General features: G+C 37.9%; 2 protein-coding genes, 1 non-coding gene and 1 pseudogene across 10 annotated transcripts in view; all 4 read left to right on the top strand.

Moving 5' to 3' along the window:
- The first annotated feature begins 21,924 nt into the window (after nucleotides 1-21,924).
- LOC125937093 (ATP synthase F(0) complex subunit C3, mitochondrial-like) lies at nucleotides 21,925-25,131 on the top strand (annotated as a pseudogene).
- A 22,717-nt stretch (nucleotides 25,132-47,848) lies between these two features.
- Nucleotides 47,849-118,589, top strand: ZNF638 (zinc finger protein 638). Of its 5 annotated transcripts, none has more exons than XM_049651670.1 (27): nucleotides 47,849-49,361; nucleotides 54,455-54,516; nucleotides 59,718-59,756; nucleotides 60,742-61,034; nucleotides 62,080-62,357; nucleotides 64,193-64,339; nucleotides 65,447-65,569; nucleotides 70,909-70,967; nucleotides 71,331-71,383; nucleotides 82,492-82,542; nucleotides 85,494-85,565; nucleotides 86,771-86,857; nucleotides 87,115-87,183; nucleotides 87,809-87,849; nucleotides 90,448-90,579; nucleotides 93,089-93,217; nucleotides 95,394-95,435; nucleotides 95,898-96,032; nucleotides 98,395-98,520; nucleotides 103,314-103,351; nucleotides 108,022-109,246; nucleotides 109,855-109,920; nucleotides 111,533-112,490; nucleotides 112,997-113,116; nucleotides 115,779-115,877; nucleotides 116,577-116,695; nucleotides 118,269-118,589. In XM_049651670.1, the coding sequence occupies exons 1-27, from the start codon at nucleotides 48,051-48,053 to the stop codon at nucleotides 118,332-118,334; spliced, it is 5,940 nt and encodes a 1,979-aa protein (XP_049507627.1). In that variant the 5' UTR covers nucleotides 47,849-48,050; the 3' UTR covers nucleotides 118,335-118,589. The 5 variants fall into 5 exon arrangements, with proteins under 5 accessions (XP_049507627.1, XP_049507622.1, XP_049507624.1 ...); XM_049651665.1 differs by having other exon boundaries at nucleotides 47,953-49,361; nucleotides 113,012-113,116; XM_049651667.1 differs by lacking the exon at nucleotides 112,997-113,116 and having other exon boundaries at nucleotides 47,953-49,361.
- LOC125937228 (U6 spliceosomal RNA) lies at nucleotides 51,538-51,641 on the top strand. Its single transcript, XR_007462312.1, has one exon. It is a non-coding gene; the product is annotated as a U6 spliceosomal RNA (small nuclear RNA).
- Nucleotides 118,590-140,288: 21,699 nt separating the features above from the next.
- DYSF (dysferlin) overlaps nucleotides 140,289-144,179 on the top strand; it is a 224,604-nt gene continuing 220,713 nt past the window's right edge. For 2 of the 4 annotated variants that reach the window (XM_049651675.1, XM_049651676.1), the window contains exon 1: nucleotides 140,289-141,048. In XM_049651675.1, coding sequence (XP_049507632.1) covers nucleotides 140,961-141,048 — 88 coding nt within the window. In that variant the 5' untranslated portion in view covers nucleotides 140,289-140,960. The remainder of the gene's footprint in view (nucleotides 141,049-144,179) is intronic. The other 2 variants (XM_049651678.1, XM_049651679.1) reach the window with 1 other exon arrangement.

Raw genomic sequence — 144,179 nt, forward strand, 5'->3', positions numbered from 1 at the left:
ACCATTTAAAGCTGCTCCAAAAATATCGAACCTTAGGTGTAATTATAACCAAAAAAAAGTATAGGACTTGTATGCTAAAAACTATACAACACTGATGAAAAAAATCAAGGATGATCTAAATACTTCCTTGTAGAGGGGTGGCTGGGTGGCTCAATTGGTTGAGCCAACTACTTCAGCTTGGGTCATGATCTCACAGCTCATGAGTTGGAGTTGGAGCCCTGCATTGGCTCTTTGCTGTCAGTGCAGAGCCCGCTCCCGATCCGCTGTCCCCATCTCTCTCTGCCCCTCCCCCGCTTGCGCTCTCTGTCTCAAAAATAAACAAAACATTAAATAAATAAATAAATAAATAAATACTTCTTTGTAGAGAGATAGTGTGGATTAGAAGACTCTACATAGTGAACATATGGATTCCCCCCCAATTGAGATATAGTTTTAACGCAATTCCTACCAAAATCTTACTAATTTTTTGTAGATATAGACAACATTACTCTAAAGTTTATATGAAAAAACAAAGTAACTAGAAGAACCTCAACAATTTTGACGAAGAATAAAATGGGAGAAGTCCGGCTATCTAATTTTAAGACTTATTATATATGGCTATAGTAATCCAGACTGTTGGTGTTAGTAGAAGGATAGAGACATAGATTTTTTTTTTTAATTTTAGTGTTTATTTATTTTTGAGAGAGGGGAGGAGCAGAGGGAAAGGGAGACACAGAATCTGAAACAGGCTCCAGGCTCTGAGCTGTCAGCACAGAGCCCGACGTGGGGCTGGAACCCACCAACCGTGAGATCAGTGACCGAGCCCAAGTCGGACGCTCAACCGACTGAGCCACCCAAGCACCCCTAGACACATAGATTAATAGCACAGAATAGACAACCCAGATAGAGACCTACACAAATATGCCCAACTGTTGTTTTTACAAAGATGCAAAAGCAATTCAATGGAGAAAAGATGCCTGTTTCAACAAATGGTGCTAGAGCAATTGTATACCCACTGGCAAAAGTATGAGTTTAAACAACAGTTAACAAATAGTTGATAGTTGAATAAAAACCAATCAAATTAGGAAATGGGCAAAGAGGCATTTCAACAAAGAGGATAGTACAGATGGCAAGTAAGTACCTGAAAAAAATGTTCAACATCATTAGCCATTGAGGAAGTGCAAATTAAAACCACAGTGAGTTATCAATATATAATTATTAGAATGGCTAAAATTCTTTTTTTTTAATTTTTTTAACATTTATTTATTTTTGAGACAGAGAGACAGAGCATGAACGGGGGAGGGTCAGAGAGAGGGAGACACAGAATCTGAAACAGGCTCCAGGCTCTGAGGCTATCAGCACAGAGCCCGACCGGGGTTCGAACTCACGGACCGTGAAATCACGACCTGAGCCGAAGTCAGCCGCTTAACCAACTGAGCCATCCAGGTGCCCCATAAAATGGCTAAAATAGTGAAAACCCCACATACTGACAAGGATGCTGAGTCACTCATACTTTGCTGGTCACTCATACTTTGCTGGTAGGAATGTAAAATGGCATAGTCATTCTGGAAAACAATTTGGCAGTTCCTTATAAAATTAACCATGCAATTACCATACAATCCAACAGCACTCGGGCATTTATTTATCCTAGAGAATTGAAAGCTTTTGTTCACACAAAAACCTGTACACCAATGTTCCAAAAAGCTGTATTTGTAATAACCAAAGACTGGAATTGGCCTACATGTCCTTCAGAGGGTGAACGTTTAAAGTATAGTATGTAATACTACAGGGGTGCCTGACTGGCTCAGTTGGTAGAGCATGTGACTCTTGATCTCAGGGTTGTGAGTTCAAGCCCCATGTTGGATGTAGAGATTACTTTTTAAAAATGTTAAACTGTGAACACTATTTAGCAATAAAAAGGACTGGATTATTGGTACATGTAACAATCTAGGTGGATCTCCAGACATTTATGCTAAATGAAAAAAGCCAATCCCAAAAGGTAACATACCATATGATTCCATTTATATAACATTCTTGAACTGACAACATATAGAAATGTTGAACAAATTAGTGATTGTCCCAGGTTACGGAAGGAGGTGAGTGCAAGACAGAAATGGATGTGGGTATAAAAGTATAATAAGAGGGATCCTTGTTGTGGTGAAAATGATCTGTATCTATATTATATCAATGTCAATATCCTGGTTGGGTTATTGTACTATAGTTTCTGTAAGATGTTACCATTAGGAAAAACTAAGGGACACAGAGGACCTCTTGGTACCATTTCTTACAACTACATATGAATCTACAATTATGAAAAGTCAAATTTGAAATTTTTCTGTACAAAAATACACAGAGTCAACACACAAAAATCAACCACATTTCTATATATAAACAACAAATGATCTGAAAAGGAAATTATAAAAACAATTCTATCTACAATAGCATCAAAAACAATAAAATACTTAGGAATTAACTTAACCAAGGAAATGAAAGACTTGTATAATGAAAACTACAAAATAGTACTGAAAGAAATTAAAGAAGACACAAATAAATAAATACATTTTTCATGTTCATGGATTGGAAGACTTACTATTTAAAAAATGTCATATTATCCAAAATAATCTATACATTAATGTGATCCCTATCAAAATGTCAATTATGTTTTTTGCAGAAATAGAAAAACCCATCCTAAAATTTATACGAAATCTCAAGGGACCCCAGAGAGCCAAAATCATCCTTGAAAAGAATAAGAAGCTGGAGGCTTCACACTTCCTGATTTCAAAATTTACTGCAAAGCTACAGTAATCAAAATGGTGCGAAATTGGCATAAACAAACATGCAGACCAATGGAATATAATAGAGGGCCCAGAAATAAACGCTCACATATGTGGTCAAATGATATTTGACAAGTTTGCCAAGATCATTCAATGGGGCAAGGACAGACAATCTCTTCCACAAATGGTTCTGGGAAAACTGGGTACCCACAATGAATGAAGTTCATTCAACAACCCAAGAATGAAGTTGGGCCCTTACTTAACACCATATACAAATTAACTCAAAATGGATCAAGGACCTAAATGTAAGACCTAGAGCAATAAAACTTTTAGAAGAAAACAGATGGCAAAGCTTCAAGACATTGGATTTAGCAATGATTTCCTGGATATGACACCAAAAGCACAGGTAACAAGAGGAAAATAGACAAATTGGATTTCATAAAAATTAAAAACTTTTGTGCATCCAACGACACTATCAACAGAGTAAAAAGGCAACCTACAGAATGGGAGAAAATATATGCAAATCTTATGTCTGATAAGGAATTAATATCCAGCATATATACAAACTAAAACTCAATACTGAAAATCAAACAACCCAATTCAAAAATGGGCAAAGGACTTAGATATTTCTTCAAAGAATATATATGAGCTACCAATAAGCACATGAAAAGATGCTCAGTGTCACTAATCAATAGGGACATATAAGTCAAAACTGCATGGAGATTCTACTTCACGCCCATTAGGATGCGTATGATAAAACAACAACAACAACAACAACAACAGATAACAACAAATAGTGATGAGAATATGGAGAAATTGGAACCCTTGTGCACAGTTGGTAGGAATGTAAAATGGTATGACTGCTGTGGAAAACAATATGAGAGTTAAAAAAAATTTTTTAATGTTTATGTTTGAGAGAGAGCAAGTGGGAGAGGGGTGGAGAGAAAGGGACAGAGGATTCGAAGTGGGCTCTGAGATGACAGCAGTGAGCTTGATATGGGGCTCGAAGTCACAAATCCTGAGATCATGACCTGAGCCGAAGTCAGACGCTTAATTGACTGAGCCACCCAGGTGCCCCACAAAGAAATATCTTTAATTACCATATGACTGAGCAATTCTACTTCTGGGTATATACCTAAATGAATTGAGAGCAAGATCTTGAAGAAATATTTGTAAACCCATGTTCATAGCAGCATTATTCATAGTAGCTAAAGCGTGGAAACAACCCAAGTGTCCATTGACAGATAAAGGGATAAGCAAAATGTGATATATACATACAATGGAATATAACTCAGCCTTAAAAAGGAAAGAAATTCTGCATATGCAGGAACATGGATAAACCTTGAGGATTTTATACTGAGTGAAATAGGCCAATTACAAAGTGGCAAATACTGTTTGATTCCACTTCTATGAGGTACTTAGAGTAGTCAGAATCACAAAAACAAAGTATAATGGGTGGTTGCCAAAGGCTAGGGGGAGGGGAGGAGGGGAATTATTGTTTAATAGGTAGAGTTTCAGTTCTACAAGATAAAAAGTTACAGAGATGAATGGTGGTGATGGTTGCACACAATGTGAATGCATTGAGTACCACTGAACTGTACTCTTAAAAATGGTTACTATGGTAAAGTTTATGTTATGTGTATTTTACCACAATGAAAAAAAATTTTAAAAATTCTGTAAAGGGGCTTTATGCCCAGATGGCTTCACTAAGGTATTCTTCCAAGCATTTAAGGAAAGAATAATACCAGTATTTTACAAACCTTCCCCCCAAATAGAAAAAAACAGGAATATATTCCAACTAATATTATGAGGCCAGCATGACCTTGATACCAAAACTTGTCAAAATATTCTGAGAAGGGAAAATTACATACATGCAAAACATAGGAACAAGATGGAAACATTGGACTATGGCTGTATAATACCAAATAAAATATTAGCAAACCAGATCTGGGAATATGTAAAATATGTAAAACAAATCACAAATTGGCATTCCAGTTAACATCAAGGGACATTAAGTTGATTTAACATTCATAAATCAATTAATGATTTATTACATGAGCAAAGTAAATGAGAAAAATCATCTGACCATGTTGATAGAAAGTGTATTTGATGACACTGAAAATTTGCTGATGCAAAAATTCTTAGTTACCAAGAAATAGTACTTTTTTGATCCAGTAAAAGAAATATACAAAAACAAACAAACCCCTGCAACAAACATTGTACTTAACATTGAAAGATGAAAGATTTCCTTTTGAGATTGGGAATAAAACAATAGTGTCCACTATCACCCATGTGTTCAGCATTGTACTTGTGATCCCAGCTTGTACAGTAAATAAGAAAAAAAAAACAAACAAAAAAAAAAACAGTGAACTATACAAAGGATTGGGAAGGAAGAAATAAGACTATCATCAATCAAATGATTGTGTATGTAGAAAATACGAAAGCATCTAGGGAATTACTAAAGTTTAGCAAGGCCAGTATACAAAAATCAATTGCTTTTATATATTGCAGCAACAAACAAATTTTGAAAAAATATAGTATTTTTAAAAGCATCAGGAATAGTAAATGCATCTAACATAGTGTATATATACTATAGGAATGCAAAAAGCCCTAAAATATTATTGTGAGGAAATAAAGAACTACTTTAAAAAATTTTTTTAAGTAAGCTCCACATCCAATGCAGCGCATGAACTCACAACCCTGAGATTAAGAGTTGCATCCACTACCTACTGAGCCATCCAGGTACCCTAAAATTAAAGAACTTCTGAGTAAATTGAGGGATATACCATGTTTATAAGTTGGAAGTCTCAATATTGTAAAGATTTCATTTTCTTATCAAACTGATTTATTGAGGCAATGCAATCCCAACCCCCCCCAATTTTTTTTTTTTTTTTTTGAGAACTTGACAAACTGATTCCAAGCTGGGTGGTTCAGTTGGTTGAGTATCAGGCTCTTGATTTCATCTCATGAAATGATCTTGAGGTTATGAGGTTATGAGGTTATGAGATCGAGCCCCCAGTCAGGCTCCACACCAGGTGTGGAGCCTGCTTAAGATTCTCTCTCCCTCTCTGTCTCTCTCTGCCCCTCCCCACCTGTGAGCACATGCTGTCTCTCAAAAATTAAAAAAAAAAATTTAAGTAATTAATTAATTTAAAAATAAAATGTGCATGGAAATGCAAAGGGCCAAAAGTAACCCAAACAATCTTCAACAGAGGGAGGACTAGCCGTGTTGGCTGTCAAGACTTATATAAAACTGCATGTTATTATGAAAGTGTAATATTAATGGAAAGATAGAAAAATTAATCAATAGAATTGAATAGAGAGCCCAGAAACAGATTCCCATAAATCTGGACACTTGATACACGAGAAAGTTGACTCTAAAGAAAAGGGAAAAAGGACTAATTTTTTCAGCAAATGGTGCTGAAACAATCAGATATTATTTTTTTTAAAGAAAGAAATAAAGATGCAAATTAAAAACCAAACCAAAACTTGACCCAAGCTCACACTATTAAAAAAAAAAAATGTTCCAGGTGGGTTGTAGTTTTAAATGTCAACAACAAAACAATAAAGTTCCTGGATGATAATATAGGGATATCTTCATAACCTTTGTACAGTAAAAGACTTTTTTTTAATAGGATGCAAATAACACTAATTGTAAAGAGAAAGATAAATTGGACTATGTTAAAGTCAAAGTATTCTATTGGTCAAAAGGCACCATTAAAGACAGTATAAAAAGACAAGCTGCAGTGAGAAAGATATTAATATTTAGAAAAATCTAATGAATAATACTAAACAATTAACATACAAAATAGAGAAAGAATGCTTACAAGTCAATAAAAAAGGTAAACAACCCAAAAGAAAAATGGATAAGAGGCACCTAGGTCTCTCAGTCCTGTTAAGCGTTTGACTTGGGCTCATGTCATGATCTCAGGATTTAGTTCAAGCCCCGCGTTGGGCTCTCTGCCGTCAGCAAAGAGCCTGCTTAGGATCCTCTGTCTCCCTCTCTCTGCTCCTCCCCCGCTCACACTTTCTCTCTCCCTCTCCCTCTCAAAAATAAATAAACATTAAAAAAAAGAAAGAAAGAAAGAAAGAAAGAACAGTGGACAAGAGACAAATAGAACTTCATAAAAGCAGCTACCCAGATAGACAGTAAACATACAAAAAGGTGCTTAACCTGTTTAGTGAGTAGGGAAATGCAAAGTAAACCTATCTTCCTTATTTCCTTTCTTCCTTCTTTCCCTCCCTCCTTCCTTCCTTTTTGCTTCCTTCCTCCCTCTCTCCCTCCATTCTTCCTTTCCTCCTTCCTTCCTTCCTTCCTTCCTCCCTCCCTCCCTTCCTTCCTTCCTTCCTTCCTTCCTTCCTTCCTTCCTTCCTTCTTCATTTTTTCCTTCCTTCCTCCCCAGATTTAGCTCTGCTGAGGAATTATTAGAGAGCAAGAATAACAAGAAATTACTCCTCACTAGAAATACTGTGGTAGTATCCTCTCGCTGGTATCCTCACATAAACTATTGCAGACCTTCAAGCCCTTCTCCACTGTGAATACCTGGCAATTATCAGCCAGAATGACCTTTCCAAAAACATACATTTCATTATGATATTCTTTGGCTTAAGTCTTTCCACAAAGACTGGTTAAGTAAATTCTAGGATATCTCCATGAAATGAAGTATTGTGCAGTCATTAAAAAGAATGAGGTAGAGCTCTTTGTACTAATATAAAATAGTCTCAAAGAATTATTATTAAGTCAAAAACAAGGTACAGAACAGCATGTTTAAAAATGGGTAGAGGAATACATACAGTGGAATTTCATCATATACTCACTTAAGTGACTCAAAATCAACTAATTCATACAGGTAAAAAACAGAAAAATATACATTATTGAACAGGGGCAGGGGACTGCCATTGCCACTTTTCCCACTTTGTGAGTATGCATTCCATCCTGTAACAGTCTATGGAAATAGTGTCCAAATAATTGTAAGGGTTGTATTGACCATTTATAAAGAATTGTGCATAATGCAGGAGGCCAGACAAGTGAACAGTAGTGGTTTTCTTTATTGTTGTGCAGGACTATTTGTTTTAAGAGAATGTCACACACATTGCAGGATTTTTAATATATCTGGTCCTCAACCATGAAATGTCAGTAGTTCCTGAGTTGTTGAGTCAAGCAAAGAACCACCCCTATAGACTTTCAGACAGAAGTGGGTGGGGCAGGGGTTGGGGCAACGTAAGAAAGAAAAAAGAAGAAATGATATAAGGTCCTAACAAAGCTGAAGTGAAGAATTAGAGGGCTTTAGGATTGGTTACACAGAAGTGTGTATACTGTATTTGCTTAAAGACTTTAAGGACTTTTCAAAGATTAGTTTGATCATAAGTAAGGCCGGAAAGCAGGTAAGATCGGGGCACTCAAGTTTTCTGGCGTTTAAGTTGGGCTCTCAGTTGCCAATACCAGGGAGCTGCCAGGAAATGGTCATGTGCCTACAGGGCTCCTCAGTCTTCCTCTGTGAGCCTCACCCAGAAGCATTCCCCTGGCACCTGTCCTTGCCTTATTTCCCCAGGGCCAGCCTGTCCCTCCTCCCTCCCAGGAAAGGGAAAGAAGAAGTATTTTTGAGGGGGGAGACCAGCCCTGAGGTGAAGAAATAGGATAGTGACTAATTTAAGAATTCTGATTTGATGCAATGTGTTACTTGATTCGACTAAGGAAAACCAGAATGAATTCAGCATGAAGAACTGTCTTGAGACTTTACAACTGTGAAAAATCACACAGACTTCCCCCCAGCAGGGGCTCAGTAAGACAGCTTTCCTTAGAAAGGTTTGAAGCACAGCCAGTCTTGGTCTAATACTTCATAAATAGACTGGATTGTGTCCAATTTTGGTTGCCACACTTTTTAAAAGATGTAGATGGGGTGCCTGGCTGGCTCAGTTGAAGAGCATGTGACTCAATCTGTGGATTGTGAGTTCGAGCCCCATTTGGATACAAATAAAATATTTTTTGCTTACAAATAAAATATTTTTAAAAATGTAGATAAATTTAGGAGCCCATAGAAGGTGGTCAAAATGATCCAAAGCAGGCAGAATATCAGCCCTAAGATTGGCTTTTTTTTTTTTTTTTTTTTTTTTTTTTTTTTTTTGGAGCCCAGCCTAGAGAAGTTTGAAGTTTTCAATAGCAATACTGCAAAAGACCACAAGATGGCAAAAGAGCTCTAAAATGTTGCCACTACCACCCCTCTCCACCCCTTTTTAAAGGTAGATTTGGAAGAGGCAATTTCAGATCAGATGTTCCTTGATAAAAACAAGGGAAAAAAAGTTTTAAGAATGTCTATATTTCAAAGCTAATAGAATGAACAAAATACTTGTTTTGGCAAGTTTTTGCAACACTTGCTTATAAGATGAGTAAGGTCTGAGGATCTAATGTAAAACATGGTGACTATAGTTGATGACACTGTATTGTATAATTGAAATTTGCTAAGAGAGTAGAACCTAAATGCTTTCATCAAAAAATGTATGTATATGTGTGTATCCAGTGTGTGTGTTTGTGTCCATGCATCACACGTATATATAAAGCCACATGTTGAGATGTCAGTATTATAAGAATATGGACTCTCAGCCAGGGATACTGTGTAACTATTTGGGACAGAACCCCTTTAGTAAGCTGCACTGAACATGCAGCACAAGCCAAAAATAAACCTTTGTTGTGTTAGTCTAAAAAAAAAACACATGCAGGGACCCCAGGGTGGCTCAGTCAGTTAAACTTCCCACTCTTGATTTTGGCTCAGGTCATGATCTCATGATTTGTGAGATCAAGCTCCGCATAGAGCTAGCTATGTGATAATAGTACAGAGTCTGCTTGGGATTCATTCTCTCTCTCCCTCTGTCTCTGCCCCTCCCCCACTTATGAGTGCAAACGCTTTCTCTTTCAAAATAAACATTTAAAAATAAATGCATAAAAATAAAAAATAAAAATACACACACACACACACACACACACACAGTGACAGATAACCAGATGGAAGAAATCCTTTCACAATTTATATGCATATCACATCATCACTATGTATACTTTAAATATCTTACAATTTTATTCATAATAGAAAAAAAGCTAAAAAAGAAGAAAAAGCAATATTGGTAAATGAGTTAGATATTTCTCAGACAGATAGGTCAGATATTTAACAAACATCAATATTTCTTTCTTAGCTTTCTGCCTTCTTTTTTTTTTTCTTTTTTCTGACCTCTGTCCTTCTGTCTCCTTCCACCAATGCATGGTATAATAAGAAAAGCAATATAATGTAGTGATTAAGGGAATAGGTTATGGAGCCCTACTGCTTGAGTTCACATAGAAGCCACTAGTTATTAACTATGGGACATTCAGCAAATTATTTAACTCTGGGCCTTTGTTCCTTTTTCTGTGAAATGGAGACAATAACATTGTCCACTTTGTTGAATTATTCTCAGGACTAAATGAATTGATATGTATAAAAGCTCTTAGAACCATGTTTGGCATATAAAAATGTTAAGTTTTGGGGCGCCTGGGTGGCTCAGTTGGTTGAACGTCTGACATCGGCTCAGGTCTTGATCTCGCAGTCTGTGAGTTTGAGCCCCGTGTCAGGCTCTGTGCTGACAGCTCAGATCCTGGAGCCTGCTTCGGATTCTGTTTCTCCTCTCTCTACCCCTCTCCCGCTCATGCTCTGTCTCTCTCTGTCAAAAATAAATAAACATGAAAAAATTTTTAAAAAAACGTTAAATTTTTATGGAATTCAAGTTTCAGGTTTTTTTTCTATTAATTTATAGAACTACCTTGTTTTAATTTGTTAAGCAGTTGAGTGAACTGTTTGAGGATTTTTCTTGTTAAACTCCCAAATCAAATTTAGTTGCTTTTGGTGGAGATGATATTTGATAAACTTTTATTTTTCTATCAATCATGTTTTCCTATTTCCCACCCTTAGATTAGTCACTGAGGAGAAGATGACAGGGATTTTGTTTATTTATATATTGGATTTTTATTAAAGGATATAGTGTTGTTATATTCCCAGAAAGCAAAACAAGAAAAAGGACAGATTCAGGCAGGATAGATTTTTATGTTTTAATTAAAAAATATATTTTTTAAGTTTATTTATTTTGAGTGAGAGAGAGTGTGAACAGAGGAGGGGCAGAGAGAGAGAGAGAGAGAGAGAGAAAGAGAAAGAGAGAGAATCCCAAGCAGGCTCCATGCTGTCCTCACAGAGCCCGATGCAGGGCTCTAACCCTACAAACCTTGAGATCATGACCTGAGCCAAAACCAAGAGTCGGACACTTAACCGACTGAGCCACCCGGGTACCCCCTAGATTCTTATGTTTTAGATATTTGCTATCTGAATAGAAAAAAGACCTTTTCAATAATCCAGAAGCTTTTTTTTTTTTTTAAAGGATACTGTGCTTTACTTATTTAACCATTTCAGGATCATATTAAACCTATCTGCCAAGGAAATTGACACGTGTACATTCACTCTTTAGAAAACAAAACTTGTTAAATAAAATACTTCAAGCATCCAAAAGGTATTGTATGTATTCGTATGATAAATACATATTCGTATATTTATATGATAAAATCATAAATATAAAATTAATGCCGTGTACTTACAACCCAGTCTAAGAAATAGAAATTAGAGACACCTGGGTGGCTCAGTCGGTTAAGCGTATGACTTCAGCTCAGGTCATGACCTTACATTTGTGAGTTTGAGCCCCGCGTTGGGCTCTGTGCTGACAGGTCAGAGCCTGGAGACTGCTTCGGATTCTGTGGCTTCCTCTCTCTCTGCTCCTCTCCCACTCATGCTCTGTCTCTCAAAAAAAAAAAATGTTAGAAATAGAAATTAATAATACTTTTGAAGCCCCACATACCCTTAGTGATCCCATGCCATTCCCTGAACTTCCCCCTTTATGACTTTTTGATTTCTTAATCTCTTACATTAAAAAATATTTTCCCATTTGTAGATGTATTCATAAACAATGCATTGCCTAGATTTGCATGTTTGAAAACTTTACAGGAACAGAGTCATATTATGGGTGTTCTGCACCTTGCTTGTTTTAGTCAACATTATATTCCTGACATTCATCTGTGTAGATATGTTTAGCTGGAGTTCACTCATTTTAACTGCCATATGTTATATGTGACATATTATGTGAATATACCATTTATTTTGCTTTTCTTCTGTCGATGAAAAATGGTATTAAAATCAAGAAGATGTTTGATTTTGCTTTTAAAAAATCAGTGCTTCTATGAACATTTTGTGCTTATTTCCTGGTACACATGTTCCAGAGCTTTTCTAGGCTGCATACTTGGGAGGAGGGTAGTGCTGGAAAGCTATATACAGTTTTCCAAGATGATTATTATCCATGTGCCTTCCCATTAGAGGTATCCAAGAGTTAATGTTATTCCATATTCCCACCAACATTTGGCTCTTGAGGTTTTGCCTGGTGTGTACAAACTGGTCTCTGCTCCAGTCACTCTGGCCTCCTTAGGGTTTTTCAGGACCCTGCATTAACTTGTTAGTCTGCTGGGAACGTTCTTCTTCCTGACACCTGCATGGTGGTGCTTTCACCTCCTTCAGGCCTTTACTGAATTGTAAGGGTTTCCTCGTATATCCCTTTTCCTTATTTATATTTATTTATTTTTATTTCATTTTTAAGTAATCTCTACATCCATCGTGGGGCTTGAACTTGCAACCCTGAGATCAAGAGTCACCTGCTCTACTAACTGAACCAGCCAGACGCCCCAGTCCAGCTGTTATAAAATATGACATGCCTCTCTCCCACTCCCTACCCTACTTCACTGCTTCGTTTTTCTCCAGAGCACTTATTACCACTGCCTTTCCCCACCGGAAAGGATACGGACTTCGTATATCTTGTTCATGGTTGCATCCCTAGTCCTTAGAGTGGTAACTTGTGCACACTAGACTTTAATATGTATTTGTTGACTGAAAGGAATGAATCTCCTTGAGGTTTCATTATTATTTCCTTGATTATTATTGAAATTGAGCAGATTTCTATTGGCTATTTGTACTTCTCCATCTGTGAATATCTTTTGCTCATTTTTCTATTGTGTTGCTTAACACTTCGTTATAAACACTTCATTCTTTGCTAATTTCTTGCATGATATTCTTCTACTTTGTGACTTAATTTATAACTTTAAAAAAAATATTGAAATCTTGGGGCGCCTAGGTGGCTCAGTCGGTTAAGCGTCCAACTTTGGCTCAGGTCATAATCTCATGGTCCGTGAGTTTGAGCCCCGCGTCGGGCTCTGTGCTGACAGCTCAGAGTCTGGAGCCTGCTTTGGATTCTGTCACCCTTTCTCTCTGACCCTCCCCCATTCATGCTCTGTCTCTCTCTGTCTAAAAAATAAATAAGCATTAAAAAAATTTAAAAAAATATTGATACCTTTTGGTAAACAGTTTTAATTCTAAATAGTGGAGTTCATTAATATTTCCTTGTATGGTTTGTGTTTGACTGTTGTGTAAGGAATTCTTTTCTAGCCTGAGGGCATACAAGTATTTACCTATGTTTTTTGTAAAAGTTTAAAAACTTTGCTTTTCATTTTCAAGTTTCTTTTTTTTTTTAATTTTTTTTTTTAACGTTTATTTATTTTTGAGACAGAGAGAGACAGAGCATGAACGGGGGAGGGTCAGAGAGAGAGGGAGACACAGAATCTGAAACAGGCTCCAGGCTCTGAGCTGTCAGCACAGAGCCTGACGCGGGGCTCAAACTCACGGACTGCGAGATCATGACCCGAGCCGAAGTCGGCGGCTTAACCAACTGAGCCACCCAGGCACCCCTCACTTTCAAGTTTCTAATGTACCTGGAATGGATTTGGAAGTATGTTGAGAAGTTGGAATCTACTTTTTTTTCCATGTGGAAAGACATCCTTTTCCGTGCTGATCTCATGCCACTTCTGTTTTATATAAATATATATACATGCATATATATAATTTCTATCTCTATATTTCTATGTTTTCTATAAGTGCTTTGGTCTTTCTTTTTTGAGCTCTTTTTTTTTTTTGTTCTTTTAGTTTTTTGTTTATTCTGCATAATGCCACACTTCTTTTTACATATTACAACTTTTAATGCTTCCTGATCTTGGTGGGGCAAGTCTCCCCTTCTTATTCTTCTTCCATAGGAGAGTCTTAACTATTCTCAGCTCCTCATTCTTCCATATAGACTTCAGAGTTGGCTTACTAGATTGCAAAAAAATGTGCAGTTCAGGTTTTGACTGAAATTCCCTTGACTTTATGCATGTCTTTAGGGGAGAATTGCTATACATATGGTATTGAATGTAACTATCTATAAACATATATAGCTCATGTTTATTTGGATGTTCTTTTTTTTTTATTTGGATGTTCTTTAATATCTCTCCATAATGTTTTATAATTTTCTCCACATGGAATCTTGCATAGCATTTTAATTTTTTTTTTTAACATTTATTCATTTTTGAGACAGAGAGAGACAGAGCATGAACGGGGGAAGGTCAGAGAGAGAGGGAGACACAGAATCCAAAACAGGCTCTAGGCTCTGAGCTGTCAGCACAGAGCCCGACGCGGGGCTCGAACTCACAGACCACGAGATCATGACCTGAGCCGAAGTCGGACGTCCAACCGACTGAGCCACCCAGGCGCCCCCTTGCATAGCATTTTAAAGTTTTACTTAGTACCTTAATTTTTAGCACTACTATGGTTATTATTTATATATTTATTTATTTAAAAATTTTATAAGGTGCTTATTTATTTTAAGAGAGAGAGAGAGAGAGGCAGAGAGAGAGAGAGAGAGAGAGAGAGAGAGAGAATCCCAAGCAGGTTCCATGCTTAGCTTAGAGCCTGATGTGGGACTCAATCTCATGACTGTGAGATCATGACCTGAGCTGATGTCAACAGTCAGACGCTTAACTGACTGAGCCATTCAGGTGCCCCAATAGTTATTTTTTAAATTACATTTTTTGACTTTTTTGTTGATGTATAGACACGCATTTGATTTTGTAATTTGATATTATACTGTTACTCTGTTAAATCATCCTATTAATTCTAGTTATTTATCTGCAGGTTCCTTGGAGTTTTCTGTGTACATAGTCATATCATCTTCAAAGAGTGATAATTCTATTTCTTTTTAATCTTTATGCCATTTTTTGGGTCTTAACTCATTAGGTAGGACCTCCAATGTAATGCCAAGAAAAAGTTTGGAGCCTGAGCTTGCTCAGATTCTGTGTCTCCCTCTATCTCTCTGTTCCTCCCCCACTTGTGTTCTTTTTCTCTCTCTCAAAAAAAGTAAATAAATAAACATTACAAAAAAAGAAAGTATTTTAAAATTCCTTAATAATGTTTTTGACACTTTCTGATTTTGTGATTTTTTTTTTTTTTTTGTAAATTGTTTCATTTCTTGGTGCTAGTATATAGTTGTGATAAGTGCCGGGTTGGGGGGGGGGGTGCCAGCCCAGAAAAAAATACAAATTCAGTATACCCAAGGATTGTATTTTCAGAGAATCCTTATATGACTTTGGCAATCTTTAGTGAAAACTTGAGGGGTCTTGATATAATCTTTGTGTAGCCCTGACTTAATAAGAAACATTTTTTTACCTTTTTTCCCCTAAGAGATGTCAATATCTTTTTTTGTAAGTGTGTGTGTGTGTGTGTGTGTGTGTGTGTGTGTGTGTTTGTGCGGGGGGGGGGGGATAACCACTTTGCAGAATGATCTGTGGCTTTACAAAATAAAGGTATTTCTAAGCAAAAGAAAAAAAATCAATATACATTCTATGTTTCAGTCAAAGTTTTAAACCTGAAAACTGTACCCTCATGTGCACATAAATTATTAAAAATTTGCTTTGGCACAAGGAAAAAACTGTGGTCATTATAAAAAAAAAGTAGAAATGAAAATGAGCAGGAAAAAAACTCTCAATATATCCCACTATTAACACGAGGCTTTTAATGACATCTACTTTTGGATATATGATTGCATATATTTATATTTTTCTTTTTAAAAATGGGAACATACGATAGATACTTTAAACTTTTTTAGTTAATACTACAATCTAAAAAATTAAATTGTTGAGCAATATTCCATTATGTAGATATAAAGCAATTGTGTGGTTTGTCCTCAGTTATTTCTTTTTTTTTATAATTTTTTTTAAACGTTTATTTATTATTGAGAGGCAAAGAGACACAGAGTGTGAGCAGGAGAGGGCGCAGAGAGAAGGGGAGACACAGAATCCGAAGCAGGCTCCAGGCTCTGAGCTGTCAGCACAGAGCCCGACATGGGGCTTGAACCCACAAACTACGAGATCATGACCTGAGCTGGTTGATCGCCTAACCAACCGAGCCACCCAGGTACCCCAAAGTCCTCAGTTATTTCTGCAAGCTCATCCTTTTCTTCAGAGTCATTAAATATTGCCTGTTCTCAACACTTGGCCTAGACCATCTTCTCAGTATTATCTCCCCAGGTAATCTCATCAATGGCTCACAGCTTCAATTATTAGAAACATGCCAGTGACTTCTAAATTTATATCTCATAAGCCTCTTTTGAGACCTAGCCTAGGTATATCTCATTGCCTATTTAGCATTTCTGGTTTGTCAAAGACACCCCAAACTCTACAAATCCAAGCTATGCAGAACTAATGAATCCCCCGTCCCCCAAACCTGGCAGTCTTCCAGTGAAAGGCAAGATTATCTGTCCCACTGAATAAGCCATCAACTTAGGAATCACTGTTGACACATCCTTCACTTCTTCCTCATATCTACATATTACCAAATTGTACCAATTTTGCCTCCTAAATATGTTAAGTTTTTTCCATTTCTTACTGTCTTCATTGCAGCACCTTAGTCTGTGCTGTAATTTTTGGCCAAATGAACTGGTTTCCTATACCCAATTAGGCCTCCATCTTATAAATTCTCTATATCAAGGCTTCTCAAAGTATCTGTGGTGAAGGACCAATTTTTTAAATTTCCAATCTGGGGGCACTTTGGTGGATTAGTTGGTTGAGCATCCAACTCTTGATTTTGGCTCAGGTCATGATCTCACAGAGCCCACTTAAGATTCTCTTTCTCTCTTTGCCCCTCCCCTGTTTATGCTCTCTTTCTCAAAAATTAGTTAATTAAATAATTAACTAATGCCCAATCTGTCACAGAACAATATTTTTGTTAAATACAATAAAAATAAGTTACTGGAAAAAATAAAATAAAAACGCAAAGAGATACAAAATATAAGCCATGCATTTTTATTAGCTTTAAGACCTAAAAGTGCTGTGTTAAGTTAATATAAAAGTTTCTGAACACTCACTTTTGGCCCTTAACTTGACATGTACTGTTTTATCTCCATTGTGTAGCAAAATGGCTGGAGTATAGAAGACACTTAAATGAAAGACATAACTTTGGCAATTGGACGTTCAAATTGTTTTCAGTGGTGGCCATTTGAATCTATCTGTAGTTAAGTCTTCATTTCTTTAGAATCGATTCCTAGATATAGAATTGTTAGATCCAGAGTATACACTTTTTTTTTTTTTAAGCTAGGCTTATTGCTTAGCGCAGAGCCCAATGTAGGGCTTGAACTCAAGACCAGAGGTGAGATCAAAGGTCGCACACTTAACTGACTGAGCCAGCCAGACACCCCCAGAGTAGAAACATTTTTTAAAAGGTTTCTGTTAAGTTAAATTGCCTTCCAGAAAGACTGTGTTCACATCAATATTGAATGTACATGCTCATTTCTGTTCCTTTGGAATAGGTCTCTCTTTTTTTTTAAGTTTATTTATTTATTTTGAGAGAGAGAAAGAGCGCGCGTGCGTGCGTGTGTGTGTGTGTGTGCATGTGCATGCAAGGGAAGGACAGAGAGAGAGGGAGAGAGAGAATCCCAAGCAGGCTCCACACTCAGTGCAGAGCCTGATGCCGGGCTTGATCTTAGGACCTCAAGATCATGACCTGAGCTGATATCAAGAGTCTAACACTTAACAGACTGAGCCCCCAGGTGCCCCAGGAATAGGTCTCTTTGTCTGTTAAGCTCCTTCACTCAAATTTAACTGCTTCAATCATGGCCTCTGTCTTGGGGCATTTTCAAGGTGGGGAGGCACAACTTTTCTTCCCCTTGTCCCCAGTGTGCATTTCAGACTGGCTCATTATTATATAGTATTCACCTTTGTCCCACCTAGAGTGGGTTGCTGTGAGGCAAAAGGAAGCAAGAAGACATTGGTCCTTCAGGCTGTCCCAATTCTTTGGATCTTCCAGGACCCTGATGAGCTCTCCCATTGTGACTCCTTTACATTAGCTTGAGGCAGAACTTTTGGTTTTTGTAACCTAGTAAGATTAGTGATTATCTGACCTACACCCATTTTGGGATTACTGCCTCTGGGCAATACAGATATCTCTTTGCAAGGCTCTAGAGTGTTTCTTATTTGTTTTCAGATGGGTCATTTTGACTGAAGCTTATTCTTTCTTGCAAGAATTCAGTGTCAGAAGTAGCCAATTATATGACTTAGCTTACATGACTGAGGATAGTTTTTGACTTTGATACAAAAACACTGGCTTGGGGGTATCTGGGTGGCTCAGTTGGTTAAGCATCTGATTCTTGGTTTTGGCTGAGGTCATGATTTTGCAGTTCTGGAATTCAAGCCCCGCAATAGGCTCTGCACTGACAGTGTGGAGCCTGCTTGGGATTCTCTTTCTCTCCCTCTGCCTACCCTCCCCCACCCCCCTACTGTCTCTCTCTCTCTCTCTCTCTCTCAAAATAAATAGACTTTTAAAAAAATTAAAAATAAAAAAAACACTAGACCAAGCAAATAAATTTATTGTCTTATACAACCCAAAGTCCAGTGATAGGTGGTAACTGATAAATGTCAGCAGTGGCTCACTTATGTCAGTATAGACCCAGGTTTATTCTTCTCTTCATCCTGCCATTCTCAACAGAGGCTCTATCCTAAGACTGGCTTCCTGTGGTGGCAAGGGAGCTGCCAGTAACTACAGAGGATAGAGACTTTCTTGGTGATGTCTTGGAATGGAGGCAAGGAGAGGCTGTCCACTAAAATGAAATGTCTTTTCCCTTTAGTCTGATTGGCCCAATTTAGGTTTTGTGTTCATATGTAAGATACTGTATTTCTAAAAGCCTCTCAAACTTTAGGTTTGATAGGCACAGATACAATGTTCCAAGTTATAGTAGTTTAACTGAGCATGGCTGGATATAAGGGTTCAGGTGATGTCATCCACATCTTCCTTCTCTCTTTAACAGCTTTTCTCCATTTGGTAGTCACGAAGGCCACCAGAAACCTGAGACTTACATCTTATCAGGTTAGCAACCTTAGCAGAAAGAGAGCGTCTTCTCTGATAACTGCAGAAAAACCCCAGAGAAGATCCTGCTTGGCCATATTCTCATTCCTGAATCAATTACTGTGACCACAGGAATAGAATACTTTGGTCAGGTCTGGGTCCTGTGTCTAAGGGGGAAGCAAGCACCCCTAAGCTACTTAGAAATAGTTCTCTAGAAAAGGGCTTGGTTACTGAAAAAAGCCAGAACAGGTACTGGGAAGGCAAAAATAATAGCTGTTCACTATAATGGTATTTTAGCAATTCAAAAGAGGCCAATTTGGCAGAGCAGTAGCTCTCAAATTGTGGTCCCCACAATTTCTGACCTATTGAATCAGAAACTGTAGGGGGTGGAGCCAGAAATCTGTGTTTTAAAAACCTACCTACCATGTGATTCTGATGCAGGATGAAGTTTGAGAATCAGTGATAATGAGGTTTCCCTCTGGAGCTATGGAAGTGCAATAGGTCAAGCAATTAATTCTGGGGATAGGGGAGGTTTCTTAGGGGAGGTGGAATCTAATTTGAGCTCCAAAAGATTAGGTGGACCTCACTGTGTGAAAACATTTCCATTTCTTTCTCTCCACCTTCCTACTCTTCTCTTGCATTGAAGCCTGGCTGATGCCAATTTAACATATTCAATCTGCCTCTTGAGTCACTGTGTCTCGGCTTTTCTTTCTCCTAGAATATCCCTCTTTTTTTTTTTTTTTTTTTTTCCTCTTTACTGATTCAAATCCTAGCCATCCTTTAAGGGTCAGCTCAAACCTTCATTTCTTCCAGGAAATCTTTTTTTTTTTCTCCAATTTATTTTTATTGTTTGTTTATTTATTTATTTATTTATTTTGAGATAGAGCGTGAACAGGGGAAGGGCAGAGAAAGAGGGAGAGAGAATCCCAAACGGGGTCTGCACAGTGTACAGAGCCCAACACAGGGTTCGAACTCACAAAGCCATGAAATCATGACCTGAGCCAAAGTCAGACACTTAACCAACTGAGTCTGCCAGGTGCCCCCATTTCTTCCAGGAAATCTTACCTGATAACCTCAATTTTCACATGGTAATTGGTTTTCTATAGACCAGGTACTATGATAAGTACTGGAATTATATAAATATACTATCTGGTTTAAAGGATATATGTATTTTTTTTAAGATGCCATCAGAATGCCCTCTAAAAAAGGCTCTACCAGTTTACATATTCACTAATATATGAGTCTACTAAATTCCCCACATATTCACCCCCACTAGATACTATCAGTCTTTCCTTTTTGCCAATCTGGTAAGTGAACAATATCTTCTTACTGTTTTAATTTGTATTCCTTTGATTACTAATAAATTTGACTATTTGCATTTTCTCTTCTATAACTTGCTTGTTAATACCTGTCTGCTATTTTATGAGAATATCATAGAATGAGTGGCTTATAAACAACAAACACTTATGTTTCATAGTTCTGGAGCCTGGAAGTCCAAGATCAGGGCGCCAGCATGACCAGGTCTGGTGAGAACCCTCTTCCCGAGTTGCAGACACCTGTCTTCTTGTGTCCTCACATGACAGAAAGAGAGCGAGAGAGCTCTCTGGGGTCTCCTTTATAAGAGCACTAAATCCCATTCACAAGGCCTCCATCCTCATGACCTAATCACCCCCAGAGGCCACACCTCCTAATACCACCACATTAGGGGTTAGGGTTTCAACTTATGAATGGGGGTTGAGGCGAGGGACACAAACATTCATTCCGTAAGAATATTCTAAGTTCGTTAGTTTTTATTTTTAAGCTTATCGTACAGAAACTTTAATTTTCTTTCTTTTGGTGTACAGTTCTTTGTATTTTAACTTACGTATAGATGTGTATAACTACCACCATAATCAGAAAAAGAACAGTTTTATCATTCCAAAATGCTCCCTTGTGCTAGCCTTTTATAGTCACACTTCCACTCCAACTGTAACTCCTGGCAACTACTGATCTGCTCTCCATCACTGCTGTCTTATGGTTTTGAGAATGTTATATAAATGGAACCACATAGAAGGTAACTTCTTGAGGCTAGATTCTTTCACCCAGCATGTTTTAAGATTTATCCAAGTTGTTGTATGTATCAGTAATGTGTTCCTTTTTATTGCTGAGTAGTGTTCATTGTATGGATGTACCAAAATTTGTTTATCCATTTATCCTTTGAAGGACATTTGGTTGTTTCCTGTTTGGGGCTATTATAAATAAACCTGCTATGGACATCTGTGTATAGGTTTTCGTGTTGATATAAGCTTTTATCACTTTAGGGTAGATTCTCAGGAATGGGATTGTAGGGTTATATAGAAAATGCTTGTTTAACTTTATAAGAAAGGGCCAAGCCATTTTCTTTTTTTTTTTTTTAATTTTTTTTTTTTAACGTTTATTTATTTTTGAGACAGAGAGAGACAGAGCATGAACAGGGGAGGAGCAGAGAGAGAGGGAGACACAGAATCTGAAACAGGCTCCAGGCTCTGAGCTGTCAGCACAGAGCCCGACACGGGGCTCGAACTCACGGACCGTGAGATCATGACCTGAGCCGAAGTCAGACGCTTAACCGACCGAGCCACCCAGGCGCCCCTGGCCAAGCCATTTTCTAGAATGGCTGTACCATTTTGGATTCACACTAGCAATGTATCATATTACCTACTGCCTCTTCCAGAGCTAATTAAATTAGGGATAAGTGCCTTAGCCAAAATGTATGTTCTATTAGTCAGACCAGTGACTTATGAATGGACTAGTATGAGAACGCTGCAAAAAGGGGACAAAGGGACCCAAACAAATCTGAATCTGAGATTTACAGAAAGAAGAGAAGCAGAAGCTAAGGTCAGAGGGGAAGCAGAAACCTAGAAATACTGAGTCATCTGTATGGTAGACTTATTTAAGTAGGGAACAACAGTTGCCTGTGTCAGAGAGCATGAGGAGATGACAAAGTCAGCAGAGCTGCTGTTGCCGGGTCATGAATGATGAGAAGTTCATATTCTATTGCTCTTTGAGACCTGGCTTTCCAGTAGCAGAGCTGGAGGCTCTGTCCTTTTGTTTGTTTGTTTGTTTCTGTGCAGCTTTAAAATAAACTCTCATAAGTTATAGAAGGAACCTTTAATGTAAAAGCTTTACTGAGACATGATTCACATATGAATTCAATGGATATCATCCATTGAAAGTGACCATTCGGTGGTTCTTAGTATATTCATAGAGTTCTACACAGCTATCACCACAATCAACATTAGAAAGACTTCCATCACTCTAGAAAGAAACTTCAGGCGCACCTAGGTGGCTCAGTCAGTTAAGCATACGACTCTTGATTTCATCTCAGGTCATGATCTCACAGTTCATGCATTCCAGCCCCATATCAGGCTCTGTGCTGATAGTGTAGAGCCTGCTTGGGATTCTCTCTCTCCCTCTCTCTCTGCTCCTCCCTCACCCACGTTTCTCTCTCTCTCTCTCTCTCTCTCTCTCTCTCTCTCAAAATAAATAAACCAAAAGAAAAAAAAAAACTAAAGGAATTAAAAACAAAACAAAACAAATAAAATAAAAAGAAACTCCATATCCCCAGCCAAACAAACTTTTTTATCATGGGGACCATGTGCAGTTCCTGATTGTTCCTGAGTAACAGGTTTCCATTCCCTGCAAGTCCATGAAAGTCTTCAAATAAGACAATCACAGCTTACTGCAGGAGCCAAGTATCAACCCACTCTATTGAAATGACAAAGCCTACCTACGACATGTGATTGTTCATTCTGTTTCTGAGTATGACTCTCACAGGGCTCTGTGTGATGTGTGATGTCCTCTTCCCCCAGGTGGTAAGTATATGTGACAACAAATTGCTAGCAATCTCATTTTCTCAGTGTTGGGTGTCATGTGTTCAGCCATGTCAATAATCCTAGGTTGGGAATCCCACCCTTGCTAATGGGGTGACTAGGAAGAAAATAAAACAAGGTGTTCAATAACATATTTGAGCAGGCAGAAGAAAGAATCAACACACTTGAAAATATTTAATTGAGATTATCCAGTCAGAGGAGCACAAAGGAAAAAGAATGAAGAAAAATGAACAGAGCCTAAGAGATATGTAGGACACCATCACACATACCAGAGTATGTGTAATAGGAGTCCCAGAGAGAGAGAGAGAGAGAGAGAGAGAGAGAGAGAGGAGAGAGAAAAACAGGGAAGAAAGACTTTCTGAGGAAATAATATACAAAGACTTTCCAAATTTGGTGAAAGATGTGAAACTACACATCCAAAAAGTTCAATGAACTAAAAGTTCAATTTATCCTAGCAGGATAAATTCAAAGAGATCCACATACAGATACAGTATAGTCAACCTGTTGGAAGACAAAGAATCTTGAAAACAAGAGAGAATGGACTTATCTTATACAAGAGAGCCCCAGTAACAATGACAACCAATTTCTCTTTGCAAATCGTGTTGGCCAGAAGGCAATAGAATGACATATTTAAAGTGCTAAAACATGTGGTACCTGGCTGGCTCAGTCAGTAGAGCATGTGATTCTTGATCTTGGGGTTGTGCGTTTGAGCCCCATGTTGGGTATAGAGATTACTTAAAAATAAAAAAAACCTAAAAAGCCTTTTTAAAAAACATTTCTTATTTATTTTTGAAAGAAAGAGAGAGTGAGAGAGCAGGAGAGGGGCAAAGAGGAGAGAGAATCCAGGGCAGGCTCTGCACTGTGAGCATAGAGCTCAACATGGGGCTCAGACTCTTGAACTGTGAGATCATGACCTGAGCCAAAATTCAAGAGTCGGCCACTTAACTGACTGACTCACCCAGGTACCCCTAAAAATAAAAAATAAAAAATAAAAAACCTTTAAAAGAATACAAAGTGCTAAAGGAAAAATGTATCAACCAAGAATTCTGTATCTGGTCAAACTATCCTTCAAAAATGAAAGAGAACCACACTCCTTTTTTTTTTTTTTAATTTTTTTAACGTTTTTATTTATTTTTGAGACAGGGAGAGACAGAGCATGAACAGGAGAGGGTCAGAGAGAGGGAGACACAGAATCTGAAACAGGCTCCAGGCTCTGAGCTGTCAGCACAGAGCCCAACGCGGGGCTTGAACTCACGGACCGAGAGATCATGACCTGAGCCGAAGTCAGCCGCTTAACCGACTGAGCCACCCAGGCGCCTGGAACCACACTCCTTTGACCTCTGAAATAGCCACTGCCACCGCCTTCCAGGAAGAGAAGAAGTGGGAGAGGAACTTAAGTTGCCTGTCACCCAAGTCTTCTAGCTGTGCTGCCTGCAAAGAGTATAGTATGTTCATCTGTGCCAAGCTTGCCTGCACCTCTCCTCTAATCCAAGCTGGATCCAGAATTGCATCCAGACCAATTTCTGCATCAGTGTTATCTTGAGAGAAGAGGGCTCTACAGTATTTAATGGCAGCACAGAATGGTGTTTTAGCTAATCCAGTGGGAGTTTCACGCCAGTGCAATCAGAGAGACATTGATACTATTAGCAAATTTATTGGTACAGGTGGTGCAACAACAGGAGTAGCGGTTTCTGGTGCTGGTGTTGGAATAGTATTTGGCAGCCTTCTCATTGGTTATGCCAGAACCCCTCACTTGATTCAGCAGCTGTTCTCATATGCTCTCCTCGGACTTGCCTTGTCTGAAGCTTTTGTTTGATGGTCCTTTCTTAATTTTATTTTCCATGTATGAGAAATTACTGCTTGAAATGTTGTCCCTCATATTAATTATGGATGTAATTCTGTGTATCTTACAGTGACTCCAAAACCTATAGTGATGGTGCCACGGAAACGTCCATTACATGTTTCCCCACTGTCTGAAAGTAGAGCATTCCTATGAAATATTTCTTAAGCCAAAATGGTATAAAGTGAAGAGTGTCCCCCACTTTCTGAAAATTGTGTTACACTGCTTTTTTTTTTATGAAAGATCTACATTGGTACCTGTTTTAGCTGTTTCTTCTGCCAGTTCAGATCTATTCTTGAACCCTTCTAGTGAACTTGTTATTTTAGTTATTGTACTTTTTACCTCCATAATGTCCATGTGGTTCTTTGAAAAAGTTATTCCTCCATCTTTATTGACATTCTCTATTTGCTGCAACATGTCATACATTTTATTTACTTCTTTTAGCATGGCTCCCTCTAGTTCTTCCAATATATTTCTTTTTTTTTTCAGATTTTATTTTTTATTACTTTTTAAAATGTTGATTTATCTTTGAGAGAGAGAGAGAGAGAGAGAGAGAGAGAGAGAGCAGGGAAGGGGCAGAGAGAGAGGGGGACACAGAATCTGAAGCAGGCTCCAGGCTCTGAGCTGTCAGCAGAGCCCAGCACAGGGCTCGAAACCACAAACCATGAGATCATGACTTGAGCGGAAGTTGGACACTTAACTGAGCCTCCCACGCGCATCTCTACCAATACATTTCTAATAATTATTATTAAGTCTTTGTATGTTAAATCCTATATCTGAACCTCGTCACAGGCAGTTTCTGTTGTCCTATCTTATTGTGTAGGAGTCACACGTTCTTGTTTCTTTGTATGTCTTGTAAATTTTTGTTGTTGAAAACTGGACATTTTAGGTACCATGTAGCAAATCTAGATCCTGATTATCTCTCTCCTGGGACTTATTTTTCTTGTTGTTTGGTTGGTTGTTTGTCTAATAATTTAAACAAACTATTTTAGTGAAGCCTATTGCCCCTTCAATGCGCAACCTCTGTTCTTGCTCCTCAGAGAATACAGCCGTGGATAGGCACAAGTTACTCTGGGATGACAGTGTTTTAGCAGACCTCTCTTTGACAGTCTCTTTTCCTGATCTCTCTGTTAAGCTAAGCTGTCTGCTTCTGTTAGTATTTAAAATCCCTTCCCTTTTGGGCGTCTCAGCAGGCTGTTTGCATGTTCTTATGACATGGAACCTGGCTTTTCCTGCTGTAAGTAATCCAAAAGAGAGAAGGGAAAGTCAGGTGGAAGGTATCCTCTTTATGACCTACCCTTAGAAGTCACATAGCATCCCTTCCACCACATTTTATTTGTTAGAAACAATATGATAAGTCTGACCTGGGCATTCAGTGAGTGCGGAATTGGGCTCTACCTTGTGAAGTGAATCATATCAAAGAACCGGTGGATATATTTAGGAATCACTTTTTTTTTTAAAGTTTATTTATTTTTGAGAGATAGAGAGCAGGGGATGGGCAGAGAGAGGGGGAGACAGAATCTGAAGTGCTGTCAGTGCAGAGCCTAACACGAGGCTCAAACTCACAAACTGCAAGATCATTACCTGAGCCAAAGTTGGACGTTCAACTGACTGAACCACCCAGGAACCCTTAGAAAGCACCTTAATAAGAAGAGGCAAACTGGGACACCTGGGTGGCTTAGTCGGTTGAGTGTCCAAGTTTGGCTCAGGTCATGTGGTTCATGGGTTTGAGCCCCACATGGGGCTGGCTGCTGTCGGTGAAGAGCACGCTTTGGATCCTCTGTCCCTGTCTCTCTGCCCCTCCCCTGCTCATGCTCTCTCTGTCTCTCAAAAGTAAACATTTAAAACACACCTTATAGTCTGACAAAACGAGGCAAAATTCAAATATCAGTAAGGCCCAACTTTTGTTGATGTTTATGTTCTTTAGCAGGGCATGATATGGCTTTGGGGTTTCGCAGACTTTCATCATGGCTCTGTGTCTATCTCAATCATTAGATTTTGATTCTAAAGATATATGGAGCGTAGAGGTGCCCTGGTGGCTCAGTTGGTTGAGTGTCCAACTCTTGATTTTGGCTGAGGTCATGATCCCAGGGTCATCGGATTGAGCCCCATGTTGGGCTCTGTGCTGAGTATGGAGCCTGCTTAAGATTCTCTCTCTCTCTGTCTCTGTCTCTCTCTCCATCTGTACCTCTCCTCAACTCATGTGTTCTCTCTCTCTTTCTAAAATAAATATAAATAAATACATAAATAAAGTAAAGACATATAGAGGGCAATTATTGCCCCCAAATCCCATTTTTTACAACACTTGCACTTGAGATGAGATGGTGATGAGATTCTTTATGTCATTTAGACAAAGTCCCATGCGTGTTAACAAATCACAGGAAAAAGCTTGGGATGACTATTCTTTTTTCTAATCCTTTCAGGCATTGAGCTGTGACTGTGCTGAGCAGGCAGAAGGCGCACAGTGGCTAGAGCTGCTCAGTACTTGTATGGCCAATCAGAAAGCAGTGTGGGTAACAAAAGGGGTGGAGGATTGTGGACAAGAGCGATGGTCAGAAGAGGATGTGGAGTAAAACGACTTTTTTTCTGTCAGGAATGCTGACATTTTTAGATGGGAATGTGAATTTCTGCAAGTGGTCCAAGGTAGCTAAAAGGTATAAAAGCATGGAGTAGTGTGGATATAGTAGATTCTAAAATTTAAAAAAATCTTTTTTTCTCAGGAATGCCAAAAATATTCATGAACATCTTTTAGTTTACAGGAGATTTCCAGATTCACATCTTATGGGCAAGCTAATCTAGTCCCTTCCCTTACCCCTTTTTATGGTAAGGAAACCAAAATCCAGTGAGGTTAGTATCGGAGCAGGGCTAGAAAGGAAACTTTTGTGATTCCTAATCCAATAAGTATTCAGTGTTCTGTATAGCCATAAGTGGCTTATCAAGATTTGCATGATCTTATCCCTTATACTTCTCTATCCTTATCTTGTCCTTCCTCTGTAACATTCCACATCAGCTGTGCTGGCCTTCTAGTTATTCCTCAAACATACCCAATGTGCTCCTGTCACAGGGCCTTTGCACTTGATGTGTCCTGTTGGAAACCTCTTCTTCCAGAGATCTGAATGACTTTCCCTCACTCTTCCCTTATATCTCTGCTGTCACTTTACCAGAGAGGACTTCCCTGGTGACCATATCTAAAGCATTATCCAGCCACTGCTTTATCATTTTTCCCTTACTTGCTTTATTTCCCTTACTTTATGTTATCACATTATATATTCTTTGTTTATTATTTCTTTCCACTAAAACGCTGTGAAAGCAGGTACCTGATTTTTCTTGACTACTGTATCCTCCAGTATTTAGAGTAGTGGCACAGAGTAAGTATTCAATGTAATGAAAGTCAATTTGTCATGCCTTTGTTCGAAAGCTTCCCATCTCTTCACAGTAAAAACCAAAGGCCTTGAGATGGTCTTTGTTATGGACTGAATTGTGTCCTCCCAAATTCATATGTTGAAGTCTTAACCCCAGTATGCCTCAGAGAATATGACAGTAGTTGGAGATAGGACCTTAAAGGGTAATTACAGTTAAGTGAAGTCATGAGAGTGGGCCCTAATCCAATATGACTGGTGTCCTTATAAGAAGAGGTTAGAGACACTAGAGATGTATATGCATAGAAGAAGCCCATGTGAAGACACAGAAAGAAATTGGCCAACTGCAAACCAAGGAAAGAAGCCTAAGGAGAAACCAAACTTGTCTATACCCTGATCTTGGACTTCTAGCCATCAAAAATGTGTGAAAACAAATCTGTTGTTTAAGCCACCCAGCCAGTGATATTTTGGTAATGGCAACCACAGCAGACTAAAATAGCCTGGTTCCCCTCCACCTCATCTCCTGTGTCCCCTCTTACTCATGCTATTGCAACTTCTTTGGCTTTCTTGCAGTTTCTCAAGTATGCCAAGATGGCCTTCACCACAAGAATTTTTGTATTTTATGTTCACCTTTCCTAGGCTGCTCTTCCTCCCAGATTTCTCTAGTGCTTATTTATACACTTCAGTCAGTTTTCTGCTCACATGCTGCCTTCTTAGTCATGCCTTTTTTTTTTAAGTGTATTTATTTATTTTGATAGAGAGGGAGAGAGAGAGAGAGAGAGAGAGAGAGAGCGAGCACTTGTGCACAAGTGGAGGAGGGGCAGAGAGAGAATCCCAAGCAGGCTCCATGCTGACAGCATGGAGCCAACATGGAGCTTGAACTCACAAGCCATGAGATCATGATGACCTGAGCCAAAATCAAGAGTTGGGTGCTTAACTGACTGAGCCACCCAGTGGCCCCATGCTTTTTTTTTTTTTTTTTAAAGAAGTTTGTTTGCTTATTTATTTTAGAAGTAATCTCTATACCTACCCAACATGGGGCTCAAACTCATGAACCTGAGATCAATCTTGGATGTTCTATTGACTGAGCTAGCCAGCCACCCCTGGGTCATGCTTTCTTGACCATCCTATTTAAATCACAGCTTCTGTTACTTCCTTATTCCTCTGTCCTGATCTTCCTTGGTTTTCTCCAAAGCAAGTACCAATCTGACATACCATATATATTCTTGTTTATTGTCTGTCTCCCCCATCTAGGCTGTATATGCCATGAGGGCATGAGTTAGTGTTGCCTTCTGGTTTGTCACTGATTCTTTGGTGCCAGAAGAGTTCCTGGAACAGAGAAGGACCTCAAATAATAACCTCAGTTAATGAATGTGAAAAATGGTCCTGGAACATAGGTAGACAGATAAGTAAGACAGACTAGAAGGTCCATGAATCCATTTTATATATGGGAACTTACTCCTTTGTTGTTTGTTTTTTAAAGGGAAGAGCCATTTCAGTGAAGGGGGAAGAAAGTATCGTTTTTTAAAATATCTGGAAACTTCATGATTTAATATATTTGGAAGAAAATAAAGTTAGATCTTTACTTCATATCAGAAAAAGAATAAATGTTAGATAAAATATATCTAACTGCAAAAAATAAAATTATGAAATTGTAAACAAAAATTTAGCAAGTTTAGGAGAATTTTTGTATAATTCCTGGGTGTGTATGCTTCTGGGGAGTAGAGTGAGGTTTCTTAGACAAAAAGAATACTCAGAAGTCATAAGAGAAAAGATAGATTTGATTACATTTAAAATTTACAATGGCAAAAGATACTCAGAAAGAAAATATATACCTATTTGACAAAGGATTAATGTTCCTTCTATACTAAGAATTACCTCCTAATACAAAAGAGACAATCAGCTCATTAGAAATATAAGCAAAGAATATTAGAAGGATTTTTTTTTAAGTTTATTTATTTTTGAGAGAGAGAGAGAGAGAAACAGAGCATGAACAGGGGAGGGGCAGAGAGAGAAGGAGACACAGAATCTGAAGCAGGCTCCAGGCTCTGAGCCGTCAGCACAGAGCCCAACATGGGGCTCCAGTTCACAGACCACAAGATCATGACCTGAGCTGAAGTAGGACACTTAACTGACTGAGCCACGCAGGCGGCCCCGAAGGATTTTTTTTTTAAGGAGGAAACTCACATGGCCGGTAGATATGAAAGGAGGTCAATAACTTCATACACACATGAACACACACACACATACACACACATTTTTACTCATTCATTTTGTAATAAAAGTATACACTAATTTTTCTACTGTGTGTCAAGTATTATTATAGGCATTGGAGATAAAGTAGTGAAGAAAACAGGGAAAATATCGAACATCATGGAGCTTATGTTCTAGTGGACAGAGATAAGAAGCAATAAGAAATAAATTATATGGTATGTTAGGTGTAAGTGCTGTAGAAATAAGTAAAAAATGTAAGGGGACAACATAAAAGAAAAAGGAATTTACAAGATTATTTTGCCCAATTCTAGGGAAATGAATTTGGAAACCCAGATAAAATGGATGTTTTTCTAGGAGAATTAAATTGCCAAAATGATTGTGGGGGGGAGAAAGACATTATAATCAAATTATATGTCATAAAACATCTAGATATAGATATATATACATCTTTAATGTAGCAGTGTAACTATTGGGATTCTAGCCTATAAAAACAAAAATATCAGTGGGTAAGGCTATGTATATACAGCAATGTTTATAGTATCCAAAAGATTGAAAACAACTTCAGTGTCAACAACACGTTGAATAATTGATAATGGAGCCATACTGTGAATATTATCTATTTAAGAAAGAGGATCTATATTGTTTATTTGGAGAAATGTCAGTAATCAGAAAAGGAAATAGCAGGCTAATGTGTAAGTTTTTGGCAAAAAAGAAAAAGAACATTTCCCGTTACATGCAAATAATATGTTTGTGTATGTTTGTATGAATATACAGAAATGTATGGAAGGAAACACTTCAAGACTCAATATTAGTTATTTGGAGTTGGCGTGTTGGCTTTTTTTTTGTTTGTTTGTTTCCTCTACCAGGATATTTAGTTTGAAATAAAAATGTGGTTAAATATAGTTTGTAAAAAAGACTTTCCTTTCATCTTTTTCTGTGCTTATTTTATTTTTATTTATTAAAAAATTTTTAATGCTTATTTTTGAGAGAGAGAGAGAGAGAGAGAGAGAGAAAGAGAAAACGCGAGCGTGCACGCGCGCGCGCGCGCGCGAGAGAGCATGGTCGCGGAGGGGCAGAGAGTGAGGGAGACCCAGAATCTAAACCCAGTCTCCAAGCTCTGAGCTGTCAGCTCAGAGCCCCACGTGGGGCTGGAACGCAGCAACCACACAAGATTGTGAGCCAAAGTCGGACACTTAACCGAATGAGCCGCTTAGGCCCCTCTCTATGCTTATTTTAATGTTAATAAAAGAAACGCATCTGCTGGCTGCTAGGTAAAACTGACGCATGAGACGTAGGGCAGGTGGTGTGATTTGTGTGGTATCCTAGGTGAGACTTCTGAGTTTTACCAGATTTTGCCCAACCATTGAGCTTTTATGTTGGTGTAGTAGAGTAAGTTAAGTTACTCAAGTTCCCTCAACCCCAAGTTTTTTCATCAGTTAAATGAAGGTTAAAAATATCTAACACACAGGTAGGTTATTTTTATTGTGGAATGACACATGAAAGGATTTTTAGAGCGTTAAGCTTTCAGCTTAATAAGCTTCAAATCAGTTCTAATTTCCTGATATTTTCAGTGGCTGTGATACCCATCACATCATTGCTAGGGATGCAAAAATAGATTTAAGGCAGGAACATAAAGGCAGGAAAATCTTAACCATACAAAGCACTATGATATCCAGTGCGAAATGAATTATTACTGAAGCCAAAAATGGCCAGGGAAGACTTCACGGAGGCGAGACAACACAGATCTTAAAGGTTGCGCAAGATTTGGATGGGACAAGCACAGAGCGGTCAGAGGCAACGATACACTGGGCGCTTGAGAACACGGTGGACTCCTGGAACGCCACACGCGAGAGCGCCCCCTTCCGGAACCAAGCTCCGCTGGCTCCTTTCTTTTGCCTCCCGGCGAGCGCGGTGCCGGCGGTACGCAGGCGCCGGGAGCAGATGAGGGCTCGCAAAGGCTCGATAGACGCGCATGCGTGCAGCTCTCTGGAGGCGGTAGCTTCTTCGGCGTCGAGACTGGAGGCTGAGTGCTAAACTGTGTGGGGCGCAAATGGGATCCGGCTGTTAGTCGGGTAGGCATAGGTAGGACCGCTGCCTTGTGGGGAATAGGGGGCTGGAAGGCGGGAGCCCATAGCGTGGGGGTCCTGAGCCTTTCCTGTGAGATCCGGGCCGACTATTGTATCTGTGTCGCAGCGGCTGCGCACAAAATGGCGGCGGGCCGGCGGCGGGGGCGGGAGGAGGTTGGGGGACCCCCGGGATGAGAAGGAAAGCTTGGCTGCCCCGCTACCGCGTCCGTTCACCTTGCTGCCCCGGAGGGCCGGGTCGGGCACCCGTGCTAGGACATTGCTTCTGGAAGAGCTGCCCGACGCCGTTGCATTGGGCCGAGGAACAAGAACAGCCCTTTGGCAGCGCCGTGGCGGCCCCTTCCCCATCGGCGCAGGGCCTGCCGAGGCCGCGCCGGGCCTGACAGCCAAAGGAAGCGGTGGTGCGGGAGCACCGACGAGGGAGTAACCTTTCCCGTCGGGCCTTGAAGAGAGGCGGTGGAGCTTGAGCTGAGCCCTGTGGCGAGCGACGTTATGCAAGGAGCGTGGAGAGAACATGTTTGTGTTTGGGGCTGGGGAAGGGGGAGTTGGGATGAAGGGAGAATGTTAGATCCAGCGGCTTTTGCTGGTTGCTGTTTCCGCCTTTCGCGGGTATGAAAGCAAAGAAAATGTCACCTCTGTGCGGGATACGGGGAACCATAAATGATTCTGATACTTATTTACAAATTTCTCAAAGGAATCGCGAATACGGGTCTTTAGTTGGTTTACTTGTGTGTGATTCCTAGGCTCAGTCCCCTTCTGTTAAAGGTGGGGGGAGAATGTATACCACACAGTTGGATCCTTGAGGACGTTTTGAACAGATCTTTTGTTGTTTGAGATAATTGGCGAACGAGGGAGACTTTTGTTAGTACAAAATCTTTAATTGAACTAGACAGTGACGGCTGCCTCAAGCTAATTTTTCTTAATCTTAAACATTTACTCTAGGGTGAAGTTGGGGGCGGGGAGGGTAAAACCCTATTTTAATCTGAAGGATTTCTGAAGCAAAACTTGTTACCAGGATCTGGCAACTTAAGTTGATTCAAATTCTTTTTCTAACCGGCTTTAGAATCGTGCGCGAAAAAATTTATTCGTTTTTATCCTTCATCTGTTGTAAAGGGTTGACTTAATATGTCAGGGATATTTGCTGACTCAAATTTGCAGTTAGAATTGAAAAATTGGAAAAATTAATTTATAAAAAAACGGTTAATGAAACTTACACAGAAAAATAAATGCATACTTTACATTATTCCAGCATAGCTTTAATTTTATTAGGCATTCTAGACTTTTTTAATGTTGCATTCTTTTCTTTCAATATGACAACATTTCATATACATTTTATTTTGTATCCCCATACTCTGTAATATGCACTTTTAAGTGATGTGGACTCCAACGTGTTAATACGGTAAAAATATGCTGGGCCGTTCCCTGCGTGGTTATTGGAATCTAGTTCAGAAAAAGGTAAAACATTTGGAAGAAAATCACAAAATCTCATTGGTTCCTATTAACTAGTTTCAGAATGTTTTTATTAGTGTTACATATATGTTACCTTGAATATTGGTTATATTTTAGTCTTGTAATCTCTTTGTGTCTTGGAGAGTGTGTATAGCGGATACTCTTGTTTAAAAAAAAAGCTTATTATAGTCGGTGATCAGTTTGTATTTCAGGGCTGTCCTAAAGATTTTTCTCTTGGGAGCTTTTCAGAGGTGATCTCTGGAAATTTTCTTTTTATGTAGTGAAAGAAAATGAGAGACAGATAATTTAGTGAAAAGAGAATAGGCTTTGGAATCAGATCTGGATTCAAATCCCTGTTTTTTTATTACTGTATGTGTAAGATTTTGGATAAATTATTTTAGTCTTACTTAACTTTTGTTTTCTTATCTGTAAAATGGTGATAATACTACTTCCTGCTTGGGATTGTTGTGAGAATTGAGTGAGATCGTTAGCTGTTACTTTATTACAAGTTTTTCAGTCTTAAGGAAGCATCTTTTGTTTGAAGATTGTTTCCTGGGGATATTCCCTTTTAGTTAAAAAGAGGCTTAAAAGAATTCAGATTAAATTGATAGAATTTTGGAGCTGAAAAATCAGCTAATCTTTGATTAAAATATTTGGTGTATCTATAAATTTTATATATGCCTCTCTTGTAACCACTTATATTGTTGATTGTTTATCTTTGTTATCTGTCCCAGTGACTGGTATGTATTCAGGACTCATGTGTTGAGTGAATGAACTCAGCTGGTACTTGCTAGAGCCTGGGTAAGATCCTGAGCCTTTGGAGTCCAAATTGTGTTCTTTCTAACATGACTTGACTTAATGTGTACCAGTCAAAGTTTGAATAAATCTGTCCAAATTCTTCATAACATGCTTTAGATACTAAGAATTAGTGCTTCCAGTATGAGTACCCAGTGACATAGTTTGGGCTGTTTGGACTGTTTTGCAAGGAAAGAGCAGCTACTGAATGTTGACATGTGGTGGTTTCGACCTCCTGCACGTTGAAAGTAATTGTTTGTGGTCAAAGCCAATAAGCCCCTGTTTGTATTCAACTTTACTTTTTTATTACTTCAACTTTGTTTACTGTAGTCTGAAATTTGTGGCTGAGAATGCAAATGGACAATAGGTATATGAAAGATACGACAGTAATGGAAAGGAAGAAGGTGAGGTGTAGAAATAAAACATAGCTATAATAATGATCAGTGAGGGTCAAGAACAAGAGTTTTGTAATGAGAAAAAAGTTCAGGGAGTACAGGAGAGTTTTAAGGTACACATGTTTTGATATTCATGATTACCTTGGGCACATATATTTTGGGTTATTTTCAACTCTTGAACTCCTTAAATATCAAAATAATTATTGTTCGAGTCTTTTAAGTTTTTACACTTTTTTTCCTACCTGATTTCCACAGTCTTCATTTTATTAAACTTTCAGCTAATATCCTTATTGTCTTGTTGTTGAGTGAATGTTGCCAACTTCATTTTCCTTTGAATTTCTTCCATTTGTTTAGAAAACTTTTTATTGTGGAAAATTTCAAACATGTATAAGAGAGAGTATTATGTAATGATTCACCCGTGTACCCATCTTCAATAATTGCAAGCTAATGCTCAATCATGTCTCTACCTTCCACCCTATTACTGTTTTTTTTTTTAAATTAAAAAAAAATTTAATGTTTATTTTTGAGAGAGAGAGAGAGAGAGACCAACCGAGCATGAGTCAGGGAGGGGCAGAGAGAGAGGGAGACACAGGTTCCAGGCTCCGAGCCACCACCACAGAGCTTGATGTGGGGCTCAAACTCAGGAACCATGAGATCGTGACCTGAGCTGAAATCGGGCACTTAACCTACTGAACCACCCAGGCACCTCTCCACCCTATTATTTTTAAGCAAATTCCATGTCATTCATCAGTTTATAGTTCAAAGTTTTTCTTTAAAATGCTTAGAGAAAAGCATATTTATTGCTCCTAAAGTAACAATTTCTTAATGTCGGATAGTCAGTATTCAGATTTCCCCAATTATTTCATACACCATACTCGTGGTGTATATATACATATACATACACTATATACACAGTGTATAGTTTCTATTTCAACTACTATATTGAAATTTTCATAAGTTACCCACGTCTTAATAAAAGAAACAGGGATTTACCTATTTCTTTTTTTGTTGTTTTAATTTTTTTAATGTTTATTTTTGAAAGAGGGAGAGAGAGCGTGAGTGGGAGAAGGGCAGAGAGAGAGGGAGACATAGAATCTGAAGCAGGCACCTAGGTCTGAGCTGTCAGAGCAGAGCTGGACGTGGGGCTTGAACTCAAAGACCATGAGATCATGACCTGAGCCAAAGTCAGATCCTCAACCGACTGAGCCACCCAGGTGCCCCAAGCGATCTACCGATTTCTTAAGTAAAGCATTTCATTTGCTATCTTAACATTTTTTGAGTACCTACTGTGAGTCAGAAGGTATAATTTCGCCAGGAGGTATAAATTAATTGTCACATCACCATTCTGAAGTGGTATTGTTTTTATTCCTATTTTTCACATGATGAAACTGAGGCTTGAGTTAACCAGCTTGCTGAGGGTCACATTTTTAGCACTCAACAGGACCAGAATTAATACATTGAGTTTAAGTTTTTAAAAAACACTGTTACATTAGTGTTAAATTTTACTTATGGGAGTTAACCAATTTTGTATGAAGTAATTCACTGGAACCCCTCCTAGCAGGGTGGATATCTTCAGATTAGTTGAAATGTCCCCAAAGATGAGATTATTATGAATTGCATAATAGGCTGACTAATAGTCAATAGGGAGTGAGCATGATGCAGAAAAAGAAAAACAAAAATGTGTTTAGGGCTGATGCTCTTTTATCGTGTTACATGTTTTGTTTTCTGCCTGTTGCCTTACTTGCTTATGGTTTTTTTTCTTCTTGGTATATGATTAAGGAGATAGTCCTTAGATAGTCTGGTGTTAGACTTAAAAGGTTGGGTCATTAACTTAATGAATTAAATCTCTGACAGAAATTCCTGTCTCTCCTTACTTCCCTGTCTCTTCTTTCCCTTCTGTCGAAGGCAGCTATGCTCACCATTATACCACCAACGCTCTTTCCCTTCTGTTGTACACATACACACATGGTGATTTTTTTTCCTGAACTGTTTGAGAGTAAGTTGCATATATTGTACTCCTTTACCTTAGTTTATTTCCTAAGAACAGGTTGTTTTCTTTTGCTATTGCTATTTCCTCTACTATTTCTTTTGAATTATTAGTCATAGTAATCAACCTCAATTTAACATTGATAAAATTCTTTAGTCTACCATCTTCTGATTTTGTCAGTTGGCCCAATAGTGTTCTTGATAGCAGTTTTTTTTCCCCCTCTCCAGTACAGGACCGGTCTAGAATCAGATGATTGCATTTAATTGTCATGTCCTTTAGTCTTTTTTACTCTGGAACATTTCCATAGCCTTTCTTTGTATTCTGTGAAGTTGACGTTTCTGAAAAATATAGCTTGCTTGGTTTCTTTTTCTGTTCCTTTTACTTTAAAAAAAAATTTTTTTTTTTTAATGTTTATGACAGAGAGACCGAGCATGAGCGAGGGAGGGGCAGAGAGAGAGGGAGACACAGAATCCAAAGCAGGCTCCAGGCTCTGAGCTGTCAGCACAGAGCCTGACGCTGGGCTTGAACTCACCGTGAGATCATGACCTGAGCTGAAGTTGGACACTCAACCACCTGAGCCACCCAGGCGCCCCTTTTTTTCTTTTTAATAGAACATTTCTCATTTTGGATTTGTCTGATGTTTCCTCTTGATTAGATTGAGATTATGTGTCCCTGGCCAGAAAAATCGCCTAAGTGATGCTGTGTCCCCATGGTATCAAATCTGGAGGTACATGATGTCCATCTGTCTGCCATGGATGATAATATTGTTTGATCATATATTTGGTCAAAATGTTTGACTCCTTCCTGCCTTGAACTAATTAATTTGTGAAGACCCATTTTAAGAATATGTAAATGTCCTACTTAGCAAAATTTCCCTCTGGATTTAACATGCGTAGGTGATTCTTGTCTGAACCAATCTTTACCAATATAGTTATAAAATGAATTTTCAAGTCAGCAGTCCCTCTACATTTGCATTGATTGGTATGGAGTTATGGATTCTTGTTTTTTTCAGTGGTTTATTATTTATTGTACAGTTTTTTTCTTGTTTTTCCTCATTTCATATTTATGTATCTTGTCTTGCACAGTGAAAGCCCTGGTTCTCAGCACTATCAAAACATTTACTTTTTTGTTTCATCCTATGATATATCTAAAGTAATTGAAGAATTACTTCACTGATGTCACTACCAAAGAAAACTCCCAAAACAAACTACTAAAAAGAGTAAGAATTTGTTTGTAGTTCTTCCCTTTCTCTTAGCTACTCTCAAACTGACGATCTATATATTTAATAGTGGGTTAATAAATTACTTGAGTTAATTTTTATTCCACAGTGGCTTACGGTATTCATTTGAAAAATGTATTAGTTCGCTTTCAGTTTTAGATTTTTTCCCTTCTTCCATCCTTGTTTTAATTTTTTTTTTTAATGTTGACTGTTAACATGCTTAGGCATTTGACCAAATAGTTTAGGTATGCTTAATTGAAGATTTTGGAAACCCTGTTAGACAGAGATGTACCCTTTGGCTAGTATACTTCATGAAAACGAACAGCGTAATGGCAGGGAGGGCAGGTTATGCCTCAGAACAATTGCATCTGGGTAGTGAATGTCTTCGATATTGTATTTACCTCTTGGTCCTGCTGGCCTCTGTTATATGGGCTTTATTTTGTTTCAGTGCTTGTGCTTTCTCACTAAGGCAGTAATATATGCATTTGAGTTAAAAAAAAAATGTTTATTCATTTATTTTGAGAGAGGGAGAGAGAAAGAGCACGTGCAGGGGAGGGGAAGAGAGAGGGAGGGAGAGAGAGAAAATCACAGGCAGGCACTGCGCTCAGTCTCATAACTGTGAGATCATGACCTGAGCTGAAATCAAGAGCTGGATGCTTAGCCCAATGAGTCACCCAGGTGCCCGTAGTAGCATTTGTTTTTTGGGTTTTTTTTAAATTTTTTTTTAACATTTATTTATTTTTGAGACAGAGAGAGAGCATGAATGGGGGAGGGTCAGAGAGAGAGGAAGACACAGAATCTGAAACAGGCTCCTGGCTCTGAGCGGTCAGCACAGAGCCCGATGCGGGGCTCGAACTCACAGACCGTGAGGTCATGACCTGAGCCGAAGTCGGACGCTTAACCGACTGAGCCACCCAGGCACCCCCGTAGTAGCATTTGAAATTTATCAACATCCACTACTTTACTCATTTCTAGTTTTGTTTTATTTTATTTATTTATTTATTATTTACTTACTTACTTACTTACTTATTTATTTATTTATTTATTTATTTATGGGGAGAGGGGCAGAGGGAGAGAGAATCTTAAGCAGGCTCCACACTCCGCACAGAGCCTGATGCAGAGTTCCATCCCACCACCCTAGGATCATGATCTGAGCTGAAATCAACAGTCAGACTCTCAATTGACTGAGCCACCCTGGTGCCCCTCATTCTAGTTCTAAAAACAATTCCAGGAAAGATTTCTTGATTCCAGCTTGGATCAGGAGGTTTCTCTTGGGCTAATGAATTACATTTGTTGATGCTAGCTAGCAAGGTAAGCAGGCCCACCAATGCACATGTCAGGGAGGCATCATTTACTGTGAATGCAGTGTTGTCTTCACCCATTTATGTATGCAGTGCTTCAAAAAGTATATCTAATTATATTCATCCTGTTTAGCAAAAAGTCGTTTTCCTGGAAATAGTAACTATTGAATCATTGCTATATGAGGTGATTAATACTTGGTTCTTGTGGTGATCTGTTCCTAGCATTGTATGTTAGCAAGTTGAGCTTCCATTTTTTTTCAAATATGGAATCATGAGGTTTATCACTCCTTTCAAGTGGCAGTGAAGTTTGTGATGCCCTCCATGATACCAAATAATGTTTCTAATTGTCTACTCATTCTATTTCTTTGACAGTTTCCTTGAGGTACCTCATTGTGGCATTTTAATTTCGAGGGGTACTCTCTATTCACACTTGTGGCACCTTTGGAGTTATGACTTGCATATCTTTTGTGAGACAGGAAGGGACAGAAAATGGTAGAAAAGAGGCTGAGTGGATCCGTATGTATGCCAGAAGAGATTAGCTGATTGACATTTAAACTGAGGAAAGCATAGAATGACACGTACTCCCTGTTGTGTTAACTGACCAGTGTAATACCTGTATTCTCAGGTGTGAAAGTGGATTTATATGTTGTGAGACCATCACTCTAACAAAATAATACCAAATGAGGTGTGTGGGTATATATATCTAGAAAAATAATGGTAGTTTATATAACCTTTATGTAAAGATTATAGAATACTAAAACGAACAAAAAGAGATTGTAGAAAACTTTTTTCTGAATGTAATGAAGGTGATTTTTCTTTATTGGGGGGTGATAATGAACACTTACTACTTTTGTATAGTTAGAAAAAGCAAAGCTATAAAATTTACATTTTACATGGAAAGATACTGAGAGGAATTATAGGTTCTAGTTATGATCTTGCAACTTAGTTCTGAGGCTTTACTTAATCTGTAAAAACTGGTATCCCCTTACTCACAGGGTTTTTGTGAGGCTCCAGTGAGATAATGAATATTAAAAGCATTTTGTAAACTGAAGTAGTATAAAGTTCAAGTTTGGGGTTTGATGTGTATTTTTCATTATGAGTCTAGTGTAATCATTATGGTGTGGCTAATTTTTTTTTAAACGTTTATTTATTTTAAGAGGCACAGAGAGAAGGGGAGAGAGAGAATCCCAAGCAGGCTCTGCAGTATCAGCCCAGAGCCAGATGTGGAGCTCAATTTCATGAACCTCGATATCATGACCTGAGCCAAAATCAAAAGTCAGACTCTTAACCAGCCACCCAGGTGCCCCCTGACTAATTTTTGATGATGCTTTTAGATTTCTGGATTTCTGATTTCTTTACCGGTATCCATAAAGAAAATAAAGGATTCCCTTTCTTATGAAAGATTACATTAGAATAATATGTAGTTCTTGATTGTCCTTGGTAATGGACATCTCAGACCTTATGGGATCTAGTGGCAATATCTTTTTAATCCATCAAGCCATTTCTTCATGCCTGCCTCAAGAACTCAGTTCCTATTAAATGTTTCTTTTCTTTTTTTTTTTAATATGAAATTTATTGTCAAATTGGTTTCCATACAACATCCAGTGCTCATCCCAACAGGTGCCCTCCTCAGTGTCCATCACCCACCCTCCCCCCCCACCCCCCCATCAACCCTCAGTTTGTTCTCAGTTTTTAAGGGTGTCTTATGTTTTGGCTCCCTCCCTCTCTAACCTTTTTTTTTTTTCCTTCCCCTCCCTCATGGTCTTCTGTTAAGTTTCTCAGGATCCACATAAGAGTGAAAACATGGTATCTGTGTTTCTCTGTATGACGTATTTCACTTAGCATAACACTCTCCAGTTCCATCCATGTTGCTACAACAGGCCATATTTCATTCTTTCTCATTGCCACGTAGTATTCCATTGTGTATATAAACTACAGTTTCTTTATCCATTCATCAGTTGATGGACATTTAGGCTCAAATGTTTCTAAAAGAATTTTTATGTTTGACATTTAGTTGAATATTTGTTGTGTCAGAGTGGCGGGTTTCAGTTCTTAAAAGGGCATAGAAAAGAGTTACCTGCTACTTGTCACAATAGAATTTTTTTGGGAGTTCAGAATGTTTTGTGACCAATAAATATCCTGGTTTTGAAAAAATATTAAATATAGGAAAATAAAAGTTAATTGAAAATAGTGTAGTTCTAGTTTCATACAGTAAAGTTTGGTGTACTTTCCTCCCCTTCTTATCCATGCTTGTATTTACATACACAAACTTGAAAGAAATTATATCAAAATACGAATTCATTCTACATGACGGTCGTCTTATTGGTAAGGATTTAATTTGCTACTTTTTGTTTTCTATAAAAAGCATGTTACTTATATAATCAGGAATAAAACTTACTTTAAAGAATTTATATTTAATTGCAGTTTTTTCAAAGGAGTGTTAATAATTAAGAACTCAGATCTTTTAAAAAAAATTTTTTTTAATGTTTATTCATTTTTGAGAGAGACAGAGCACAAGGAGGAGAGGGAGACACAGAATCAGAAGCAGGCTCCAGGCTCTGAGCTGTCAGCACAGAGTCCAGAGCGGGGCTTAAACTCACAAATTACAAGATCATGACTTGAGCCAAAGTCACTTAACCACCTGAGCCACCTGGGCACCCCAAGAACTCAGATCTTAACTCAAGTTCTTCTAAGTTAGTTTAATGATTTCATAAATTGACTATCCATAAATTACGGTAGGTGAACAAACCTGTTTATGGCTAGAGTTCAGTTATCCAGAAAATGGCATATTCTCTAATAGTTATGGTTAATAGAGATTATATTTACTATGTCAGGCATTTGTTCTGAGTTTTGGGGTATCACTTGTTACTTTGTATAAATTCTATGGTAGTCCCAAAACTTACAAAGTACTGTCAAATCAGTGAATTCCATTGTTGGTGAAACCACTTGAGTTTCTTTACTTTTAATAGCAGATTTGGAGAACAAGGATTCTCTTACATTTCCTGTTTTTGGGTTACAGACCAGTTTGACTTCAGACAGATGTGATGGTAATACTACATATTTATATATGTAATACTATTATACAAGTATTTTACTTTTAACATTTTATGTTTTGTCCATATACCAATTTAAAAAATGAAAACGGGTGTGTGGGTGGCTCAGTGGGTTAAATGTCAGACTTCAGCTCAGGTCATGATCTCACAGTTTGTGAGTTTGAGCCCCGCAGCTGGGAGTCTGGAACCTACCTCAGATTCTGTCTCCCTCTCTCTGCCTCTCCCCCCACCCCTCTCTCTCTGTCTCTGTCTCTCTCAAAAATATTAAAAAAAAAAAAAAGAAAGAAAACATCTTGAAGGGTTTTGTATATACTAGTTCATATCTGTAGGGTATGCCCTACCAAGGATGTTTAATATCATTCCTTTTTACAGCTGCAAAATATGAATATACTATAGTTTATTCAACCAGTTTCCAGTCTCTGCAAACCCTTTTAACTGCAGAGGTGTGAAAAGGGAAACTTCCAGATTTTTAACTGTATTTTTTAATGTTTTTAAAAAAATTTTTTTAATGTTTATCTTAGAGCACATGGGGGAAGGGCAGAGAGAGAGAGGGAGACACAGAATCCAAAGCAGGCTCCAGGCTCTGAGCTGGTCAGCACAGAGCCTGACGCGGGGCTTAAATCCATGAAATCATGACCTGAGCCACCTAGGCACCCCTAACTATATTTTATCATTTTGGTTTCTCTAATTCTTAGGAAACGTTAACTCCATCTTAAAAACTGAGTGTTAGCTTTATGAAGAAAGGGATCGTTTCTGGCTTAGTAGCCTTGCTACTTCCTTACCTAGACCAGCATTGTCAAGGTATTAGTCAAGTGGATGAGTAACAGTTGGATTTGGAGTTACTCTGATGTATTTATTGCTAAGAAGACAATTTCTCTAAGTTTTTTAGGAGTACCTAGTTTTTTTGTTTTTTTGTTTTTTTGTTTTTTTTTAGATCTCTCAAATGGTCTGATAGTTGATTTTGGAATTTTATCCTCCTGAATCTGTTGAAGATGGTAAATTCCTGTGGTTCATTTTGTTGTTAGCATTTGCCTTAAGTAGTTGTACCTTGAGGCATCATTGGTAGGGCTGAAGTTTAAACAAAATGAAGGGGAGAAAGTTAAGCAGCAAAGAAAAGGATGCTGATTGGTAGAGCTTGCCTGTCCTTAAATTAGAGTTGAAGAAATGAGGCTTGAGAATTCTATAATTGCCAAAAGGAAGTTTATAATACCTTATAAGTAGAAAGCTTAAACTATAAATACAAGAGCCTTTTTGGTCATAACATTTTATTTGCAGTGAATGTGAATGATACTTTTAAGAGAAGATTAAACAATAACTTTCCTAAATGATTAAAAATGCACTTATATTTATAAGAAATTAAGCAAATGAAATACAAATATACTCCTTAAATTTCATTTACAGAGAAAATAAAAGGTTACTTAAAATTTTTTTTAACTATTGAAGAGATGTGGGGCACCTGGGTGGCTCAGTTGGTTAATGGTAGCCTAAGGTGTTTGATGATTTTACATTAGTGGATTACTGTCTGAAAATGTTACTGAATGCAAACTAAGAAGAAAACACACTAGATTTAGACCAGGTCTGAAATTCAGAAGGAGTCTTGGGATAAAAGAAGTATTGGCTTCAAGTTCAGAAGGATTATATTTGTTCTTAGGAAGGAGGTTAGTTGAAGAGACCTATTGAAAGAGTGACATTTGCTTATCATGACGGATTTTCTGGGATATGCATACAGGAGAGAAACTTTCTTAGCTCAAGCCATCAGCAACTCCAGGAATCAGAATGCAAAATAAATAACTATAACTAAACAAGACCCTCATTTGTCTTACTAAGAGAGAAGGGAGAACAGTCTCTTTGGGAGAACCAGGGCTGTTAATTTATTACTATATCTTATATTAGATTTCACATTGGGATTAACTGTGTATAGGAGGTCTGTGTGTGTGTGTGTGTGTGTGTGTGTGTGTGTGTGTGTTAAGGCTCCTAAATAGAAACAAGCCAAACCTCTGCTTACTGAGAATTTAAATTTAAGTTATGAAAAGGCCTTTTTATTTTTATCTTCGTGTATATTGCACATTGTTTTGTGAATATTGAATATTGAATGTTTCCGGACTGATATTCATGACTACTACACTGATGCAGATATGCCAGTTGTTTAAACAAGGAAATAATTCTACCAGTAAGTAGCTGCTATCCCAAGGGTGGACCTCCATTTCCCCCACTCTTTTAGTTCCTCCCTGAGGACTGCCCCCTCTCTCAACCGCCCCCCCCCCGCCCCCGCCCCGCTTTGTGCTACAGCAACTAAAAGCTTAAGGAGGGTGGAGGAAGGGGAGGGGCACAGGAACTTGGCTGCATACTATAAGTCACAATTTACTGTACTTGTTACTCATTGCTTGTTAGCAATTACTAAATATTTCAAATATCACCTCTGGGTATATGCATGAAGAAAACTCAAGTTGAGGAAGCACAAAATGAAAAAAGGTTTTTGATAAACAACAGGGCATCTCAGAGCCTTTTAATTCAATACATAGTAAGCATCATGTCCCTCTAGGAAGAGTAACTAGTGCATGCATTTGCGACTTTCTTGAGCAGGGACTTTGTTTGGAACTTGTTTGCGAAGTCCTACAATCTTACGGGATAGTAAGTTCTGCAGAATACACTTTGTGAAGGTCTGCTGTCTTGCATTCTGTAAATGTATACAGTGCTAGGCACTTAGGAAATAGGTAAGTTTTTTATAGATACCTCTAAATGATAATTATTCACAATTCCATGAGATAATTAGATGACTGATTGAAATGTGTTCCTTTTTGGTTTTCTTATGGGGGAGAAACAATATTTGGGATAATTTGTGTTCCTAAAGTTGTGAGAGGAGTCTTAACCGGTTAATAAGGAAAATGGTGCTGAAAGAGTTTGAGTAACTAGATGACAAACTGCTTACGTAAGAGAACATTGTTCTTGGAAATATTTCTATTTTGTAGAAAGTAGACACAGTTTAATATGATTTGTTTAAAAAGACCTGGAGTTTGTTATAAATGAACATTATTCACAGGGAATTGGGTATCATTGTTTTAGTAAACTTCTGTCTGCTGCTTGTATCTGTTGAATTAGAAGCCTGTGTAATTTTTGTTGTAGTGTTGTGTTTCATCCTAATTTGAAAATTAATAATCTATGTCTGTTAATAATGAGGACTTTGGATGTGGTCATTCAAACAGCTTAACAAATATTTGATGGTATTTTAAGTAGGAGTAGGGTTATATGCTTGGAAAATAAACATGCTTTAAAAAGTTTTTTAATGTTTATTTGAGAGAGAGAGAACGTGCGTGAGCATTTGCAAGGCAGAGGAAGGGCAGAGAGAGGAAGACAGGCTTGAAGCTGGCTCTGCACTGACAGCAGAGTGCCGATGCAGGGCTCCAACTCACAAACTGCGAGATCATGACCTGAGTGAAGTCAGATGCTTAACTGACAGAGCCACTCAGGTGCCTCAATAAATATATACTTTTAATTAATGGTTGATAGTTGAAAAAGACAACACAGACAAACGCAAAAGCATAGTAAAATGGAGGAGTCCCAAATGGTACAAGCAACAAACAAGAGTTTGTTGGAATACTCACTCTGGGCCTTGGTGATCAAGAAAGGTTTAATGGAGGCTGACCTTGAAGGATGAGTAAAATCAAGTAAGTCAGGTCTCAGGCAGAGTTGTTTTGTTTGTTTTGATTGGAAGAGATGGTTGGAAGAGAGTGTGTTAACCGGATAAAGCCCATTTCTTAGCTTAATTAACATTTCACTAACATTATGTATAAATAAAAGGGTATAGTGGAATTATCGATGAAGTTGTAGCTTGAGCCAGAAAGTGATGATCTTCATAACATCTTTTATTTTATTAATTTTAAAAGGTTTTTTAAATTTATTTTTGAGAGAGAGAGGGATACACAGAATCCAAAGCAGGCTCCAGGCTCTGAGCTGTTAGCACAGAGCCCAACGCAGGACTCGAACTCACATACTGCAAGATCATGACCTGAGCTGTCAGAGGCTTAATAAGCAAGTGAGCCACCCATGTGTCCCTAGAAAGTGGTGATCTTCAAATAGGATCTATAGTGTGGATTTTCATTGTAGGTGTAGATGCCTGGAGACCTCATGTTTCCCACCTTGCATTTCTATCAGGTATAAAAGTAGGGACCTAATGGAAAACAGACAATCTGTTTTGTTTTTTTTTTTAAACTGGCAGAGGAAAGACAAGCTCGGTGGCTGCTGACCTTGGTCCTGAATGATAGCTAAAGTCTTTCTGTGAGAATCAGCTTGGAATGAGTTGTGCTGTGCTCTGATGGCTGGACAGCAACCAGTTTAATAGAGTGCCTGGGAACTGCAAGATATTCTTGCTCACATCTCTTAGTGGTTAGGAGCATGCATTATAGGGCACCTTGAGTGCAAATCTGAGGCTGGTTGCTTATTACCTGTGCAAGTTATTTAACTTCTCTGTGCTTTAGTATCATTGTCTGTGAAACTACATATTTCAAGGGGCTGTTGTGAGAATTAAATGAATCAATCCATGTGAAGCACTTCGAACAGTTACTGGCACACGAACAGTATAAAGTTAGCCATTGCTATTATCTGTATATATTTGCCTATATGCCTCACGTTGTGGAGGGAATCTGAGAGAAATATAACGTGGTTGTGCTACCTGTTATGTTGTATGTTATAATCAATGCCACGCTACTGCACTCTTGTCAGACTCTAGTTGAGTTATTGGTGACAAGTTTTCATCTTAAAAGAAACACCTATTTAACGACAGAACTTAAGCATAGTCTAATTGCTATACGAAATTTGTAAGATGTTATTCCAGGGAAGACTGTGTCTTAGAGAAGTGGGTCTTGTAAAATTTTAGGCTTACAGTTTCTGTTTTCCTGGTTTGTACATAACATACATATTAAGTGTATGTGTATTTCCAGTGTTTTAATGCCTTTATCTTTTTTTTCCAGTAACAAAGTGTGAAATAAATCCCCAATATTTTTCAAGATTATTTAAAAGGAGTTGTTAATTACTGCTCAGCACCTAGGACAGCACCCAGTGCAACACTTTGTACGTGAACTCTGGCTTGAGTTTTGGGGTTTGTGTTCTGGATTCGGGAAAGAAAAGAAGAGAACCTTTTTGGGAAAGTTAACAATTCTCATAAACACTCTAAAAGTATATGAAATGGAGAATGGTTTCATGGCTTTGTTTCAAAATGTTTTACACTGGCTGTAGAACCCACTTCATGAAGTAGTTTGAGTTAAAATGATCTAATATTTGTGTTTTAACTTTCAGCTTTGTGTTATTCTTGGAAAATTTCGCACCACTTGTGAATTCCTTGAACCTGGGCATTGCAAACCCACTTCTGTTGGGCCCATCTCCTTTGCACTTTGCTCAGATTAAGACTCAATTGGCGCTTCAGCAGCTGAATGCCGTTGCCTCACATAGTTCAACACCACCTTATACTTTATTAAATCAGGCTTTCTTGAAAATAGCCATGTCGAGACCCAGGTTTAATCCTCGAGGAAACTTTCCACTTCAGAGGCCACGAGCACCTAACCCTTCTGGGATGAGGCCTCCAGGACCATTTATGAGGCCTGGATCCATGGGTCTTCCAAGATTTTACCCAGCAGGGAGAGCTCGTGGAATTCCACACAGATTTGCTGGCCATGAATCTTATCAGAACATGGGACCACAGAGAATGAATGTTCAGGTAACTCAGCATCGAACTGATCCAAGATTGACCAAAGAAAAATTGGATTTTCACGAAGCACAACAAAAGAAGGGGAAGCCTCATGGTAGCCGGTGGGATGATGAGCCTCATATATCTGCATCAGTGGGAGTGAAACAGAGTTCTATAACACAGGTTACAGAACAGAGTCCTCAAGTACAGAGCCGCTATACAAAAGAGAGTGCCTCAAGTATCTTAGCAAGTTTTGGATTATCTAATGAAGACTTAGAAGAACTCAGTCGCTATCCTGATGAACAGCTAACTCCTGAAAATATGCCATTAATCTTGAGGGATATAAGGATGCGTAAAATGGGGCGCCGATTACCTAATTTACCTTCTCAGAGCAGAAGTAAAGAAACGCTTGGTAATGAGGCAGTTTCGAGTAATGTGATTGATTATGGGCATGCAAGCAAATATGGCTACACAGAAGATCCACTTGAAGTACGTATTTATGATCCTGAAATTCCAACAGATGAGGTCAAGAATGAATTTCGGTCACAGCAGAGCATTTCTGCATCTGTTCCCACTCCAAATGTGATATGTAATTCTATGTTTCCTGTTGAAGATGTGTTTCGACAGATGGACTTCCCCAGTGAGTCCTCTAATAATCAGTCCTTTTTCCCAGTTGAGAGTGGAACTAAGATGTCAGGCTTACACATTTCAGGACAGTCAGTCCTTGAACCTGTCAAATCCGTCAGTCAATCCATTAGCCAAACAGTTAACCAGACAATGAATCAGTCTCTTATTCCTCCATCAATGAGCCAGCAACCTTTTTCATCAGAATTAATTTCAGCTGTAAGCCAACAAGAGCGGATCCCACGTGAACCTGTGATTAATTCATCTAACGTACATGGATCAGGAGGAAGTAAAAAGAATTACCAGTCAGAGGCTGACATTCCCATTCAGTCTCCCTTTGGGATTGTGAAAGCATCATGGTTACCAAAGTTTTCACATGCTGATGCCCAGAAGATGAAGAGACTTCCAACTCCCTCTATGATGAATGATTATTATGCAGCGTCTCCAAGAATATTTCCACATTTGTGTTCTCTGTGTAACGTAGAATGTAGTCATTTGAAGGTGAGTGTTTTTAAAGATCACTGTATAATGATACTCAGCGCCCAAATTTCCTCTGAATTTTCATATTTATGCTGGTGTTAACTAGGCATTGAGGAAATGGCAGAAATAATTGATTGCAACATCACCGTTTAGTTGTAATCTAAATAGCCCTGGCCTAAGTACTGAATTGAGTGTTAGACCTTCTGTATTCCTGTGTCTGGGCATACCACATAGTTTGTCATTTACTTTGAACTTTTGATTAGTTCTCCTAGAAAATCCATTCAACATAAAATTTATATAACATAAGTTGTGTACTTATAAAACAATTCCACATGAGTGAACTTTGTCTAAATAGAATCTGTTACTATAAAAATATTTTAAAAATGGAATAAAAAACTTGTACTGCATACTTTTAAGAGATAGTATATTGTAGCCTTGCATGTGTCTACCTGTCTTGGGCTAAAAGACAGTTAATGCTGATTTAAATATTTTCTGACTCTAGTTAGACAAGGATTTCTAATGTTTCATGAGGAGATTTCTAAAATGACTTAATCCATAGCAAAATTGAGTCAAGAGGAATTGTTTGGGGAAAAAAAGAGTATTTATTTGGGGACCAGCTGTGGGCTAGAGAATAGTGTAAAATGGTAGACATTTAGAGAGAAAAAAAATCTTTAAAAAGGCCTTAGGTACCTTCATGGGAAGTATAGTTAGAAGGAAGTATTTTATAGAGGTGCTGAAGAGTAATGTAGAATGTACTGTTTGATAGTACAGTTGACTCTTGAACAACTTGGGGTTTGGAGATGCCAACTCCTGTGCAGTTGAAAGTCCAGTTATAACTTTTGACTCCCTAAACTACAGCCTACTGTTGACTAGAAGCCTTACTGACAAACAAATAGTTGGTTAATACGTTTTGTGTGTTAAATGTATTATATACTGTATTCTTACAATAATAAGTAATACTGCTAGAGAATAAATGGTATTAAGAAAACCATAAGAGAAAATATATCTGTACTGTAAAAATCCATGTGGACCTGTGCACTTTAAACCTGTGTCTGTTCAAGGGTCAACTGTAATTGTTGGATTTGTATAGGAATTTCCCAGTATGTTTTATTTACTGATACATGTTTGGAAATCAGTGTTTCTTCTGTTTACTAATGTGATTTATAGATTTATATTACAAATGGTCAGGAAGGAATTGTACTTCCCACAGGAATAAAGTTTGATTCAAGGGCATATAATTGGTAGTATACTATGAATAGGCTTAAAAACCTATAGGTGTTAATTGTCTTGTTTTTTTCTCCTTCCAGTGCTGCCCTTTTACTGTCTTTGTAATACCCATTTACCAGATTTCAGCTGATGATTTTGTTAACTCCAGCAAAGGAAAGCAGCATTTTCCCGCATTTTAGTCACATTTGCTGAGTTCTAAATAAATAATAGTTGCCTTCCTTATCAAGGGAGATAGCCAAGTCTTAAAAAATTTCAGAATAATTCATCGTTCTTATAGTTTTTAAGCAGTCCTAAGCCCTGAATTGAATAATAAATAGGCTTTCTGTATTCCATTTGAACTTTTAATTAGTCATGATGAATCCAAGAAAGGTATCTTTAAAATAAAGAACTTAAGGTTTTAATTTTTTTTAATGTTTATTTTTGAGGGAGTGTGAGCAGGGGAGGGGCAGAGAAAGAGGGAGACACAGAATCCAAAGTAGGCTTCAGGCTCTGAGCTGTCAGCACAGAGCCTGACATGGGGCTCGAACTCATGAGCCATAAGGCCATGACTTGAGCCAAAGTCAGACACTCAACCGACTGAGCCACCCAGGTGCCCCTTAAAGTTTTAATATTTATTTTGTAGAATGGAAAAGGTGTATGTTTATTCAGTAGGTGTTTACTGATTATCAGTTTTGTACATGACTATATTAGATGCTGGGCAGAAATGAGAACCATATAAAATGAAGATGTTGGTCTTAAGCAGTTTAAACAGTCTCATTGAAGAGAAAAATAACATATCTAAGGAATTTAAAAAATTAGAGGTCAACAAATGGTTTGGTGATTGTATTTGACTTGTTTGGGTATGCTGTAGGGGTGAGAGATTTAATATTTCTGTATGGAATTTAGGCTTATATCCATTCAGGCCAGTGTTAAAAATTTATCAATACCTTTTGTGTATTTAACAGCATATAATTAAAAAGAAGTATAAATAGTGCTCACTTGGGCAACACATATACTAAAATTGGAATGATACAGAGATTAGCATTGCCCCTGTGCAAGGATGACATGCAAATTCATGATATGTTCCATATTTCTTATAGTAAGTTTAGTTACCATCTCTTATATAGATAAAGAGAAAACAAAAGAAAAAAAGTATAAATGTACTTTCTGACATCAAAAGACTTCTGTAGTCTAGTTGGAGGAGATTGAGTGACAGTGACTAACTGCATTGAGTCTGTCTGGACTAGAAGTATTGGGGAGGGAAGACTTCATGGAGTAGATTAAATATGGGTCTTGAATGATGAGTAGGCTTCAAATATACCTAGGGGAAGATGGATGACATTTCAGACATCAGCAACAATAGTAAGTACCAAGAGCCTTCAAAAACTTAGCTTAAGGTGTTTAGACTTGAGGTGAGAGGCACTAAGAAGCTATTTAAGGTTCTTGATATGAAAAGTGACATGTTCAAAGTGTATTTTAGAGAGATAAATCTGGCAGATGTATGTAGGGTATACAGGAATGAGAAGACATAAGATAGGGCACTGAATATGAGGCTTCCCTAGTTCCTCAAGTGTAAGATGGTGAAAGTCTGGGTGAATATGATAAAAGTAAAACTTAGGAAAAGAAATCATTTAGTGATGCTTTAGAGTTCACAGAGATCATCATTTAAAACAAAACAAAAAACACATACATTTTTAACAGAACAGCATAATGGATCTAACTAATGAATTCTTCACTACTGGATGATCAAATGATAGGGATTTGTGAACATGGACTTAGATGGTATAAACTACCTCTCGTTTCTGTGTGATATATCTTCCTGCCTTGTAAATGACCTTGTAAATAATGTAGCCAATAAATGTAAATTACCAATTGCAATTTTTTTCTTGCAAAGTAACGTTTGACAAATATGTTCCCCATGCTGAATCTTTAAAACTATAGCCTGAAAAAGGCAACAGCGGAATGTGAAATGTATTTTTCTAAATTGGTTTTCAGATGTTAGAGGAGGAGCTGTCCTTGGTTTAGAAGTTTTTTGGGCTATCCTTGGTTTAGAAGCTGTCTTTCAGACTGAAATAATTCAGTTTGAGAAAATACTAATTGACATAAAAGATTTTTGAGGTAGTTGGAGGATAGAGTGAGCTCTTACATGGGTAGGTATTTTCACAGTTTGATTCTGGACCCACTCAAGTCTACAGTGCTTACGATATTTCCTGCTTAGTAGGTGATACCACTTTTTCTCTGGAGAGGTAGTACTGCTTTGGACCCTTAATCTAATCTGGATACCCTTACTAGAGAGTCTAGAAATTTGGGTGGCATAGGTATATTTACTGAGCTTAAAGCAAGTAATGTCAGTGAGTGAAGTGAGCCTGTTAAACAGAAGAGAGAGTGTATATACATATACGTATATATGTGTGTATATATACACACACACACATATATACGTATATGTATATGCATATGTATATGTATCGATACACATATATATGAACGTATATGTGAAACTGGAGAGTGTGCCTTAAATAGGGCAGCCATCAGCATTAGCTGATAGTTGCTGTACAGAATACATATTTAGTATTTTTTCAAGAAAAGCTGTAAGTCTGGATTTGGGGATAAAATCTCTGGATTGTTAAATGATGGCAACTTATTCAAACAAAACACTTTGTCGCTGAATAAATCATGCCCAACCCACTACTTGCCAGTGTGTCTGTTTGATGTAAACAATGTCCAGTTAACGTCAAAGACATGGGTTTAGGAGTACTAGAGACTCTTGTGGTTTCTGTTTTGTAGCGTTGAGCAGGATATGCAGACATTTCTTCTTTGCAATTCACAATGAGTTCCATGGCTTAATGAAATAGTTTAGGGTTTTTCATAATCTGTTGCTATGTATTGCAGATAGCATGCACTTGTGTTCATACAGTTTTTGACAAGGCAGATTCCAAAATTAGCGTCAACTGTGGTTTTAACTGTGGAAACGTCTAGTTTGTAGCAATGACATACTAAAATGTTTTTGAAATGGATATGAATAACATTTTCCTCAAGGAACATTTTAAAATATAAAACTGTTTAGTAAGTTTTTTGCTTGTCCAAATGCTAGACAAACAATAAATCATTCGGTAATAATGTTGCTTTTAACTTTCACTTGGGGGACTGTGTCTTTGAAAAGTGTATTGTCTTTTGTTTTTTTTTTTAATCGGCTGTATCTTCCAGGAACTATTTATGGGTATAGAATGTAATTTTAGGGCAGATTTGTAAATTAAGTAATGTATTAAGAGAGAATTTTGTTCATTGTAAAGCTCTATATGTAAGGGATATTGTGTCTTTGAAATAGTGTTATTTTCCCGTAAGTCCTGAAAATAAATTAGATTTAATCAGCAGTTTTTCATATTTTTACTAATCTTATCCTTTGTCAATATAGTGGGTACCTTGTTTGGAATGGTACTGGCCTAAGAGGTAGGAGTTTTTGTTGTTGATGTTGTTAGCTTGAATTTAGAGATACAAGTTGTGTACACTATGTTTTGAAGATGCCATTTCAGATACTGTTTTATTATAGAGTTTTTGGTGTTCTCTGGAGTATTTTTATATTTGAGATGAATTATTTCTGACCAACGCTTTTTTTTCCCCAAGTTTAAGTATATATTTGATTTCAAAATGAGTGTCCATGGGTATGATTTTTTAAATGTGTTCTATACTAAAATGTTTCAAAATGGCATCAATGAGGTCTGGTATTGAGTGCCTTTATTTAGAGGCCTTTTATTTTTGTGAAATACTAATGAGTAGTCAAATGTTATTTATAATTAGATTTGTTAATTTTTGAAAAAACAAGTATCCTGTGTCATTTTTAAAAGCCTAATTTCATTAGTCAGTGTGAGGAATATTCTAATTTCAGCACTTTTCTCCTTTTACAATAGGATTGGATTCAGCATCAAAATACATCTACTCATATTGAGAGCTGCCGCCAGCTACGTCAACAGTAAGAACAAGTTTTTCTTTTTTATAGGTAGCAAATTTACAAAATAGTTCATGTTCAAGTGTGACTTGAACCATTTGATACCATTTGTGTGGTACTTTAGAGAAAAATATTTTGAGAAAATTATTGCCTGTTTGAAATACTTTATAAAGTATATTTAATCTTTTCCCAAAAGGAGAGAATTAAATACGATCTTTTCTTCTGAATCCCTCCTAATGTAATCCCAGTAGGTAGACTTTAAGAGGAACCTCTTGTAACCCTGGCGTAACAAAATTAAATTGTATTCCTCCTGCCGTCATTAAACGTGCTAATATAGTTGTGTGTCAAGTTACTGGTCACTAAAACTGACATACTAAACATGAGAGTAACATTTTGGGTGAAATGATTTTTGTGCAGCTGGTTTGGGATTTGGTTTTGTTCTTTATGAAAACATCACCAAAATTTTTTGAGATTATTCAGGACTCTTCTGGTCATAAACGATAAACAACTCAAAGTAGTTTTTTTTTCTTAAGTTTATTTATTTTGAGAGAGAGCACATGCGCGTTGGGGAGGGGCAGAGAAGGGGGGGAAAGAGAATCCCAAGTAGGCTCTGCCCTGTTAGGGCAGAGCCTGACAACGTGGGGCTCAATCTCACGAACCTCACAAACCATGAGATCATGACCTGAGCCAAAATCAAGAGTTGGACACTTAACCGACTGAGCTCCCGAGGTGCCCCTCAAAGTAGTTTCTAAAGTAAGGAAATGTATTAGCGTATACAACTGGGAAATTTAAGAAGTGGTTCTAGTTTCAGGAACAGCTGAATTTGGAGACTGAAACAAAAATCAAAGCAGTCAAATGTTTTTGTTCTTTGGCTGTTCTCTTCTGCTTTGGCCTTGTGAGATCCCAGGTACACTTCCTATACAAAGCAAAATGACCCCCATAGTTTCAGACTTAAGGGAACTGTATAGTTAATAATTCCAGGAGTTAAAACCAAAATAGAAACACACAATAACCCTCAAAAAAACATCTTTCCTCATAAGTCCTTGGTTTGACTCTTTTGGTCTACTTTGAATTAGTTGTCCATCTTGAAATCAGGTATAATGGTTGTAAGAATTGGGTACTCTACCTGTGTTGGTGTCATGTCCTTGCTCCTGCTGTTGAGTGTGATAATAAGCCCTACCTGAATCATATAGACTGTATATGAGTAGAGATAGGAGTTGCTGCCCTATATAGATGCTGTGCAAGCATAAGTTAACTTATGGAGATAATTTGTCATCTGAATTAGATGGGCTTAGCTAGCACTGTAAATGGAAGATCTCTCTTAAACCATAAATTTTCTCAGATACCCAGTAGGATGTCTAATTCTTATGAAGGTGAGGGATTTAAGTGGGAGTGAGTTATTTGTTATAGGTAGGCATTAATGCTAATAAGGGGATTCTAGCTACGTATACTGCCATCAGTTTACTAGAGGAAATGACATGTATGCCTATTAAAGCCTTCTGGTTTTTTGTTGTTGTTGTTGTTGTTGTTGTTTCTTGTACTTAGGACCTGATTTTAAAGTGCTTTCTGTGCCTGCCACTTAATTACTCCAGCCTACATTTTTACCTTTTTCAGGTTATGTGCTCTTGAATAATACCTTCTTGACTTTTTCTACACTGCAAAAAAATAATGACCAAAAAAATGGATTTGATTAGGTGCTTGGGATCATTCCATGGGAAAATATATGCTACTATATTCTTTGTTTTTTTAAGTTACATTCTGTTCCTTTTGTTTCTGTACCTTAATCTATATAGACATTCCTCTGCTGATGTATATTTAGGTTCTTAGTTCTTAAGGTTTATTACCTCTTTCCTCTCTTTGTCTTTGTTGGATCTTCCTGGAATATACCACAAGAGTAGTTGGTTAACCTGAGAAAAGATACATTACATCAGAATTTTAGTATTAATAATGAAGAATAATAGCTATATTCTTATTATTGTATGCTGGGCCTAATTCTAAGTCCTTTACACAATTTAATCTTCACAGTAACCTTTTGAAATGTATATATAATGATTATTTGTGATTTTACCATGAAGGAAACTAAGGCACAGAGAGTCGTTTTCCTTGCTATCTCACAGCAAATCATCGGCACAACTAGTCTGTCTAGCCATGGATCTTTCCTCCTTCCCCCCCCCTTTTACACTCAACATATTATTCTGAAAAGTTTCTAAGCTGCAAAAGTTGAAAGGATAGTAAACATTCATGTATTCATCTTTATTCACCAATTATTATCATTTGCCACATTTATTTTATTTTTATACAAACTTTTTTGAACTATTTGAAAATAAATTACAAACGTTATGGTAACATCACTCCTCAATTCAACATCTGTCTCCTCTAAGAGTAAGGAAATTTTTCTACAATGGTTATCTGTTATAACCACAATGAATCCCTGCCTATCCCCCAACCACACTCCCAATCTGAGATTCAGTCAAGATTCATGCATTACAGTCTCTTAAGCTAGAACAGCCTACTCTGCCTGTTTTGTTTCATTTCATTTCATTTCGTTTCATTTCATTTCATTCATTTATTTTTTTGAGAGGAATGCTTTCACAGCGTTGACTTCTTTTGAAACATCCAGGAAAGTTGTCTTGTAGAATGTTCCAAAAGTACATTTTGTATTTTCTGTTTGTTTCCTTATAATTAAATTGAGATTGAACTTTTTGTCACAAAAACTATTGGTGATGTGTACACTGATCACATTGGGACATAGGTAATGTCTCTTAGGTTCTTGTTCTTAGGCATTATGCTGTACTGCCTTTGCGAGGAGTACCATGCTTCTGAAACACATTTTAAACTAGTTAGACAATATATAGATAGTCCAAACTCTACTTGAAGAATAGTATATATGTTTTATCTTCCTGCCCTGGCAGCAGAGACAAGAACATGTATTTTAGCAGTCAGCCTAATGAGGATCCAAAACATTACTACTAACTCTTGAACAGTGGCCCTCAAGATCTTGTGAATCCATAAACTGGAGAGCTCAAGGAACTTAATAACCTCTGTGTTGACAAGCAGCTATATTTCTAGCATTGTGCATGTGAGAAAGCTAAAGCTTACTCACATTAAGTAACTGGGTTTCAGATGCATGGTCATTAAATGTCAGCATGTATACTTAGACCTAGCATTGTTTGATTCCAGAGGGCTTGCCTTTTTTTTTTTTAAGATTTTATTTTTAAGTAATCTCCACACCCAACATGGGGCTCGAACTCACAGCCCTGAGATCAAGAGTCACATGTTCTACTGACTGAGCTAGCTAAGCGCTTCCAGAGGTCTTGCTTTTATTGATTGATTTGTTTATTTTTAAAGTTTATTTATTTATTTTGAGAGATTGAGTGAAAGAGCGCGTGTGCAGGCAGGGGAGGGACAGAGAGAGGATCCCAAGCAGCTCTGTGCTATTGGCACAGAGCCGGATGTGGGCCTCGAACCTGTGAACTGTGAGATCATGACCCGAGCCGAAACTGAATCAGATGCTTAACCAACTGAGCCACTCAGGTGCCCTAGAGGTCTTATTGTTAAATGTTATATCATAGACCAGAAATTTATCTTCTTAGATGGTAATAAAGTAAAGGGTAAGTGTAAATGAAACAGTTATTCATGTTTTGACAATTGTTGATGCTGGGTGATGGATATGCTGGATTAAAGTTAACTTTTTTTTTGTCTTCATAGTTTGTCACCTTATAGTTACAAGATGCTTTAGGCATCATGTTTCTCAAAGCAGGAAGAAGGGGGCAAGAAGCAGGAAGAATTTTGCCAGTGGTTTTGCACCTATGTCTCATTCGTTTGAACCTATCACTGGCTATGTTCTAAGGAGGCTAGGAAAGCAAATATTTAGCTTTTTTTAGCCTTTGTAGTAGAGGCAGGCAAGTGAGAAGGAAGTTGAGAATTGCTGTTGAGTTAACCTGCTAACATTGTCTGAGACAAATAGTAACAAATAAAAGCCATTTTACCTTACTGTGGTTTTGACCTGACTTTATTTTCCTGCCAGGTGACTTGCTGTAAGAGTCGGCTGCTTCCATTTCCTTACCTGGCGCTCCTCTTGGTTATTGAAATTGTGTTTTTGAATATTAATTGGCTTAATGATTTAATTTCCAATTTAAAATTTTTTCCAAAATTTCCAATTAACCTTCCAAGTTCAGATTCTCTAGAAAAGTTGCGGATGAAGATGTCTTTTTCTTAGACTTCTATGATGTTACTGTTCCTTCTACTTTTTTTTCCTGTGGTTTCTTAATCTCTTTTATTGGTTTGTCTTTGCGTTACTCTTGAGTGTTGGTGTCCTCAGCCCCTTTTTTCCTATAAACTGTATTCTCTGTTAGTCTCACACAGTCTTTGTGCTATATGTGACTTCTGCATGCCTGATTTTTCAGTATCTTAGTCCTCATCTTTCCCCATAATTCCAGATATTTATTTCTAGTCGTTGTGAAAAATTCTTGTGTTCTCTTTCATTTCAGAAATGTTTATTGGTCCCCTATTGCCTTTTACTTAATGTGCACCCTCCTTACCTTTAGGACCTTCACCGTTTGTAATTCTGAGCCACCGTTGCAGGTTTTTCCCCTCATAATTGCTTTTCATCATTTCCATGCTGCAGCCAGACCAGTTCCTGGAATAGAATACTTATTTTGCCTCTAAATTCTTTTATGTATCGCCACTTAATGAAACCTACCTTGATCCATGCCTATTGGTAGACCTTAAAGGGCTACCTGGAAAACAGCCTTTTCTGCAAATTCTCCCGATTCTTCCCACCAGATGTGTCTTTTCGAGAACCACTAGGTACAGTGTAAAGGGCTCCATACATGTTGTATTCTATAGAATTGTGTCCCCTGGAGTTCTGCAAAGTGCATGAACTGTCTTTGTCTTTTAACCTCCACCTAAACTTGTGTCATGTACCAATTCTGTACCTCTACACACTTTTATGTGTATTCCCTATTTTACTTAAGTAAACTTTGAAGTCTTCAAAATTGAGAATGTGTTTCTTTTCCTTGAAATGCCTACTAGAGTAATGCTTTGATTATTTCTTGAATTAGACACTCAAATACTTTACTTCCAAGAAAATTTTCATATATTAATCTACTAATAAATTATGTAAACTTAGGTTTTGAATAGTCCTGATACATTGCAGGGAAAGATTAATTGAAACTTATAGTCTCATTTCAACTGTTCATTAATACTGTTTATTCTCAAAATAGGTATCCTGATTGGAATCCTGAGATCCTCCCATCAAGAAGGTAATTCTTTTTTGAATAGTGGTGTTGTTGAGACTTAATTTTTCTCTTAAAAGTAAACAGGTATTTTTTTTTTAAAGGTATTCTTTTTGAGTTCCTGTTTTGATTGTTTTCACTTTGAAACATCAGACAAATGCAGCAATCTCTATGAATCTTTAATTACCCAGCTTAAGTATGATAGCTCACCTCTGTGAACTTCTGGTTTTTATTTTTTTTAGTCTTTCCTGAAGATACTTTATGCGTTTGTTATTATTTTATGTTTCGGGGATCTTATGTTATAAATGCCTTGAAGGCTAGGAATGGTTTCATTATAAGCTTTATATTCCCTAGGAGGTACCTATTTAATGTATGTATATACAAGTACAGCAGTCAAAGACTTTAATATTTGTAGCTGGTATAATCTCTCAGGAAAAATTGTTGAAAAGCATTTGTTTATGTAAGTCGTTTCTTAAATTCTTTATATAACTTAATACTTTCAATACATAATTGTCTATATTGTGATATAGGAAAAGCTCAGGAAATTGATGAAGGGTATTGTCTGTATATTAGCAAAACTGGGATCCAAGCAATTAGAGGGATAAACATTTGTTTGTTTCTTATTTATCTACAAGGCTGAATTGCACCATAACATAGGTTTTTTGTTTTAAATAAATATATGGTATCAGAGTTTGGTATTGTTAATAATCTGTTGTTAAGAAGGGACTTCGGGGGATGCCTGGATGGCTCAGTTGGTTAAGCATCCGACTCTTGGTTTTGGCTCAGGTCATGATCTCACTGTGGGTTTGAGCCCTGCACTGGGCTCTGCGCTGACAGCACGGAGCCTCCTTGGAATTCTCTCTCTCCCTCTCTCACTGCCCTCTCCCCACTGGCGCTTTCTCTCTCTAAATAAAAATAAACATTAAAAAAAAGTGACTTTTGTTATTTAATATAACCTAAATTTACATTAAATTGCTGAATCTTTTGATCCCCCCTCACCCATTCTTTGTAGAAATGAAGGCAATAGAAAAGAAAATGAAACTCCAAGAAGACGTTCTCATTCCCCCAGTCCTAGACATTCTAGGAGATCAAGCTCAAGTCACAGATTCCGTCGATCTCGAAGCCCAATACGCTATATATACAGACCAAGAAGTCGAAGTCCAAGAATTTGCCATCGTTTCATTTCTAGATACAGATCCAGATCCCGTTCACCATATCGAATGAGAAATCCATTTAGAGGTAGTCCAAAATGCTATCGATCAGTTAGCCCTGAAAGGACATCACGGAGATCAGTGAAATCATCAGGTACACTTATGGATGTGAATAATAGATCTACTTATTTTGACTGAATTTGTCAGTTGGTTTTTTTTTTTGAAATTTTTATTTCTATATTTTTAATAAGTTTGAAATGGTGACGTGTATGCTACTGTCAAGATTTAACCAAAGTTGACATTTTGCGCAATTTGCCTTAGCCCTTCTAATAAAATGGAATATTTCATTTCTGTGTTTAGAATTTCTATGTGAAATTGACCCACATCCCAACCTAGTCTGATCTTCTTTTATTAAGTATCAGAAGAAATGTGGGAGAGTTTATCTGTCTACCCAGAATCAAATTTAAAAACCATGGCTAGGCAAACATCTTAGTTTGGCCGTGAGTTAATTTAAAATTTTTTTGGTATTTTTCATATTTTCAATCTGTGTCTTAATATTGGTTTAGTGACCTTTCTAGAAATATCTCATATATGTTTCCTCTGAGATCTTTTTAGAGGTCTCCAGCGTCTTCCCTTTTCCAACTACATGTCTGTGAAGCTGGATTTTCTTTATACATTTCAACCAAAATAATGTATCTATCAGACTGGATGCAGAAGCAGATATGATAATTCAGGTTTTAAGTGCAACATGAATATCTTTGGGAAAATACACAGTGGTGCTACTCCTCCACCTAATTTTTTGTTTGAGAATTAAGGTTGTTTTTCATAAAAATGTTATTTATGCTAACACAGGAGATTATTATTGTTAAATGAATTAGTAAATATTTTAAAATTCCGATTTCAATTTCTTATATGGTAAATACTGATAAATTTAACACAGAAACTCTTTGGAGTCCTCAGTTTTTAAGAGTGAAGGGGGATTCTGAAATCGGAAGTTTGAGGGCCACTCAAGCTCATGAGTGAAGAATTGAAAACTCAGAATTTTTTTGTGTGTATTTGCTTCCTGTTTGGTCTGACAGTAGCTCTATGTGATAAGTATTTGGGCATTTGAGTTCTTCCTTTTTCTTTACTAATGTGATGAGATAGTTTCCACCTTAAGTTCTCTTCAGTTGAAGTTTCATTTATGTCCTTTTTACTAGATAGAAAAAAAGCATTAGAAGATATAGTACAACGATCCGGGCATGGGTCAGAATTCAGTAAACAGAAGCATCTTGAAGCAGTTGATAAAGGACACTCACCAGCACAAAAGCCTAAAACTGGCAGTGGATCAAAGCCATCAGTAAAATCTACAAACTCTACAAAGAGTGATTCAAATTTAGGGGGACATTCTACTCGTTACAAAGTCAAGAATATTGAAGATGACACATTACCAGAATGTAAACAAGTGTCTGATAAAGCTGTTTCTCTCCAGCGTAAGGTCAGTAGTTCTTGAATTGTTAGTGCAATTGTGTATATACATGTCTTATTATGACAGAAAAAGTTGCTTGGATTTTTTATTTTCATATTTTAAAAGTTTGAAATTGTGACTTGTTGAAGTATGTTGATATGGAATATTTCATTGGTTGGTTTTATGAATTTAGTAAAAGCCCAATAATTCAAAATCTCATAGCTTACAAATAAATCCTGGAGGTTTGGCATTTGATGTAACAGAAGTGAGAACATTTCGGTGGTTTGGTGGTTTTGGCTAGCCACACAAACAGGTTGTTGTGATGAGTTTTGCTCTTTGGTGGGTAAGGTGAATGTAATCACCAGCAATATAAATGAGTTTTTGTAAGCTGTACAAGTCTCTACTGAGAATTGATCATTTTTTTTGAAGTATAGTTCAGAAGTCAAATACTCTTGTCCAGTGTAGAACAGCTTATTTTCTGGTACTGATTTATTGGTGTATTTCGACTGTATTTTGACTGTTAGTTATAATCCTGAGGTATTATTTTATTACATACGTTAATTATTATAGTAAATAGTATATGAATCATCTGGAAAACATTAGGGTAATTGCTAATTTTAGGCCAAATTATCAGACGTTTAGTGTGTTGTAGTATTAACAAATCTTCAGGTATTTAGGTGCCTATTACTCTTGTCTAAATATTTTCAACAGTTCTAATTCCTTGCCTTCAAAGAGCTTATATTTAGAAGGATACACTTAAAATGATCTACCTGTAATTACACAATTTTGAAGAGTGTTGGGAAGAAATTTTTAATATGGGGAATAGGCTAAATTAATGTTTAATGTTCTTTTCATTTTTTCCCAAGACTTGTAGATGGTGACAGTGGAACTTTTTCAGTGTTTATTTTTGAGAGAGGGAGAGAGAGAGGGAGACAGTTTTTGACATAGATGATAAATTTCATATTGCAGGGTATTCAGATTTTATACATATTTTATATGAATCTTTTTAAATGTTATACTTACCTAGGTATCATTTCTTTAACGTTTTAAAATTTATTTTTGAGAGACAGAGACAGAGACAGAGCATGAGCTGGGGAGGGGCAGAGAGAGAGGGAGACACAGAATCCAAAGCAGGCTCCAGGCTCTGACCTGTCATATAGCCCAACACAGGGCTTGAACCCACAAACTGTGAGATCATAACCGGAGCTGAAGTCGGATACTTAACTGACTGAGCCACCCAGGTGCCCCTACATATCATTTCAATTATTATTATTATTTTTTAGAAATCTTAGTTTTTTTTGTTTATTTTTTAAGAGATAGAGTGCGAGGTGGGGGGCAGGGGGGGGACGACAGAGGATCCAAAGTGGGCTCTGTGCTAACAGCAGACAGCTCCACGTGGGGCTTGAACTCATGAACTACGAGATCATGGTGTGAGCCGAAGTTGAATGCTTAACTGACTGAGCTACCCAGGCGCCCCGATATCATTTCAATTATTAAAACACAGAGTGAACAAAGCTGTAATTTCAGCTTCATTAGTGATAGGCCTTGTAGATTCATATAGAAAACTATTCTTCAGTAGTTTTAGATTATTCCATAGGTCTTGCTTATTATAAAATGCTTCTAAACAGAAAAGAGCATTTGTGATTGTGTATGTATAAACTCTGACCACTGTTAGGGTTGAGTGGTAAAATATAAAACAGTTTTTACTACTTCAGCATTTAAAATTTTTTTTAATTGTGCTAAAATATTTAGAAAAGTCTGCTTAAAGGACTAAGGTTAATGGTAGCAGAAATTATATTGGGAATTATTATTGTACTTCACAGCTTAATTCAGTTTTTTAAAAATTTTCTTTCATTCAAATATAGCTTCGGAAAGACCAGTCTTCGCATTATGGTTCAGTTCTTCTTATATCTGAATTACCAGAGGATGGCTGTACTGAAGAAGAGATTAGGAAAATATTTCAACCATTTGGAAAAGTTAATGATGTCCTCGTTGTTCCTTATAGAAAAGAAGTGAGTCTCTGTTCTCAAAATGCATATAAAGTTATTACTTGATAAAGACTGATGTTGGATCTTTTAGTAGCTTTTACTACATATATAATTAATAATTGAGAGTTAATGTAAATGATTAGATTGCAGTGAACAAGGTCCCAGCATACTGTTTTATATCCTTTAGAACAAGGATTGGTTAACTTTTTCTGTAAAGGGCCTGATAGTAAATATTTTAGGCTTTGCTGTAAGATTGAAGATACTCAACACTGCCATTGTAATACAAAAGTAGCCATAAATAATATACAAATGAATGGGCATGGGTTTGTTCAGAAAAACTACTTGTGAAAACAGGTGACGGGTTATAGTTCGCTTTCCATTGCTTTACACACTGGTAAGATTATAGCAAAAAATGACTTTGGTGTACCATACTTGTGTATTCCTATGCCTCACACAGTAAAGTTCATTAAAATTATGAACAACCCCAGACTAAGTAGAGCATAAAATCGTGAGAAAAGGGGCGCCTGGGTGGCTCAGTTGCATAGGCGTCCGACTTCGGCTCAGGTTATGATCTCACGGTTTGTGGGTTTGTGGGTTTATGGGTTTGAGCCCCGCATCGGGCTCTTTGTTGACAGCTCAGAGCCTGGAGCCTGCTTCAGATTCTGTGTCTCCCTCTCTCTCTGCCCCTCTCCTGCTTGCACTTTATCTCTCTTTCTCAAAAATAAATAAACACTACAAAAAAAATTAAAAAAAATTGTGAGACAAAACAGGAGAACATAGTTGGTAGTGTTCATTGTTGCAAGAAACTTAAAAATGTCAGACTTAAAGCCGCTAGACCAGATCTTGCCTTCTCTGGTTACTCAGCCATGCCTCCTATGTCTCATGGTTCCACAAGCCTGCCACGGACCCCTGTTTTCCCCGTCCTTTCTTGGTAATAGTGTAGAAATTCTATAAGGTTAAATGTCCCATTTCATGTGCGAAAACACCATAGAGATCAAATGACACTTGAGCAAAACAAAAAGAGGTAAAAGGAACCAGGGGTTGAGGTAATTTCATAGTTTTATGTTCCACAAAAAGTACCAAGTCATACAAGTTAGATTTTTGACTAACAGTATAATACATTTTATTTAGGCTTACTTGGAAATGGAATTTAAAGAGGCAGTTACAGCAGTCATGAAGTATATTGAAACAACACCTCTTCTGATAAAAGGGAAAAATGTGAAAATATGTGTTCCAGGAAAGAAAAAATCACAGGTAAACTGGATTTAGATCACACATGTTTCATTGTTGTTGATTAATTTGATGATACAAACAGGGGCACCTGGGTGGCTCAGTTGGTTAAGCATGGCTCAGGTCATAACCCCCGGATTGTGGGATCAAGCCCTGCATCGGGCTATGCACTGAGCCTAGACCCTGCTTGGGATTTTCTGTCTCTGTCTCTCTCTGCCTCTTCCTCCCCTGCTTGTACGTGGAGTGTCTCTCCCTCTCTCTCTCTCTCTCTCTCTCAGTAAAAATAAAATAAAGTATGATACATAAAATGCATAAAACATAAATGTTCACTCAGCAGATTGTATGTGTATAGATTCAAATATATTGAAATTAACAACTTTATATAAATAGCACTATAAACAGTATTAAATGGCAAGCAGTAGAGCAGGAGAAAATACTTAACAAAGTTAGCAAACATCTGTGAAACCTCTACCTAGGTCACAAACTAACATTGACTACATCCTGGAAGCCCCTTGCATACATCTTCTGAATTCTTACACCGTCCTTTCTGCCTAAAAGTAATCCTTAACTTGATTTCTAATACTATAGTTGAGTTTTGCCTGTTTTGAACTTTAAATAAACAGAATTATAGAGTATATATAGTCTTTTGGGACTTGTGTTTCCTTAGAAGTATTAATATTTATGAGTTTAGTCTTTTTGGACATTTTTTATGCTTTAGTTTAACCATTGGTAATGTCTGTGAAAGTACTTAGAAATATTCAGTAAGCTTTGCTTTGTTCACAAGTATTCTTTTCATGTAATTATTATATTTGCTGAAGAATGCCTACTTTATAGGGGCCTTGTAGCACTTTTCAATCAGTGATTTGGAGCTCTAACCATGTTAGTATATGTAGATTAATTATAGCTATTATAATTACTAGCTATTAATTACTATTTTAATGAGCTATGAATATCTGTTCCCATCCGTCTTTTAGGTTGTATTTTTTAAAAGACTTTTTAAAAAACTATTAAAAAGTTTTGTTTGGGGGCACCTTGGTGGCTCAGTTGGTTAAGTATCTGCCTTGATTTCGGCTCAGTTTATGATCTCATAGTTTTGTGAGTTCGAGCCCTGTGTTGGGCTCTGCACTGACAGCGAGGAACCTTCTTAGGTTCCTTTCTCTCTCCCTCTCTCTCTGCCCCTCCCTCTTGCACGCCATCTTTTTCTCTGCTCTTAAAATAAATAAACTTTAAAAATTTCATTTGGGGGTGTTAATGATTTTAGATACTAATTTTGTACTATGTATTTTCTTCCTCTCTGTTGTTTATATGTATATCCATATATGAAGTTTTTAGTTTCAGTGTACTCAACGTTGATTTTTTTTTCTCTCTTAATGGCTTTTGCTTTTTTGCTTTCCTCTTGTTTTAGAAGACCTTCTCTATACCAATGCCAAGAAGATATGCTTCCATTATTATTTTAATGTATAAATTGTGGTATAATGTGTTATTGGGATCAACATTATTTCCAAAATGGAGAGCCAATTAGCCGAACACCATTTGTACCTAATTGGTTCTTCATTGATTTCAAAAGCTATCTTTATGTGTGTAAATTGCCCTGCATATATAGATCTGTTTCAGACTATTGTTAGCTCAGTCTGTTTATTTCTGTTCCAATAATACATGATTTCAGGTATTATTACAGTTATTATAATTTTATATAATTGCCTGTCTTTCTGATAGAATCCTTTTTCTTTGTTCCTTATTTAAATTTAGTTAATCTTGAACATTTACTCCTGCGTATTGGTTTTAGAATCAGTTTAAGTTCTCTGAAAACTCTTTTTGGGAGTTTAACTGATATTGTATTGTGAATTGAAATTTTTATAATACTAACTCTTTCTGTTTAGAAAGATGGCTTGTCTCTGTTATTTAGACCTCATTTAGTTTCTTTTCCTAATGTTCTTTTGTAAAGTTTCCATAATGTACATTTTGGAGGGGGTGTTAAGTTTATTTCTTACATTTATTTGTATATATCATAAATATTACTTAAATTGCTTTTTGATAAAGCATCTATATTTTTTAATTTTATGTTTTCTGATTACTTACTAAGTAACCCATGATCCTGGTTTACATCTGTGACATGCCATCTCTTTATTTCCATTGTCCTATCTTGAATAATGAATTTTATGATAACCTTAATTATTACCAATTTTATTAGAATTTCTTATATTTTCTGCTAACAGAAAATCTCACCAGTAGTTTATGAAATAAATGAGAGGTTTATTTATCTCATAACAGAAAGTCTGAAGGTAGGTGGTACACAGTTGGTACAGGAGCTCCGTGTCATCAGGAACCCAGCTTTTTTGTTTTTCTGATCCACCACCTTTAGCATGTACTTTTCATCCTCCGTTGATGAAGATAGTTGCCATACCTTCTGGCACCATTTTTATCTTCCAAGCAGAAAGAGAGGGATAAAAATCCAAAGCAATATGGGTTTTGATTTTTTTTTTTTGAAAGAGTAAGTTCCTGAGCAACTTTTATCTACAATTGATTTACCAGAACAGTGACATATAACTTCCTCTAGTTGCAGAGGTGGAATGAGAAGCAAGAATTGCATGCATAATTTAAGAACATAAACTTTATCCTGAAGACAGTTAAATGTTATTCCAGGTTTTGAACAGGGCTGTGACACAAAATGGATTAGATTCATTTGGGAGTGATCTGCAGAATGAACTAAGCAAATGACTGAAGAAGGGAAAGAAAGAAAGGTTAGCAGATTGATTAAAGGGAAGAAGAGAAAAAAATCACTGAGGTCCACTTAAAATACTTATTTAGTCAATCAGGCTACTGTAATAATAGTAATGGTTTTGGGTACTTATGCAAACTTGAGAATAGGAAGGAGAAATGGCTCTTACTCTCAAGCGAGACCTGACTGATCATTCAATTGTGAAAACTGGGGAGATCAGTCTTATTTAATACTGAAAAATTTAATCTGGGGAAATGGGCGAATAAGGATACATCTAGGTTATTAGAATATTTCAGTAAGATTAAAATAATTCTCTTGGATAGCTTTTTGATAAGTTTGGTAAGGTAACAACAGAGGTCCAAGAAAAGCCCAACCATATTTACCATTCTGATTTTCATAGTAATTACTGAATAGGGGAAACTATCAGCACTAGAAACTAGAAAATATGCACTATACATGTCAAAAATACTGTTTTTCTTCAACTAAATATAGTTTGGGTGGTGCTGAATTGAAGGAGCCTTACAAAGCTAACTCATGACTCTTCTGTCCTAATCTAGCATCATTCCTAGGGATTGACTGGAGGAAAATCCCATGCAGGATTCCAGCTATGGCTTTTTCAGATTGGAAGTGTATAGATAACCTTCTTGGCCTTTTACCACAGGGGGAGAATCAAACTTTCTTGCCAGAGCAAGCCAAAAACAGGCTGGGAGCCCAAACTAGGAAAAAGAAGGGCAGTGCTATTGCTTTCTTGGTCCAGATCTTACTTTTGGCGTGAATAGTCAAACCAAAACAAGTTTTCTGTCCACATTTGACGTTTCAGGTTAAGACTGCCTTTGATTCTGGGCCGCCTGGGTGGCTCAGTTGGTTGAGTGACCGACTTCGGCTCAGGTCATGATCTCACGGTTTGTGAGTTCGAGCCCCTCGTTGGGCTCTGTGCTGACAGCTTGGAGCCTGGAGCCTGCTTCCGATTCTGGGTCTCCCTCTCTCTCTGCCCCTCCCCCTCTCATGCTCTGTCTCTCTCTGTCTCAGAAATAAATAAACATGAAAAAAAAAATTTAAAGACTGCCTTTGATTCTGTCTGTGATTCAAAGAATATTCTCTCCATTTTGCTACTTTGAATCAATAAATGATACAGGAAAGGTGAAAATTTCCCACATCCCTATATTTAAACCTGAAGGATTAAAATGAGTCTGCACAACTCTAACAAACTTAATTACCTTTAGTTATAAGTCAGTGTAATCTTTAATACCGATTCTTAAAACATTTTTGAGCTACTTTCCCCACCGCCACTACCAAGAATCTGATGAAAGCAAGCATTGTTTTTTTCCCCCAGAGAAATGGACCATTGTGGTCCATACTCCTAGAATTTTCTTTAAAGAAGCAGGAGCACTTGATCTAGAAAAAAGTATCAGATTTTCCATTGCAACTACGAAATAGTGCTGCAGCTCAACTCTGCAAAAACAAAACAAAAACAACAAGACTTAAAAATTTTTAATTTAGTATGTTTTGGCAAAATTCATGGAGACGTGACTTCTAAAACCTAGAGCAAGCAGTCAGCTAAGATCCAAGAAGATTGCACGGAAATGAAAAGCAATGCTGGAAAACAGTGATCAGTCGTTTGAGCATTATAGAAAATTCTAATGAGTAACAAGGAGACAAAACCAAAGATACAATCAGAATTCAGATGAGAATTTGATTTCATTTTAATTGAAAAACTATAGGCATTGTGGTATCTGCAGAAGATATAGTGGTGACAAGACAGAGGTGCTTTCTTTTTTAAAAAAAAAAATGTTTAAGAGAGAGCATGAGCAGGGAAGGGAAAGAGAGAGAGGGAGAGACAGAATCCAAGCAGCCTTCATGTTGTTAGCATGGAGCCCCATGCAGGGTTCAAACTCAGGAACTGTGAGATCATTGCCTAAGCCGAAATCAAGAGTCAGGCGCTTAGCCGACTGAGCCACCCAGGCGCCCCAAGACAGATGTGCTTTCACCCTTCTTGGAACTTAAAGTCTATTCGTGAATATTAAAGAGTTTAAAATGGTGAAGACAAAAGACATGGTGGATACATTCAGGAAACCCAACCTGCATATAACTAAAATTATCCTCTACTTCCAACCCCAAGCATCCTTTATATTCCTTAAGCTAATAGGCATGGATCTCAAAAGTCTTTTACAGTTGCTGTTCCTTCTGTCTGGAATGCTTTCAATACAAGGATTCGCTTGCTCTCTTATCTCCTTTAGGTGTTTGCTCATATATCACCTTTTCAGTGCGACTTGGATAACTTATTGAAAGTTGCACAGCTTTTCATTCCTCAACAAGAGCTTCTGTTTCCCTCTTCTGTTATTTTTCTCCATAGCACTTGTTGCTAACAGATATATACATATTTTTAATTTCCTTATGGTCTTTCTTTCCTTACCCTTTGAAGTTAAACTCGTTTGAGAGCAGGGTCTTTGTTTTATTCACTACTCTCCAGTGCCTAAAATTGTGCTTGGCAATTAGTGAGAATTCAATAAATATATGTTAAATTGATCTGAATTTCATAATAATGTTTTTTGTTAAATTTCTTGTACTCTTGTGTACTTTCTAAATTGCCTTTTGTATTTGGGGGAAAAAACTAATTTTTTCTTTTTCAAAATCTTTTTCATAGAACAAAGAGGTGAAGAAAAAAGCATCAGATTCAAAGAAAACAGCTGCATCTACTTTAAAGTAAGTAATTCCATGACTTTATAATGCTAGAATGAATGGGCATATGAATTAAAATTTTTAAATTTTTATACAACTGCATTTTTAATATATTTTATTACCCTGACTCCAGTTTAAATGGGACATTGTTCAAAATGAATACATTAAACTTTAAATTTTAAAATATTTATGTATATAGGTATGTAAGTAAATAAGTTCTGTGACCAGTGTGGGGCTTGAACTCACATCCCTGAGATTAGGAGTCTCGTGCTCTACCTACTGAGCCATCCAGGCATCCCTAAACTTTTTTAGATCTAAGTTTTGCATCTTTAAAAGTTTTAGAACTTAAAATTTCAATCTTTGCCTAATTTTTTTTCTTTTCAATAGAAAAGATCTAGATGCTTCCAAAGCTGTTGATACTGTGACTTCAGGTGCTGCTGGTAAGTTACTTTTAATACTCCTCCAAATGAGTATATTTTGTCAGTTTACTAAAAACTTCTTGCAAGATGATAGTAGAAAAACATTGTTTATTGTGCTTTAGTGAAAGGGATCCATATTGGTCCCTGTATTAAGCTAGTGGTTAATATTTAGTACATAAAGATTCAGTGAGGTAGTGTATGTAAAATACCTACCATAGTACCTCCTTCCATCTCCTACCAATAAGACAAAACATAAAAATACGTTAAGATTGCTTGATTGGTCTCCTTTGATTTTGAAAGTTTGCTGAGAGTGCAAAAGTAAACAAAACAGACCAAACAAATTGATGTCACTACACTTCTGTGTTGAAGTTGTTTCTTTGTACTCAGGAAAACATTGCAGATATTTATTATGTATCTAGCTAAGTGAATTTTGCATACAGTTTCAATAAACTGCGTATTCTCAGTCTGTTTAGGTTTGGAAAGAAGTTATTGCCGAAACAAACACTCTTGACTTTAGTAAGAATAGATAGCTTGATAGTGAAGGATGAGACAGAAAAACTAAAATAAAGAGACATAAAATATATTTAGAAAGTTAAATTCTTTTGTGTGTTATCTTTTAGAAAAGCCAGTGTACAGGGTATTCTGGATTTCTATTCAGAAATTCATATGTAATATGTATGGGGAAGGAGGGATAGAGAGGTGCAGAAGATTCCTTCATTTAGGGAGATGATAAAACAAAAGTAACAATTGGGGAATCACTTTGTTATAGAAAGCCTTGAAAAGTCATATTGGGAAGTTTTTAAGTTTGACCCTTGTTAATAGCATTTCTCAGAATATGGTGTGTTAGAGACTAATTCCTGGAAGATACTTTGGATCAAGTTTGTATTATAGCTTCTTCTTTTTTTTTCCCCCTTTAAAAAAATTTCATAGACTATGTTCCCATTATTAAATCCTGCAGGGCAGGAAAGAAACCTGTTTAGCTTTGTTTAACCCACTGTTGATGAAGCTTGGCTAAGGTACTCCCCGTTTTTTCTGTGTAAGACCTAGTAATAATTAGTATAGACTCTGGGAAATTGCCATAGAGAATAAACCACTAGATTGTTACATAGATTGGATAAGTGGAAAGATTGAAAAATCCTGTTGAGAAAACACAGTTGGGATTCCCTTTAAGGTAATAGGGACTGGATGTAATAATGTTAATTAAAATGGTGTGGGGTGGTAAAATCTGAATTTTTATTATATAGAATTTTTTAGTGGATAAAATTTAAAATTAAAATAATTTAAAATATTCAAGGTTTTAGGCTAGGTGGTTTTTACTAGAAGAATGTGGCAATATTGATTATAATAGGAAAATTTAGATGCAGTGGTCTCTTTGAATTTGAGGAAAACCATGAACTCATATTTCAACATTGATAAATTTCATCTGTCAAAGACTAGGTCAGCCAGTCACATGGTGTTAAAAGTGGGATACCTGAGAAATCATTTGTCAAGATTGAGGTCTAAATTTTAGGAGTGGTCCTAACACATAAAAGCAATGAGTAGAGGGAGAAGTGCTTCAAACCAAGTATTTCCTCCCTTCTAATATAACTATAGAAAGACAGGATCCTGTAAATAGGACTGAGAAAATGTCAGGTGAGAAAGGTGAGGGTGTATGGTACCTTTTTTGAGATCAGCAATGTCAGATTGGACAGTGACAAGTTAATGGGAGTTTTAAAGAGAACTTTGATTACAAGCACAAATCAGGATGAAGAGAAGTCAGGAAGCAAAAGTGTAATTTGATCAGAATGATAAACTTCAGAACTGTTACCCATCACTAATTAAAAAGAAGAATACCCAGCACCTGCTATATGCTTATAATAGGAGGCACTTTTTAAAGTGTTAGGATATGTCAGTGAACCAAATAGGCGAGATCTCTATTTCCAAGTAGCTTACATATTAGTTGAAGTGACAGATAATAAATACTAAATAACGTGCTTTATAAAGTGAGAAGAGCTGTGATAGGTGATCCAGGGTTAGTTTGATTTGGAGTTAGAATTTACTGTTTAGAATTAGGTAATTATTTGTTAATTAGAAGAATCTTCCAAGGGGCATAGAAGACAGAAAACAGAAAAGGCCAGAAGACAGAAAACAAGAAAAAGAAATTTACCATTGGTTATGATAATTAATACCAGGCAATTTATGTTATCTCACTTAATCTTTCAAATCACCCTTCTCATTTTATACATGAGAAAACAGATTAAGAGGGTAAATAGTTTAAGTTTAAATGACTTATTCAGGGTTACATGGAAGAGTTAGGATTCAGATCTAAAACTGTATGATTTCAAAGTTTCTCACCTATATTAAACTGCCTTTCTGAGAATAAAAACTTGTTTTTCATTTCCTTTGATTGCTCTTTTATCGTCCCTTAATTGTTTCCCTAAATGTCTGTTCCTCTTATGTCATACTTGTCTTCCTGGTTTTTTTCTTCTCATGTAGGTTTAAGGACCAGTGACATTTTGCATATGTACAGAAACCTCTCTATCCCCTTAAGTTTACTCCTCTCATTTTCTTGTGTCATCTAACAGTCACCACTAATCCTCCAGTGTGGAAACTGTTAGTAATCCTATCCCTGTCTTGTCTTCTACCCAACCCTGTTCAAACTTAAATACCATTCTTCCTCTTTTCATCCAATCCGTGGCTGATTCAAACTAGTTCTCTCGCAAATCTACCTCAAACTATGCCTTTCACTTTTGCTGCATCACACCTGTAACTGTTTTAATTGCTTCACATTTGAATTTTGAAGGTAGCCTCCTGACTGGTATTTATATTCCACTCTCTACTTCATTATTCACACTGATGCCCAGAGGTCTCTTGAAGGCAGATCTGATCATTCCACTTCTAGTGACCCACGGGGGAAAGCCCAAGTTCTTCAGCGTTGAATAAATGACCCTTTACGCTTGTCCCAGATTACTTTTTCAGTGTCTTGTCACCTGTATGCTGTCCATTTGTTTGGAATTGTCTGAATTCCACTTTACTTACTAAGCACTTGTTATATACCTGCTTAAGTAGGTGCCAGGCCTTGTGCAAGGTACTAAAGATAGAAAGTTAATTACGACTCCTTTTTTAGGGTGGAGGTGGGGGAAATTCTAATTTATTTTTTAAGGCCCATCTCAGATATAACTTCTTTGTGATACCTTCTCTGACTCACCTAGGCAGTTAGAAGCTCCCAATTCCCTTCTAGTAATCCTGGATACATTGAGTGACATGGTATTAGTAGTTTGTTAAGTCTATCTCTTTTACTTGGCTGAGTAAGGGACTATTTGTAGGAGGAAGAATACAGTGACACTGAAATTGAGTTTATATTGTTGCGGCTGAACCCATGGGAAAACGTAGCCATAATTTTCTAGTTTGTCATCCTTGATTTAATGATGTTTTTTGTGTAAGATTTTATTGGTTTAGTTGTTTGTTTTTAGTAAATGTATCTTATTCTTTATGCTTTTCAATTCCTAGATGAAAATGACTTTTCTTTTAGGAAATAAAACAGATGCACAAATGAAAAAAAGAGGCAAACCAAAAAACAAACTCTTAACTATAGAGAATAAGCAGATGGTTACCAGAGGAGAGGTGTATGGGGGGAGGGGTGAAATAGGTGAAAAGGATTAAGAGTATACTTATCTTGGTGAACAGTGAATAATATATGGAACTCCTTTTTTTTCCTAAGCCTGTTTTCTTCTTTTTTAATGTTTATTTTTGAGAGAGAGAGAGACAGACAGAGCACAAGTGGGGAGGGGCAGAGAGAGAGGGTCACAGAATCCGAAGCAGGCTCCAGGCCCTGAGCTGTGAATACAGCCCTACACGGGGCTTGAACCCACGAATCATGAGATCATGATCTGAGCTGAAGTCAGATGCCTAACCAACTGAGCCACCCAGGTGTGAATATTATATGGAACTTCTATATTGTATTCCTGAAACTAATACAACACTTGATGTTAACTACACTGGAATTAAAATTAAAAAAAAAAAAAAGTGACTTTCAATCCTTTATTTCCCCAATAAAAGCACTCGATTCAAATAGTTCCCACATCGGAGTTCCATCAAACCTTTAAGGAAGTAGTAAATCTAGTTTGATTTCAGCTATCCTGTGGCATTCAGAGGAAAGGAAAACTATCTTTAAAACTGGAGATGGAGAGAAGGGAAACAAGAAAAAGCAGGCTAATATGGACATCAGTGCTGACAGAGACACTATATGCCTATCAGAAGGGTTAGACAAAATCGTAACACCAAATGCTATTAAGGATGTAGAGAAACTTGTAAGTTGCTATTGGGAATTTAAAATGGTACAGAAAAGAGTATTGCAGTTTTTTTTAAGTTAATGAATTTAAGTAATCTCTGTACTCAACATGGGGATTGTACTCATGACCCCAAGATCAAGAGCCGCACTCCCTGCTGACTGAACCAGTTAGGTGCCCAAGTATTGCAGGTTCTTAACAAAACTAAGCATATGCTTACGATAGCACCCAGCGGTTATGCTCTTTGGGCATTTATACCACATGGATGAATTACATTTACAAAAGACCTCTTCACACAAAACCCTGTGCGTGAATATTTTTAGCATCTTTTAAAAAAAATTTTTTTTAATGTTTATTTTTGAGAGAGAGTGAGAGAGCGTGAGCAGGGGAGGGGCAACAAGAGAGGGAGACAGAATCCGAAGTAGGCTCCAGGCTCCAAGCTGTCAGCACAGAGCCATATGTGGGGCTGAAACTCATAAACTGCGTTCAATTAACATACAGTGCAATATTGGTTTTAGGAGTAGAATTCAGTGATTTATCACTTACCATACAACACCCAGTACTTCTCACAACAGGTGCCCTCCTTAGTATCCATCACCCTTCTAGCCCATCTACCCACCATGCTCCATCACCCCTTAATTTGCTCTCTAGCATTTAGAGTCTCTTGTGTCTTGTTTCCCTCTCTTCTCTTTTTGACCCCCTTCCCATATGTTCATCTGTTTTGTTTCTTAAATTCCACATATGAATGAAATTATATGTTATTTGTCTTTCTCTGATTCTAGCTCCATCCATGTCATTGCAAATGGCAAGATTTCATTCTTTTTGATGGCTGAGTATTATTCCAGTGTGTGTCTACATACGTGTACACACACACGCCACATCTTTATCTTTTCATCAGTGGATGGACATTTGTGCTCGCTTCATAGTTTGGGTATTGTTGATAATGCTGCTATAAATGTTGGGGTGCATGTGCTCCTTTGTTTGAATCTGTATTTTTGTATCCTTTGGGTAAATACCTAATAGTAAAATTGCTGGGTCATAGGGTAGTTCTATTTTTAGTTTCTTGAGGAACCTCCATACTGTTCTCCAGAGTGGCTGCACCAGTTTGCATTCCCACCAACTGTGTAAAAGGGTTCCCCTTTCTCCACATCTTTACCAACATTTGTTTCTTGTGTTGTTACTTTTAGCCATTCTGACAGGTGTGAGGTGGTATCTCACTGTTAGGTTTTGATTTGTGTTTTCCCTGGTGATGAGTGATGTTGAGCATCTTTTCATGTGTCTATTAGCCATCTGGATGTCTTCTCTGGGAAAGTGTTTATTCTAATGTCTTCTGCCCATTTCTTAACTGTGTATTGCTTTTTGAGTGTTGAGGTTATAAGTTCCTTATAGATTTTGGATACTAACCCTTTATCAGATAGGTCATTTGTAAATATCTTCTCCCATTCCGTAGGCTGCCTTTTAGTTTTGATTGTTTCCTTCCCTGTGCAGAAGCCTTTTATCTTGATGAAGTCCCAGTAGTTCATGTTTGCTTTTGTTTCCCTTGCCTTCGGCAATATGACACGTAAGAATTTGCTCTGGCCAAGTTCAAAGAGGTTGCTACCTGTTTTCTCCTCTAGGATTTTGATGGTTCTGTGTCTCACAGGTCTTTCATCCATTTTGAATTTATTTTTGTGTATGGTATAAGAAAGTGGTCCAGTTTCATTCCTCTGCATGTTGCTGTCCGTTTTTTCCAACACCATTTGTTGAAGAGACTGGATTTTGTTTTGTTTTGTTTTTAATTGTTTAATGTTTATTTTTTTGAGAGAGATGAAAGAGAGACAGACTGTGAGCAGGGGAGGGGCAGAGAGAGAGGGAGACACAGAATCTGAAGCAGGCTCCAGGCTCTGAGCTGTCAGTACAGAACCTGATGTGGGGCTTGAACTCAAGAACCGTGAGATCAAGAGCTGAGCCTAAGTCAGACGTTTAACCGACTGAGCCACCCAGGTGCCCCTGAGACTTTTTTTTCCCACTGGATATTCTTCCCGGCTTTGTCAAAAATGAGTTGACCATATAGTTGTGGGTCCATTTCTGGGTTTTCTATTCTGTTACATTGATCTGTGTTTGTTTTTGTGCAAGTACGATACTGTCTTGATGATTACAGCTTTATAATATAGCTTGAAATCTGGAATCGTGATGCTTCCAGTTTTGTTTTTCTTTCGCAGAATTGCTTTGGCTATTTGGGGTCTTTTGTGGTTCCATACAAATTTTAGGATTGTTTGTTCTAGCTCTGCAAAAAATACTGGTGGTATTATATAGGGATTGCAATAAATGTGTAGATTGCTTTGGGTAGTATAGACATTTTAACAATGTTTGTTCTTCCAGTCCATGAGCATGCATGGAATGCTTTTCCATTTCTTTGTGTCCCCTTCAGTTTCTCTCATAAGTATTCTTTAGTTTTCAAAGTATAGATCTTTTACCTCTTTAGTTAGGTTTATTACTAAGTATCTTGCTATTTTTGGTACAGTTGCAAATGGGGTCGATTCCTTGATTTCCTTTCCTGTTGCTTCGTTATTGGTGTATAGAAACACAACAGATTTCTGCACATTGATTTTGTATCTTGCAACTTTGCTGAGTTCATGTATTATTTCTAGCAATTTTTGGTGGAGTCTTTCAGGTTTTCTAGAGTATCACGTCAGCTGCAAATAGTGAAAGTTTGACTTCTTCCTTGTGGGTTTGGATGCCTTTTATTTCTTTTGGTTGTCTTGATTGCTGAGGCTAAAACTTCCAGTACTATGTTAAATAGCAGTGGTGAGCATGGACATCCTTGTCTTGTTCCTGACTGTAGGGGAAAGTTTCTCAGTTTTTCCCCATTGAGGATGACATTACTTGTGGATCTTTGTATATGGCCTTTATGATGTTGAGGTATGTTTCATCTATCCCTACTTTGTTGAGGGTTTTAGTCAAGAATGGAGGCTGAATTTTGTCAGAAGCATCTTTATTTGTAATAGCCAAAAACTGGAAATAAGTCAAAAGTCCTTCAGTGGGTGAATGGTTAAATTGTGAGGTATCTGTAGCATGGAATACTACTCAGCAATAAAAAGGAACAAACTATTGATACATGCAGCACTCGGATGGATTGCAGGGGAATTACACTGAATGATGAAAAAAATGGGTCTCATAGAGAATAGATTTGTGGTTGTCAGATTGAGGAGTGAGGCAGGTGGCTATTTCTATAAGTGGGTGGTAAGAAAGATCCTTGTGATGGAGCTTTCTGTATCTTAACTCATGGTCACAGTAATCTACATGTATATGACAGAATTTCATAGCACTAAATACACATTAATGAATGTGTAGAACTGGGAAAATGTTGGTAATTGTATTAATGTCAGTTTACTGTTTGTGATATAGCATGTAGTTATGCCAGATATTACCATCAGGGGAAACTGGGTGAAGGGTGTATGGGATCTTTCTGTATTATTTCTTACAACTGCTTGTGAATTTACAGTTGTCTTCAAATAAAAAGTTGTGTTTTTTTAATTTCTTTTTTTAATGTTTTATTTATTTTTGAGAGAGAGAGAGAGAGAGTTCAAGCAGGGGAGGGGCAGAGAAAGGGAGACACAGAATTTGAAGCAGGCTCCAGGCCCCAAGCTGTCAGCACAGAGCCCAACGTGGGGCTCGAACCCACAAACCATGAAATCATGGCCTGAGCCGAAGTCAGATGCTTAACTGACTGAGCCACCCAGGCGCCCCTCAAAATTAAATGTTTTTAAACGCTGTGATAAAGCTATCATAATAAATTAAAACTACAGAACAATTTCATTTAAGAGTATTGATGTAAAATTTTAAATAAAATTTTAGCATATAGAGGCTGTGAGCACATTAAGTGAATAATATGCTATGCCCAAGAAGGTACCGCATCAGAAATTTAAAAGTGTTTCAAAATTAAGAGATCTGTTAAAATTGCTCACCAGATTAAATAGAGAAAGATAAATGCTGAGATTGATATTGGTAGAATTCAACATCCACTCCTAAGCATCAAAAAACAAAAAAATTTTGGGGCACCTGGGTGGCTCAGTCGGTTAAGCATCCGACTTGGGCTCAGGTCACGATCTCACTGTCCGTGAGTTTGAGCCCTGCATCGGGCTCTGTGCTGACTGCTCAGAACCTGGAGCCTGTTTCAGATTCTGTGTCTCCCTCTCTCTCTGACCCTCCCCCGTTCATGCTCTGTCTCTCCCTGTCTCAAAAATAAATAAAACGTTTTAAAAAAAAAAAAAAAAAGAAAAACAAAAAACAAAAAAAACAACAAAAACAAAAAAATTCTTAAAGTAGGCAACTGCTTTCTTAATATGATAGTGTTTTGTGTGTATATACTTTTGCTCATATTCATATGAACATACACATACATCAAGTCAAAAGGCAGCATATGTTTAATAGTGAGGCTAGTAGAAATGTCTCCATTAAGGGAACAAAGGAAGGGATACTCATCATCAGTTCTATCGATTAACATAAATATTGTTTTAACCCTAATAGTCACTAGCCAGTGCAAAGTCAAGAGGCGTAAAAATTTGAGTATGTTACAACATTATTATTTGCAAATATGCATGTATTACGGAAAACCTAAGAGAGTCTACTGAAATGCTGTTAAATCTAAAAAGCAAAAAATAAAAAGGGGGCATCTGGGTGGCTCAGTTGGTGAAGCGTCCAACTCTTGATTTTGGCTCTAGTCATGATCTCCTGGTTCTCAAGATCGAGCCTGATGTCGGGCTGCGAGCTGAGCATGGAGTTGGCTTGGGATTCTCTCCCTCTCTTTCTGCCTCTCCTCTGCTCATACTCTGTCTCTCACTAATTAGCCACCTTATTAATATAAGGTTTCAATTGTTTTATTATGTAGAAAGAATAACCACTTACATGTAATCTAATAAAACGTTCCATTTACAATAATAAAAAGTACAAAAGATATGAAAGGAAAATTTTAAAATACTACTGAATGGCATAAAATAATGATTAAGTGAGAAAACCGTTTATTCTTTGATAGAAAGCCTTTCAGCATTATAATGTGCCTGTTTTCTTATATTAGAACATAAATGTTATGGGGCGCCTGGATGGCTCAGTCTGTTGAGTGTCCTACTTTTGATTTCTGCTCAGGTCATGATCCCATGATTCGTGGGTTTGAGCCCTACATTGGACTCTACGCTGACAGTGTGGCGCCTGCTTGAGATTCTCTGTCTCCCTGGCCCTGCCCCACTTGTGCTCTCTCCCCCTCTCAAAACAAATAAACCTAAAAGAAAATAAATGTTACGAACCCAGTAAAAACGCCAGTAAGATCTTTTTAAATTCAAGTATAGGTGTCACACAACCATTAAGATTTTTATTTTCTTTTAAAGTTTACTATGTTGTTGGGGGGGCGAGGGGAGGGGAGAGAGAATACCAAGCAGGCTCTGTGCTCTCAGTGCTCCCAGCCTGATGCTGGTCTTGATCTCACAAACTGTGAGATCATGACCTGAGCCGAAATTGAGTTGGATGCTTAACTGAGTGATCCAGGTGCGCCCAGCCATTAAGATTTTTAAGCCTGATGAGCTAATTGTTTATATATAAATAATACAGAGTGGACGAGAAAATTCTGCAAAGGAAGAGTGATTAGGACAGACTAGCACTAATGTATTAATACATATTACAAAGGAAAGAAAAACTGAAAAGAAAATCATTGTTAAAAGTTACAGATAAAATGCCTTACAAAGGTAAAGTTTCAAAATAGTTTCATGTAGTTGCACAAATAGACAAAAGGTCAGTAGTACAGAAAGAATCTAGAAATAGTCCCCAGATCAGATGGAGCATCAGTAAATCATTATGATAATATTTTTAATTAGCAAGGAATTATTCCTTAGTTATTCATTAAGTTAACTAGCCACTTTGTAAAAGTAAAGTACTTTAATGGAAAATGTAGATGGATCAAAGATTTAGTGTGATACATAAGGTGGTAATTAAAGTATTGAAAGAAAATGTGGAGGTTTTTTTTTTTTTTTTTTTTTTTTTTTAATTTCAGAGGGAAGACTTCCTTCCCTATCAGGAAAACATTTGATTACATAAAAAGTATTTTTACCTAAGTATTTTGCATAACTTTTAAAAAATTGTTACCTGTATGATACAGATGAATTTTCTTCTTCTTTTTTTTAATGTTTATTTATTCATTTTTGAGAGAGAGAGCGCATGTGCTTGCGAGTATGAGCAGGAGAGGGGCAGAGAGAGTGGGAGACAGATGATCTGAAGCAGGTTCCGTGCTGACAGCAGAGAGCCTGATGTCAGGGCCCAAACTCCTGAACTATGAGATTATGACCTGAGCTGAAGTCTGATGCTTAACTGATTGAGCCACCCAGGCGCCCCCAGATGAATTTTCTTAATATATAAAGATCTCTTAACAAATGAGAAAAACCTCAACAACCCAAAAGATAAGTTAGCGAATATTATGAATAGCAGATCACAGAGAAAAATACAGTGTTGAATTCAACATGTGAAAATTAACACAACTTGACTCCTATTTAAAAAAATAAAAATTAAACCATACCAGTTTACATTTCAGTTTTGAGTGGTTAGTAACTTATCTACTATGTGTGGTAATGGAAGCTCCACTGTCATGGGCTATTGATGGGAATATCAGTTGGTACAGACTTCATGGAGGGCAATTTAATATAGTTAAAATTGAAATATTTGCCTTTTTTCTCATCACCTCCATATCTCACAATTTACCTATATAGTTCCACAAGTATACAAAGATGAGTATAAGGATGTTTCTTACAGTGTTTTTTCAGTCATTGCCAGGTTAGGTCTTTCCTAAATCTATGTGATATTATTTGTAATGTGTCTTTGATATATTTTTCTTACTAGCCAAAACTGGACAAGTTAAGACATCTGGAACCAAAGTAAATAAATCTTCAGGTATGTTTTTTACTAGAATTCTAGACATATTAGTTAACTTTAAATTACTTATCTTGGATTTCATACGACATAATATTTGCTGGGTGTATACTAATTTTTTTAAATTTATAGTCACCTAGAAATTCTGAGAAAGAGATTTAGTAGATATGCTCCTTCTTTGTAGTAATTAGTAAAATAAGATAATTGGGAAACTTTCTCATGATGAATATTAGAGATAATTCCCCTCTTTTTTTTGAAGTCTTCTCTCTGGTTTACTTTCTTTTGTAAAATCACTCTGATAACAGCAAATTATGTTTTCAGTTTTTTTGGACTATAGTGGGTTTTAATTATTTTTTTCTCTTCTATTATTATCCTCTCTAGTTCTCCTTTGTATTAAATGTTGGTTAGTTTAGGGTCATCTTTTTAAATGGATAGAGATCAGTATATTAAATTATCTTCTCTATAATGGTAGAAAGGAAGCAGGTTGTAGTTGGGAAATACCATTGTTAGTGGTAGAGCCAGAATTTTCATAGAATAGTTTCTTCAAAGCAATAATCTGAGTGGGTCAGGAAGCTGGAAGTCTTGTTTTGAGGATGCATTTATTTACTCAACAGTTCGATATTGCTTTGAGAGTGAGTTTATGGGAGTTTTGGTGGAGACTTGGGGGGAATGGGTGTTAAAGCTGCTTAGCCACTCCTTAACTGTTGGAAATTAATTCTACATTTTTTCTCCCTTAAGTTCTGATAACCCAGCCAGAAGTAATAAAGTGGATTGACCTGTTATAATATAGGGATAGTGAAAGAATTACGTAAGGGCTCTTTGGGGCTCAGTGTGTCACAATTTGAGATTGACTAAGAAATGACTAGTTAGGTGATACTTTATAAGTATTGGTATTAATCTTTTTGAGTAATGGTTAGGGTCTGTATTTGGATATAAAGGGTGAATTTGTAAACTATTTCAGTTGATTTTTGTGCATATCTATAATTGTTTTATTTGTATGGTAACTTCTCAAAAGCACGATCATGTTCTCACAAGGGTTCTGTAAAGTAATCATGGCATTTGCCACCCTTGTTTATAAATGGGCAAATGTGCACAGAAATTGATTCATGCCCTAAGACTAAGACTTAACAGTTTTTTTAAGTTCATTTATTTATTTGGCGGGGGTCAGAGAGAGAGAGAGAGAGAGAGAGAGAGAGAGAGAGAGAATCCTAAGCAGGCTCCACACAAGCAGCTGGAGCCTGCCACTGGCCTGAAACTCATGAAACATGAGATCATGACCTGAGCCAAAACGAAGAGTCGGACGCTTAACCTGCTGAGCCACCCAGGCCCCCTAAGACTTCACAATTTAATTTGGAAGTCAACTTGATCTACTGACTTTTTTTTTTTTTTAATTTTTTTTTTAATTTTTATTTTTGACAGAGAGACAGAGCATGAGCAGGGGGGCGCAGAGAGAGAGGGAGACACAGAATCTGAAGCAGTGTCTAGGCTCTGAGCTGTCAGCACAGAGCCCGACCTGCAGCTCGAACTCACAGACCGCGAGACATGACCTGAGCTGAAGTCGGACGCTCAACCGACTGAGCCACCCAGGCGCCCCATGACTTTTTTTTTTTTCTAACGTTTATTTATTTTTGATAGAGACAGAACGTGAGCAGGGGAGGGACAGAGAGCAAGGGAGACAGAATCCAAAGCAGGGTCCAGGCTCTGAGCTATCAGCACAGAGCCTGATACAGGGTTCGACTCATGAACTGTGAGATCATGACCTGAGCTGAAGTCAGATGCTTAACTGAGTGAACCATCCAGACGCCCCTTAATCTACTGACTTCTGATTCTGGGCTTTTTCCTCATAATGCAACCTTGGTAGTTAATGGATCCTAGCTTTCAGAGCTAAACCTCCTGTTGCTCTCTGAATGGAAAGGGATTTGTTCTCTGGTGATCTTTTCAGTGCCGCTTTGATGATCACAGTCTTTACACATCATCCTTGAAGAAAAGCAACAGTAATGTGTATGTATAAAAGGTCAGAATAATTTAAATAGTCCTGTTCACATAGAGCGCACTAGGTATGAGTCATAGCAATCTTAATGTAGCCTAGCCATGATTGTAGGTATTCTTCAATGCTTTTCAATCAACTGGAATCCAAGTAAGCTTGAGCTGGGAGACCCTAATTATAACTGCTTGTGGAACCATTAAAAGCATTATGGGATTTTTTTTTTTTTAGTATTTGTTTATTTTGTGAGAGAGAGTGGGTGCAAGGTTGGGGAGGGGGGAAGAGGCAGAGGTATAGAGAGAGAGAGAGAGAATGAATGAATTCCAAACAGACTTCCTGCTGTCAGCACAGACCCTGATGTGGGACTCTATCCCATGAACCTTGTGATTATGACCTAAGCTGAAACCAAGAGTCAGACACTTGGGGCGCCTGGGTGGCTTGGTCGGTTAAGTGTCCGACTTCGGCTCAGGTCATGATCTCGCGGTCTGTGAGTTCGAGCCCCGCGTCGGGCTCTGTGCTGACAGCTCAGAGCCTGGAGCCTGTTTCGGATTCTCTGTCTCCCTCTCTCTCTGCCCCTCCCCTGTTCACGCTCTGTCTCTCTCTGTCTCAAAAATAAACGTTAAAAAAAAAATTTTTTTTTTTAAAAAAAGAGTCAGACACTTAACCAACTGAGCTACGCAGACACTTGGGATTGTTTCTGTATCCTTGGCAGTTAGTTGATCCACACGTTGAGAGATTTATTTAACTTGCCTGAATGCTATTTTTCAGTACGTCACTGGAGAGATGAATTCTAATTTTACTGATTTTTTTTTTTTTTTCTCCTGAAGGAATTATCATCCTTGCTAGATTTAGAAAATGACCTGTGCCCCAAAGATGATACCATTATGTTTTTGGGATAAAATGTTCTGTCACTCATATTCTTTATGAAGTTCTTTGGGGATCGTTGATACCAATTAAATCAATTTTGACTATAACTTTTGTTATTTAGGGAAATCAGCTGGTTCTGTAAAATCTGTGGTAACAGTAGCTGCTAAAGGTAATAAAGCTTCAGTCAAAACAGGTAAGACTATTGGGAAGGAGAGGTTTTATTAAGTTCTTCTTGCCTTAGAGAATATAACAAACATAATATCAAAAGCAAGCTTTATACTCCTATAATTTGTAGTATCTAATAACATCTTGAAAAGTTTAGTACATACTTATTTAATATTTAAAACCTGACATGTAATGGGACTTTGAGTTTTTGGTATATTGATCCTTGGCAGTGTGTGCCATTGCAGATACATTTTTGTGTAAGAAACTTTTTTTTTTTTTAAGTTTATTTGTCTATTTTGAGAGCGAGAGAGAGAGAGCGTGCGTGCAGACAGGAGGGGGAGAGAGAGGGGGAGAGAGGGAATCCCAAGCAGTCTCTGCACCATCAGCACAGAGCCCAATGCAGGGCTTGAACCCACGCCTGATGCTCAACCGATTGAACCACCCAGGTGCCCCTGTATTGGAAGCATTTTTAACAGCTCTGTGATTACAGGTTGCTCTATCACTTCCCCCTACAAATTGTTTAATCTTTATTTTCTCAGTTTTTAGAGCTGTCACTTCATATTACCTTCCCTACCTTATATATTTTTCTATTTGTTACTCCAGAAAAGATTTTTCTTACCCTGTAAAAAGAATGTGTTTCCTCCATAAAGAAAGGAATGTAACATGTTGAAACTAATATGACCTGTTTATTAATATATAGAATTATTTTATTTTATTTTATTTTAAAAAAGTGGTTTTTTATTTATTTTGAGAGAGAGAGAGAGTGTGAGTGGGCAAGGGGGGAGAGGGAGACACAGAATCCAAAGCAGGCTTCAGGCTCTGAGCTGTGTCAGCACAGAGAGATGTGGGGTCTCAAACTCATGAACTGCGAGATCATGTCCTGAGCTGAAGTTGGACACTTAACCGACTAAACTACCCAGGCACCCCATATAGACTAATGTTAAAGAACCTTTGTACAAATCATGAAATACGATTTTTTTATGTGTGATCATGATGTGCTTCTACCACTGGGGGGATAAATCTGTGGCTCATTACTGACCATCAGGAAGAACTGTATCTCATTTTAAATTTGCTTTTAATCTTACTGGTAAACAGATATAAGTGGGAATAATAAATACATGGAAAAGAACTGCTTTTATAATGTTGGACTAAATTACTTCTACGTGTTAGTATGAAACATGCTAAGTGATTGAACAGGTCCCTAGAATAATAGTTCACTTCTACTTTTAAAAGCAAAATCTAGTGGAAAGAAGTCTCTAGAAGTCAAAAAGGCTGGCATTGTCAAAAACAAAGACACCAACAAACCTGTCATCGTACCAGGTAAGCTTGAAATGCTTTCTTTTAGTGCTTTCTTTACATCTTCTAGGTGTACGTTTAGAGTGTATTTTGAAATTATTGCCTTAAAATCTTGAAAGGGATTGTTTTGTTGTTTTTCAAAGAAAAACCTGTCTTAGCTCTGACCTAAATAAGGTCAGCCTAAGGAAACTTACGTGACAATTTAAGCTCCTGTTTAGATTCATTAGTTTAATTACATTAGTATGCTTTTCTAGACTATTAAAGCAGACTATTTCATGCAGAAAACTCTGAAATAAAGACCAGTGTGGAAGTCAAAGCCACTGAAAATAGTGCTAAAGAAACGGTTTCAGGTAGGTCAATAAAAATTTTATTTTGTTCTCTTATGTTTAAAGATGGAAGATTAAATTAGAAGAAAATAGGGTATTTAATTTTGTGTCAGATATAGTTAATATATTTTTTTATTTTTATTTATTTATTTATTTTTTTAACGTTTATTTATTTTTGAGACAGAGAGAGACAGAGCATGAACGGGGGAGGGTCAGAGAGAGAGGGAGACACAGAATCTGAAACAGGCTCCAGGCTCTGAGCAGTCAGCACAGAGCCCGACACGGGGCTCGAACTCACGGACCGCGAGATCGTGACCTGAGCCGAAGTCGGACGCTTAACCGACTGAGCCACCCAGGCCCCCCAATATATTTTTTTAAATACGAGGTTCATACCTAAGTGAAATTTAAAATATTGTGATTCAGATCTACACCCGTCTCTTGATTATTCTGAAGTTTTGCTCTTAGAGGGAATAAAATGAAACATATTAATTTAAAAACCATTGTTAATTCTGTAGCTGCTTCCTTAAATTTTCTAGTATTTTGTCAGTTGTGTACACTTCTATGCAGTTACTATTTAATCCAATGTGGAAAAAGTGAGAACTTGATAAAATATATCTGCATGAATTCTTACTTTATTTTGTATCTTAAGAAGCTGCTGTGGAGGCCACAGAAAATGAACAAGTCAACAAGGTCAGTTTTTATATTTTACTTATTATTTAAAAGCTTAGGAAATTTTGACACAATATGGTTTTCTTATTGTAAACCCAGTAAAAAATGTACAGGATTTGGCATGGTGAAAAATCTATCATTTGTGACTTTTTAGATAGGGTTTGAGTTGCAAAATAAGTCATAAAAATTTAGGTGCAGATTATTAATAAAGGTACATGTTTTTGAGGTTTACCTTTCACTGAGAAAAAAAAGTTAGGCCAAAATGGGCTTTTGAGTAGAAAAACCAGTGGTGTAATTAGAACCAGTAGAATTTTTTGAAGTCTGTTTTTTTTAGAAGCAAATAGGAGATAAGTTAATATTTAGAGTACCAGTTCTGTGTGTTTTTAGAATAGCGAGTGGAATTTGAGATTTTATTTGAGGGCATAAAGTTTGCTTTATTGTTTTCCTGTGGTTAACATTTGTCATTATGAATGTATTAAAATCCTGTTAATTTAGATTTTACTGGTTAAGGTCTTGAGATCATTCAGGTGCTAAGCATTAAGTTTGTTTTTGACTGGTAGATTCATTCTTCAAGTAGTAACTAAGTGGTATGTATCTTACTGTTGTTTCAGGAAGTTTTTTTTTGTTTTTTTGTTTTTTTTCTTTTTTTGAGCGGGAACACAAGGTGGGGAGAGGGGCAGAGAGAGAAAGCATCCTAGGCAGAGCTGGACACAGGGCCCAATCCCACTACCCTGGGAAATCAAGAGTCAAGATGCTCAACCAACTGAGCCACACAGGCACCCATGTTTCAGGAAGGATATTTTATTTATTTATTTTTATTTTTATTTTATTTTTTAACGTTTATTTTTGAGACAGAGAGAGACAGAGCATGAACGGGGGAGGGTCAGAGAGAGGGAGACACAGAATCTGAAACAGGCTCCAGGCTCTGAGCTGTCAGCACAGAGCCCGACGCGGGGCTCGAACTCACGGACCGCGAGATCGTGACCTGAGCCGAAGTCGGCCGCCCAACTGACTGAGCCACCCAGGCGCCCCTCAGGAAGGATATTTTAAAGCACAAATAGATTGGCTTAAAGACTTCAAAAGGAACATTTATGAACACAATTGATGTGCTAGTTAAAAATCATTCTCAACTTACTTATAAAAAGTATAACTTCCTGAAACCCCCCCCTCCTTTTATTTTTCAAAAGAAAAGTTACAGATTGTCCAATTTACTATAGTATACCTTTGGGGATTTTCTCAACATTCACTAAAGGAAAAATTGGCATTGATGAGAGTCATTTGAAGAATAAAATAGATCCGAGAGGAGAGAAGGCAGAAATGAAAGTATTTATTTACTTTGTAATGGGAATTGGGCTATAGGGAAAGGTTCCTAAGAGACGGGGTAAGTTTTTTAATATTGCCTAAAAGATCATTTTATTTGGCGAGATAAAAGGATATGCTCTGATTTGGAGGTTGGAGATGTTAGCAAAACATGGCACAGGAATGGCAGAGCATGGAGGTGTTGTCAGAGACAAACTGGTGTTTTAAAGTTGTATTTTTATTTTTGTTATTTTTTTTAATGTTTATTTTTGAGAGAGAGAGCGTGAGCAGGGAGTGGCAGAGACGGGGGAGGGCAGAGGATCCTAAGTGAGCTGTGCACTGAGGGCAACGAACCCAATGTGGGCTGGAACTGATGTGGGTTGGAACTCATGAACCCATGAGATTATGACCTGAGCCGAAGTCGGATGCTCAATAAACTGAGCCACCCGGGTGCCCCACTTGTATTTTTATTTTTTAATTATTTTTAGCTTTTTTTAAAGCTTTTGTTTACATATTTTTTAAAGTTTATTTTGAGAGAGAGTGTGTGTGAGCAGGGGTGGGGAAGGGAGAAAGAATCCCAAGGAGAGTTTGATACTCAGTGCGGAGCCCAATGTGGGGTGCAAACTCATGAACTCTGAGATCATGACCTCAGCCAAAACCAAGAGTCAGATGCTCAACCCACTGAGCTACTCAGGTGCCTCCCAAGATTTAATTTTTTTTAAATAGTTTTTTTTTTCTTTTTTAATGTTTTTATTTATTTTTGAGAGAAAGAGCATGAGCAGGGGAGGGGCAAAGAGAGGGGGACACAGAATCTGAAGCAGGCTCCAGGCTCTGAGCTGTCGGCAGAGTCCGACGTGGGGCTCGAACTCGTGGACTGTAAGATCATGAGCTGAGCCGAAGTCGGACGCTTAACCAACTGAGCCACCCAGGCGCCCCCCAAGATTTAATTTTTTTTAAGTAATCTCTATACCCAGTGTGGGGCTCAAACTTAACAACCCCAAGATCAAGAGTTGCATGCTCCACTGACTAAGCCAGCCAGCCTCCCCTTAAACTTGTATTTTTAAACAGTGGTTGAAAAAGAGAACTAAAGGCTTTGACTCGATGACACATGGTATGAATGAAATTATGCTATGTACTTAAAGAGAGGAAATTTGCATTTTGTTTTGTTTTTGAGGTTCGGACCAGCCTTCTTAAATGATAAGATTTAGTATTAAATGCAGTCAGTTTAAATACCATAACAAATGATCTGCAGCATAAACTTAAGTAAATATAGAAGCAGTTAAAGAAATTTGAATGTCAACTCTTAAATTTGTTTTGAAGGAAACAGAGGAAATGTGTGTGGTACTTATTTCTAATTTGCCTAATAAAGGATATTCTATAGAAGAAGTTTACAACCTAGTAAAACCATTTGGTGGTTTAAAGGATATTTTGATTTTATCATCTCATAAAAAGGTAAGCGTTGATAATAGCTGTTCATGTTATCTGAAGCACATTTTGAAAATAAGCTCACAAAATGAAAAGAAAAGGGTTTAAAGGCAGCACCTCAAAATAATTAAGCCATCTCAACCTAAGGGATTTTTAAAATATAAAACATATCCCGTATTTTAGTGTTATTGTAATCTGACGTAGTTTTTATGATGGAGAGGATGGCTTAATAAATGTGTCAAAATTTTGCCTAAAATTTTAGTCTAAATAAAATATTGTATCTTCGATATGTTAATGAAGTTTTATAATGACTTACAAACTTGCATAGCACTTTTTTACTAGTATTCCTGGTATCTTACCAATTGTACTCAAATGGGAAGTAACCATTCTCAGACAAAAATGTCATCAATACTTAGAATAACCTAGGCTATATTTGTGTTTCAAGTTTTCAGGAATTAGTACATACTACTTTTGTAATTTCAAAACAAAACAAAATGTATTGTTAATAACTTGTGGAATGTACTTTACAAGAGGTGAGATTTTAGGAAAGTTTAATGGAAACACCACTCAGGTGATTAGAAGTGGTGTTCTTACATTAGAAAGGAGTTTGTGATCACTAGAGATCTTTGGAAGGTTATATATGTTTGATGGTAGTTGGAGCCAGTTTGCTTAAGAAAACGGAAGAGGAGAGTGAATGCAAGTTACATGCAATTTCACATTATATTAAAAGTAGATTATTTGAATGTCTGCACACCTTTATAAATTACTGAAAACCAATGAATTCTGCACTTATAAACAGGTGAACTTCATAATGTATAAATTATATTGCAGTAAAACTTTTTATTTAGAAACAAGAATAAAAGGAAGGAGAGGTTTTTTTTTTTTTGAGAGAGAGAGTATGTGTGAGCGAGGGAGGGGAAGAGGGACAGGTAGAAAGAGAATTTTAAGCAGTCTCCACGCCCAACACAGAGCCCAGTGTGGGACTCGATCTCACATCCGTGAGATCATGATCTGAGCTGAAATCAAGAGTCGGATGCTTAACTGATTGAGCCACCCAGGCATCCCAGGAATGATTTTTTAATAAAAGAATTTTTTAATGTGAGTACATTAAAATCGGGGGAAATTGTGGGAATCTGGAAATGAATAATTCAGATTCACACTTTGCATCATATACCAGAGTATGAGTAGATACTTTAAATATAAAATCAAATACAGAAAGTCTAGACTTTTATCTGCCCAATTTTGATTAGAGTTGACTAGAGTTATTAACTATTGGGAGATTTAATACTTTTCTAGATATTATGTAGAAAAATACCAGTTTCAGTCATATAAACATTTCAAACATTTGTGGTTTAAAATGAACATAAAGCAAGATGTAAATTAAAAACTAAAAATATTCTAATTATTGTAATAGGGAAACAAAGATTCATACCCACATTATGCTGTAAAATATTAAAAGTTCAATAAATAAAATGGCAAATGACCCAAAGAGATAATTCTTTAAAAAAGGAATTACAGGGGCGCCTGGGTGGCGCAGTCGGTTAAGCGTCCGACTTCAGCCAGGTCACGATCTCGCGGTCCGTGAGTTCGAGCCCCGCGTCAGGCTCTGGGCTGATGGCTCGGAGCCTGGAGCCTGTTTCTGATTCTGTGTCTCCCTCTCTCTCTGCCCCTCCCCCATTCATGCTCTGTCTCTCTCTGTCCCAAAAATAAATAAAAAACATTGAAAAAAAAATTAAAAAAAAAAAAAAAAAAAGGAATTACAGGGGCGCCTGGGTGGCTCAGTTGGTTAAGCGTCTGACTTTGGCTTAGGCCATGATCTCACAGTTCGTGAGTTCGAGCCCCGCGTCGGGCTCTGTGCTGACAGCTCAGAGTCTGGAGCCTGCTTCAGATTCTCTGTCTCCCTCTCTCTCTGCCCCTCCCCACTCACGCTCTCTCTCTCTCTCAAGAATAAATAAACATTAAAAAAAAAAAGAATTACAGCTGTGAACAAATATATGGAAGATTTCTATCTCATTAACTCCAAGACATGTAGAAGAATGTTCAGCCTATTCATTTAGCCAGGGATGAAAATTAAAACCAAAATGTGTGAAACTACGAATTTCACAATTAGGAAAACTGCAAAATCAAAAATAACATGGTAATTTGGTTCTTTCAATTCTCATATTTCTCATATTTTACCAACCATTAAATTTATTTACTTAACAAGTATTTATTAAATGTCTGCTATATGCCAGATACTACTCTAGGTACTAAGGATACAGTAATGAATAAGATAAGATTTTCCTTAATGTCATTTACTAGAATGTCCACTCTTATTTCTCTCGTTACTATTGCCTTATAAATGCAGTCATCCATTCCTTATGGTTGTAATATTGTGAGTCTGTTGGCCTCGCTTTTGAGGAATGCCTTTTTTTTTTCTTTAAAACATTTACTAAGTTATTCAGTTTATTTGACTCTTAAGTATTAAATCTTTTCAAGAAAAAGTAACTTAGATAAGAAATTTATTTTTTTGTTCTTGTAATTTCTATTTTAACAGGTATTTATGGAAGTAAATAGAAAATGTGCAGATTCTATGGTAAAATTTTATACCTGTTTTCCAATATCAATGGATGGAAATCAGCTCTCAATTAGTATGGTTCCTGAAAACATGAATATAAAAGATGAGGTAAATAAAAGACTTACCATCAGTTTTTCTACAAAATTATAAAATTTTTAAATTGGATTTATTGTAGTCTGTTAAGTGTTTCCTGGCTTGCTTCTTCAGGTTAATGTTTTTTTTTGATCATTGAGAAAGCTTCCTTTTCCTTCATAATCTCCCAGTCCATTGTTCGAGAGTTACTTCCATATTGAGGGAATCCAACCCCTCATATATTTTAGAATCGAAAAAGAGTTGAAAACCATCTGTAGACAATATTCTTTTTTTTTTATGTTCGTTTATTTTGAGAGAGAGAGCACGTGTGAACATGGGTGGGGTCAGGGCAGAGAGAGAGGAAGAGAGAATCCCAAGCAGACCCATGCTGTCAGTGAAGAGCCCAACTTAGGGCTTGATCTCAGGAGCCATGAGATCATGACCTGAGCTGAAATCAAGAACAGGATGCCCAACCAAGAGCCACCCAGGTGCCTCGACAACTCTCTGTTCTCGTGTTACTGCTGTTATCAGCCCTCCGAATCCCAGATGTTATTTTTGAGTTTTCTCTGGTTTTGCATAATCTGTTTTGTATATTTTAAGTCATAAATATTTCTGGGGTTTATTCTCTCTTCATCCCAACCATCATTGCTTTGTTTCTTAAAAACTCCAACTAGGGGTGCCTCAGTGGCTCAGTTGGTTGATTGTTTGATTGTGATTATGGCTCAGGTCATGATCTCATGGTTTGTGCGTTCGGGCCCTGCATTGGGCTCTGTGCTACCAGCATGGAACCTGCTTGGGATTCTCTCTCCCTCCTTCTGCCCCTCCCCGCTTGTGCTGTCTCTCAAAATAAATAAACTTAAAAAAAATTAAAAAACAAAAAACTCCAGGGGTGCTTGAGTGGCTCAGTTGGTTGAGTGACCGACTCTTGGTTTTGGCTCAAGTCATGATCTCATGGTTTGGGAGTTCAAGTCCCGAGTTTGGCTCTGTGTTAGCAGTGCGGAGCCTGCTTGGGATTCTCTCTCTCTCCCTCTCTCTGTCACTCTCTCTCTTTCTTGATAAATAAGGAAAAACAACAGACCCAACAAAAGTAGTTCTTTATGTCTTCTAACTTTAGTTTTGTGTCTTAAAACCACAAAGTCATGAGACTGACATAAAATTCAAGTCTGTCCAAATTCAACTGATGTAGAAACCCTTCACTGTTTCTCTGTGGCTTATAAACATCTATTAACTGCTAAGAGATAATAGCAGTTATCTATTATTAGGAAACACAGTTATTAGAATCCCTGGAGGAAAGTGGAAATGGCATATAATTTGAGAGAACCTTCTGTTGAAAGTCACTCTGATGTAATTGGTGGTATTGTTTTATATGTGTCAGTATTCTTTTGAAAAGAAAAAACAAAGTTAAGAACCAGAGGCTCTGAAGATAAAGTTCCATTAGCTTTCCTTTCCCAGCTTTGACATTTTTGTCTTATACCAGTCTTAGCCTTCTTTATAATTCAACAGCACTAAATAACTGTGCATTTAATACTCTTCACTGTTTGTTTTTACTAGCCTAAATTTCTTTTTTTTTTCTTTCTTTCTTTCTTTCTTTCCTTTTTTTTTTTTTTTTTTTTTTTTTGGCATTTTTTCTTTTTGAGAGAAAGTGTGTGAGTTGCATGTGGGGTGGGGGCAAAGAGCAAAAGAATCCCAGTCAGATTTCACGCCCATGATGGAACCAGAAGCGGGGCTTGATCCCACCACTAGGGGATCATGACCTTAGCCAAAATCCGACACTTAACCAACTGAGCCACCCAGGTACCCCTACTAGCCTATATTTCTGTTCTTCCTTATCCTCTACTTTGCTTATACACTTTTCACTTTGTAATTTGAATTCTCTTACTGTCTGCTAAAGTAATTCTCTTATTCCTTGTATGTGAAGTTGAATGTCCTCCCTGACAGCACCTTATTATAACCTTTGATGTACTTATGGGAATAGGAAGAATTGAAATCTATTAAGGTGGGACTTGACTAATTTGCTTAGGAAGAAGGAAAAATTTTTAGAAGGAAAAATTTAGAAAAATTTTTAGAAGGAAAATTTTTTAAAAAACTTGCTGACTTCTTATTTTATGAAATAATTCTTAATGTTTATTCATATAGGTTATTTTATTATAAATTTTGACTAAATATATGAATGAGGAAGACTTATACTTTCCCTCTGTTTTGCCTTTTCTAGGAAGCTATATTTACAACCTTGATTAAAGAAAATGACCCAGAGGTAATATTTTCTTTTAAATACCTTATTACACTTGTTTAATTGGTAGAAATATTGGTTATTCACCTGTAATAAATAAAACCTTAGTACTTATTTTAAAATATTGAGGTAATGGAAGTATACAGTGGGTTTTATCTTGGTTCAAATAAAAAGTAAAGGGTCATGGTAGTCCATAATGTGAAAATACTTTCCAGATACTGGAGCCATATTAAGTGGGTTAGGTATATTAAGTGTTGGGTAAATATTATGTTGATAAAAGAAAGATTATACTTCGTGTTTCAGTATATTGTTTCATTGATTACTGAAATCTAAAACTAAGATCTCACTGTCTTCACTCACATAGTCATTTTCTTACCTTTGGGAGAGAACATCATCTGACCTTGGAAAAATTAAATTTACTGTTAATCTGTGTTTTACAGTTTAATAATTCATACTTTTTCTGTGTTCTCTCTTAAAAAACTACAGGCAAATGTAGATAAAATTTACAATCGATTTGTACATCTTGATAACTTACCAGAAGATGGACTTCAGTGTGTACTTTGTGTTGGACTTCAGTTTGGAAAAGTAGATCACCACGTATTCATGAGTAACAAAAACAAGGTAAGGAGGTCCCTTCTGTTTTAGCTGTGTGTTCTGTAGAGAATATATGACTAAACCCTGTACTCTTAAGGATTTGCTGTTTGTTTGTTTGTTTGTTTGTTTGTTTGTTTTGAGAGATTTGGAGTGTGACCAGGGGAGGAGCAGAGAGAGAGAGTGGGGAAAGAGAATCCTGAGCAGGCTCCACACTGTCACTGCAGAGCCCAACACAGGGCTCAAACTCATGAACTGTGAGATCATGACCTAGGCTGAAATTAAGAGTCAGATACTTAACCAACTGAGCCACCCATGTACCCCATGGGTTTGCAACTTTTAATTCATCTTCTGAACTGAAGCGCCTATAAACATTATTTAATTTCTTAGCAGCACTATGATAGATCAGCATATTTTTTCCTGTGCTGTGATAAGAAGCAAGAGATGATCACTTTCTCCTCAGAACTCCTAGCTTTTTGTTTCTGTTTTTGTTCTTTAATGTTTATTTATTTTTGAGAGAGAGCGAGAGAGGGAGAGGCAGAGAGAGAGGGAGACACAAAATCCAAAGCAGGTTCCAGGCTCTGAGCTGTCAGTGGAAAGGTCAGATTTGAGTTCATCTAAGCTTAATTACTTTTGTGACCTTGGCTGAGTTGGCTTACACTTTTAGTTCTCATCTCAGTTGAAAAAAGGTGTTGCCAGATAGTTCCTAAAGTCCCTTCCAGCCATAAAACACATAGAGAGTTGTTAGGTCTCTTTGTTTAGTTATATGGGAAGAAGTATAAAATGATCAGCCCTTTACTTCATGGTTTGGCTTCCTTCCTTAAAAGAAACTGTTAACCTCTTTACATTTGCTGTGCCCTCTGTGTTTAATATTTAATTCAGATACTTAAAATTAGATTTTTAATAGAAAAATGTTTATTTTTGCAAGAGAGAGAGAGAGAGAGAGAGTGCGCACCTGCGCCTAAGAGGAGGAGGGGGCAGAGAGAGAAAGGGAGATAGAGAATCTGAAGCAGGCTCCAGGCTCAGAGTTGTCAGTGCAGAGCCTGATGCAGGACTCAAACTTTTGAACTGTGAGATCATGACCTGAGCTGAAGTTGGATACTTAACTGATTGAGCCATCCACGTACCCCTAAAACTAGATTTTGGTGAAGCATGTATTACCTAGAAAAGTAGCATTTCATATCAGAGTTGAGAATGTTTGCTTCTGAAAAAGCACCTAATTCATCAAAAGTAGATGACTAATTTTGACATACTTCTAATATACAGAGCATGTTAGATTGTTAAATACTTTAGAAATAGTGTGACATAGGGAAGGGAGATGACAGATGGCATAAGGAATTTTGATAAGTTTAATTTTTTGGTAGGTATTCTTTAAATTTCTTAAAAATACCTATCATACTTTGCGATTTTGCCTTGATTTTGCAACATTTTAAGGATTGTTGTCTCTTGTTTCCTTTGAAATGAAGATTTACCTCACCTTTGAAATCACATTTGAAGTCTGGAAGAAAAATATATCCATTCTTTATAAAAATTAGAAAGTGTTTTTGTTGAACTTTTTGTTTTAACCCTGTTTAAGTTTCCATTCAGTGGCATTAAGTATTTATTCATGTTGTTAAACAACCATTACCACTATCCATCTCCAGAACTTTTTTTATCTTCCCAAACTGAAACCCTCTGTCCATTAAACAGTAATTCCTCCTTCCCCCTCTTCCTAGCCGCTGACAACCACCATTCTACCATTTTACTTTGTAATCTCTATGAATTTGACTACTCCAGCTACCTCACATAAGTGGAATCATACAATATTTGATCTTTTGCGATTGGCTTATTTCACTTAGTCTAAAGTCTTCAGAATATATTGTAACATGTCAGAATTACCTTCCTTTTTAAAGCTGAATAATAGGGGCACTTGGATGGTTTAGTTGGTTAAGGTTCTGACTCCCTTGGTTTCAGCTCAGTCATGATCTCACGGTTCTGTGTGTGTGAGCACTGCATCCAGCTCCATGCTGATGGTGCAGAGACTGCTTGGAATTTCCCTCTCCCTCTCTCTCTGCCTCTCTGCCTGCCTCTCTCTCTCTCTCTCTCTCTCTCTCTCTCTCAAAATAAGTAAATAAAAATAAAGCTGAATAAGAATCCATTGTTTGCATATATCACATTTTCATTTATCTACTCATCTGTTGATAGATACTAGGTTGCTTCCACCTTTTGACTATTGTGAATAACACTGATATGAACATGGGCATACAGATGTCCATTAGAGTCCCTGCTTACAATTATTTTGGGTGGAATTCCTGGATCATATGGCAATTGTACTTTAGGTCTTTTTTGTTTTGTTTTGTTTTGTTTTGTTTTTAGGAGCTACTTAATATTTTTTTTTTTATCTTCTCCAAAGGCAATTCTTCAGTTAGATAGCCCTGAATCTGCTCAATCAATGTATAGCTTTCTGAAACAAAATCCACAGAACATAGGTGACCATGTATTGACCTGCACATTATCTCCAAAGATGGATTCATCAGAGGTAAGATTATTTTGTATAAACTTCTGTGCTTTTAGAAAATGAAAAAAAACTGTGAAGGTCATTCTTCCAAAACTAGAAAGAGGTACTCTGAAGGAAATTTTTTAAGAATTATTCTTGGAGAGTAGTCAAATTGGTACTAAGTTTAGACATTCTTTTAAAAATTTTTGTTGCAATCACTACTCCAATTGTCATGGTTTATGGCGCAGTATAAATTTGTTTAAATTACAGTCATGTGAAGTAATTTTGAAAAATGTAACATATTCATTCTGATACTTATTACAGACATATGTGTAGAATGATTCTATATATGTAACATGGTCATAATTATCTCCAGAATGCAGAGTCTACTTTTGGTCCATTTTGGCCTTTTGCTGATAGAAATTTGTTTATTTCTTTCTTTAATTTATTTTAAACTCTTGTATAAGACATAAGAGTTACAGATTATTGGCTTACACAGTAATAATACATGTATGAAAATGATAAGTAAACCACCTTCGAAAGAATTAACACGTTTTCTGTAATAGTTTCATTGTATCTCCATAATAGGAGGTAAATAATAGGGTCTATATTTGGTGTCTGCATGGGTTTTTTTTGTTTATTAATGTGCCAAAAATCATATGCTAGCTCAAGAAAAAATACAATTCCACCATCTAAAGCCAAATTAAATAGAGCATCTATAAGTAAATGTATCATGTGGTAGGTACTGATTTCAGACAAATATGAGTGACTTGTTTAAGCTGATAATTTCAGAAACAATTTTAAAAGTTTTTAGCATCTCAACAGAATATTGTATTTTTAAAATTTTGTGTTTTTGATATTTTTGTTATGACATTGTTCAGAATTATAGTAAACATTGATGATATAGAAATTATTTTTCTAAAAATACAGTCCCACATCTTTATACCTAAAGAAAATGAAACAAGTGAAAATTATCAAAAACCTATGCCTGAATTGATACTGTACTTCCCAAGCTTTTATTCAGAACCTTATTGTTATGGCTTATTAAATTGAAGAACATAAGAACAAAGTCTTAGCTCCACCACTGATAAGACAGCCTCGTAGTCTTGAGCATGTCACATAGTGTCCATTATATTGATTCAAAAAATGGTAAATTGATGGTTGAAGCAGGTAGACTAATTTCAAGGTATTGTAATAGTCTCTATGAGAAGTAATAAAAGCTAGACTAGGAAATGGAAATAAATCATGTCCCCAAATGTTTTAAATGACAGGTTTTAATTTACTGTGTTTATAATGAGTTAATTAAGTAATTAGCATCCTTGTATTACCCTCTTCAACACCCTCCCCCTTTCATTTTTGTTACCTGTAATGTTACTTACACAGGTGTTCGTTACAACCTTTAGTTATGTAACTATAGTTACCCCTGCATATGAAGCATGAAGGCTTAATTCTAAGTACTAAAAACTAATATCTGTATTTTTGATATCTTGATTAAGAAGATACTACAGGGGTGCCTGGGTGGCTCAGTTGGTTAAGCGTCCGACTTCGACTCAGGTCATGGTCTCACGGTTTGTGGGTTCGAGCCCCGCATCGAGCTCAGTGCTGACAGCTCAGAGCCCGGAGCCTGTTTCAGATTCTGTGTCCCCCTCTCTCTATGCCCCTCCCCCACTCACGCTTTGTCTCCCTCTGTCTCAAAAATAAACATTAAAAAAAAAATTTTTAAAAAAAGATACTAACTACAGAATTCAGTAGTATCAGGGTGGTTGTGTAAAGAAGGAAATACAGTATCTTGTACAGTTGGAGGTGACTTTCTTATATTCCCATTCATTTTTCAAAATGATGCTGTGTTTTTGTTTTCTTCAGTATTTGGATTATTTCCTGTAGTTTGGGGTAGGGGTTGTTATTGAGAGGAAAAAGGATGATTGTCTTCATGGTCTTCAGGTTATATAACTTAATTACTATTTGTTGACTAGAATCTACTCTTGTTAGAGTGATTCTTCTGACTTTTCTAAATTTATGGCCATTTGTTTTGTAAAGCAACTGTGTATGTTTACTTTATTTTTATTGCTCTTCTGAGTTACTTCTGTTATTTCTTGGATTCTATGTCTCCTCCTCTCTTGGATTGCTTTTCTGTTTGCTAGATTACATCATCAAATAATTTTCTGCAGAAATTGTGTATGGACAGTAAACACTCTGAATCCCTGCATATTTGAAATTGACTTTATTTTGCTTTTACATATTTCATTGATAGGTTTTCTAGATGGAGAATTCTGTGCTCCTCACCTGTACTGGTTTTTTTTTTTTTAAGTATTCTCTACAATTAGCATGAGACTTGAACTCACAACCCCAAGATCAAGAGTCACATACTCTACTGACTGAGCCAGCCAGGTGCCCCTAACCTGTATTGTTAAGGAGAAAGCTGATTCTAATCATATCTCATGTATTTTTTTCTTTTGAAGGCTTTCAGCTTTTATTCATTTATTCATTAAGCAGATATTTATCTAATGCCTTATCTATATGCCAGCATTATTTTAGGTGTTGGAATACATGGATAAACAGAGGAGTTGATGTCCCAGGTCCTCAAGGAGCTTATATTTTAATAGAGAAGACAGACTATAAATCTATAAATCTCTGTCTGTATGTATGTATGTGTCTGTGTCTCTCTCTCACTCACAAGCACACACGCATGCACACACACACACACACACACACACACACACACGTCAGGTGGTAAAAAATGCTATGAAGTGCTATGGAGACCAATCAAGATAAAAAGGTAGAGAGAGTAATAGATGGGGGCGATTGTGTATTTTAGGGTTGTCAAGGATAGCCCCTCTGAGGAATAGTTATTTGAGACCTGAACAAAGTAAGAGAGCAAGCTCTACAAATAAAAAGGAAGGGAGGTTTTTAAAGAAGAAGAGCAAGTGCTAAGTCCTTAAGGACAGAGTTGATGATTCATGAACTCCAAGGAGGATCAGTATGGCTAGCTAGCACAGTGAAGAAGGTTTTATCTTGGTTTGGGACTTCATATATCCTGCTTAGAGCACTCAGTGAATTTATAAAGATTGGTGTGTTCCTTTTCCCGAAGAAAGTCTTCCTCTTTAGTGTTCTGTCTTTCTGGAAGTAACACCTGTAACTGATTTTATGGATTTCAGTTGGAACTGATTGCAGTTCTCTGAAATATCTTCAGTCTATTTTGTATGCTTATCTTGCTTTCTGTTGTGCATTTGTTTTTCTCATTTATGAATAAAGAAGCAAGCTAGCTAATAAGGGTATCTGGTATAGATTTCCTCTACTATCATACAGCTCCCCCACACCCCCCCCCCCGTAAGTTTCTCCTGTGAATGGGAAGATTGATTGTAAATACTGTGATTGGGGCTTATCAACTCTGATCTTTATGTATCATTACACTGTAGACTGCCCAGCAAGATGCCCCAGTAACGAAGGCCTGGGACTCCCATCACCCACACCAGAATCCTCTTTAGGCACATTGTTCAATTTCTTTAAAGTATAATTTTCACTTTTTAATCTGACAAAATACAGAGAAAGATAATTCCCCACTCAGAATACACATGATTCCCACAGAAAAAGCATATAGCTAGTATGTATAAGCTCTAAAGAGCAGACAGTTTTTGCTATTTTGTTCACTGATGTGTCCAGTGCCTGGACCATTGTTGGTTACATAGGCGTCGAATGTTACCTGTTTATAAACTTCCTTTATTTTTGAGAGAGAGAGAGAGAGAGCACATGCGTGGGAGGTGGAGGGAAGGGACAGAGAGAGAGGAGGACAGGATCTGAAGTGGGCTTTGCCCAGACAGCAGAGATCCCAGTGCGGGGCTCAAACTCACAAACCATGAGATCATGCATGACCTGAGCCACCCAGGTGCCCCCATAGGCATTGAATTTTAATTTCCATTTTGGGCCCTAGGACATTATTTTTTAGTGGTTTAGATACATGTTTAAAAGGATTATTGTTAAATTTTGCTCAGCACTTCTAGGTGTTTTGAATAGAAAGCCTTTTTTTTTTTAAGATTGTTTTTACTATTATTAAATCCAAGTTAGTTAACATGTAGTGTAATAATGATTTCAGGAATAGAATTTAGTGATTCACCACTTATAACAACACAGTGTGCATCCCAACAAGTGCCCTCCTTTTTATTATTATTATTATTATTATTATTATTAGTTAGTGCTTATTTTTGAGAAAGAGAGAGAGAGCACCAGCAGGGGAGGGACAGAGAGAGAGGGAGACAGAGAATCTGAAGCAGGTTCCAGGCTCTGAGCTGTCAGTGCAGAGCCCGGTGCGGGGCTCAAACCCATGAACAGTGAGATCATGACCTGAGCTGAAGTTGAACACTCAACTCGACTGAGCCACCCAGGCACCCCTCAACAAATGCCCTCCTTAATGCCCATTGCCCATTTAGCCCTTCGCCCCACCCAACACCCTTCCAGCCATCCTCAATAGTCTTTCTTATAAGTAGTTTTTTTAAATAATAATTGCATAATGGAAGATGTTGATGGTTTTTATTCTTTTAAAAAAGGCAGTAATTCTAAGCTTTTAAAGTTAAAAAAGTTTCTTGTTTGTATCAACATTGAGACTTTCTGTCATTAATTTCTGTGTGTCACTTATTCTCTATAACCTACCTAAGGGCTTTTTAATGAGAAGAAAATTCTAGAATCTGAAATTTAAAGTGGACACTGAAAACTGTTTTATTTTTAAGATGTGGTCTTGCTTCTTTAGCTTAGATTTTAAGAACTGAAAACATTGCACTGATGGGTTAAATATTTAAAATCCGGTAGAATAGCCTCTAATGAAATGTGGAATTGTGTTACAGGCTCAAGCTGACAAAGACCCAGAACTAGGAAAAGAAAGGTATGTTGCTTTAAGTTTGCTGTCATTTTTGCATAGTATTTAATTACTGAATTTTGTTTCTGCCTTTTATAGTAATTGTTCACTTGTAGCAAAAAGTTTGTATCTTCCATGTCCATTTTGTGTTATATATATGAAGTGTGGGGGCAGTTTGTGTGTCTTTGGTTTGTTTTTTGGTTTTTGTTTTTTTTCTGACTGTTTGAGGGAGCATTGTTTTGTTTTTTAGTCTCTGTAAGGTATTTACTGATACTTTAGAAAAACCAAATAGTAAACTCAGTTTGAATTAAATACACAAATATGACTTCTTTATGAAATGTTTCGTGAGGACTCTTGAACAACTCAATTTCTGTTATCAGTATTCTTGTTAGATGTTTCTATCCCAGAAAAGTTAAACACAGTAATAAAATTTCATTGACTTAAAACCAAAAAAGAAAGTATTCAGTATGTATTTTGATACTTTTTGAAAACAACTGGGGGAAGGATGTTTATTATAAAACAAAATAATGTTTGAAAACTTGGATAAAAGATGAAAACTTGTTCTTATGTGTTTACACAAACTAGTGACTCCTAGTCTTATTTAGACTATATATAGTACACCCTCTTCTTAGTAACTTTCTCACCCTTATAACCACTTTTGCCTCAACCAATTAATTACCTTCTTTTTACTGCTTTTCATTGAGAATCACTGATTTAGAATTCTTTTCCCTTTTTAATACTAAGTGATTTGCCCTTGTTAGAGTCTTTATAATAAGAGCTTATCAGTTTGAAAGAGCATTTTGAAAGTGTTTAAATGTGGATATTTTGTTTTATTTGATGCACTAATTTTAAGATCATGACCTGAGCTGAAGTGGGATGCTCACCTGACTGAGCCACTAGTTGCTTCAGTTTGTCTTAGTAATTCTTACATGAGGCTTTTAAACGATAAAGGTAATTAAGAGTACTTCAAAATATGTTGGTAACTTTAAGCAATTAGGTTTGCTGTATGTGTCAGTACAGACTTTTTTAAATTGTACATTATTAATACCAATTATGTTCACATGTCTAAGACATAATGCCAACAGCACTGTTGAATATAGAAGCCCACAAAGGGCTTACTGAGTGGTAATGTCACATGTAATATAGGTAGACCTACAGTTTGGCCACACTAACTCCGGCTGATTAAGTGAGTAGGCTCTTCCAAAAATTCATCTTATGTATTTCATTTGACATAGTTTCAGGTCTGCACGAACAGCTATTGTCTGTGTTCTGGTCATTTTTTCCTCTCATTATTTGACTCACCTTTTAAAATCTAAGATCTTTTTTTTTTTTTTTTTTTAATTTTTTTTTTAATGTTTATTTTATTTTTGAGAGAGAGAGAGAGAGATTGAGAGAGTGTAAAACAGTAGAGGGGCAGAGAGGGAGGGAGACACAGAATTGGAAGCACGCTTCAGGCTCTGAGCTGTCAGCACAGAGCCGGACACAGGGCTCGAATGCACACAGACTGTAAGATAATGACCTGAGCCGAAGTCGGATGCTCAACCCACTGAGCCACCCAGGCGCCCCGATCCTTTCTTTTTTTTAAGTTTGTTTATTTTTGAGGGAAAGAGAGAGTGAGCCTGTGTGCGTGTGAGCAGGGGAGGGGCAGAGAGAGGGGGATAGAGAGAGAGAGAATCCCATGTGGTCTCTTTGTCAGCCAGAGCCTGGTGTGGGGCTCAAACCCACCAACCATGAGATCATAACCTGAGCTGAAATAGAGTTAGACGCTCAACCAGCTGAGCTACCCAGGCACCCCAAAGATACTTCTTAATGAATTTACAGATAGTTGTTTAATCTTATAAAATTCACTTTTAAAATTCTAGTACTAATAACTTAATTTCCATTTTGCAGTTTTTTCTGACTTACATACATTAGAGAAAAAGACGTGGGATGGGGCCTGAATACTTCACATTTCTTTATCGGGGTAAAGTGATCCTGGGAAAATACTGGTGCTTGTGTTGTTTTTGTTTTTGAGGCACTTTTGAGTGCTAATTCATCTTGATGTGATTATTTTGTTTATAATTAGTTTAATGTATTTAAATGTATTTCCTATTTTTAAAGGAAATCTATGGATGTATTAATAATATTCTACATTTTGCCTGTTCTCATTCCCTCCCATGTAAACATTATTTACTTACCATGTGATTAAGGATGCAAGGTGCAGTTTTCACCAACTCGTTAATAATGTTGGGAACTTCCCAGTGGCCCTCTGAAATGTAAATACTAATCTTCAGTATTGTTAAATTGTAGTCTAAAGTTTCTCGCCAAGTGTAGGGTATGGTATTAACCTTTGTTCTCATGTCCAGCTTTTTTTGAGTTTTGAAACCCTGGTATTTATGGGGAGGTGGAAGTGGGACAGGGTTGGAAATTAGATACCTATATCCTGGATGTCTTTCCTATTTCTTTTTTGTGCCATTTCCCAAAATTTGACTGTGTATTCCTTTGATCTTTAAAAGACTTCTTTTTTTTTTTTTTTTTATACTTCGGTGTTAATAATTCATTTATTTGACATCTCAAATTGACTCTCCAGGCTAACTTGATGAACACGGAGGCTTTTTCCCATATTAGCCAGAAAACTAGATGTTAGTTTTTGGTAAATGAAATCTATGAAGAAAGCACTATAATTTTAAAAGACAAATGCATATAAACAAACGTCGTATTAAGCCATTTTTCTAAGTAGGTCCATGCTCTCTGAAGTATGGAACTGCATAGTGATTTGTATAAAAGAGAATAGCTTTTTTTTGACAAACCTTAAATATGGTAAAGTGGAAGGACTTACTATGTCCTAGAGCCAGGAATCAACGTCTCCATTGTTTTCCTTTAGCTCAGTAGATTTGGTGTTTTTGTATAGCTCTAATTTATAAAGCCTTTAGTGTTAATGGTTTAGTTCTATAATGAGGCAGGAGTTTGAATTTAATCTTCTTTATTGAAAATGAGTCTTGTAAATTTAAAAATGAAAGCTTACATTTTGAGAAGCAATTATTTACATAACTGCTATAACTAAATGTCACAAGTTTTTCTTATCTTTGTCATATTTGTACTTGGCCACAAGTTTTATTTTGACTAGTTCGAAGGATTTGGAACCCTTAAAATGAGCCATTGGTATTTTTGAATATAAGGGATGTGAATTATTTCAAATAAAAAGTTTTAAACCCTTTCAGCATATAAAAGAAGGTTATATAAATGAATAGAATACATACGGATTAAAGTCTGTCGTTACTGACTTTTGAACTTAAATTTCTCAAATTCTGCCTTTATAACTTTTCATCAAGAGGTGTTTCTCCAATCTCTTAGAACATTTTTTCCTTTGGAAGTTTAAACTTAACCATCTTTGGAGGGGAAGACCAGTTTATTGTCGCAAATGATTAGACCCTGATACGGTAGCACTTACTTTTTCCAAAGTTTTGAAATGTTAACATCTCAGGACACTGATATGCCTCATCTTGCATTAACTAAAAGATACATAGCCATCCTCTGAGAATCATATCGAGCGGATGTCTCATCCCCTCCTTCCTTGAAAACTAGGAGGAAAAAAACCAATATTCTTTACTATGAGGTATTGAAATGGCATTCTGATGTCTTCCTCTAATGTACTGCTTCTAATGTAATTAAGTGGATGTATTTGTGACATTTGATTTGTTTTGATAGCATTGCTTCGGAAGCTCAGATTTTCCTTGTCATTCTTCAAGATAACCTCTGATCTATGGAACATTAATATAAAAAGTTATTCTGTCTCTGTCTCAATGAAAGAAGTTGAATTACAGAATCACATACACTTTTGTTTACTTTGGATTTAGGAAGACCACAGTGAAAAAAGATCAATTATATATACTTGCCATGCATTTTCTCCATTTCTTCTGAACAATTTTACTTAAGACTTCAGAATTCTAAATTATTCTTCTGTAACTGGAAAGATTTCTTTTAATATATACTTTGTCACTCAGGTGGCCAAAGGCACATACTTTATGTTAAGGTGATTCTATTAGTTTTACCTCTAACTTTGAATCCAATAGAGTATTTAAAAGATACTTCCAAAGAAAGATTTCTTTTACGTATTACTATTAGTAATAAATACAGTTCTTGGGAAAAACAAATCTGTCTCACATCCAAAAAAAAAAGAGTTGACATGGTTAAGAGTATAGCCTTTCTCCCTACCAGTTTCTTTTTCTGTTCATTTTAGGTAAGATTCACTTAAATTTTAAATTTCAATGCATGGATTATTAGTTTCATTGTAGAACTATACATATATTTTATTATTTTAGTTAGCACTCTTGGGAAGATCTTAATAATTTGAGATGTCTCACATTCAGCCTTCTCATGTCTAGTGCAAACGTGACCCACAAGGAAAAAAATTGGTTAGAAGAATTTTATCAGTGATCATAGTTTTGTCATTATTTCCTTTGAACTAAGAAGAAATCTTCAATGCAATGGAGGATCTTTTTAAAAATTTTATATTGTTTACATATTTATGTCAAAACATCTTAACCATTTTAATGCCTATTGGCTGGATTTCCCAGTGCTTATTACTAATGCATCAGGAAGTCTTAACAATTGGCATCAAGAGGATTATTTATAATGGTTGAATTCTCATCATAGTTTGATTTTTGTTTGTGTTTTTGTTTGTGTTCTTTTTTTTGTTTGTTTTTAAATACTTTTAGCCCTGACTTGAAAAACAGTCCAGTTGATGAAAGTGAGGTGCAAACAGCAGCTGATAGTCCCTCTGTTAAACCTAGTGAGGTTGAAGAAGAAACTGTTCCCAACATTGAAACAGAAACTTCTGTACAGCTGGAAGAACCTTGTGTGGAAGAACCTGAAAAAGCACTATGTGACTCTGACTTTGCTATTGAAACGTTGGAAGTTGAAACTCAAGGAGAAGAGGTCAAAGTGGAAATTCCTCTTGTAGCATCCACTCCAATCAGTATTGAATTATTTACTGAAAATGTAGAGGAGTGTGTTTTAAATCAGCAGGTGTATACCAGTGACTTTGAGAAGGAAGAGGCAGAAATTATTAACCCTGAAACAGAATTATCTACATCTGACAGTGCATTTATAGAAGAAAGGAACATTAAAGGAATTCTAGAAGAATCTCCAGCTGAAGCAGAAGATTTCTTTTCTGGGATTACACAGTCTATGATAGAAGCTGTAGCTGAAGTGGACAAACGCGAAACTGTTTCAGAAATAGTACCATCTCCTTGCGTTGTGGCCTTAGTACCTGGAATTGCCATTGGGGATGAGAAAGCAGTGAACAAAAAGGGAATTCCTGAGAAAAGTAACATGGATGAAAAGGAGAAGAATGAAATTAATAGTAAGGAAACCAGAATGGATCTGCAGATAGGAACAGAAAAGGCTGAAAGGAATGATGCTAGGATGGTTGCAGAGAAGTTGGAAAAGATTATGGCAGCAGTGAAAGAAAAGCCTGCAGAAAATGCTGTGATCAAGGCATACCCAAATAAAGGAATGGGTCAGGCCAACAAGCCTGATGAAACTAGTAAAACTAGTATGTTGGCTGTATCAAATACACCTAGCACTAAATCAAGCATCAAGGCTGGTATGGTCTCCTCTCCAAAGGCAAAAGCTACAGCTTCAAAATCTGAAAACCAGAAAAGTTTTCTAAAATCTGTACTCAGAGATCAAATAAATGCTGAAAAGAAACTTTCAGCCAAGGAATTGGGTCTCCTTAAACCTCCAAGTGCCAGGTCAGGCTTGGCTGAAAACAGCAATAAATTCAGACCCACTCATTGCGGTGTTACCAGAGGAGGCAGTGGAAGGATCTCAGCCCTGCAAGGCAAGGATTCTAAACTGGATTACAGGGATATTACAAAACAATCTCAGGAAACAGAGGCTAGACCTTCCATCATGAAACGGGATGACAGCAACAATAAGGTGAGGAGGGTAGGAAGAATGGCTCAGTGTATCTTTGAAATAGCTCTGCTGTGGTAGTTTTGGAGTAGGAGATGTAATCTTGTTTTGTACTTTCATCTCCTCACTCCACTCCCAAACTCAGTTTCTCTTAATGATTCCACCGAGTTAAGCCAATAGACATTTAAATAATAAGCTCAAGTTAGTAATTTATTAACAGGTTTGAAAAACGTTATTTGGATAAAATGTGGTCAGAAATATAACTGGTTTAAAAAAAATTCTGCAGTGAATGTCCTGAGGTGACTTAGCACTCTGCTTCTGAATGGGAAACGGTTTTCTTTTTTAAAGTGAAGCTTCCTTTATCAGCTTACTGATTGCCCAACTTAGACATTGTGGCTATAGGGAAGAAAAGATCAATAAAACAATTTAACTACAGCTTACAGAGATGATGCCTGTACTGTTAAATGATTGTTGACTTAGTGTGCTATACCTGTTAACTGTTTGCATAATTAAATGTGTTTGGATATTGTTTGGTGTTTGGATTCTTTTTTTTTTTTTTTTTTTTTTTTTAAGGACATTAATAACATAGTTGTAAATTCTGTTTTTCTATATTTTTTTACTTAATGTTTCAGACTTTGGCTGGGCAAAACACTAAGAATCCTAAAGGCACCACTGGTAGAAGTTCCAAATCTAAAGAGGTAAGAAACAAGTCACTAACATTAAGCCTTCTATTCTGTCCTTCAACAGAAGAGTTCATCTGTGGTGTAACTTGTGTCTGTCTCTCCTGTAATAGTCAATTTGATACAGAGCAAGGGACAGGATGAGATACCTTTTTTTTGACCCTACCACCAATTTGTTTTTTGACCTTGAGCTAGGCTAAATGGTTTGTGTTCATGGTGCAGGGCAAAAAATTAGGCAGGGGTAGGAAGGGAATTAAAATAGGAAAATCCCTCCAATCTTATATTGATGGCAGTAGGTTATAAACACAGAATAAAAGCACATGTGTAAAGAAGACTGGTGTTTGACTGGGGTCCTTGCCATTCTGTGGAACTTGCAAACAGGTCTTCCTTTTGAGATGCTCAATTTAACCTAACTGGATGGGCTCTTAAGATTTACTTTCCTGGTACTAAGTTCTACTGCCAAATAAATGTCTTCTTTTTGTTGTTGTTGTTTGATATTTTAGGTTTCCTACCATGCATAAAATATTTTTTTAGTCATTTTATTTTTTTCCCCTGGTAAGGGATGATTTGGGGCCTATTTTATTCAGGGCAAGGAGAAATGGTAGTAGTTTAAGAAGCAGAAGTAAGGATAACAGTTATTTCTGTTGTCTTAATAAGTGGGTATTACAAATGCTTACATGTCCGTTCCCTCCCCCACCCCCTTACTGAGTGTATGTTCTAATGTCATTATATATACTAGTAATTGATTGTTGATAGCATACTAAGTTTGTAGGAGGCCTGTTGGGGATTATTTTCTTTAGTATTAACACCATTTTTCAAATTACAGATACTGTTTTTTCTCTCTCTCTCTGTCTCTTGTCTCTTTTAGAATTAAATTTTGAGAGAGAGAGTGTGTGCAAAAGTGAGGGAGGGTCAGAGGGAGAGACGGACAGGATCCCAAGCAGGCTCCATGCTCAGTGTGGAGCCAACATGGGGCTTGATCTCACAATCATAAGATCATGACTTGAGCTGAAATCAAGAGTTGAACGCCTAATCGGCTGAACCACCCAGGGGTCCCACATACTGTTGTTTTGTTTTTTTTTTCAAATGCAGTTGTATTTGACATTAAGTCTTACTTAGTAAGAATAAACTTCATATTAATGCTGTATATCTTAATTGGTTAATGGAGCAATCTACTTAGCTATTTACTTTCCGGCTGCATTTGAGGTACTTTTAATAGTCCGATAAGTCTCCTAGAACACTTGTTAGGTAACATTTAACAGGGAACAGTAAATTCTTTACATTGTTGTAATTGGTAAGTGCTTTTAAGTGTAGTATTTTGTTTCATATTTCAAAACTCGTATATCACTTAGGAGATAATTGTAATCTTATTGAAATTAAGTAAAGGTGAAAGTAGGTTGATCTTGTTAAGATTTTACCTTTGGTGTTGTTTATTATGAATTAGAGCTGATTCATTTGTGGGGCTTTAAAAACTAGCTTCTCTCAGCCTATAGGAAATTTCTTTGCCCTGAAATTCTCACAGATGATCCTTCATGCACATTTACTGAGATTATTTGGAACCTGACCAGTTGTTGGTATCTGGTTCTGTTCACAGTTCTGTGATTTTTTTTTTTTTTAATCTTTTCAACAGGAATCATCATTTCCATTTAATTTGGATGAATTTGTCACAGTAGATGAGGTTATAGAAGAAGTAAATCCTTTTCAAGCCAAGCAGAACCCACTAAAGGGAAAAAGAAAAGAAGCTCTGAAAAATACTACTCCTTCCTCTGAACTTAACTTAAAGAAGAAGAAAGGGAAAACTTCTGCCCCTCGTGTTGCTGAGGGGGAATTATCTTTTGTAACATTGGATGAGATTGGGGAAGAGGAAGATGGAGCTGCACATCTAGCACAAGCTCTAGTCACTGTGGATGAAGTAATTGATGAAGAAGAAATAAATATGGAAGAAATGGTAAAAAATTCAAATTCACTTCTTACATTAGATGAGTTAATTGATCAAGATGATTGCATTTCCCATAGTGAACCTAAAGATGTTACTGTACTGTCAGTGGCTGAAGAGCAAGATCTCCTCAAACAGGAACGCTTGGTAACTGTGGATGAAATTGGAGAAGTTGAGGAGCTACCTTTAAATGAATCGGCAGACTTAAGTTTTACCACTTTAAATACTAAAGGAGATGAGGGAAATACTGGAAGGGATCCCATTGGGTTCATTTCTTCCCAGATGCCTGAAGACCCTTCTACCTTAGTTACTGTAGATGAGATACAGGATGACAGCAGTGATTTGCATTTAGTGACTTTGGATGAAGTAACTGAAGAGGATGAAGACTCCCTGGCAGATTTTAACAATCTTAAAGAAGAGCTTAATTTTGTTACTGTTGATGAAGTTGGAGAGGAGGAAGATGGAGACAATGATTTAAAAGTTGAATTAGCACAAAGCAAAAATGACCATCCCACAGATAAAAGGGGGGATAGAAAGAAGAGAGCTGTGGACACAAAGAAGATGAAACTTGAAGCCTTGTCCCACGTTGGTCCAATAAATGAGAATGTTATGGAAGAAGATCTGAAAACCATGATTGAAAGACATTTAGCAGGTAGATATTTAGAAGTGGTAGTTTTTCTGCTTTATGAGGGGATTTCATTTACAATTTTTAAAATGTTGCATCATTACTAATAATTTTTCCTGTGTTAATATAAGAAGTCAACAAGCAGTTATATGGCCAGTGATACTATCCAAAGAAATGTGTGCAAGTTCACAGATTTCTTTTAACTATAGAGCAGACTTTGTCCCAAGTTATCATACCTCAAGAAAAGATGACAAAGCTGGAAAGCAAACTAGAGTGCCCAAATTAGAATTGGAATGAAAATGGTATATTTGTGTTACTGGAAAACACAGCTTGTGATGAATAGAAGGATGTTATTATACCAGACTGCTTCCCAGTTTTTCCTTAGATTTAGGAATTAGAAAAATTTGTAAAGGTACCATTTCACTGTTAAGTAATATTTTGATGGTATAGAGTAATAGGTTTAGCTCACTTTAGGGAGATCAAAATAATTTCTGAACTAAGAATGGCATGCTATTACTATAGCAATAAATTAGACTTTCTCTTTAAAGCTAAAACGCCAACCAAGAGAGTTAGAATTGGGAAAACACCACCATCGGAAAGAGCTGTTGCGACAGAACCAGTGAAAGGTGAAGAGGCCTTCCAAATTAGTGAAGGTAAAGCAGGATTGATGGAAGTGGGGAGGAGTGTAGAAAGTAACACAACACAAGGTGGTCATTGAAATTCCAAAGGTCTACCATCTAAGAAGAAAAGTAGAAAAGCAGTGAAATAGAGTGGGGGGGTGGTGAGGCAGAGAAGGCAGCCTTACCTGGATAAAGATTTTTGTCTTTGTAACTTGAAGATAATGGAATATAATAGAATGGGATAACAGAATAGGAGGCAGTCCTTTTATGATAGAATGTGACAATAAAACATGACAATTTTGTGGAAATGATACACAAAAGGTTATTCTGACCATGTTGCAGCCTCAAGTAGAAATCATTCCTCAATTCTTATTTGTGGGCCCAGATCCCTTGCTTTGTGGAGGCTGCCAAGCAGCTAGCCAATGGAATAAACAAGGTGTCTAAACATTGATAAAATGTATGTTGAAACAAATAAGGACCAGTGTCTAGTGAGAGTGAATACTCTAGTCACTCAACAAATATTTGTCACTGTGTCTATTATATTCAGAGCAAAATTATAAAAAGGGTAAGAAAAAACACACAGTTCCATGTCTCAAGTTAACTGATTCAGAGAGTTAAAGCAAAAAATCAACTACTAGGATGACTTTAAACAGCACTACAAGGTATTCTTTGTACCATTCTCGTTGATGTACCCTCCTTGCCCTCTTGCTTTTCTGTCCTGTCTTCTTTAAGGAAAAACTACCAACTGTGATCCAGTCCAAGTTCATTGAATCTGATCTAAGCTGTGCCTTCAGTGCTGCTTCACAGTCTGTTCTAGGCCTCCTTTCTTCCTCATTTCCTAACCAGATGTAATAGAGGTCTTTCCCCACTCTGTATCACCTGCTGCATTACCCAGCTCATTCCTCCCTGGATAACCTTGCTTTCATTTCCATTTACCAGAGCAGATAGAGTATCTCCCCTGTCTTCCAACTTGTATTTGATCTACCGTGGCACCTCACATATAAAATATGGCCAAGTCTTTCCCATTAAAAAAAAAACATGCCCTTAACTTGGGAATCCTTCTGGTTCCCATCCCTTCTCTTTGCTTTCAGTGCGAAGTATCTGGAAGGAATCACCTGTTCTCACTTCTTCTCATTAAACTGAATGTATTTTGACTTCTTTCTAATTCACCTTCCTGAAATTGATGTTGACAGAGAACCCCCCAGCTTGATTTATTGTTTTCTTTTCTTCCTAATTTGGTTTTATTTGACCTCTCTGCATTATTCGTTACTATTGTTCATGTCTTTCTTGAAGCTCTCTCCCATGGCTAAGTGGGTACTCTTCCTTCTTTGTGTGTTCTTCTCCATAACTTCTCCTTGATATAAAGCTATAGTTAGTAGTTTGGTAATCTGACAAATAGCTCCTAGCATGATTTCATGAGAGTGTTTTTCTCCCAGGATTTCTGTTTGCAACTACCAGCTTGTCTAGAACTGCCTCATCTCAGCTGAAGAATAAAGATGACTTATATACTGTTTATATAACAATTTATTTCTGTTAATGGACAATACATTTTGACAAAAGGACCTAGCAGAAGCAAAAGTAATTTTCTAAATAATTTTAAACCTAAAATAATTGTTCTAATCTATTTAAATAATTACATATAACATATATTTTTAATATTACAAGATAAATGTAGCCGGAGCAAATATGTTTGAGAAAGTTTATTATTACTCTGGTGAGGGAATAAACTTTTGTGGGAAGAGACTACAGACTATTTTAATCAAGTCAAGAAAAGGGAGAGCCTTTTTTAATTGACTCTTTAGGACTTGATGACTTGTAAGACACCAGGAATAATGATTTCATAGTTCCTGTCCATCCCCTCATATTTGTTGAAGAGTGGCTCAGTTGCATGGAGAGACACTGAACTTGAAGTCACAAGCTTTGGTTCTAGCCTCTGTCCAAGCCTTGCAACCTTGGGCATGCCTATAGTTTCTTGTGTCTTGGTTTTGCTTTCTCCATCTCTGAAGAAATAGGGATAATGATGATTTGACCTGCCTATCTCACACAAGATAAACGCTAAGTAGATGGTGTATATGTGAAGGAGATTTGTCAACTACCACAGTAACAGTAAGGTATTACAGCTACTGAGGGTAACCAGGATTGCTTGGAACCAGTTCCCATTTTTGTTTTCCCCCAAGATCATATTATGCAGAGTCTGCTAACATTGAATGTTTCTCACATATTACTTTGCAGGGCTTTAACATTTGTAATTTCACTTACGATTCTGTCTGACAAGGGTCTTGTCTGTCAGTTTAGGCTCAGTTTTTCCTGATTGGAAGAACCTCCGTACAGGGCATCAGAATTATTTTCTGCCCATGTCTTTTCCTCCTTAATCCACACTCTTTCCCAGCCCAACCCAACCCGTTAACATACTCTAGTTAACTCTTGACAGTAATTATAGAACTTGGGCTTCTTCCATTACCATTTAAGTTCTTTTGAGAGCAATATATAAACAAAATATGCTGTTAGCTTTTGTCCATTTATTCCTAACATTGAAGAATCTTGGAAGAGTGGTCAAGTGGGATTAACCAAGGAAGGTTTACTTAGAGAGATGAACCATAAATCAATCTTTGAAGGCAGGGACTATCTGATGTTCGGTTTATAGGCTGTAAGTCTATTTTGAATAACTTTTTCCTTGAAAATTTAATGATTTTAGTTGATGAAGAATCTGCATTGAAGGATTCAGAACCAGAACGAAAACGTAAGAAGATTGAGGATTCTTTAGGGAAATCAGTGGTACCTGATGTTCCCGAAGGTAAAAATAAACATGACATTTTTCCTTCTCCATATGAAATAAAAGTTCGGTACCATATTAAGCGTTCTGTTGTTTAGATAACTAATGCAGTAACCTTGCTTAGATGATTATTTAGAGTAGAAATTCACATTCGCATTTCTGAAGACAGTTTATTAGGCCTAGCAAGGTTTTCTTTGCATTCTGGGAAATGTCTCTTCTTGTATTCCTGTACTTCATTTGCTGCTATGGAAAGGATTGAGTTATACTTGCCCAGGCAGAAATTTCAGTTAAATAGAACATGCTGGAAAGCTTGGCTGGCAAACTGTTTCGTGGCCAGCTAAAATGAGCTAAGGAGCACCATATTTGTTTACCCAGCATATTCCCCAAGCAGTTACCCATCGTTCTGCCTCTTTTTTTCTTGATTTATTTTAATAGGATTCCAAAAAGGTTTATTTCAAGGCTTTTAGATTATTTTCCAGTAAATTGCTATTCTGAAGGAATGTCATGGTATCCTGGAGGCTCTGGAATATTATAGAATCCATTCAAAGATAGAGACATCGGTTTTGTGATTAAAAGCTTAATTGCTCTTGATCCCTAGGTACACAGCCGTATATATTATGTTTATATGTAAATATATATTGTGATTAGCACGTTTGTTGTGTATAGATAAATTATTAATTTTCCTCCACTCTCTTCCCCCCTTTTTCTTCCATCCTGTAGATTTGGACTTTCTTGTACCGAAGGCTGGATTCTTCTGTCCAATTTGTTCCCTCTTCTACTCAGGTGAAAAAGCAATGACAAATCACTGCAAGAGTACACGTCATAAGCAAAATACAGAGGTAACTCTTTTTTTTCTTAACATCTCATGAAATTCTTCAGGGGGTAGTATTATAATCAAACTACTTAAGTGTCCACCCAAAATGTACATTCTTTCCCTTTGGGAGAACTTTTGAAGGTTTGTACCTGTTTATTCCTCTTCAGTTCAAAAGTACAGTCTTCAGTGTACCTTGCCAGGAACTCCTAGTCTTTATTCCTTTTCCTCTGGCAGCATTCCCCAGAGTAGATTCTGCAGGTCATTAGTCCCATGTGACGCTCCATTAAAGTGTGGAAAACCATGTATTCTGATGGCCTCTTGCAGAATCATGGACACATAGCTTTTTAAATTTTGTGAATTGTCTAGTCAGAATCTGCTAAACTTTATTTAACCCATTCCCTAAATGGATTTAATCACAACCCCTCTCCCCTGTTTAAAATTGTACTCATCTTTAGGAAGCACTACTTTAGAGAATCATCATTAACCATAGTTGAAGCAGTGTTTCTGATTCCTCCAGAATCTTTGAGAGTTGTTTTATATATCCTCTACCTTGAATCTGTGGCATCAATACTGCCCTAACATTTATTGAGTTGTTATTTGCTGGAAGCATATTTACTCCCCTTGTCAATTCTGTGAGGTGGATGGTGTCATTCAAAATGTACTTTAAAAATTTTTTTTTTAATTTTTTATTGTTCCAGTTATAAAGATCAGGAAAACAGGCTTAAAGAGTATCTAAACCCAAGTATCTAGTCCCAAGTTCACATAGCTAGTTCATGGCAGACCTAGGATTTGAACCTAGCTCTGTTCTATTCTGGCCTCAAACCCTTAACTGTTACGCTATACTACCTGTGCTCTTAACTTTATCATGTCATTTTTCCATTTAAAATTTCCACTGGCATTGTATTACATTTGGAATAATATCCAGACTTCTTCTTGTAGGGCTATGAAGATCTGATTCCTGTTTCTCTGATCTCACTGTTATTGCCCACTACCTTTCAGTTTTCCTAGCTCTCTTGGCTTTCCTTTTCATACATGAAAGGCCCCTTTGCTGCTTTTGTACCTTTGTATCACTGTTCCTTTGCTGTCTCCCAATGCCACTTGTATAGCCAACTTTTCCCCATCATTTAGCTAAGTCTGAATTCCAGTATCAACTTCCCAGAAGGGGCTGTGCTTAAGAAAGACCTAGCTGAAGTACAAAACTCCCTCCCACTTCCAAAAAGAGTCAACCTCGATCACTTACCTTATTGTATTTCTTTCCTTTATAGTGCTTACCAGCACCCAAAATTATCTTGTTTATTTATTCTTTTATTATTTCTCTTCCCCCACTAGAATGTAAGCTCCATGAAATAAAGGGCCTTACCTATCTTGTTGACCACTGAATCCCCAAGCACCAAGCATAATGCCTGGTATATCATAAATATCAGATGACTGGTGAATGGAAGGAAAGAATGTTAATGTAAGGCAATGTGTTTCTAATCTTTATTTTGTAGGATCAGGCTCTTTTAAATTGTAAATTCAGTGAAATATATTAGATACGTTTGTATACAGAGCAAAGCTACATCTAATAAACATTTTATATTGCAAATTGTTTTTAACAGAAGTTCATGGCCAAGCAAAGAAAGGAAAAGGAGCAGAATGAGGCTGAAGAAAGAAGCTCTAGGTGATTGGGGGAAAGGGGAAGAACTTCATTAGAAATTCGTTTAGGGTCCAGTTGATTTGTGTATTTTTGTTATCATTAATTTGTAATTTTTGTTTCAGAAGCAAATATTCATGTTGTACAAATTTCTGATTGCCCTTGATGTGGAGAGACTGATGGGGAAAGTATGATGGGTTTGATTTTTATATCAAATCATCAGGCATGGAGAAATATCTTTTAGAAGTGTTAAAATAAATGTTCCTACTGTATATTTAAAATATCATCTTGTGTTTGTGGCTGATTTTATTAAAGACTTGGTTGCCTCTGATTTCAGACAGGAGACCGCTGTGACTTAGGATGTTTGGGGATTCTTCATGTATTACTGGAAGTCATAGCATAGCAGGGTTTCACTTTGCTTCAACCATTCATATATAGGTCAGAGATTTCTTAAAACTCCCATTTTTTCTGGATAAAATAACATTATAGCAAGTTTGACCCAGGTAAGTTTAAGTAAAATTGCAGCTTTTAACGTGTTAGGAAGATACTTTTTTCTGCTTGAGGTAACATCTGTTTCTGCCAGGACCTATTTAAGATAGCTTCTAGCAAGTCATTTAGTATTAGCTTGAAACTACAAAGACCAAGCAGCCTGTACTTCTGTGAACCATAATACAGTTGCTTTTTAAACCATTTGAATTTGTATTTAATATGTTTGTAAGAGTTGCAAAGGTGCAAAAAATAATTCAATGGATTATTAGGTGCTGGACATAGCCCTGTACTGTAAATTTTTAGATTAGGCATGCTTCAAACATAGGCCCACTGACTTTGAATTGCTTTAATACCAGATTTCGTAACTTTTCCAAGATTAGAGTACACCAGTTAATAAGAGAGAATGAATGGAAGGAAATTAAAAACTACTACTTTTTTGGGGTTTTTTTTGTTTTTTTTTAATTTTTTTTTAATTTGAGAGAGCACCAGAGTAGGGGAGAGGGAGAGAAGAGAGACTGGATCTTAAGCAGACTCCACGCTCAGTGTAGAGCCCAATGCAGGGCTCAGTCCAACGACCCTGTGATCATGACCTGAGCCGAAATCAAGACTCAGACGCTCAACTGACTAAGCCACCCAGGCGCCTGAAAACTACTACTTTTTTAGATCTCTTACTCCCATCACAGCACATTACCTCACAGTGAGCGAGAACGAGGAACAAAAAGCAGCAACTTTTTGTTGCCCACTAAATTCACTGCACACTCAGTTCAGGCTTAGCCACAGCTTGAGCAAAATGACAGACTGTTACTACATGCCATAGACTAATGAATGGGGTGGGGAGAGGGATAGCTTATGAATGCCATCTGTCTATTGTAATTAAAACCTGATAGGTGAGGTAGGTAATAAGATGGAGAAGAGCTATTAAAAGGTTGCAGAATAAGGTGCCAGTGAGCTAAAGCAGTATAGTCAGAATCTTTTCCTTAGGCCGCTCTGAAGCTTTTAAAACCAGAGATAGTAAGAGCTTTAATCTTGTCTGAATCAACTTTGGAATAAAAAAAATTTCTTTATTAGCGTTTTTATTTATTTTTTGAGAGAGAGCATGAGCAGGGGAGGGGCAGAAGAGAGGGAAACACAGACTTCAAAGCAGGCTCCAGGCTCTGAGCTGTCATCACAGAGCCCAACTCGGGACTTGAAGTCATGGAAGCCACAAGATCATGACCTGAGCCGAAATCAGACGCCTAACCAGCTGAGCCACCCAGACACCCCTCAACTTTGGAATTTAATCTTAAAATTTTAAGTGTGAAACTCTTACTTCTGTCAAATTAGTTACATGGAAATTGGGATTCTAAATTAGAATAAAAGGAACTCCTAAAGCATAAAAGTGGTAGGGATGATTTTTGTTTCATCCTAGTGACAGGTGTTGATGGTTAGTAAACCATATATAAACCATGCTGTACTTAGTAAATCATGTTCCTGTCTGCTGCTTATTGTTCTTAAGACTGGGAATTTTTAGGGTTCCAAATACAAAAGATTTTTGTGTTTTTCTAAAAATAAAGACTTCTTTGCATATAATTTTAGAATTGTTGTATACTTTTTTCAGAAAACCTTGCAATACCTCCATCCTTTGTTCACACTATACTTTATCATACATGTAGCAGTTTTTGCTTACTAGTTGGTTGGGGGATATAATTTATTGCAGTGTACTTTTTAAAATTTCTATCATTTCATCATCTAGACACCAAAGCAATAAAAGATTGCATTCAACACCACTTCTAATAAAAATTTCTAGGTTTTATTACCCTTTCTGGCACAGAACGCTGTGGAAATTTTCTGCCTCTCCAAAACTGTTCCTTCTGAATTCTTGAAAAAAAAATGAGAGCCAAGTTTTTAAGATTTAAAATTTTTGTTTTAATATGATTTGGTTGTGGAAAATACCAGGCGTATTGAAGAAAATAGGACAATTTACACATACATACTAATTATGTAGTTTCAATAATTATGAACTCAAAGCTGAATATATGTATCTCCACTCGTACCTCTATTTTAAAGTAAATCTCAGCATGTCAGTTTACCCGTACATATTTCATTATGTGCTTTTTAAAAATAAGGATTATTTTCATGTAACCAATAACATCATTAATGATATCCCTTATTTAAATACAGTTCAAATTTTCTAATGTTTCATAAATGATTTTTATTTTATTATACTGTGTTTGAATCAAGGTCCAAATAAAGTCCATACCTTGTGACTGTTTTGATAGGTCTTTTTTCTTTAATGTATGTTTATTTTTGAGAGCGAGTGAGCCCAAGCGGGGGAGGAGCACAGAGATAGGGAGGGAGGGAGGGAGGGAGACAGGGAGACACACAGATTCCAAAGCAGGCTCCAGGCTCCTAGCTGTCAGCATAGACCCTGAAGCAGGGCTTGAACTCAGAAACTGTGAGATCATGAGCTGAAGTCAGATACTCAACCAACAGACCTACCCAGGCACCTCTAATAATTTTAAAATGGGGTTTGTACGTTTCTGCATTTCTTAATTTATTAATTTGTTTGGTATTATAAAGAATAATAATCTGATGGATCGGAAATGGGGGGTGGGGGAAGGAAAGAAAAATAAAGCTGATCCCTCACATAATTTGAGAAACACTGCTGAAGTGTTCCTCACAGTTTAGATTTTGTTGGTTGCAGCCTTGTAGTGCAATTTTAGTGTATTCCTCTATCCTATGATGTCCTTTGAATCTGTGGTTGAATATGGAAACATCAGAATTTCGTTCTTTTTCTTTTTGTCAAGACTGCTTCTGGTGGTGATGTGGTCTTCCTGATCAGGAGGCACAAAGTATCTGATTGTTTTCTTTGGGATTTTAGTAGCAGTTGATGCTTAAAGTTTAGATGTATATTTTATTCATTGAGGGTTGCAAAATGGTGATATTTTAATGTATATTCCTTGTATAAGCTGGAATACTCTTCTGAAAAGAGAAACTTGTCTCATCTGCTTTTTAGTTACTTAGTGGTGTAGTTTGTTTAAGAAAGGCATGATGCAGGGGGTGCCTAGGTGGCTCATTCTGGTAAGCCTCCACCTCTTGATTTCGGCTCAGGTCATAATCTCATGGTTCATAGGTTCAAGCCCTGTGTCGGCTCGGTATTCTTTCCCTCTCTGTGCCCCTCCTCTTCTATCTCTCTCTCTCTCAAAATAAGGAAAGGCATGACAGGGGTGGGTGGCTCAGTTGGTTAAGTGTCCAACTCTTGATCTCAGGTCACAATTTCAAGCATGGTAAATACTGATGCTTTTCCTTACTCATTTTTTTAAATTGAGTTGCTGGCACCCACCAACTATGGTAAGTTCTTTTATTTAAGTATTGAACTGAATTTTAACATACTTGATGTTGCATACCTTTGCAGTAGTAGTCTTATTGATGGTCAAATGGTTGTAGTTTGGGCCTTTTTGATAGGACTCTTCATTCCTTTTAACAGGACACTACTAATTTTCAAAGATTCCTTGTTCTCCGTGTATAGATACATTGCAGGCTGACCTTGTACACTTTCTGCCCCAGACCTGAAGTTAACCATTTCTTTAAGGAATAGTGGCTCCTTAGGATGCTCATTGCTTCTGTTGTGGTTGTTGCTTTTCAGTGGACAGAGCTTGGAAATACGTGTTTTGTTTTTATGATAAAATTCATCATTATACCCTTCTGGCTCAAATACAGGACTTTCAGGTTTCTATTTATCTTTTTTTTTTTTTTTTTCTTTTTTGAGAGAGCACACACATAAGCAGGGGAGGGTCAGAGGGAGAGAGAATCTTAACGCAGGCTCCATGCCCAGCACAGAGCCTGATGCAGGCCTGAATGGATGTATAGCGATGGTTGGATGGATGGATAATGGGAAAACTCAAAGACATCTAACACCCTGACTAACTGCAGTGATTTCTTCCCCCTATGGGAGTGATAGAATGCCTTTTCTTTCTTCCTTTTTTTTTTTTAAGTTTTAGTGAGAGAGCGAGGGAAAGGAGCATAAGGGTGGAGGGAAGGGAGAGAATCTTAAGCAGGCTCCACGCTCAGTGCAGAGCCTGATGCAGGGCTCAATCCCATAGCCTTGAGATGACCTGAACCAAAATCAAGAGTCAGATGCTCAACTGACTGAACCACCCAGGTGCCCCATCTCTTCCATCTTAAATCTAGATTTATTTGTCTTAATGTCAGGTATTGTAATTCGCAAGGACCTCCAATTGATGGAATTAAACTATCAAAATTGCTTATCTGTATCATACATCAGAAAAACAATACTGAGACCACAACCAACAATGTGATTATTAAAAAGTTTAAAATACTTTTTCAGTTTTGTTTTTGTCCTTAGGGTATATCCTAAGAAGAATATATATTTAAATTGCGGAGCTTTCTAGTCACCTGGATAGTTCTTTAGTAGCTCTGCTACCTTGTAGATTACCATTGAGGTTCATTTCTTTATTTTATTTTTTATATTTAGGGGTTACATTTTAAAATTTAATTTTATGTTACATGAAGCATTTCATGGTTCTGAAGCCACAATTTTTTTTAATGGAGAATGAGCAAGAGAGGGAAGAACCCCAGAACAGAGCCTGCTACAGGGCTTGATCCCACAAACCTTGAGATCATGACCTGAACTGAAGAGTTGGGCACTCAACCAGTTAAACCACCCAAGCGCCCCTAAAACCAAACTTCTAAAACAAGGTATAGTCAAAGAATTGTAGCTTCTCTCATTCTTATTGCCTTCCTCCCTAATATAAATAACTTCCTTGCTGTTCATTTTGCAATATGTTTTTTATATATGTAAGCAGATTCATATCTATGGGATAATCAGTTTTTAATAGCTATGTCTTTATATTGATTGTTAATCTATAAGGGGAACCAATGAAAACAACAACAATAGAGGTTGAAGGGAGAGGAGAGCTAGGAAATATCTGAATCCTCTATAAACCTAGGAGAAGGAAATTTGCCAGATCCTGAACTATAGGTCACAAAACGAGATAAATTACAGTAAGTTCCATGAGCTAAGGGAAATTCACCTTCTGATAAAACTTTAGGATTTTTTTTTTATAAGGGGTAGTTTTTATAAGAAGACCTAAAAATTTAAAAAGAAAGGTGGGGAAAAGGGTAACAACTTCTTTGCCACAGAGTTCATAAAAAAAGAGGATTAAGGTGCTATGATGGACTCCCTACTACTTTATTCTACTCTGACATCTATAAACCATCAGCAAAACATTACAGGCTTATGAGGTAGGTGGTGAACTTAAGTGTATATGTAGTGCATGTATGTATATAAACCATGTTCTTGTTCAAGGCTTACATGAGAACATGAACATAGAAAGTAACTTGACAACATTACCTGTGCTAAATACTCACTGAGTGGTATAGATCTCAAGAGTTAACATATGGAGAAGTGAAAGAAATGGTAACAATTAAAAGAGGGGATTAGAGACTGAGATGGAATTATACTGTTACAAGTTTACATTATTTCTAAAGTGGTATAATAAGATAGACTGTAATTAGTCAAGGATCTCTACCATTTAAAAATGCAGATTGAGGGGTGCCTGACTGGCTTAGTCGGTGGAACATGCAACTCTCGATCTCAGGGTGGTGAGTTCAGGCCCCACACTGGGTGTGGAGCCTACTTAAAATTAAAAAAAAATTTCAATGCAAATTGATATGGTTAAAAAGTCAAGAGAGGAGCTAAAATGGATTACTAAGAAATAGTCTAACCCAAAAAAGACAGGAAAGGGAGAATAAAGGATTGAAGAGACAAATAGGAAACTTACAGAAAAATGGTAAACTTATGCCAAACCATATCAGTAAATTTATTAAATGTCAGTAGACTATACATTCCAATTAAATTGAAGTGTTAGGCATGAACTGGAATTAATTGGTTAGCACATCCTCTCTCTGCCAGCATCTTTGCATTCACTTGGGCCCTAAACCTTGGAGATGAAGGATTTGCTTTTGTTAAACTGAAGTTTCTTACCTAACCTGTGAGGAAACAACTCCAGTTACTGTAGGTATGTAAAAAATTTGTGTGAAGTAAAGAATTTTCACTTATGTAAGGTGAGCTCATTTCTCAAACTAGACATTGGAACTGGAGTCAGGGTTGAAAAAAAGTACACAGTATAGTGTGTGCTGGTAGCTTTTTCTCATAACCTAGGAGTAGGTGAAAATATGAATCCTATTCATGTGCTGGACAGTGTCCTTCATGATTTTGTAGCATTCTCACTTAATCCTCAAAATAATTCTAGGAAATAGATGCTGTGGTAATTTGCATTTTATTTATGAGGAAGCAAGCTCAAAGAGATGGTCACTTGGTCAGGACCACACAGCTAGTAAGTGATAGAACTGGGACTGGAAACCAGTGAATCTTACTCCAGACCCATGTTCATTCTACCTCCCCCACCACCCAATCCCCACCCCCAGCATTCTGGTCATCATGTCAGGCCTTTTGGGGTCGCAGGGAAGAGAAGTTCATAAAGAAACAGCAATGTAGCTGAATTGGCAGGACTTGGGGATCAGAGAGGGAGGAAAGATGGTTTTCCTTGAATGAGTGTGGAATACTTTGTTTCAGTTATCTGCAAAAGCATTAATGGATAAGGTAAGAAAACCCTGGTAGCTCACTGGTAGAAGTGGTCTCCAGTCTCCAGTAGGGTGGGATATTTTATCACTAATACTGTTTAGAATTGCCGGTAGCAAATGGCAATGATAAAAAGATGTAGTCAGTTCTGCTATTTTTAAGTTCTCTACAGACTGTATCCTTTATTTGCTTTTATGGAATAGACTGTATCCATTGATCTGCCTTTAGTACAGCACTATAGAGCAGCTGGAACCTTCTGAGCCTATCCTGACTTACCAGGGAAGGCTTCTGGGTGGCCAGGAAGGGCACTTGGGGTTTGCTTGTGCCTTTTTGTAAATACGGGCCAGAGGCTTGGGTGGAAATGTGACTAAGGCACTACCTCTCATAAGGCAGCGAACATGGTCCCATGGCCCTGTGGCCCCAGGTTTGTGTAAGCCCCTAAGTTGATCTTAGTCTATATTAAGGATCAGAGAAATGATGCCTAGTCTCATACAGTTATCCACAGGGACTAGCTGGAAGCTGCACTCAAGTGTTCCCTGCACTGTGATGGCCCTGGAGTCTGGGACTTCTTCATTTTCAGTCCTCCCAACTCTTTAGACCTGTTGGCTACCACCTCCTTGAGGCAACCCTTCATGTTGAGCTGCCCCGGCCAAGGAAGGATAGGATCAAGGGACTTCAGGGAGGTTGCAAAGGTGAGATTCTAACTTTGGCACTGAGGTACAGTTACAGAAATGGCCCCATATTTTGCTCTGAGCTGTTGAGTCTTGTTAAGTGATACCTAGCCAGGTTTTCCTCTCAAGAATAAGCCTAGCTACCTTGCCAGGGTGATTTTCTAGTTTGAGCCAGGAGAAATTTGCCCAGCACTCTTGAAAAAGGAGAGTCCTCCTTTGTAGAAACACAGAAGAAGCCCTATTTCTAATTTTTGGTAGCCCTAAGCACTGGCTGCCATCCTGCCACCATATGGGTCTCCAGGCTTTAGGAGAAATATATGCCATGGCCAGTGAAGCAGAGAAACAGGACATACCTGGGCCCAGGATGGCATCCTTATGTTACTAGATCAATGAACACAGAAGCCACTCCACCTTGAGATTTCCTGTCCTTAAGAGCTAATCTCTTTAGTGTTTTTAAGTCTATTTTGTCAGGGTTTCTCTTGAATTTATATGGCTTTTGGTGTTGAGTTAGGGAATTTAAACTTTAATCCATGGTCAGAAAATTTGCAGAGGTTTTTGAGATGAAATCCCCTGTTTAAGTGAAGTCCCATTTATACAAGCCATCTACTTCAGTACTGATGGAACAGAACCGTTCAATTTCCATTTTTTGTATAATGTGATACTGCTGCTTTTCTTACTCATTTGTGGCCAGTGGCCAGTAGGCTCGTGCCCTTGTTCATCTTTCCACCATGCCCCAAACATCCTCACACAGTGCCTCTGTCGTGCCCCAGGGACAGCCCTAATCTGTTTCCTCTGCACTCCCATCTGATTTCTTAGGACTTCCACACTAACTAGGGTTTTTAGTCTACTTTGTTGTGGCTTTCTCAGCAGCAGAAGCTTGATGCTGAGGGGAACTTCAGAGGTTCCCAAGGCCAGTCCTTAAATGTTTGTAGTTTCTTCATGACATTCCCACCACTGGCTATCCACTGAAGGAGTATTTCCAGGTTCTGGGTGCTTCCACTATGGCCAGTTCCATTTTTAGATGATTTTAGTTACTATAGTTCTCTCCCTAAAATTTAGATCTTAAAAACCTAGAGGTGTAATCCAAGAGAAAAGTTAAGCAGCTCAGAGTCCTTTAGGTTAGAAACTGTTAGATATTTTCTGTTTGCCAAACCAGATTCACTCTCCACTCTTTTCCATCCTGCTCTCTGCCCCAAGAGGCTAACCCGTGTGGACCCCATGCTCCTCACTTCTAACTGGATTTGAACAAGTGAGCAGAGCAGGAGATTCAACAGAGGAAGTGAGGTCAAGGTATTTCTCCTGGTTCCCTGAAGGATCACCTCATTCTGGCTTTGTTCTTCAACCAAAGATTAATGTTTACATCCAGGTCACATTCTTTATAGGACTCTCCGTCTGGCTCTAGTAACTAATAACTGGTGTTTCTAGTCCTTGTGTGCTGAAGTACCAGTTGTGGTTCTCCTGCAGCTTGTCCATACCTTTATAAATAGTCCTTTATTAAATGTCCCTCAGGTTACCTATCAGTGTGCCATCTGTTTCTTATTGGGACCATGTTAGAATAATTGATACTGACCTTTAAAACTGAGCTAACATTAATTTAAAAAAAAAAAAAAAAGGACTGACTATATTAATATCAGGTAAATTAGACTTCAAAGCAAAATGTATTACTAGAGACAATAAGGAACAATACATGATGATAAAAGGATCAATCCACCAAGAAGATACAGCAATTTTAAATGTATATGCATCAAACCACAAAGATTCAAAATACATGAAGCAAAAACTGATAGAGCTAAAAGGAGAAGTAGACAAATTCAGTTATAATTGGGAGCTTCTAACTCCCAGTTGTCTAACAGACAACTTCTGTCACCAACTGATAGAGCTGCCAGAGGAAAACAGCAAGTATATAGAAGAACGAAACACTATTGAATCAACAGGATCAAGCTGACATTTATAGAATATCGAGCAATAGTAGAATGCACATTCTTTTCAAGTACACACTGGAACATACATGAACATAGGCTATAATCTGAGCTATAAAATATTGACATTTAAAAGAATTTCAATCATACAGAATACATTCTATGACGATAATGGAATCGAGCTGGAAATCAATAATAGAATAACGAGAAAATCACAAAACACTTGGAAAGTAAACACATTTATAAATAATCCACGAGTAAAAGAAGTCTCAAAAAATGTGCAGAAATGAATGAAAATGAAAACATTAAAATTTTTAGAATACAGTTAATAAATTCCTGGGGAAATTTATAGCAGTGAGTGCTTACATTCTAAAGAAAGATCAAAATAAGTTCATAGCTCAAGAAACAGAGCAAAATAAACCCAAAGCAATCAATGAAATAACAGAAATCAATGAAGTTGAAAAGAGGAAAATGAGGGGAAAATTATACATAATTAGTTTCTCAAAAACAAAATATTGATAAAACTCTAACAAGATTAACAAAAATAAGACAAACTACTAATACCAGGAATGAATATCACCACAGATCCTGCAACCATTAAAAGAATACTATGAACAACAGTGCTCAAATTCAACAGCTTTGATAAATGGACAAATTTCTTGAAAATCACAAACCATTTAAACTAAGCCAAGATGAAGTGGAGTATCTGAATAATTCTAAAATTGAATTTGTAACAAAAACACAATCTCTTCCAGAAAATTGAAGAGTGAATATTTCCCAACTCATTTTCTGAATGATTATTCCAGATATGCAAGGCTGGTTCAGTATTGGAAAATTAATCAGTGTCATCCATCATATCAACAGGCTAAAGAAGGAAAAAACTATGATATCAATTGATTCAACACCTAATCATGGTAAATATGTGTACATTAAAATAGAGGGCAACTTCCTCAGTCTCATAACAAGGATTTACAAAAAACAAAACAAAAAACTATAGCTAGCATCATGCTTAATGTTGAAAGGCCAAATGCTTTCCCCTCTGAGGATGTCCATTCTCACCACTGCTGTTCAACACAGTACTGCAAATTCTTTCCAGCCTCCGAGAGAAAAAGAAGGCACACAGATTGGAAAGGAGAAATAAAACTGTTCTGTGGAGTTGACATGATTGTCTACTTAGAAAACTCTAAGAAATCTATAACAAAAAGGCTCCTAGAACTAACAAATGAGTTTAAGATCTAAGATCAACATAAGAGTTAATTATATTTTGGGGCACCTGGGTGGCTCAGCCGATTAAGCATCTGACTTCGGCTCAGGTTATGATCTCGCTGTTCCCAAGTTTGAGCCCCTTGTGGGGGCTCTGTACTGACAGCTCAGAGCCTGGAGCCTGCTTCAGATTCTGTGTCTTCCTCTCTCTCTGTCCCTCCCCTACTCGCATTCTGTCTCTCTCTCAAAAATAAATAAACATTAAAAACAAATTTTAAGTTAGTTATGTTTTCTATATACTGACAACGAATAATCAAAAGCCAAACAATTTTTAAATGCAATACCATTTACAATTGCTGCCAAGAATATTACTTAGGTATTAATGTGCCAAAACATGTATAGGATTTGGGTAATGAAAATTATAAAATGATGAAAGAAATTAAGGGAGACCTAAATAAGTGGATTTATTATGTTCATAGATTGAAAAATTCAACATAGTAAAGATATTAATTCTCTGGGATGCCTAGGTGGCTCAGTCGGTTAACGTCCAACTCTTGATTTCCAACACACCAGTCATGAGATCCAGCCCTGCATAGGGCTCTGGGCTCTGCACTGGGCATGGAGCCTGCTTAAGATTTCTCTCTTCCTCTCCCTCTGCCCCTCCCCCACTCACACTCGCTCTTTCTCTCAAAAAATTTAATTAAAAAAAGATACTAATTCTCCACTAATTTGTTCTATAGATTTTATGCAGTCCTGTCAAAATTTCAGCAATGTTTTTGTAGACCTAGACAAGCTTTTCCTAAAGTTTACATTGGATAGGAAAAGCCCTAGAATAGCCAAAACAACTTTGTAAAAGAAGAATGAAGTGAGAAGAATCAGTTTCCAATGTTAGGACTGAGTTAATAACATGTAGTGATCAAGAAAGTATGGTACTAGCAGGGAGGAAGACACAGAGATGAATGGAACAAACCTGGAAATAGATCCACACAAATACACCCAATTAATTGTTTACAAAGAAGCAAAGGCAATTCAATGCAGGAGGAGTGGCCTTTTCAGAGCACCATCAACACATTCATAAGCAGAAAAAATGACCCTCAATGTAAACTTCACACCTTATATTAAAAATTCAAAAGGGATTGTGGATTTAAATGTAAAACTTACATAAAATGTAAAATAAAAGTTTTAGAAAGGAGCATAAGGAAGGAACAATCTAAAATCTAGCACTTGGCAGAAGTTCTTGGGCTTGACACAAAGTGGAATCCACAAGAGGAAAAAAATGGATAAAATGCATTTTATCAAAGTGAAAACTTGTTCTGCCAAAGTTTAAAAGGATGGGATTCTAGACTAGCAGAAAATATTTACAAATCACATATCCAAAAAAGGCCTAATACTTAGAATATATAAAGAAGTCTCAAAAACCTTAAAAATCCAGTTAGAAAAGCAGAAGACAAAACTTTATACTAAAGAGGACATCTAGATTACAAACACATGAAAAGATGATTAACATCATTAGCTGCTGGAGAGATGTAAATTAAAATCACAATGAGATATTTATTATTACACAACTATCAGAATGGCTAAAATGAAAAATAGTGATAATACCAAATGCAAGGGTTCAAAGAAACTGAAATATTCATGGGAATGTAAAATGACACAGCAACTCTGGAAAACTGACAGATTCTTTCAAAACTAAAAATGGATTTACCATATGACACAGCACTTGCACTCTTGGGCATTTATCCCAGAGACACGAAGACTTATTTTTACACAAGAACTTGTACATGAATATTCACAACAACTTTATAATAGTCCCAAACTGGAAACTACCCAAATTTCCTTCAATGGGTGAATGGTGAAACAAACTGTGGTATATCCATACTATGAAATACCATTCAACAATAAACTATTGATACACACAATAACTTGCATGAACCTTGAAGAAATTATGCTAAATGAAAAAAGCCAATCTCAAGATAATGTATACCACATGGTTCCATTTATGTAACATTCATTAAATAAAAATTACAAAGATGGAGAACAGATTAGTTATTGACAGATGAGAATAGGAGAGACTATAAAGGGGTTATTAACAGGAAGGAATCTTGTGATAGCACGACTGAGTATTGCAATCATGGTGTTTATGCAAGGCTACACATAACAAAACTGCATAGTGCATATACATATATAAATGCAGTTATAACTGGTGAAACTTTAAAAGCTTTATGGGTTGTACCAATGCCATTTGTTGATTTTGTTATAGTTCTATAGTTGTTTATTAACATGGGAGAATTAGGGGAAAAGTACACAGGACTTCCCTGTGCATTTCTTTGCAACTTCCTGTGGATCTATAACTATTTCAAAATTAATAGTTTTAAAAAATTGGATTCTGGGGTTGCATTGATCATATATTCAAGGAGTATATGGGTAACCTTTTTGCCATGGGTGAATAGGACACAGTGATCTATGGTGTGCACTGTCACCACAGTTATTCAAATTATCACCAGTGGCATCAGGGAAAGTACAAAGTGCAGGTAGAGGGCAGGCATTGGAAGACCAAGTATCTGTGGCACTTAAGTGACAACAATAGTGATTTATTAAGACCGTAGAATCATTTGGTTCTTATGGCCCCAGTGAACATATTTAGGGAAAAAGAAAGTTATGAACGTATGATTAGAACCAGAAAGCCTCTAAGACAGCTTTGAAGGAGTTCCTCATCTGGTATCACAGGGCAGGTAAGGGTGAGAAGTCCCTGACATGACACATTCCCCTTGGGTACCTGCTAACCATTTGGTAGCTGATTGACTATATTCAACTCCTCCCATCATGGAGGGAACAGTGCTTTGTCCTCACTAGGAATATACATATGTTTCAGGTATGGATTTGTCTTCCCTAAACTCAGGGGTTCTAGTAGTACCACTGTTTGTGGACTTATGGGTAGACTTTATCATCATGGAATAACATCCAACATAACTTTGACAAGGAGATACACTTTTTTGGTAAATGAACATATGGACCATGGGCTCATGCCTACACACTTTACAAGTTTTACCATGTGCTCTACCACCCAGAAGCAGCTGGCTTGATAGCTGGAATGACCTAAAGACTAGTTATGACACAAGTTGGAGATAACACCTTGGGAAGTGTGGGTGTTGTCCTACAAATGCTTTATATACCTTAGACAGAAGCCAGTATGTAGAACCATCTCACCCATGGTTGAAATGTATGGGTTTGGGAACTAAGGAGTAGAAGTGGGAGTGCTGCCCCTCACTATTAAACCAACTAACCCACTTGAAGGATTTCTACCTACCAGTAAAATCCAGGATTGTTATTTCTCCATGACCTTGGCCTCAATCTTTTTGGAAGTCCAAGTATCCAAAAAAAGAATGCATACACAAGACATAGGGCATGATTCTAATGAATTGGAAGCTGAGGCCACCCTTTCACCTTTTGAGTTTACTCATGCCACTAGACCACGGGAAGGAAAAGAATTTATTGTACCTGATAGAATGATTGGTCTTGTTTACCAGAGGGAAATTGAGTTGCTACTACACAGTGAGAGCAAGAAGGACTTTGTTTGGAACCTAGCAGATCCATGGGTGTGCCCCCTTATGACTCTGGCCCAATAGTCCTGCTCAAAGGAAAACTGCAGCAATCTGGTAATGAGAAGACCAGGAAGGACTCAAATTTGACCAGCCTTCATGCTGGCAGAGGTTAAGAGGAAAATTGAATGAGTAGTGGAAACGTTCAACTGTAATGATCAACATAGGTCTTGTTATCAAATACAAAGGTGGAGACTATAGCAACCATGTTATATGATAATTTTTTTTTCCAAATCTTTTCCCCCACCATTATCTTATATGCTGGGTGTAACAAACTAAGGATGCTCTGACAAATACCCAAAATCACTAAGAGGCTTGAATATGAGTAGAGATTGACCTCAGAGCCTAGGCTTGACGGGGATCATCTTGGAGTTGATAGTGTTCTCAGATGTTAGGGGTGTCAATAGTATCTGATTTCTGGACCAGTCACTGGACAATGGGCAGGAGAGAAGAGCAACTATGAAGTATTGTGATTGGGTAGGAAATACCGTAGCATGCTTTGTCCTGTTGTCTCCCAGGACCTTTGGCTCAGTCCTGTTTTTCTCAAGCCAAATATGTGAAAAACCTCAAGAGGTCTTCCTCAGCTCTTGCTTACCAAGAAAGCTCTTGGTAATGGTGACTATTCGCCAGGGTCAAAGAATTAAGTGAGTGCCCTGGGTTTGGGGGAGCTTGATTAATACAGCATGTTGTAGAAAGGCAGAGCCCTACAGAATTGACAGGGTTTGGGCCTTGAAAACCGGCCATCGCCCTGGTCAGCCTCAATCCCCAAGCATACCTTCTGCATCTGCTTCTCCAATCAGTTCTTTTCTTGTTGGTCAGGATTAGGTTTCTTGTAGCAGGTCCCTTCTTTCTCAGTTCATCTGAGAGATGGAATTGTCCCTAAGAGAAGTTAGAACATTACCAGATACATATCTTTGAGTTAGTGTAACTTCCCTAAATGTTCAGAGTGGAGATCTCTCCTTACCACCTCAGCTTGTCCCTACACGAGAGTCATCATCTCCATTAATCTCCCCTTTCCTTTACTTCCATCTAGAGCCTTTCTTGCTTGTGTCTTGCTGAGGATTTCCATGCAGGGGGTGTGTCTTCTTGATCTGCAGGACTCTCTCACCTGGTATATATGCTTCTTTGAACAAAGAGTATCTTATATCACTCTGTTGGGTTTAGGTACATACCTCTACTGTTACAACTTCAACTCTTTCTGCTATGGTCTGAATGTTTGTGTTCCCCCAAATTCGCATGTTGAAATCCTAACCCCTAAAGGTAATAGGGATTAGTAGGTGGGAACTTTTGGGAGGTAGTTAAATCATGGGTGTGAAACCCTTGTGAATGGGATTAGTGCCTAAAAAAGAGGCCCCAGGGAGATTCCTAGCCCTCTTCCTCCACATGAAGATATACAATGAGAAGTCTGCAACCTGAAAGAGAGTACTCTGCTGCCCTCATCTCTACTTCCAACCTCCAGGGCTGTGAGAAATAAATTTCTGCTGTTTTATAAGCCATCCAGTTTATAGTATTTTGTTATAGCAGCCTGAATGGACTAGGGCAGCTTACAACATTTTTATAGATATCAGAGATCATAAATATTGTGGCTTCATATCTAAAGTTTTGTTATATTTTTTAAAAAGTTTATGTAATCTCTACACCCAATGCAGGGTTCAAATTTATAACCCTGAGATTAAGAGTCATGTGCTCTACTGACTGAGTTAGCCAGGTGCCCCACATTTCTGAAGTTTTAATCCTATGTTGGGCATTGAGGAGGCACTTGCTGGGATGAGCACTGGGTGTTGTATGTAAACCAATTTGGCAATAGATTATATTAAAAAAAAAGTTTTAATCCTATGAAATACTAGTTATACATTCCAATAATAATAACAACTAATATTTATTGAATGCTCACTATGCACCAGGCACATATAATATATGCAAAGCACTGTATTAGAATTCTCCAGAGAAAGAGCCAATATTAATATATAAAGAGATTTATTATGAGGAATTGGCTCTTGTGATTATGGAGGCTGAGAAGTCCCATCATCTACTGTCTGTAAGCTGGAGGCTCGCTCAGAAAAGCCAATGGTGTAGTAACTGTCCCAACCCAAAGGCCTGAGAACTAAAGGAGTCAATAGTGTAAGTCCCAGACCAAGTCCAAAGGCCAGAGAACCAGGAGGGCGATGCCTGAGGACAGGAGAAGATGAATGTCTTGTGCAAATTGCTTTGCCTTTTTTTGGTCTGTTCAGTCTATTCAGGCCCTCAATGGATTGGATGATGTCCCCCCAAGATGGTGGGGATGACCTTTACTCAGTCTACTGATTCAAATGCTAAATAATAATAATAATAATAATAATAATGTTTTACCAGCTATCTGGGCATCCCCCAGCCCAGTCAAACTGACACATAAAGTTAACCATCACAAGCATTTATCCAATGAGGCAGATATTCTTATAGATAAGGAAACCAAGCCTCAGGAAGTAAGGTAACTTGCTGAAGACCCATCAACTAGTACGTAAAGAGAGCTAAGATTTGAATCCAGGTAGTCTGACTCCAGAGTCATCCTTTTACACTGCTGCCATTGTTCTTTTCCTGTCCTACTGGTTTTACAGTTTTTAGCTGAATATTATCTCCCTCACCTTCTCCCTCTTCTTCCCAATGCTCTCTTTTTTCCACTTAAAGCCAGTCTCCAAACATAATCTTTTCAGTGCTTGTGAAACGTACTCCATCTGGATTCAAGAATGCATTCATCTGGTATATTAGGCTGTGATCCAAAGAGCCAAAGCCTTTTCTTTGATACTACCCAGGTCAGTGGTTCCTGGTCTTTGGTCTGCAAAAGAATAACTGGGGAGCTTTTAAAAGTCAGAATCCTGGGCCATTTGCAGAGATTTTGACTCAATAGATGTAGGAGTGCAGAGGGACCCAGGTATCTCCACTTTTTACAAGAAGATTCTGATACAGGGGACCTTCAGATTGACCACACTTGAAACATTGACATGTCAGATACTCACTTCTCGTGGTATCCTTTCTTTCTCTAAAGTCCTACCCTTCAGCCAAGGAGGAAACGCTGAAAATGCTACCAGTTTGTTGCCCTCTTAACTCCTGGAAATGTTCTTTAGGCCTTGTGGTGATATCTTCCCATGATTCAACAGGAATTTTAGGGTATGGAGCGTCAGAAAGCTCCCTGGCCAATCTCTTCCCCCAGACACACAGCAGGGACCCCCTCACACTTGCTCCCCCTCATCTGCATCAGCTCTGCTGGTGCCCTTATTCTGCATCTTAGCAGGGAACCATTCATCACCAAGACCTGAGTCTCCCCCCTGCTGGGGCCTGCAGTAGGTTTCTTCACATTTGCTAATATTGGTGCGTACTGGGATGTTGTAGCCTCTTTTACAAGGTGAGATTACCTCACTTCACAAAAAGTTTAGGGGCGCCTGGGTGGCTCAGTCAGTTAAGCTCATGCTATCAGTGTGGGATTCTCTCTCTGTCCCTCTCTCTCTGCCCTTACCCCACTTGCTCTCTCTCAATAAATAAATCAACTTTAAAAATTTAATAACAACTAAAACCTTTTAAAAAAAGTTTAATTCCTAGTCTGTCCCATACCCCATCTTTTCCCTCAGAAACTCTGTCTCTGTCTCTGTCTCCCTTACTCCTTCCCTCCCTCTCTCCGTGTGTGTGTGTGTGTGTGTGTGTGTGTGTGTGTAGGCTTTCCTTCATCCAATCTAGAGACTCCTCACCCTCTGAAATAAAGTTAAAAGGAGGGCTGTGCACACCAGTGGACCCACTTACATGGGCCCAGAGCTGTGTTCTATGCACTTCAGCAGACAAGCTGCTCTCCACTCCCTGCTTAAAGGGAGGGCTTTCAGGGAGGAATTTCAGACCAGAGGAATCTGACCATCCATTCTGAACACTCCTTTCCCTTGTACCAGCAGCCATTCCTGAACGGATAATAATAGTTTCTATTTATCAAGTGTTTACTAAGTATTTATTATGGTAGATTCTCAGAAAGGCCCCTTTCATGGGAAATTGAAGCCCTCTGAAACTACCATGAGTTTTTCTTCTCAGGGGAAACATAAGATGACTGAAGTGTGACCAAGGTTTGTGGTTCTCAGGAAGCTTTGCCAAGATATGTATGGCAGAGAACATAGAAATCATGTACGTTTTCCAAATCACCTCTTTCGCTAAAAATCTGCTGTTTTTTTTCTTTCTTTTTTCTACTGGGAAATAATATAAAACTTGCTCCTTGATTTCGCAGTGAGGTTGGAGAGTTGACCTTCCTTTTCTGCCCCAAAACAGTAAGCAGTAAAAAACGTTCTGAATGCCTGCTCTTTTCAACAATGGTCTGATTGCATTGTCAGAGGCTTGGTGTATTAGTTTCCTGTGGCTGCTCTTAATCAATTGTCACAACTGTGGTAGTTACAACAACAAATTTATTTTTTCACAATTCTGGAGGCCAGAAGTCCAAGATCAAGGTGTCTCTTTTTTTTTTTTTTCCAAATTTCTCCACTTTTCCATGCATGTGGTTCCTCTGAGCCTCCAGTTTTATTCAGTTCAGCTCCAGCCACACATAGAGGCTAGCATCCCTCAGTCTCAATTCCAAATTCTTGGAAAGAGAGTAGCAGATTGGTTCAGTGTTGAATCTTGAATTGGGTCCCTTTCCCTTTGCCAGGGGGTGGTCTCAAAGAATGTAGTTCTTTGAAATACAGAAGACACCCCAAACATATCCTACACATTGAGGAATAAAGTTGAGGTGCATTCTTACTAACCATTTATTTCTGTACAGAATGTCCTGTGGATAACAGGTTTGAAGAGAGTGGAGGCTGGCTGGCTTGGTCAGTAGAGCATGCAACTCTTGATCTCTGGGTCATGAGCATGAGCTCCATGTTGTGGGGAGAGTTTACTTAAAAAGTTTGAAGAGAACCTGCTGCATGAATAAATAACGTAGAGAAGTTGCAAGGGGATGGGTGTTTAACCGATAAAGAAAACTGGTTCTGGTCAAATCACTTTAGTCACACCACATTTGCAAGCAGCTAGGTGCTTCTGAGATCCAATTTTAGTTCTGCCTTAGAGCAGGTTCGTGTTACTTTATACATCTGAATAGAGCCAAACTGTACTTCTTTAAAAATAGATCTTAATTTGGGCTTTCCTTGTACCAACAGGGCCTCTTGCCTTCTTCCCAATGAAATTAAAGTTCACCCCCTACTTGGTACCCTTCTCTAAAACTTGAATCTGGCCAATTCCTGCCACATACAGGCACCCTATAAATGTTGGCTAAGTGAATGAATGAATGAGTCAATTACTTCATCCAAGCCAAAGTTTTTTTGTCCAGCAACATATAATGGCCAAGGTTAGCAGCAAGAAACCTGATCTACTCATACACTTGCTCTGCAGAACGTCCCTCCCACTTCCTCCCAGCTTTGCTCTACTTCCTTCCAACTCACTCTCAGTACCTTGGGTCACCATCCCTCTGCTGGAGCTTCTAACTGATCTCTTTGCCTTCAGTCTGGCGCCTTGCACTTCATTCTTCAAAAAGCAACCAGAGGGAGCATTTGAAAAGCAAATTAGATCCTGTCATTCCTCTGGACTACCTCAGGTCCTGTGTGGTTCTCTCAGCCTCACCTCCTCCACACCTCCACACCCCCTACGCCCAGCCTGCTCTCCAGTCACAGTGGTCTTTCCCAGGCTCTCCCCAGAGCCTTGACCCAGAGCATTCTCTTACTGCTCTCTAGAACACCCTTTTTCTCTGCCGCAACCTCAGTCTTGCCCAATGAACTCCTAACTGGCCTTCACATCTCATCTCAGATACCTCTCATTGTTCCTAGGATACACGAGGGCCGCCATTTTCTGTCCTTTTTTGCTTTTACAGATTTGCACTGGTATATGATTGGCTGGATTATTTCATTAAGTGTCAGTTTCCCCCACTGAAGTGTATACTCCTTGAAATCAGAGACTATATTAGTTTCCTCAAACTACTATAACAATATACAGCAGACTGGGTGACTTAATAGCAATGTATTTTCTCACAGTTCTAGGAGCTAGAAATCCAAAATCCAGTTATTGGTTGGCAAATTTGATTTCTTCTGAAACCTTTTTCCTTGGCTTTGAGAGCCACCTTCTCACTGTATCCTCACATGGTCTTTCCTCTGTGTGCATGCATCCCTGGTGTCTCCATTCCAAATTTCCTCTTATAAGAACACTTGTTGGGGGCGCCTGGGTGGCTCAGTCAGTTAAGCGTCTGATTTCGGCTAAGGTCATGATCTCGTGGTTCGTGAGTTGGAGCCCCACGTTGGGCTCTGCTGACAGCTCAGCCTGCTTCATATTCTGGGTCTCCTTCTCTCTCTGCCCCTCTCCTGCTCATGCTCTCTCTCACTCTCTCAAAAATAAACATTAAAAAAAAAAAAAAGAACACTTGTTGGGTTGGATTAGAGCACACAGACTTGTTTTAACTTAATCACCTCTGTAAAGGCCCTATCTCTAAACACAGTCACATTCCTAACTGGGGGGTTAGGGCATATGGATTAACATACAGATTTTCAATTTATGGATTTGGCAGGGAGGGGGGGCGGGGAGGACAATTCAGCCCATAACAGGCACCATGCCACTTCTGCTCATCATTGTGTCCCCATCACCCAGGACAGTCCTGGCATGTTGTAAGACTTGATACACGCCTGTTAAATGAATGATTGAATTTCAACCCCCATTTCCCCCTCCTCCCCAACCACATAGTGTGCTAGAGGCAAAGAAAAGAAGAGACACAGGTTGCTGCAGGAAATGTTTGCTGTCCTGATCCTAAAATTACAGACCTTTCAGGGAGGGTTGCTCCCACTCTTACCACCCGTGGGGCAAAAAGCCCCAGCAATCTGTTCCTGCCCTGGGTGTGTGTGCTACCCCCATGGGTTGCTGGGAGAGAAGTTTTGCTGACAGGTGCACACCCATCAGAGTGGCCCTCTTTAGAAGGTGAGTCACCCAACTGCTGGGAATGTGGATCTACACAGCTCCCAGAAAGCAGTTTAGCAATAGGTACTAGGACCTAAAAAAAAAAGTATGTCCTGCAACCTTATCATTCCAAAGCTGAAAATCCAATCTAAGGAACTAGCACAAGGGGCTCAAGATGGGGTTATATCCTAGTTTTTATATATAAAAAAAAAAGTATTTCTCACTGTTACGATAGTGATGTATAACAATGGGAAAGTTTTGTAAATCTAGTCCATTCATATGATACAAAAGTATGTAGCTGTTGAAAAAATTGTCTATGAAAAATGAATAATGATGCAAGAAAATGTTACCTGAAAAAGCAGTGCACAGAACTGCATATACATTGATCTCAGAAATATAATAAATGCTCTAATTTACACACACACACACACACACACACACACACACACTCAAGAGGGAAAAGCCTGGATTGGTAAATCTCCAAATGTTAATACTATTTTTTTCAGACTCAGAGATTTCTTTCTTTTATGCTTTTGTGTTAAAGGTACCAGATATTGCTTTTATAGCCAGAAAGTGGGGGGGAGGGGGCGGTAAGCAAGAGTTTTTAAGGCAGCTAGACCAGGTCGGTCAATGAAATTCCTCAGCTCCTGGCTTCTCGGGAAAGCGCAGTCCCTGCGCCTGCTCCCCAACTGGTCCTCAGAGCGGCCCGCTGACTCCGGCCGACCGGGAGTGCTCAAATCCCCGCGTCGGGAGGAGGCGACAGACTTGGCGAGGAGTGAGGCCGGGGGTGGAAGGTCGGGGGAGGGGCAGAGCCTTTCTCCCATTTGGAGCGAGATCTGGACTGCGCTGGGCGTCCTGAGCCCTGGGCCAGCCCTCCGCCATCGCGGCCGCCGCCCAGTCCGCTCTTCCCCAGCCAGGTGCAAAATGCCTTGTCATTGGGAGAGTCTGCGGCCGGAGCATTGAATTACAGCTCGGCCGAGCCGGGTAGGGCGGCGGGGGTGGAAGATGAGCAGAAGCCCCAGTTCTCAGAGCGCCTGCTGACAAGCTGGTAAGCGCAGAGGGTGCGAGGACCGCGTGTAGCCCACTGGAGCAGCCCGGGGCTGGCCTGTTCCTCTTTAAGAGCAGAAGATCTGAGCCGGCAGCCAGCGATCCCAAACGGCCTCCCTCCTCCAGCCTTCTCCAGTGAGGAGACCCACGAGCTGCGCCTAGATCCTCCACGACCTTCTCAAGCCCTCTCCGCGCCCTGGGCGCACGGGGCCCTTTCTCGCGCCAGTCATGCTGAGAGTCTTCATCCTCTACGCCGAGAACGTCCACACCCCAGACACCGATATCAGCGATGCCTACTGCTCAGCGGTGTTTGCAGGTAGGAGGGGCCTGCATCCCCGCCGGGCGGAGGGAAGGGGGGGTGGTCAGAGAGGGGACACCTCAGACCTCCACCCAGAGGGCACGGGGATGGGAGAGAAGAGATTCCACGCCCCAGCCAGACTGACTTTGAGTGTTGGAAAGACACACATCCTCAGAAAGGGGCGACCCAGAGGGAAACTGAGGCAATGAGTGAGGTGATTGAGCAGCGCTTCTCTGGATCCTGGAAGCTGAACCCAGGTTGGGGCTAAAGTGGGCCTGGAAGTTGGGGCCAGCACCTCTCCTCTCACTCTTCTGGGTCTCTTAGCAGAGGTCTTCCCGCACTGTACTGCGGGGATCTCCTCCTCTCCACCGAAGGCTGGGTCCCAGGCCTATTTATAGCCCTGCTGTCTTCCCCGGGTCTGGGCCTGGCTGCTCTCCGAGGCCTCTGCTCTCTATCACAGGCTGGTCTGGCAGGCAGGCGGCCACTGGGGGCAGAGGCACCGCTCTCCTGTCCAGGGATCCTACTCTGGCTTTCCGCACAGGATGGGAGAAATTTAGCAGCTGGCAGGGCTGACACCAGCACCAGCCTCTAGGAACTTTCTCTTTTCTCCCCTCCCCTCCCACCGGACTGGAGCTTGTTGGGGAGTGGTATCTGGGGAGTGGTATCTTCATCATCCTTGAACAGAGGAGCCTACTCCCCTATCAGATTGGGACCTCCCACAGTAAAGTCTTCCCATGGTCATGACTGAACTTTTTCTCCAGGAAGTGAGGACCAGGCCCAATCTGCTTCCTGGGACTGCCCTCACAGTCAAGCCAGAGCTGTGGTCTACCCCGCTGGGTTTTTAGGTTTAGAGCCAATGGGGGGAGGGGGGGGAGGACCGAAGCCAAGGGTATGAGAGTCCAGCCCCCAGCCCCAACCCAGTGGGTTTGTTCTCAGTCTCTATTACTTGTCACTTCCCTTCTCTCCAGAGACCTGGCTTCATCTCAGGCCCTCAGAAATCATAACATCCAACAGACCTCCCTTTTCAGTTTCGTGAGTTCCTGGATATACCTGTTTGTTCCCAGACGCCCGATGCCTATGTACATACGTGTTCCGAGACACATGTACACCCAGGACTGCATATGACATTTGTGATGTTCCAAGGGGTAGAGGTTCAGAGAAAGAAGGCGTGTGTCCACCACAGCACACAAAGACATGTCAGAACAGGTGCATGTGCACACACACTCCTGGATGTGAAATTTTGGGGCTCACTGAATGAGCCTGTGACCTGGAAAGCAGCCTGAGCCAAGAGGAGGGATAGAAGGGGAGTGGGAGGTGACACTACAGCTGTTTTTTTTGCTAACGTGTTGTTTTGACCTGTTCTCCACCAGTTTCCCACAGTTTTCTCCGGAAATGAAATTTATCCAGGTGTTTCCAGGGGAAAGACAAAGGCACAAAAGGGGGGCCTCCACACTTCCTCTGCATCCTCAGCACTGGGCACGTCAGGCCAGGCCAGCAGCCTCACGAAGGGCCCAGGGCTCCTAGTTGCTCAGCTGCAGGGAGCATCATACCCACCGTGAATATCCCCCTAGCTGAGGGGAAGGAGGGTACTGTCATCTTGGAGGGAGGGGGAAACCCTGTGCTTGAATAGCTGCCTCTTGCTCCAGTGCCCTAGCCCCCATCACAGTGCCCTAGGCCAAGGGCTGAACAAGCTTTGCAAATGGCACCCTCTAGAGCTGTCCAGTGCATAAAAGAACCTCAAGGGGGGGCCACCATGGAGCCCTGCCTGTGTTCTCAGGGGTCTTGTCTCCTCTGGTGTCCATTCAGCCTGAACCAGATTTTCCTTCCCTGATCACAACCTCTCCCACCCTCCCCCACCCCTAATACACACACACACACACACACACACACACACACACACACTTGTCTCATAATTCATGGTTCCCCTACCCATGCCAGGCCCTGAACCCTAGTAGGAGAAAGGAAAGAATGAATAATGCATGGGGAAACACTTTCTAACCCCTGAAGTGCTTTACCCACAGGAGTACTGCTGGTGTGGCTCCTCTCCTGTCATTATTTCAACCCCAAGGGCTGTCTGTGGGGCCATCTTCCCCATCCCGCATCCGTCATCCTCCCTTGGTGTCCCTGACTCGCCCCTCCCCCCACCTGCGTGATGTCAGTCTGCAGCCTTGCCCTTTGCCTGCTGCCTGGCTCCCCTGGGTGGTCTCCCCTTCCCTGGGAGAAAGGAACTAGCCTGTCTGCGCTGACAGTGAGTGCCCCCAGAGGGGGCTGGTGAGCCCACACTCCCAGTCACCGGGAATGCAGTCCCTCCCTCCCCCAGCCCTGGACACATTCCACCTCCTGCACTGTCCCTGCTCTTAACCCAAGTCCAAATTTGGCCTCCCTGCCGCATTCAGGCCTGTTCACCCTCCTTCTCCCAGCCAGAGCCAAGTTGGCAAATGATTACACAGAAGGCCCCAGTCTCAGGGACACACTATCACTACTCAGAGCCAAACACCCTTCTGGGGAGTAGTCCCTCACCAGTTAGCCAGACCCTTTAGGTGTTGGGCCCATAAAGCTCCTCCTTTGGCTACCTGATTATAATATCCCATAATGACACCTCCTCTGTGCACACATAAATTCATGTCATGCTCACAGCAGCTTTGTGAGGCCAAAAGGCAGGGATATTTTTCCTCTTTAGAGATGAACAAATAGGCCCAGAGAAGTGCAAGGGCCTGGCCAAGGTCATACAGGGTCATAAAGCACCTCCCATCCTCACCCCCACCCCCCTCTTCACTGCCCTCTGTTGTTCTCAGCATCCATGGCTCATGAATAAGCATACCATGTGCTGCCCACACCCAGGCACCATGAGCCTGAGCCAGCACGGGAGGGGTGGGGGGATGCTTGGGGTACCTGGCATGGGGCTGAGTCAAAGTAGGGGGCAGTGCAAGGCTGCAGGGCACACAATATAAGACAAATGACTAATAGATGGAGGATTCTGGTTTTGAAAATGTACATTCATCACAAGGAGAGAGAATGGGCATTCATTTAAGTACAAACAATGTACCATTTTCAGCTGCTGTTTCTTTAAAACCCCATAACAATCCTTTGAAAGAGACATATTTAGGGACGTCTGGGTGGCTCAGCTTTTGACGCAGTCAAAGCATTTG

Source organism: Panthera uncia (genome assembly GCF_023721935.1).
Source record: "Panthera uncia isolate 11264 chromosome A3 unlocalized genomic scaffold, Puncia_PCG_1.0 HiC_scaffold_11, whole genome shotgun sequence".
In the NCBI taxonomy this organism is placed as follows: domain Eukaryota; kingdom Metazoa; phylum Chordata; class Mammalia; order Carnivora; family Felidae; genus Panthera; species Panthera uncia.

Excerpts from the sequence above, each read along its gene's own strand:
- ZNF638 (XM_049651670.1), top strand. The coding sequence starts at position 48,051 with ATGTCGAGACCCAGGTTTAATCCTCGAGGAAACTTTCCACTTCAGAGG. Across the intron at positions 96,033-98,394 it reads TCATGAGTAACAAAAACAAG|GCAATTCTTCAGTTAGATAG; the intron begins GTAAGGAGGTCC and ends TCTTCTCCAAAG. Across the intron at positions 103,352-108,021 it reads CCAGAACTAGGAAAAGAAAG|CCCTGACTTGAAAAACAGTC; the intron begins GTATGTTGCTTT and ends AAATACTTTTAG.